Below are 144,179 nucleotides of genomic sequence, written 5' to 3'. Positions count from 1 at the left end.
CAAAAGGTATCAGTGTTCGCGTGACCTGATTTCAGTGCACAGATCATTCTGTTTCCATGTTCTTGACTCGGGTGGAATACCAACTATACCAACGTGACATGGTTGGTATTCACGGGATGTATACCAGTGTCCGCAGAAAGTGTACCAAGCTTAGCAAAATGTATACCAGAATGGTACTTCAGCGTTCACCAAACTCCGCGAATAATGTTAAAGAACTTGGAGAAAATAGCACCCCCAAGCGGCAGACACCTTGGCGGAGATGCCACGGAGTTGAGCCCCTTGTTAGTTGAATCATTTCTCTGAGGATTAACGTGAATTTTCCTGCTGACTAACTGTCAGTTTTGTGGAGTCCAATTGTGGAGGAAAAAAATCTAAACCCTGTAAGTTTTCGTTGTTTGAGTCTGTCTGTCTGTCCTGTCTGTCCTGTCTGTCCTGTCTGTCCTGTCTGTCCTTCCTGTCCTGTCTGTCTGTCTGTCTGTCTGTTTATACAAGCACGCAGGGAAGAGTGCTTAACTCCTCTGGCAATTTATTCACCGGAGAGAGAATGATAATAATATAGAGAACATTAAAGATAAAATGGAATTAGTTCATTTTTAATTGCAGGAGTTACATGGAATACACCGACGTTGAAACGTTTCAGACTGTCTCTCTTACATTACTCTTAGAGTTCAAGAGTATTATTGATGTCCTTGTAGCTATGCCACCAGCTGCGAGATCTGACCTTATATCCACTCGGTGTCAAGCCTGTCTCTAGAGTCTGGTGTACTCATTATTTGAGTTTTTAATATATATATATATATATATATATATATATATATATATATATATATATATATATATATATATATATATATATATATATTTTATTAAATATGACCGAAAAAGTAAGATTAATAATTCTAACACGAATTTTCTCAATCTTTCGTACATTATGCTTCACTGTTGGAGGTAAATCAAAAATCACTTCTCCAAAATTCATTTTTATTTCTAGTCTTCAGAGGTTGCATGGCTTTTCACTTTCCTTCTTATGATGTCTTCGATGAAACCATTGGAGAAGCCGTTATTGACTAGAACCTGCCTTACCCTACAGAGTTCTTCGTCGACTTGCTTCCATTCTGAGCTGTGGCTGAGAGCACGGTCGACGTATGCGTTAACAACACTCCTCTTGTACCTGTCAGGGCAGTCGCTGTTGGCATTTAGGCACATTCCTATGTTTGTTTCCTTTGTGTAGACTGCAGTGTGGAAACCTCCGCCCTTTTCCATGACTGTTACATCTAGAAAAGGCAGCTTCCCATCCTTTTCCGTCTCGTAAGTGAAACGCAGCACGGAACTCTGCTCAAATGCCTCCTTCAGCTCCTGCAGATGTCTGACATCAGGTACCTGTGTAAAAATGTCGTCAACATACCTGCAGTATATGGCCGGTTTCAAGTTCATGTCGACTAAGACTTTTTGCTCGATGGTACCCATGTAGAAGTTTGCAAACAGGACACCTAGGGGAGAACCCATAGCGACCCCATCTACTTGCTTATACATATGCCCATCCGGGCTCAAGAAGGGTGCCTCTTTAGTACAAGCTTGGAGTAGTTTCCTCAGAATACTTTCTGGCATGTCAAGAGGAGTACAGGCTGGATCACGATACACTCTGTCGGCTATCATTCCGATTGTCTCGTCCACCGGTACGTTGGTAAACAGCGATTCTACGTCCAACGAGGCTCTTATCCCTGTGGCCCGTGCGCCCCGCAGTAAGTCCACAAATTCCTTTGGAGACTTCAGGCTGAAGGCGCAAGGAACATAAGGAGTCAGCAGGCCGTTGAGTCGCTTTGCCAATCTGTACGTGGGTGTGGGTATCTGGCTAATGATTGGCCGATCATTAGCCAGATAATGATGATAATGTGCCTAAATGCCAACAGCGACTGCCCTGACAGGTACAAGAGGAGTGTTGTTAACGCATACGTCGACCGTGCTCTCAGCCACAGCTCAGAATGGAAGCAAGTCGACGAAGAACTCTGTAGGGTAAGGCAGGTTCTAGTCAATAACGGCTTCTCCAATGGTTTCATCGAAGACATCATAAGAAGGAAAGTGAAAAGCCATGCAACCTCTGAAGACTAGAAATAAAAATGAATTTTGGAGAAGTGATTTTTGATTTACCTCCAACAGTGAAGCATAATGTACGAAAGATTGAGAAAATTCGTGTTAGAATTATTAATCTTACTTTTTCGGTCATATTTAATAAAATATGTCTACAGGAAAGACTGCTACCAAAATATACTAATATATATATATATATATATATATATATATATATATATATATATATATATATATATATATATATTATACAGTACTTTGTTTTGTGACGGGTTACACACGTATTAGATAGTGAAGCGGGAGGAGCTATCTGTTGGCCAGAGCCTTCAACAGTCAGTTGATAATGTTTTCTCAAATATATATTTGTTAGTAAATGATCTACTGATTGAGCATCTTAGATTGTAGGTGCCGTCTTCAGGTTGTCCACGAAGTTGGGCCCGGTTAGGATCTTGAGATCACTTGCCTTGAACATTGCTGTAAGGCCATAACGCCTCTCTAACGAAGACTAATAAACTGACTAGATGAGCCAGAACTCGTCATGATATGAGATGTGATGTGTTGGAAAGTTCTCTACCTGGTCCATAAGCTTGTAAAAAATGAAAAGGGATTTATCATTTAAGAGAGTAATGCATACCCAAGATGGAAGCTAATTTGTTGTTTTTAGTGTTTTGCAACCGCTGCTGTCAAGCAGATATGAGATGTGTATATATTTATGCAGTTTTCTTTGCCACCATTCTAGTTAGTTTGGACGCATACTAGTACAAACTCACGCATTTGGACATAGTTATCGAAAAAACAAAACTTCGCCCCATAATTTCCACTTCAGTGTTGATTTCTCCATTTTTTCCACTAATCCTTATGCTTGTTCCATTTGCTATATCACTTGTCTTTTATCAGCATCATCTGCTTTTCTCAGCGGCACTTGTGACCTGCACTCGCCTGCCCTCGGTAGATGTTGCTGCAAGGTGGGCAGTAGGAACAGTCACAAAATTGTCCAGAGCGAAAACTGTTAAGAGTTTATCAAAGTCCCTCTACAGCGAAATACTCTTTGATACCATGGGTTGGTCGGTATAGCAACGGCCTCGCTTTCTGCAAGGTCATTGTTCGATCTAAAGTTGTCAAAGTGGTTGGACACTGTTTCTTCACTCGATCCTCATTATCTAGTTCCTTGTCCTCGTATCCTTCCAAAGTGCTGTGTAGTCAAACTAGCTTGGTCTTTTTTCAGGGTAATTGCTTGAATTATCTTCCACAATAATAATGTGTGTATAGTTGAAATAGTTTAAGTCTAGTTTACCCACCAGTAAGTTAATGGTATCGATATCCTGCTGTGAAGGTCGGTACATTGCTCACACAAGTAGGGGAGTTACGGAGTTTATACGTAGTTTGATAAATATAATTTCTAGGTTATAAAGAATCACAATATCAATGATATGGGTGTATACAGATTTACTGTAGCTAACTGTAACATTTCCTCCGTGGGCCAGCACGTGACGTTACATCCCTGAGACGTGGCCTTCAACTTTTTAAAAGTTCCTGGATGTCCTGACGTCCAATGATGTACATCATACTACGACCTGTTCCGTATGGGGAGTTGTCCCTAGGCTGTGCGTGAGCTTTCCAGTGTCAGTAATGCAGCCCATTATGTTAGCATACATTATGATAATGAATTGGTTCCTTACGTCTGGGGCCGCTGGTTAATTAGGACAAATGAATGTGACGGACGCCCCTGTAGATGGCAAACTTGTTCTGCATAGGTCTGTTCTGTGTAATGCATGAAACCTTCTAGAGAGCTGTGGTGTGGGGTACGGGCAGCTGGGTGTGGGGTACGGGCAGCTGGGTGTGGGGTACGGGCAGCTAGGTGTGGGGTACGGGCAGCTGGGTGTGGGGTAAGGGCAGCTGGGTGCATTATACGGATAACATAGTGCGTACCAGGACTGACTATTTCTTGGTCTGCTCATATGTGCTTTTCTAAATTATTGATTCGGCATATCAAAATCCGTTTTCTTAGCAGCGATAGGTGTCCTTCTTGATGCCCTCTCCTGTATTAGTTGATCAGACTGTTGCCGAATTTGGTGAGATAGCACCTGTTATTGGAGTTCGAGGTGGTTATGGACGGAGGCCTCGCCAGCGTCCAGCACTTCTAACAAGTCTTTCGAACCCAACTAGTCCCTTGATGTGGTTTTTGTGTGCCGTTAATGCGGGCGCAGTGGATGTTGCCTGGTTGTGGGTTGTCGTGTGAGGCAACAGTAGGCGGGGAAGCTCATCTGACCAACCGAACACCAGAGTGCGGCCAGCGGCTGATGGCTTCGAGCTGCCATCACTCTCTACTATATGGTTTCGTGCTGGCCGGCATTGGCTTCAACACCGCGATACATGAAGGTCCTGCAGAGGGTTATTTTCACTGCTGGTTTTATTGGATTCTGATTCTCTGTAGAATATTTAGACGACTAGATTTCCCTCAAATTTCTGTTTGTGTTCATGCTTTATCTGACGGTCTTGGCCAAGCACACGCCCTCAAAGAGGTTCATGGGTGACTCCCTCTGCTGAGGATCTTTAGGGCAAGCTTTAAACAGTCATGAGTACGCTATTGGTGTTGACCACTTTGAAGGCCTGCAGGACCTCTCAGACGTGATGGTAATCCCGCCTGTGGTTCCTGAGCTGCACCAACATCGTCGATACGTCTGATGAATAAAGGTCGACGTATGGTCAGTGGTTTGACCTGCACCTTACAACCTCTTTGTCTTAGTTGCGTCGCTGTGATGACTTTGGACTGTAACCAAAGACGGCTTTAACTCTTAAAATTTTGCGACGTTGTGGAAAATGTATAGTATTCTTCTCTCTAATCTCTTTCTCATCTCCTCTGTGCTCTTTCTTCTCTCCTCTCCTGGCTGCTCTCTCTGTCTCTGGCTCTCTCTCTCTCTCTCTCTCTCTCTCTCTCTCTCTCTCTCTCTCTCTCTCTCTCTCTCTCTCTCTCTCTCTCTCTCTCTCTCTCTCTCTCTCTCTCTCTCTCTCTATTCACTCTCCTCCCTGATTCAGGTCATGGAAGAGAGCGACACAGCCGCATCGATTTCAGATGAAGTATCTTAAGCCCGTCCTTCACCGAGTTGTGTGTTGTGCTTGTGGCGTCTCTAGGGTTTTACAGCTGTTGTTGCGTGGGTGGCGTGCTGGTCTTGAGCGCTGGTATGGAGGGGGTGGTGGTGAAGGAGGGGGCGGGGTTACCGGGGGTATGGGGAGGGAGACAAGTGGACTATGGGGTAGGGGTGATGGTAACAGGTGGGGGTTATGTATAAGTTGACACAGTTTACTTATACGAAACTCCCCACTCGGAGTAGGAGCCATCGTCATAACAACTGCCCTTCCGGCTGCACCAGTAGGTAACCAGTTTGGGAGAGGAAGCACTTTGTGAGCATTTGTCTGGCCTAAAGTTGGAGGATATTAATCCAGACTTCTTAACAGCGTCACGTGTAACGCACGAGGGCAACAGCTTCGTGCTCGACAAGCTACAAGGTAGGACTGAAAACAGGTGATTCATTTTCACCCACAGGGTTATAAGGCCATGAAACCGCTAACCCGCCGAAGTCGTAAACGGCAAACGGACCTTTGAACAATGGGGGTGTTAGGTCAATTTAAAAATTTTGCATGTGTAATTCATTGCGTTTAAAATATACAATGCCATTCGACTTCTCCGCTTTGGTGATGAGATTTTTTCCATGGGAATAAAACAGTTTTTTATAGATATTGCATATTCACCATAATCGCCCCCCCCCCACATTAACTACAGCACAGGTCAGGCAGGTGAAGCGTGCCACCCACATCAACACTGCCGAGTCAAATATGTAAAGGGATCTGCACCACGAATTCAACTTCGCCGCTGTAGGATCTGAGACCCCTGGGCCATTTTTCCAGCAACTAAAAGTGCCGGTTCAGAGGAAATGTTCCCTCCATTCTTAGTTCCTGCCAGACATTCGAGAATCTCCCAAGATCTCCACAACCATGTATCTTACTATATTCCATTTTTGCAACTAATCCGTTATATAGATTATACATTTATATGTGATGAAGCTCCAAAGATTAAAAATACAAGCTTCATCAATATAGCTTTAATGTATTATTGTGTGAGTGACCAGAAGTGTTGTTCTGCCACAGGAGCTGGTGGTGAAGCTGGTGGCCATGGATTCGGACAAGTGGGCAAGTCCAAGCACAGTGGGGGAGGTCACTCAACCACTTAGAGACATAAAGAACCTCGCCATCTTGGACCACCGAACTACCCTCAACTACTTCCTCGCACCTCCAAAATTGGTAGTTAGCTCATTTATTTGTGAAACTCGTGTTTATTAATTCTGTAATGTGTTACTGTATGTAGTAATCAAGTAGATCATCTTGTTTATAGAGGCTGTGCTTTGATTGTCTCGCTTCTCGTTAGTTAAAAGCGCATCCGTGTAAATAAGTGAATGTATGTGTGTGTTGAGTGCTTTTAGAGTGTGTACATGAACACGTACAGGAGATAGTACACGTACACGTACATGCATTCAGTCAGGAGACAAACGAACCCTGAATATTTGTGTGTAGGGTATGACGTGCACAGCGGAGAGGGGCGCCCTTTCCCGCCAGCTGTGACCTGGTCGCGGGGATGACGTCGTGACGAAAGTCCGTGCTCAGCCTCCACTCTTTAACACGCTACTGATATTGTTTTGTATTTAAAAAAAATATGCAGAGGAACACTCACTCTCACTCATCCTTGCTCTCTCTCTCTCTCTCTCTCTCTCTCTCTCTCTCTCTCTCTCTCTCTCTCTCTCTCTCTCTCTCTCTCTCTCTCTCTCTCTCTCTCTCGTCTAGAGGTATGAGCCTCAGGCCACTAAAGGAGAAACTAAACAGGTGGTCAAACAAATACTCTGTTTCTCCTCCTTTATGTGAGTCGTCAACACAACCCTGCCTCTTACTCCTTCTCCTCTTCTTCTTCTTCCTTATTCTCCTCCTCCTCCTCCTCTTTATCCTCCTCCTCCTCCTCCTCCTCCTCTTTATCCTCTGCCTGCTGCTGCTCCGTTCCATAGGAGGTCGTTAGCCCCGAAGTAATCACCTTGTTTATCCCTCGTAAAGCACTATTTTTATTTATGAAGAGGATGTGCCCGAGTCTGCCTTTGTCTGTCTGCATTTGTCGGTGTCTGTCTGTCTGTCTGTCTGTCTGTCTGTCTGTCTGTCTGTCTGTCTGTCTGTCTGTCTGCCTGCCTGCCTGCCTGCCTGCCTGCCTGCCTATCATTTTTTTAGATTCATCAAAGTCTTTGTTTTATCTATTCCGTCTGTCTCTGAAGCCTCTTACTTGTTAATTTCAACTGTGTACCATCCGGATGAACAGCAGAGGAAGCTGTCTTCCTCTGCTGTTCATCACTCACACACTCACAGACACACACTCACACACACACACACACACACACACACACACACACACACACACACACACACACACACACACACACACACACACACACACACACACACACGTCACACTAGAAAAGGGCATATTAACTAAATCCCAGACAGGTAGATATCTCAAATCTGAGCATTGTAGGGAGTACACCTGTATTTGAACTGCAGGTAGTACACCTGTACTTGTACTGCAGGTAGTACACCTGTGCCTGTACTGCATGTAGTACACCTATACTTGTACTGCAGGTAGTACACCTGTACTTGTACTGCAGGTAGTACACCTGTGCCTGTACTGCATGTAGTACACCTGTACTTGTACTGCAGGTAGTACACCTGTACCTGTACTTAAAGTAGTACACCTGTACCTGTACTGAAGGTAGTACACCTGTACCTGTACTGTAGGTAGTACACCATAACGGCTAAATACAGTAATGTTATCCAATCACTTCCCTTGTAACTTGGTCTCAAACTTGAGACAATCAAACCTTAACTATTATACCACAAATGTAAATTACTTAGCCTACAGAACCTTGATACTGACCTCCAGGTAAACTTAGGTAAACTAGCCAAAGTTGTATACATTGTTGCTGTATAATTCACGTTCCAGCCAGTAACCTAGCTCGTAACTGATCTTTTGTGTACCTGGCCGTAACCCAGTGTATACCTGGCATCTTGGTGCCTAATCAACTCACCTGTATCAATCCAACAGGACCTCGGGGAGGTGCTCTTCGGCTTGAGTTACCTGCCGACGGCGCAGAGACTGTCGGTGTCTGTCATCAAGGCGCAAAACCTCAAGTATTCCAACGTGGTCGACGACCTTAAGGATTTCTGTGAGTAGCAAGTAGATGTGTATAACGGGCTATTCCACACGACTGATGTTTCTTTGGCTCGTGCGGGCTCCTTGTTTCTTTTGTTTTTCTTTCTATATTCTACCTGTTACTTGTCCTTCCTTCCTTCCTCTCTACCACAACATGGGGGATATTTGTGTTAGCGTAGTGGTATGTCCCTGGCCAGGGAGGGTTGTCTGGGCGCTAGTCTTTACCTGTTCTCTCCTCCTCTTCATCCAGTTGTAATTTGGGGATCTGGGTTGTTAACCGATTAGCGGCTCGTGTTCTATGAATATGATAATGTAGGATAATGCTTATCAGAGTCCCCCCCCCCACCTCTCTCTCTGTAACTCTCTGACCCGTTGACTGTAACTCACTTACTCCTCTCTCTCTCTCTCTCTCTCTCTCTCTCTCTCTCTCTCTCTCTCTAAGTAATATGTAACTCATAATTCTGAAGAAGATTTGCATGACAATTTCAGTTGGCTTCAAAATCCAGAGTTACTGTTTTTCGTGGTTGGTTTTTAAGGCTTAAGGCCCATGCTAGTTCTTAATACGGAATAGTGCTACTGTTTATTTTCTGTCTGTAGTGGAGGGTAGGAAGAGAGCCTTTTGTTTCAGGCTTGATCTCATCTCTCTCGTCCGGCAACCAGGAGGCTGGTCGACGATCGGGCCGCGGGGACGCTAAGCCCCGGAAGCACCTCAAGGTAACCGCATCATGGGACCGAAAGACCTTCAGTTATGTTTGTTCCCATTTATAACCCTACTTTTTCCCCCTTTATGCTGTCCTATTAACTCTTTTCCCTTCTGCCCTCACGCTAACCCTCCCTCGTTCCCTCTTCTGCTGCCTCGCTAACCCTCCCTCGTTCCCTCTTCTGCTGCCTCGCTAACCCTCCCTCGTTCCCTCTTCTGCTGCCTCGCTAACCCTCCCTCCCTCCCTCTTCTGCTGCCTCGCCAACCCCTATCCCTGTTCTCTGTCCTTGCCCGCAGGTCCGTACATCAGAGTGCTGTTGATCAGCGGGTCGGGGCGGGTGATGAAGAAGAAGAAGACCACCTGGAGGTCCAACACAGCCTCTCCCGTCTGGAACGAGACTCTGATCTTTGACCTCGCTCAGTCCCAGGTGCGTTATGGTACCTGGGGCCAGATTCACGAAGCAGTTACACGAGCACTTACGAACCTGAACATCTTTTCTCAATCTTTGGCGGCATTGTTTACAATTATTGAACAGTTAATGAGCTCCGTAGTACCAGGAGGTTGTTTATAACAATAACAACAGTTGATTGGGAAGTTTTCATGCTTGTAAACTGTTTAATAAATGTAACCAAAGTTGTCAAAGATTGAGGGAAGATGTACACGTTCGTAAGTACTTGCGTAACTGCTTCGTGAATCTGGCCCCTGTTCGCTGTTATTCATGGTTATAACCCCCCTATGTACTGTTAGTTATACTCTTTATTGACATGGTTATACCCAACATATTAGTTATACTCCGTGGCCATGGTTATACTTAACGTACTGCATGTTCTTTAAATAGTGCTACTGTAGTCTCTTGTAGGCCTAGTTAAATGGTAGTGTGGTTAAGAAATGGTACTACTGTAGTTTCGTTTAGGTCTAATTTTTTAACAGGTTCTGGACCTTACCTTAAGACATCTACTGTGTGATTTTATCCTGTGAAACCCTCTCCTGAGAAATTTATCTTGTCTAAGGACCTCTTCTTAGGTGATATATATCAACTGCCGCCAAAAACATTCCAAGGCAACGTCTCCCACGTCTTTGACGCTCAGTGATAGTCTTTTGTTTGCAGACTTAAAGGTAACCATTTTGGCGGTAACAAGATCAATTTGTCAACATTTATTCAAGGATCAGATTCCAGGCGTCCTGTTTTGACTCGATGAACCCAATTATTATTATTAACATCTTTATTGACAAAATTAATTACAATTTTGCCTAATCTGAGGATTTTGATAGTCTTATTAAATTGAGGTTAATGCTAGTATTCACTGTCACGCAGGACAGAGGGTCATACATAAGACAATAGGTCTAAACTGTAGGCTGAAGCACATATATATCACGGTTACAATCAATGTTTTAATGTGTGGATATGTGAGAACAACTTTCTATTGTGCACTGCCACACAAGGGCAGGGATGGGTTCATAAGTGATGCAGCTTAGAATATAAGTAGAAATTGTTCTTCATTCTTTAAAATGGACATGCAAATTTTGGGTAAATTGTTAGGATGTCGTCCAGAACACCTGAGTCAATAAAATAGTTACACAGTTGGTGGTACAATAGGCCAGGAGGTCTAAAGTCCTTTACGGTTTCACATTCATCAATATAGTGTTCTAGTGAATGCATTAAAGGTTTATCACAGAGTTTACAATCTGAATATTCTGGTAGTGGCTCAGCCTCACTAACCTGCCAGATGTGTCTATAGCCAAGGCGAATTCGCGCAATTACTACATCACATTGCCTGGTCCGGTTGCTGTGCTGACCATACAAATACCTATTATTACAACACTTGTCATAACTTTTAATACTGCAGCTTTCAGGTCTCTGTGCATTTCTTAGTTCTTCTAAATCTGAATTAATTTCTTTAATTTGTATGTTTCTAATAACTGCATTAGATAGTCCAAAGTCATAATCAATGTTTTCTTTCCTGCAAGCCTCATTGGCCAATTGATCTACAAAGTCATGTTTTTCAACTCCAACATGGGATGGGATCCACACAAATTTTATACAAGAATTATTATCATTGGCAAAAATTACATTCCATTTAATATTACAAGCTACTTCCGACATACATTGTGATGGGTTATTTAAGGACTGCAGAGCACTTTTAGAGTCACAGAAAATAACTCCACCACCATTGAGCTTAAGGTATTCAGTGGCTAGATAAATACCCAATAGCTCGGTCTGTGTCGTGCTTGCCCAGTTGTTCAATCTCTGTGTACTAGTCATGATCATTTCATTCCCTTTATACACTGCACATGCACAACCTGTTCTACCAGTGCCTAACTGCACAGAGCCATCAGTAAAGGCATAGGATTCAGTCGGTTTGAGAATTTGAAGATGACTGTCAATAGCTTCTAATGTTATACATCTCAAAATGTCAGTGTTATACATTTGTTTTACACTGATGGGAGTATAATGCAGAGAGACCTCCACATCTTTCCAAGGGGGAATATAGTGAACAGTTTTATCAGGGTTAAGAGATACATTCAGTTTCTGAAGATTATAGGCACAACAACTGAGCCACACACTGTAGGGAGCTTTTTGCGGCGGATTGAGGGAACAGTCAGAATTATGAACCCAATTCTGCTTTTTTTAAGCTGGACGATAACTACAAATTTTCTTCTCGTCATTAGGCTAACACCGATTACTCTTTCTCACGCCCAGTTTGTACATTCGATGCTAAATTGTTTCTTTCTCTCCTCGCAGGTGGAGCACGTGACATTCCTGCTGGTGTTATGCACGCGGCCGCCACAGATGGCCGTCACACCCACCAGCTCCGACGCCTCCTACCACTCCGCCAACGTCCTCTCGGACGCTGGCCTAGCGCTCCCTGATATTGGCAGCTCACCGGTCCACGACCAGAACCAGAACAAGAAGCAGGATAGATACGTGGGTAAGGTGGCTCTTGGGTGCAGCGTTCGCGGGGAAGAACAGCGGCAGCACTGGATAGCCATCATAGCTTCACCCAGGAAGGTCGTCTCCCAGTGGCACGCGCTGAAATAGACTACATTTTTTGATCATGGAATAAGGAACATATTCTTCCAGCCGCGAAATAAACGGATATGAGATGTGCAACAGAGATGTAGATGTGAAAATTGACAACCAGAGAAAAAATCAAATAATCACAGTAGATTAGAATTGCAGTAAAAGTTAAAATGTTTACACAAGCTTTGTGAACTAAGGTATTAAACGAGTAGAACAAATTTCCAAAAATGAAAGGAGTTTAACAGTAAAAAGACAATAAAGTGGGAAAAATACAAAAAATTGTGAATGACAAAAGATGCTATTGAAGACACTTCTGAGTGGACGACTTAGGCCATATACAGTAGTTATCTCCTATATAGCAACAAGCAGCTCAAATATTTGCATATATTGTATATGTTTAAAACTGCGTAGGATAATCGGCTGGAGGGAGGGATTGAGGGCCAAGTGTGGTACAGATTACCTCTCTTATCCCCAGAGTAACAGGGGTAAGGGTGGCACTGATAACGACCTGACTCCCTCATCCCCAGAGTAGCATGGGTAAGAGTGCCACTGATAACGACCTGACCCACACTCCTTTGGGTAAGAGGGACACGGTGGTAAATATGACCTGACTCCCTTCCCCATAAAGCCAGGTCGCTCAGTTCTCGGCCGTCTGTGACACTTGTCCTTGCATTATAACTTTGTTTTTATTTATTTATTTATTTCCAGTGGGTGAAGCCTAAACATTTTGGTGTAGGGGAAAGGCATTAACTTGTATTTTGTGTACATAATTGAAAACACGTATGTCACTAGTTGATGTATAGTGATTAGTACTTAGGGATCCAGTAGTTTTAATGATAGCGAGGAGCCAGAAAGACAGAACAAAGCACACACACACACACACACACACACACACACACACACACACACACACACACACACACACACACACACACACACATACACACACACACACATATATATTCCTCAAATGGAATGCATTAGGGGGTGATGTGGTGGAGGCTGACTCCATACACAGTTTCAAGTGTAGATATGACAGAGCCCGATAGGCTCAGGAATCTGTACACCTGTTGATTGACGGTTGAGAGGCGGGACCAAAGAGCCAGAGCTCAACCCCCGCAAACACAACTAGGTGAGTACACACACACACACACACACACACACACACACACACACACACACACACACACAATAACAGGAAAGTCAAGAGATTTACCATGAGACTAGATCTAGACCGAATGTGCTGGTCTCTGATACGAGGTTTTAATAAAATAGGATCAGAAGCATTGCCAGAGTAGAAAACTAATTTTGCATTAGACAACCGAATTGGGAGCAGAAATGAAAATTGAACATTCAGATGTCGTAAGAGGGACGTAAAGACTTAGTGTTGTGTGGGTAACAAGGAAATGAAATGTACTACTGCACAGTAAAATAACCTATTAGTTAAGGGTCTTACCATAATGGAGCATGTATGGCACATACACGCTCTATAATGGCCAGATAATTCATTATACACTTTTCTGTCATAATCCGTGCGCGTGGAGGTATGAGGTGTTCTGAGTGGCCTTGGTTTACGATGTCGACGGTTAGTGTCAATACTGTACAGAAGCCAGCACCCAGACGTGTCATTAGGCTGACCCATTAGTGCATGCCTTCTCGACGTTGAAGTTTCCTCTTCCAGCCTCCAGGAGCAACTGGCTATGCTGAGGGCATTCACTTCTCCCTCCCGGTCCTATTTCATCCCTCGCCTTCTCCTTCCCCCTGTTGACGGGCTCACCATAGCCCGTGCTACAGGGAAATGTTGTTCCAAGTCGCTGAAGCTAAAAGAACATCCTTTCCCCTCATTCTTCTCCCATCTTATTCTTTCTCGAGCTCCATCTCCTTCCCTTTTGTTTAATGTATTAATATAAGTGATGTACTTGGATCAGCCACATTGAATTAGATCTCCCTGAATATTGGGATTCTCTCTTGATTTTCTGTATTCGTGGTATCTTCACTTTGTTTTATGCACAATCTGCGCGATTTTCAAAAATGATACATTTTGTTATATATATATATATATATATATATATATATATATATATATATATATATATATATATATATATATATATATATATATATATATATATATATATAATATGCCCGGAGCCCAACAGCCAGACTTGCCTTTTAAAGTTTAATAATTCAGTTATGTTAATTATAATGTTGCAATTGTGTTAATTATAAGTATAATGTTATAATAACATTCCCTAGTGTTCTATGAAAGTCGTGAGACTTAAGACTATATTAAGACTATAAGAATTGATATAAGACTTCAGAAGGAAGAATGAGTGTATAAGAAGGTGAAGGCTCGCGGTAAGACAGGTAGCATCAACATGGGTATTATTTCAACGTGGCAGTTATTGTTTTCATAATTTCGATAATTAATTTTTGAGTAAAGTCAAACGGTGTTGCGGCATTAAGATTATTTTTTGTATATTGTAAGTTTATAATGAGACTTAATAACACTATTGTGAATATATACAATAATAATAATAGACCGATTTGTATTTGGTAGTTTAAGATTTGTTAATATAGTCAGCATGAAATCTGTGATATGATATAGCTTTTTTCACATGCATTTTATGTATAGTGATGCAACAGCGGACAGGTTGATCGCTGTTGATTACCAGTTGATGACTTCGAGAATTCTACTCCCACAGCCTTCCCTAGTGATCATCTGGTCTGTGGAGATGTTTATCTTCGTACCCCGAAGGTTCATATAGCCATCACAGCCAGGTTGATCCGGTAAACTCCAGCAGAAACGTCTCTAGTTCTTATATGGAAGCTGCCACATCTACTGTGCAACATGTCCTCTTGAATAGTGCATTGCATTTTGACTTATAATACATTCCCAACGGTTAAAATATGATGTACTATAAATTATAGCGGCTGGTAACAGTGACGACGGCTGTCTCGTTTTCTGTTCGGTGGTCCTTGGTTTGGTTAGGCTCAGGAATTTTATTACAGCATTTTTGTGACGGTGTGACAACACGAGAGGACTAGTAGTGAAGTTTGTGTATCGCGAGTGGATGACTGGAGGCCAAAGGCATTAATAATAGTTCACAATGCTGGTCACTTTCCTATATTCCAAACCTGTCTGGAAGTTACACTAAGGTAATCAGGCGCTGACACTCTTACTCGAGTGCTTACCAATGCTGAGAATTTATCTCAGTCTCCCAGAGTGCAACAGCACCACTGCTGGATAGTACTGCATTAAAGTCTCTCTCCGAGCATGTACCTTTTTTATGTGTGAGCTTTGAACAACTCGCGGTATGGGCTGAAGAGTTTGTGGGGAATGGGTCCTTGGAGTGTTACTGACTGAGGATATTTGGAGTGCTACTTGACGAGGGTTCTTGGGGAAATTGTTTGCGTAGTTACTATAAGGAATTGGGGTGCTGGCGTGGGAGGGATGGCACCACAAATGAATATATAAATTTGCATCAATCTCTGCTTTGAAACTGCTCCTCGTGTCTTTGATTTTCACTACCTCTCCTCACCCTTCTTATGTCCCACTCACAAGCATTCTCCTCTACCTGATCCCAGTCATAAACTTCCCTCTGCTCCTGTCACCTCATCAGTAAACCCCCTCTTTCCTCTCATCAGTAAACCCCCTCTTTCCTCTCATCAGTAAACCCCCTCTTTCCTCTCATCAGTAAACCCCCTCTTTCCTCTCATCAGTAAACCCCCTCTTCCCTCTCATCAGTAACCTTCATGAGCATCGTCTCTTACCCCTCTTGATCAGATACTCTCTTCCTACTCTCTGAACATCCTTCCCCCTCCCATGAACATACCCACCACTAACCATGCATTATCTCGTGTTACCAAAGACATTCACCATTAACAACACAAGACGCTATCTTCTGCAACTCTCGAGTTGAGAAAAATGTGTCGGTAAGCTTAGCATTCCATTCTACCCCATAGTATACCTTCTGTTATGAGTATTTGAGAAGTGCAGGAGGAGGCTCATAAACCCTCAACATTATCTTGATATTGCTTCAGAATTGCCCCCCTATTGTTCGCGAAATTTAGCAATGTCCTGAAATTTTCGAGAGTTGAAGCAATGACTTAAAAATTCAGGCTGTTTGAAGGGAAAGTTTGAAGGGAAGGTTGGGGGACCCGCTAGGACATACAGGCTCTGTGACGCACATTCAGAGATAAATTATTGTATTTTTATAAAAACTTCAGTTATATCCTTGCTGTTAATGCTGTGTTGATGTCTTCTCTTTCGTGCTGTTGGTGAAAACCGGAATCCATCCCGTTCAAGCCAGCTCCAGCCAAAACAAATATCTGGATTCGATTCATAACCTGAGTCTGTTTCTAATAGTGAAGTGTATAATTTAGTAAGTTTAGCTGGCTTCAGGAGAGGTAGTGAGACGCTAACAGACACTTAAGGAAACTTCTCAACGCCAGACAGAACAGCAACGTCTACTAAGTGTTAATGTAAGGGATAAGGTTATTTGTGATTTTTTATTTAAGTGATCTTGTATGTAATTCTATATGTGATATACTAACTGTAAGCTTGAAGTGACCCAGTCTGGTATCACAGACTTTTAGCTCTCAATCTAAGTGTCCACCAGTTACGTGGTTTAGCCATCATCAAAGACTCTCTCAACCAAAATGTGTCGTAAGACATCAGATTTTATTTGTCATCAGACTTCTACAGATTTTACGTATGGGGGGTTTTTGCACCCAAGAATCGTGATGCAGTCGAAAATTACCTGAAATGTTAAACCGATTTGTCATGTTTATACGTGGTTTTGGTTGAGAGAGTCAACTGGTAAATTTGAGGCTACAGTGCTTATGTTGTCATCGTTGTTAATTAAGTGTTGGTAAGAGTAGCCTCATTTAGAGAGGCATTATGAATAATTATTTCCGAGAAGGAAATATATGTACCAGATGCACAGCGCAGTCCACCCTCTCCTCTAACTCTTCCTTTATCAGCCAATGGTTCTCAGTGTGGGTACGCGGTACCCCAATGGTTCAGAACTAAGTCTATCCCTCCACCTCACCTTTAACCCCGTTTCTTTCCATCATCCTTATCGTTCCCCTTTCCTCACCCTTATACCCGTTCCTTTCCATCATCCCTATCGTTCTCTTTTTCCTCGCCCTCGTACAATATCCCTTAATTTTGCCATCTGTTCCCCCTTCAGACTTGCCGACGACAACTTTGTCGGCGGCGGCTGTGGTTTGTGACCGCCGGCGTGCACCAGGCGTCAAGGAGTCTTGCTCAGGTTCTCCAACACCCCGATCAGAGGTTCAGTCTTGTACCACCGTCGGGTTGACGGTGGAACAAGACAGCATCCGCGATGCTGTCCAGTAGTCAGCGGTACTGTCTTTGAGGGCGGCGATGCTGTCCTTGAGGGCGGCGATGCTGTCTTTGAGGGCGGCGATGCTGTCTTTGAGGGCGGCGATGCTGTCCTCGAGGGCGGTGATATCGTAATGTGAGCGGCAGTGCCGCCTGTGGGTGGACTTTTTTAGCATGGATATTAGAACCTCAGTTGTGATATATCACGACGTCATGCAGCTTTGGAATACAATTTCTTCCTCATATATTTTGAGATACTGTATGTTGTTTTGTAGTGATGTAGTGAGAAGTGATAGTATGTGTGGACTGCAAAGGTGATGGCTTAGGTTAATAGAGATATATATTGTACCTGTCACATTTGTTTGGAAGTGGCGTACACTGTTTATCATCAACAAATGACGTCCAAATTCTCAAGGTCTTTTTTATTAGTTTTCAACTAAACCAAAAAAAAGAAAAATACTTCACCAATACCTATCTTAATTACTATATACGAAGATCGAAAATTCACCATATGTATTAGTATTATTATTAAACATTTCATTCACTTGGATCCTCCAGGATTCGAACTCAGGTCTTGGAAATATGAGACCACCCATCACTGGTACTGGTAGGCCACCTGGATGCCCACAATAAGGAAGGTCCTCAGAAGTACCTATAACTGCTACTCTGATCTAATATATATATATATTCTAATATATATATATATATATATATATATATATATATATATATTTCTGCAGCGCAGTAACAATGAGGATGTTGGCCTCTATTGATGTTGAGGTCGCACAAAGCTTTAATACAACTCTGTGATGTATCTATGCTGTATCTGCTATACCAGTGTGTGCAACATGAGTTATAACGATGATGATGTTGAAATAAATATCTGAATAATGAATGATGGTGTTTGCCTTGTCCTGGCTTGTCCTTTGATACGCTCTTCTGAGAGGGCTCCCCTTGGTGGATCCCAGAGCCATCCACAGACAACTTTCTGCAATGACTTAAGCATCGACCGTAAACCAGGATCAGAATCATCCCCCCCCCCCCCCCCACCCCTAACAAAAAAGGGGGGAAGGCATAGGGGAATCTGGATATAAAAGATCACCAGTAGTAAAATAAAAACACCACCAGAAAGATAGAGCACCCAAAAATAAGTAACTGCTTGGAGAACAAGTGCAGCGTTGACTTGAATTATGTACACACTCGTTGCCTACGTCCAGGCAGTAGTTAGCAACACTCCCTCGTTACCAATTGGCAGCCCTGGCGACCCGAGGGTCTCTGCCATCCATCCAAGTCATTCATACCTGATTGTTGATACCAGCGGCCTGTTGTGTCTTCCTAGTTCCTTGCTGCTCTACGGCCTTCAGTTCTCAGTTAAGTGCTGACTTTGTTTTTGCATTTTTTTTGTGCTAGCTTGTTTGCCTATGTTGCCAATGGCCCGTTGCCTTCTATTTGTCCCTGCCTTTAATCATGTTCTCTATCCCGAAAGGGTTTGAGTCTTGAGACCACCTAATCTTGAGGGACCTCGCTCTGGGTTACCATACTACTTGTGTAAAGGAGGAAATGTAGATGTTTATCTCTCAGAATGTTTGGTAATATGTTTATTGTTTGTGATGTGTGTATATGTATGTATTAACACGATGTACTGAACGGGATGAGAATAGCTTGAGCTACCTCATCCCTTTATGTGTATTTTACATCAATAAACTTATTTCAATTTCGCTCTGGGTAGTGCATGTGCTTCTGCTCCTCTGCTGGGGTGGTCTATAGGCATTGCACGATTTTCATGGTATGATGCTTTACCCACCACAGGTCCTCTGTGTCAGTCTGGGACCAGGATGGTGTCTAGTTTTCCCAAGGGTCTTGTTTAGAGGTTACGGCACTTTCCTCAGAATCGGCTCTGATGGTTTGAGCTTTTCTGGATGTTATTCGGTTTGATGTTCGCCGATAATTACCTTTCCGTCTTTGCCATTCTGCCTGCTGAGTTGATAATTGTTTTCAATCCTAAAATTGTGAGGTTTGTCGTCGTGGGACAAGTCTTTGCCGAGCCCCCCTTTCTCGATCTTGGAGTTGATTTAATTTTTTATTTTTGTCTGCTGTTTCATCCATGGATATCTTCTGTGACAATATGAAGTGGCTTGCAGTACTTTTTTTATATATTCTTTTTCTGCATCTCGGCCATTTGTCACAGGTGACTGTTCCAGTTGTGATGTTCTTTCTTGGTGTGCACATCTTTCTCGTCTTATTTGATTCGCAGGTTCACCTCCAGCTGGCTCATTCTCTTCCAGAGCTTTCATGGTCTCTGGATCGGGTTCTTTTCTTTCTCTCTTCCCTTGGTTTGTGTTCCCCCTTCATGTCAACCTGTACCCAAGCCCAAGCTCCAGCCCAAGCAATAGGTCAAATACTGACTTGATTTTTACTAAGTGCTGTTTTTTACTTGCTCAGCAGTCAAGTGACAGGATGAATCTTGCATATACAGTAATATATTCTTTCTGAAATGTAAATTAATATTATATATTGTGGGTTTATGTATAGTTTTCTAGGTAAGGTGTTTTAGTTATGTTGATTTAAGAAGCATCTACACTACAGGCTGAAAGTTAACTAAGCACGTTTAAAGTTGTAGCCACGAACATGGCTGGGTGGACTATAAGTCCAAATACTGACATATGTAGTTTTTGTAGTCGGCATTTGACTGAAACGTTGTGAACCTCGCAGCACTTTCTCTTGATGACGGGCTGCTTTTTGTTGGCTCTGGTTGTCGGGGTGGCAACCTATATTCTCTTCTCCATAACCGGGCATTTTTATCACATTGCTGGATTTTCCAACCTATCCTCCTAATAACATTGTAATTTGATGCATACTCTACCCAAGGCAAAAAAATCTTCATACTAGAAAATGGGAGTGGCTTGTGAAATTGACATACTGTCCTGTTTTCTGTTTTGTCTTCTGGTAGGTTAGGAGAGGGCACTTTAGTGTGACAGTTTCTAGATGAAAAATCTTAGGAGGGGCTGGGATTTTCTGTCTAACATTGCTTGGGTAAAATTGAAAAATGGTGATATTCTTACTATTGTAATATATATTGTGATCATACATACAGTTTACTGTATATAATGGCCTGAATGTTAAAATCGATAATTATATCCAAATAGTTGAGGTATTGTGGTTTTTGTAGTAGACAATAATAAAATTAACTGCTGTATTATTAGAGAATACACTTGTTCAGTATAGTACTTAAAACATAGTTTGGCCCAATATATTTTTATATACGTGTAACTAAAAATTTAACCTTCATATACTTCATTCAAAGGTTAGCAAACAAGAAATGCAGACACTGTAAATACTGTATCGGTACTTGCTAATAGAAGGTGCAAAGCCTAGAAGACTATTTAGCACCGTTTGTCACAGAATATTGTACAATATTATAAATTCCTAGATATAATTTGGGATGCCAACACAAGCAGAGAGACATGCACAATGTTTTAAATATCAAATTCAGAGGATTTTATCAAGGTAATATATATATAATAAAGTGTAGCTCAAAGGAACATTGGGAAGGAAATATTTCAAATCCTGAAAATCTGTAATTTCCGAGATATGTACTGAAAGTGGAAAAATGAAGTTGATCATAAGGTGCAGGTCTTTGTTCCATCAATTTCCCAAAAGTTAATCGCATGTGGCCAGTGTGTTACCTAGCCAGAGACCTTTCCCATTTTCTGTTATATTTAATTGTAAGCAATATGTGTTATTTATAATGGTTAACCATCTACCTTCTCCAACAGATGTAGATTACCTTGTGAATGGCAGGGTAGAAATGAAAGTAAGAAATTTATTTCTAGGACTTGTGTACGTTTATGCTTTTCACTTTGCTTAGATATCTAAAGCTTAACAAACCTGCCTTGCAATTTATACTGGAATTCTTTACAACTTTTCATATTTCTGTTGCTACCAAAACATTGAAGATGAATGAAATGGAGGCATTTAAGTCAGTTTGAATGGATAAGAAGTAGGAAACCTTACATTAGAATCAATACCTTGTTTACAGTAATGGATGAATTTTAAACTCTCAAAATCCAATTTGGAAGGATATTTACTGTAAATGCAATTGCCACTAGTTCCTGAGGATATAACTTGTTCAATACAGCACAGAGAATACTGTACATACCTACAAATGTTTAATATCGGCTGGGCTCCAATGTTCAAAAACTAAATTTTAATACAGGTATCTAAATTTCAAGTATCAACACACACTGTTACAGAAGTAAAGCCCTTAGAAAATACAAATCGGGTAAATTAAAACAATGATAGATTTTTGAAACCTTATTTTCTGTTAGCTACATTTCATAAATGTTCACTGAAAATCTGAAACATCAGTAGCTGTGAACCACATCTGCACTACATCTATACTACAATTGTTTTCTTAAATGTAAGCTTGTCAAAACAGACAACCTGGAAAATATATTTATACATTGTAAAAGTTAACAAATACAGTAATACAACCTCTCTTTTTAGTCTCTGCCAAATTTAATCTAGACAAGCAGAAAACTGTCTGAAATAATGTTTTTCTGTACTGTATTTATTTTGCATAAAACTGCAGAAACATTTTACTCATCATCACTTCATAAATGAGATTTATATACATTTTCTTCTGTATAAAGAAACATCCACATTTTCTAAAGTTCAAATTTTGTGCAAGTTGTAATACAAAATACAGTATTTCATAATAAAAAAATATGAACATTAATTAAAAGAACCTGACATTTACAATTCTTATTTTGGCATCAATTTTAATAATGAAGTGCACTTTACCATATACAGCACAGTACAAGGAAGTGACCCTGCAAAATCTTCCCAGCACTCTTTAAATGATTAAAACTTCATAACTAATGCATGATAATTTATATATCACTCAATTGCATCAAAGGAAGATTCTTGCACTGAGAATTTTGAGAATTGCATGTGAAGTGTCCACTAGTGGAATGCCTTAAAAATATATTTGTGAAAGAATACAGGCTGGAAAATTATTAACAAAGAAAAAAAGAAGAGAGAAATACCTGAAGGTAAGTGTCAGGGCCGATAAACTTTTGGAAACTAATGCGTGATGCTGTAAATGTGACTATAGATGTGTATAACAACACTCTGTAGTGAGATTCGAGACAGGATGATTGGAATTCATTTTACAATAATGGCAATGTTGCATTCCAACTCTGAACATAAAGCAGATAATATAAATATGCTATGGTACAAAAATATAAAAATTACAGAAATAACAAACGTGTTAATGTTGAGTATTTGGCTTAGAAGTTAAGCTTCATAGTTGCTTAACCATTATTTTAAGTACATCATTAATTAAGTCTTAATAAAATTTTGTACATAATCTCATTTCCTGCACAGTAATAAACGTCTGCAGGAAAGATGTATTAAAAATATATTCCATGTTACACACAAAACACACACAAAAAGTCCCTCAAAATAAGCACAATAACTGCAGCATTCATCATCCATCATTAACCCATTTGAAATGTTTTCACCTTAAATTACAACAATTAGTAGCAACATTTGCACCAAAAAAAGGAAGTGCTTCTCAGCACTGTTGTGAACGAACATTTTATTGAAGTCTATTTGGTACTGTATATTAACTACTTTGTCATGGAAATTTTTTGAGCTGCAAAGCAAGTTAAAACACAACCATAAACTTTATGAATTGGACTGATGCAGAATGACAGATAAACAGGGACCAACAAATATATCATTATTACTTCTACAATACTGAAACCATTTATGTTACAAGGTTATCAATTATTGTACATTCAATATTTAACTGGAATATTAATTTATGCTGATAAATATATTAACAGTAATAAATTTGTGAGCTGCTTTCCATAATTTGTGTAGTACCCCAAACTATCACACAATCGAGAGGCAATTTCACTGTAAATCACACTTGTCAATGTACAAGTATTTCATTCTCAGTTCATAGGAAGAAAATTTGTAATTGGCAAAACGTTTTGCATGAAACATTATAGCATTAAATTCTGCAAAGGTAGTAATGTGACATGCTGCAGTTGTGTGAATGAAAATATGAATGACAAAATCTGACTGCATCTCTATAGAAAAGGACTTTAACAAAATCTTGATAACCTGACATTTGGACTGTGGTATATGTACTGTATACTGTATATAGTAATCTGACATTCTGAGGAGGAGGATTATAGCTAGTTGCTCTTATTTAGGGGACATGGTGGAACTAGTGGTATCTGCATTCAATGTCGGCATTCCAATGTCAGAAAAAACCTTGAAGCCTCACAGCGGGTAAATGTGCTGTTCAGCATATGCTTGGTAACCCCTTCGTAAGTGCCAGACCCCACCTCACACAGAACAAACTGGAAGACTATCCGTTGACACAGTGACTATAAGACGGTAGAAGCATCAGGCATTCTAATGCTTAAGGCCCCCTTAACTTAAGCCTAATTGGACAATAACCACAGCAACATCTTCCATTGACCTCTGGTGTAAGAAGCCTCACCATACCATAAAGGAACACAAGAAGCCCACCTAGACTACCTGATCTCTGGCACCTCTCGGATATGCAAATACCAAACTTCTCTCACTGCCTTCGATAAATATCCAAGTGGAAAACATTATACTATCAATTTCCCTATGACTCCAGGCAATAAGTGCACCAGGCATTTATCGCAATTTGAGCCATTGAGGAAGAATGCCTAACGGCAGTGTTAAAACCAATACAGTAGTTCAAATTGCTACACATGTTAGAAATAGGTGTCACACATCCACTTGGTATGAAGCTTGAACCAGGAGTCCTGGGTTTTAGCTGGCATCACTGGCAGCACAAAGTCTGGTACAGTTTCTTTGAAAATTTAAATAAACAAAACGGCAATATTCAATAAAAGAATTCTCAGTTCTGAATACTTAGCTTCTGTTAGGTACAATAATAAAAAATGCCTTACAAAGCTGAGAATAGTTAAGTACTTGACTGGATAAAATAGTGTCTACTTGGAAACAGTATGATTGTTCAGTGTACATTGCAGCCTCAAAAATCTGGACTATATCATTCTGGACCACTCATAATTTTTAGTTTTCCTCGTTACACACATTTTTGTTTAATTTTTGCCTTTTTTAGTGAAGATCGTATTAAATACTTTCACATATTTAGACACAATACATAAAACACACATGCTTTATAAAAGGTATAATTATTAACATTAATATAAAAATTACTTTGTACTTACCTTTTTGAGGACTGCTTAGATTCTTATAAACTGCCTTATCTAACTCTGAAATTAAGCCTCAGAGCATTTCTCATTTTCTTTGCCACCTGAACTCTCTCCTGGCAGTGATCTATAATAATAATTAATAATAATAATAATAATAATAATAATAATAATTTTATTCAGGAAAAGTACATATAGTACATAGATGCAGAGTTACAAACATACAGTACTGTTGGATTTATAGATAAAATTAGTACATACAATACCTAAAGCCACTAATATGCATAGCGTTTCAGGCAAATTTAATTTTGGCTCTAAACCTTTAATAAACTAACTATTAACTAAAAATTAATAGCTACAGTTGATTAACAGTAGAGAGTCGGGCCAAAAGAGCACAGCACAACCCCCGCAAGCACAACTAGGTGAATACTGATTAATTTCAGTGTCAGCTTTGTTTTTCACTGCTTTTTTGTAGTTATATAACAGTGTGTAATTTGGGATATTTCTATAATAAAACATGCAGAACATTGATTTACACAAATGCATTAGTGTCACTAATATGTGAACAACATTGATCTTTCAACAATAAAATAGTTTTTGCAGTGTACATGTTATGTATAACCACAAGTTTATGCATTATGAACCAATAAGCAATTCTGGCGAGTGTGATACTGTAACCATTGGTCCAAGGTCAGCCGGTCCCATACATTTACACAAAGTTGTAAGTACATGCATTGAATTTATTTCCTTTGTATTTTTAATGCTTTTTACCATGGTTTTTCCAAGTTCAATAATGCATTGGGCTGTCAATATTGTTATTTATATCGTGAAAGTGTAGAACATTAGTATGTACAGATATATTTGTGTAACTAACATGCACACCACAGCATAATATTAGAACAATAAAACACTGTTTTAGCTATCACACTGTATTTGTACATTATATGTAACTACTCTACATGCTTATGCACCATTTGATAACCACTAAGCAGTTTTGACAAGTGTGACAATCTCATTACCACGGATCCATGAACAGCACAGCCCCCCCACCCCCCCCCCACACACACACACACACACACACACACACACACACACACACACACACACACACACATATATACACATACATACATACATTTCTCTTAAATTTAAGAAATCTTTTAAAGAATTCTGACAAAGAAAGGGATCTAGGGGTGGTTCTAGATAGAAAACTGTTACCTGCGGACCACATTAAGAACATTGTGCGAGGAGCCTATGCTACACTTTCTAACTTCAGAATTGCTTTTAAATACATGGATGGCAAAATACTAAAGAAATTGTTCACGACTTTTGTAAGACCAAAGCTGGAATATGCAGCGGTTGTATGGTGCCCATATCTTAAGAAGCTCTGCACATCAACAAACTGGAAAAGGTGCAAAGACATGCCACTAAGTGGCTCCTAGAACTGAAGGACAAGAGCTACGAGGAGAGGTTAGAGGCATTAAATATGCAAAAACTTCTATGATATGAAAAGTATGATCGGGGAGGTTATCTCGATTTCGGAGCTTAGCATCCCCGCAGCCCGGTCCTCTACCAGGTCTCCTTTTTGTTACACATCCCCAGGAAGCAGCCCGTAGCAGTTGTCTAACTCCCAAGTACCTATTTACTGCTAGGTGAAAAGGGGCATAAGGGTGAAAGAGAATCTGCCCATTTGTTTCCGCCTCCACCGGGGATCGAACCCAGAAGCTTTGGATTACGAATCCCGAGCACTGTCCACTCAGCCATCAGGCCCTCTGACTGGGGGGGATGGGGGGCCCCTGACTTCATAATATTCCTCCAGGGAAGTATTAAAATACTATACATTACAGTATGTGAAATCCCAAACAGTATTTCCAGGTTGAATTAATTTCCCCCCCCCCCCCCCCTGTAGCCAAATCTCTCCCTATTTTTGACATTTCTATTTTACTATGTTCTGGATTTGTTTAAGTTACAGTGTAAAGAGAAATCTGAGTTTGTAAAGCCACTAAAAATAATCTTTATTGTATTTATTTTAAGTAAACATTTACAGTTTCTATGAAAATTTATATAAAAATGTGGAAATATATATTCTAAATGAAAAGAGCACTAATTTAAGTAAAATAAAAATAAAGTAGCAAAATATGGCTGGAATGGAAGAGACCTGGATCACTCATTCTGTTTCAGACATCACTGTACTGTACAGTCACCTTCCATATACACAAGGGATGTATTCTGGGAAAATCTTTGGTCTGTTTCCATGAATTTTCCTGTACAAAGTCTGGTACACAAAAAACAAATTATTTTAAAAACCTACCGAAGCACAATTCTTTCTCAAAACACCAGTCTAAACATTACCAAATGCTCCCACAACTTCCCTGACAAGTATTTTGCACAGAATAAAGAGGCTGGAAGTATTTTGCCCAAAATAATGTGCATATTAGTGGCTTAGGCATTGTATGTACTAGCTCTATCTAGAAATCTAACATTGTTTGTAACTCATCTTGTATGTATTTACTTTTACCTGAATAAACATTGATTTGATTTGTATATTAATTTAATCAGGCAAGGATATTACCTTTTTGTTTCTTAACCTTTGCCTTGCCCTATGGCTATATTTCAGATAGTTATTACATAAATACTAACACAATTAAATTGATATTTCTTCATTTAGAAGTGATAGTTATGAGAACTGGAACAATCAAGCATTGAATGAAATGAAACAATGACACATTTTTGGTAGGGCTTGTTAACCCCTGCAGTGCACATAGTGCTTTAAGGCAGTCAAAAGGTAGTGCAACAATCATTGAATTTAGCAATATTTTAATGTTTTTCACCCATTGTGAAATGAAATGAGAAATTGTTGGATTTGACAATATTTTGACTTTTTTTTTTTTTAATAATTTCAGTTAACCCCTGTACCAGGAAGTTGTCGCATGAAACAGATGTGTAATGCAGGGGTTATGATTGACCTAACAGGGTGTTTGCCTTTGATCCTGGTGTGTCCCTTGGTCTTGTAGTGCTTGTGTGCTTCGCCGTTTATTCAGCACGTTTCAAGTGTCCCTCTGCCCAAGGGGCCTCGTAGCCTGGTGGATAGCGCGCAGGATTCGTAATTCTGTGGCGCGGGTTCGATTCCCGCACGAGGCAGAAGCAAATGGGCAAAAGTTTCTTTCACCCTGAATGCCCCTGTTACCTAGCAGTAAATAGGTACCTGGGAGTTAGTCAGCTGTCACGGGCTGCTTCCTGGGGGTGGAGGCCTGGTCGAGGACCGGGCCGCGGGGACACTAAAGCCCCGAAATCATCTCAAGATAACCTCATCTCAAGATAGCCCCTAAACCCTCTTCTACCATCTTCCATGGTAGTTAGTCCGGGCAACTTTTTCTTTTTATTGATTTGTACTTTTTTTTTCATGTTAGTCTCCTGCCCTCTATGAGGTGCCATTGTGGGTTAGCTCAGGATGCTACTGAGGGGAGACCCCTGCTAGAAATTAAGCATTGAATGTAATGAAAGGCCCTTTTCTGGTGAGGCCCTCAGTAGTTTCCATTCCTGCCTTGTTCTCTGCCTAACTGTGGGGTGAAGCGTTCAGTTTGGGCAACTCATGAGTGAGAAAGCAGATTGGTTGGAGCCACAGGTGACCTTGGCTGCCACCTAGAAGCATTGTTGTTAGGATGTTTACCCCACAGCAACAATCATTTGCCTGATAACCACCAGATGCCTGATTTCCCATCAGGTACATAATTTCCATTAGTTGCTTGTTTCATTGTGTTTATACTTTGTTATATTTTTCATAAATTTTGTTGACCTGTCATCCCCAAGCTCCCCCCCCCCCCCTTTCTTTCCCATAAAGAGGTAGACCAAAGGGTCTAAAAGGCCTAGTACGTTTTCCTAAGGCTTGGCTGGACCCGCACTTAACTCGGGAAGCTAGTGAGAGGCCCCTCACAGAAAACAATGTGATTTGCCCATTATGGTTTTATTTGTTCTTTAAATAGCTTATTTGGGCTTCAGAGCCATCTATTACCAGTAGAGGTAATGCTTCATCACATGACTAATGTTAGCAGCCTGCTACATGGAAATAACCTTGAAGGCATACTTTGCAGTATCACTACATGCATTATGGTGTCCCTTGCAGTACAAGGGGTTAACTGAGGCATCTTTTGGTACTACAAGCATAACAATGTTTGAAAGGCATTATGATAAAAGAATGTAATCCAAACACTTGAGTTATCCAAATAAAAAACCATGCCAACTTAGTTTGTGAACCCATAACATGAATTAAGCTAATTTTTGTGGTAAATACCTCTTTGTGTATATTGAATTTCATGTATACTAAGCTTGAGCATAGCAAGGGCTGACAGTATTCAGTGTTATATTACAAAAGATTACAAGGTTTTAAAAACATATTTTATAATGAAAACCCAGTAAAATTTGCCAGCTGCTGCATATTCAAACCTTGGTCATTACAAGCCACATAATGTTTGAACAATAATACAAGCAGCTGAGCATTCTGCCCACATCTTGCGTAAAAAACCTGGGTTCCAGCCATGGGCAGGGTGGATGACTAGGCACTGTTCTTCGTAGTGTGTTCCTGTGCAATAGGCAATAATTGGGGAAATGTATGTAAAACAAATGGTGGGTCATGTTTCAATGAAAATTTCATGCCACTTGGAGTAGTTATGTCCTCCCAGAGTGGGACGTTGCAACCCGTTCTCGCAAATTCGTAAAGTCAATATTGACTTATTAACTTCGTGCATAGGTGATATACTAAACATAATAGATACCCTTAAAAAGATTCATAGAAAACACCGACCTTACCTAACCTTGTTAGTATCTTAAGCATCTTATTGCTTCGTAATTACAATTATTACTTAACCTATACCTATTATAGGTTAGGTAATAATTGTAATTACGAAGCAATAAGATGCTTATCTTAACATACTAAGTAGGTTAGGTAAAGTCGGTGTTTTCTATGAATCTTTTTAAGGGTATCTATTATGTTAAGTATGTCACCTATGAACATATTTAATAAGTCAATATTGACTTATTAAATTTGCGAGAACGGGTTGGACAGCCACAGGCTGCCCCCACCTACAGAATTCAAATCAGCAAATACTGGGAAAATAAACTGATGGCAAAAACAAATACAGAAGCTACCCCGTGAACACAATATCCAAGAATATCATTGATTCAACACTAAATCAATGTTGAATTAACATAGATTTAACTTTGAATTAGCATTGATTCAATGTTGAATTGGTGTTTATTGAATGAGCATTAATACGGCTAATATTGAATTAACATTGATAACGATGCATCGATACATCATACATTTAATTTCACATTAAATCAACATAATACAATGTTGATTACATTAATTTACATTAATGTACATTTACATTAATACAATATTAATGTATGTTGAATGTTGTTTCAAAGTTGATTAAACACTCGTTCAACATTGAATCGACGTTAATTCAAAACTGAATCGACGGTAACTAGATGCTGAATAAACTTTAATTTAACGTTAAGTAGACCTTGAGTCAATGCAGAATTGACGTTGATTCAACGCCGAATCCTCCTCATTGCTCCAACCGATTTTCTCACCAACACATCACATTGTTGTCATTTTTTCCACTTAAGTGAGCATTAGGGAGTGGAACTCCTATACCACACAAAGAGTGTATGCAGAAAATGAGTGAAACCTTGATCTGGTATTAGGTCAATACCTCGAGACCTCTTAGAAGTTTCAGTTGAATCCAAGGTGACATTACTTTTGTAGCATATCATGGTGCAGTGATTTAAGACGTGTGCTTAAAAGTGCCCAAGGTGCCGGTCTGAACTGATTTTTCTCATTGATTCAATGTTAATTCAACGTTGATTCAACATTATTCTTCAATTCAATGTTGAATCAGTATTAAATCAATATTATTCAACATTGAGTCAATGTTGAATTAACCCATTGAAATATTGTGCCCACTGGGAAGCTATAAAAGCTGTATACCACGTAAATATTTAATACAATGGAACATTTTAAATCTGCTTGGCCTTGGGTAATATATATATTATCAATTATTCCGGCTTAATACTATAATACAACACCATCACAGTACAGGTGACCTATAACTTGAGCAGTACTGGATTATGTGGACTCAGTGTTATGCAGGTAAGCCATTTTATATAAAGTTTTGAAGTGAATGGGTAAATTTTGAAGTTCCGCAAGTCGAATTGGGCTACTGCATGCTCTAAATTCTCGTTTTAAAGTTTTGGAGGGTTATTCTTGTGCATCACTGAACATTTCAAGTTTTTGGACTTTATCTTAAACTAAATTTGTAGCTGGCAACAGGAAAACATTAAATAACAATGTTAATACATATATGCATTTTGTCACGAAAAAAGTGTGTATAAAAAATGGACTTGGAGGTCTCTGGAATGTATCTCCCTTTCAACTGAGAGCTGCCCGAACCCAAATTCTGGCTTTACATAGCATAATGTAACAATTTACAGCATGCTTTATTTAACCAATATATATTTGTTATTGCAAAATTTGTGTATAATTAAATATATAAATATTAAAAATATTAATTCTATATTTTCTAACCAAGACAATTACATGAATTATGACATCGGAAGAGTGACAATTGGGTCACTCTTCTTGTGCAGACACAAGAGCCTTCTCTTCAACACAGCAATACTGTACCTGCTCAAAGTGAAAAACAATGCAGTATGTAACACTTTGCACTGCAAAAGTAATCACTGGATTGTGATATCTTACAAGAAGCTGTTACGAGGGTTAATAATAAACCTATCAAAGTACTGTAACGAATAAATGCTTTATGTATGTTACCATTCGGGGTGAATAAATAAAAGCAGACTGGAGGCATGGCCACTCGCAGCCAAACACAATAATTTTATGTTGTTCATAAATTATTCATTTTATAATCTAGATCAGTTTGAGATATTTGGTTTAGAGAGAGACTGCTGCACAGATTGAACAAATATATTTAAATAACTATGCATACTCAGAATCATAATCTCCATTTTGTTTCTGTAAATCAATACTTGCCCATTAAAACTTATTTATAGTCACACCACATCTTGAAATTTTGTTATTTATTTTAGGCCTGTTCTTGTGGCTGCGACTCAGCTCTACAGCAACATATTTATTACATTGTAGCATAGCTAAATTTATTAGTAGCAGTCAAATTTCATCATTTAAGAAATCAAGTTACCTTTACCACTAACCTTTCATGACTTTCTAAAACCCTAGTACAGACTTAGTCTCCATATTTAATTATCTGCACATGTGAAAAGACATGTGCACATAGTCACAACAAATAAAAAGACTTATTACATATAAGCACTGCCTCGGTCTGCAATATGCCTACAACACTTTGGCCGGAAGAAACAATAATGCATGTTCAGTATGCCTATAGTAGATATTAAATTAATTTCAGTAAAATATTCAGATTGTTATAAATGTTGTAGGTTAATGTGTGCAAGTCTGAGAGGAACGAACTGGTAATGCTAAGTACAGTACCGACATACAGTACAGTATATCTGTTTGAAACTCCGGCCTTCTCAACTGTGAGGTACCTTTATCACTGAGAAAGAGAATCTAATTTCACCATGAAAAGAACATTTTTGATCATGGGAATAAGTCGTCTTAAAATATTATGCACATTAATCTCTCTTTGTCTATAGGAAGAACTGGTCTAAACCAGGAGCTAATCCTATGCTGAACTCTGTTGAACTACCACAGACCTGCATCACTGTGGAGTTACTTTAAAGTTTATCCTTGCAAATTACTGATCCATACTGAAGATGCAAAAATCATTATTTATGAAGCTTTCATCCACTCATTGTCAGGTATTGTGTAAACAGACAGTAATCCAAGTCACTGGAATGTTAAGTAAATTCGTCTAAGGTTATTTTCTTACAATCAATACTGTAAATAAAATTAATATCTCCCTGAAAACTGTGTGACCAGAGCAGAGAACCTCTTGCAAAGAATTTGACATTGGCATTCTAACAGTTTTTCTGCTGAATTTATGAAAGAAAAACCAAAAGCATTATATAATTCCGTTCACCTGGGATCTAAAAGACTCGAATCGCAGACCCCACACATGAGGCCAACGCTCTATTGACTGTGGTTCGTGTCTCCTAGAGCCCATGTGAATGGAATGTTTATTTCCACGGAAGTGTGGATGACAAATCATTATACTGTATAATTATGAACATGACACTGATTTTCAAGATTTAATACAAGATATCTCACAATTTTTAGAAAACAAAACTCCTTATAACTACAGGTATTGACTTATTATTCAATCAAACAGTGGGAAATGGCAATCAGTGTCTTCAATGAAAAACTTTCATTCCTACTGAAAATAAATAAAAAATGTGATTACATAAAAATAATCACACATTTAATTTTTTTTGTAAAATGCCATAAAGATTTTTAAAGTACATAAAAAGGTTTTGTGTGCCAAAAGCAAACAAAAAGTTACAGTAATGTATAAGCATGTAGAGTACATAACTTTGGAAATAATATTTTTGTATAGCACTGTAAGAAGGCTCAAACACATACCTGTACTTGTCATCACCGATTAGTTTTTTTTTGTTTTTTTTTAATTTACAAGTACCATTGCAAAAACCCAGCATTGAATGTAATGAAATGCCAATTTCTGGGTGAGCTTCAGTGTCTCCCTGAAGCTACTATCACAGATAGTGTACCAACGACTAGGTCACATCAGCTGCGGAATCAGCCCAGTAGGCCCATAGAAGCATATGCAGACCCCAGCAGGGGATTCCATAAGCTTCTATGGGCCTACTGGGGTCCAGCACCAGAACATAGTCCCCCCCCCCCCCACAGAGGTGCAGTCAGTGATGGCATTTATTTATTTATACCACCACCAGGGAAGCAATCAGAAAGTCAGAGAAAACAGACCATTGCTGGCTTGTATAGTCTGCAGCCTCTAAAACTTCCAAAAGAACTCCACCAACTCAACCCCGTCCTCAACTTAAGTCCATTACATACAGCGGTCAACCCCACAGACGCATTCATAAATTTGTACATGCTATTCATTCAAAATAGGAATTTTCTCAAATATACATTAATATTATAATATACAATGGGGCCTCGACTTACGATGCTAATCCGTTCCCAGAGACGGATCGTAAGTCGAAGCTATTTTTCCCATAAGAAATAAAGGGATTTGAATTAATTCGTTCCCACCCTCCAAAATATTAACATACAAATACATTTTATACAGAATACAATGTTTTTTTCTAGCTACAATACAGTACCAAAGTTTCTCTTACCTTTATGGAGGGCTCTTGATGGTGTATGGAAGATGGTGATGAGGTGGGAGGAGGAGAGTTGTTACTGTTTGGAAGGGGAGTCCCTTCCATTATCACATCAGGCAGTGATGTTTTCTCTGGGGTACTCTCTCTCCTACGTTTTGCCTGAATACCACTAGGACCTGGTTATGGTTCAGTGCTTGTTTGTTTCACTACAAATTTGTCAAGAGACATTTGTTTTTCCCTTCATTTTAACATTATTCTGTAATGATGCATCACAGTGTCATTGAATAGGTTAAGGCAACGACCTACTGCAGCTTGATTTGGGCGAGTCGTTTCAGCAAAGGTTTGCAATTCTTCCCATGCTGCACACATTTTCTTAATTTTTGAGGAAGAGACATTCTGTGCTGGCACATCCTCCCCTGAAGAAATTTCCTCAGCTGCTGCTTCTTCCCCACTTGCATTACCACACAACACAAAAGTAAACCGATCTTTCATAGGCTTGTGCCCAGGCAATGACTTCTCCTCCTTGGTAATGTATGTTTTCTTTGGCAATCTTTTCCAAAATAGCCCTGTCTCGTCACAATTAAACACTTGTTGTGGTAGGTATGCCTCACTCTGCACAAAATCTTTAAATTTGCCAATGAATCTTTCAGCCGCTGGTTTGTCTGAGCTGGCAGCCTCCCCATGCCTCACAACACCATGAATTCCACTTCTTTTTCTAAATTTCTCAAACCATCCCCTGCTCGCCTTAAACTCTTTCACTTCTGCATCACTCGTTCCAGGTGTTTTCTTTAAAGGGTCTTCATGCAATTTTCTTGCCTTTTCACAAATGATGGCCTCCGAAACGCTATCACCCGCTAACTCCTTGTTGTATATCCAAATTAATAATAACTGTTCAACATCCTCAAGTGTTTGTGTTCTATGTTTCATGATTATTGATACGCCTTTTGCCACTTTAGCACTCATAATGTCCTTTTTCTTAGCCAGTATGGTGGATATCGTTGACTGAGATTTGTTGTACTGCCTAGCCAGTTCACCTACCCGCACATCATCTTCATATTTACGAATGATCTCTTGTTTCTGCTCTATGGTCATTCTTACATGTGATCTCATATGTTGAGCATTACCACTGACTTTCCTGGGACTCATGGTGTGATATATAATAATTACTTTAATGTTCAAAATGCAAAAAATCACCACAAAAGTGGAATTTCTTATAGGCGCGATCATCACTAAGCGGGCAGCTGTAGTAAACTGAGGCAGGTCGGTTGCGTGACCGGGAACCACGCGCTCGGTCGACCCGAATGTGTACCAACAAATATCGGAAGTCGACAACACTGTAACACTGTAAAAGTGTTTGGTTTAGGTTAATACATACATAGAGTACATGAGTCACAGACAAGGATCGGAGAGGCGCCAGTTGTCTGCCTGAGATCTCACACCTCTAACCGTTAACGACCCCAAGTGACCTGAGGTCAGATCATGAGAATTTCACCTTGCTTCCGCTAAGCTCTTAATTGGAGCCGGGTAGCCTTCAAACATGCCGACGTTTAAGGAGTGGCTTGGTAGTGCCGGAGGCTATCTATTTGTGGGCGGAGTTAGCTACTAGGTTCCCCAATATAAACTCGGAGAGCTATCGAGCATTAAGCATTAACAGACAGAACGGCAGTCAGGATTGCAGAGGAGACGGCCTAGCAGGAAGGCTGTCGGCCGGCAGGGCGGGAGTCTCTGTCAACTACAGACCCCCCCCCCCCCTCTATCCAGCTATAGGCAGAGACACTTGGTGAGTGAACAGTAAGGTGACTTGTCGTGTTTTACAAGTGTTGTGTGATGATCAGGGGCAGTCAAGTTGTAGGGTTCTCGAATTCTTGGATGATGATTCACTTTGCATATTAAACTGGAACATTTTAATTGAATTTTAAATTATGATACTTCATGTGAAATATAATTATGAATTTATTATTTAAATTGTGTTTAACTTTGTTCCCTAGAGCTTTGAGTTGAGGTGAGAAAGCCTCTGTGGTTACTGGTTTCATGATATTAACGAGTACATGTTTGGAGTTGATACATGGTACAGAGGGAACATACTAATAATGAACTCATGATAACATCCTTTGAGAATTTTGTGATACAGGCAAGTTCCATTCCTTGTCTTGTATGTAATGATCATGAATGGATGGTGGCAGCATTTCGTCTTCTACTATCTACCCTTCTACTTCTACTATCTACTCTTCTACTTCTACCTATCTACACCTCTCCCTCCACCCATCTCTAAACTCTCACTTTCAACTAATGATCCCTTCTCGCTCCTCCCACCTCTCTGCCTCTCACCCCAAACCCTCACTAATTACTTCACTATTCATTTCTTTCCTTTCGTTTTCACTTATACGTATGTAGGCAATGATTCAGTATTCTAGAGTTCTCTCTAGAGTTTCGGGTAGCTGATCCAGTTACGGCGCCTTGTAGTCTTAGCACCTAGGTAGTCAAATACCTAGGTTACAAGGTGTTGAACGAGAGAGGCTGCCTTAGGAACTCTGGAGGTGCTCTAGAATAGTTAGCTAACTGAGGACGGAATAACGGACTAGAGAGAGCTGTTTCCCCCGGCCTCGTTAGTTAACTGGGGGGTGGAATAATGGACAAGATAGAGCTATTTCCCCCAACCCCCCGTTACAATGATGGCAGCGGTGTTGAACAATGTTGTAGGTAGTTGGTGTTCTTTTAACATTGTTCAGTCCCACGTGTCTTTTGCCGCTCAGGCGCTATCAGGGAGATCTTGACAGGTGTTTTACTTTCGCGATTTAGCGAGTTTCTTTTTCAGGTTAGGAGATGGTGATTCTCTGGTGTTGTGTTTAGTGATTTTGTGAGTTTTGTGAAGTTCAGGGAATGTTCACCAGAACTTGCGTGTGTAGTGATTAATGTTAGTAATAAGATTTGGCGATTTGGGAACTTAGCGGTGTTGGTAGTGCAGGTCAGCTGAGTGTGACAGGTGACCTCGCATGTCCCAGGGGGACACCCAGCCACCGCTGGTCTCCAGGTCAGTGGGGAGTGGCAGGTGTAGTTCTTAAATAGATTTTAAGTAGTTTTTAGTGGTTCTGCTCAGATTATTGCGATCGACTGTTTTACTCCATTTGAACGCAATAACCCGAGGTGTACTGGTCTTGTACAGCATGCTAGGGGGAGGCTTAGTATGTCAGTAGACTTCACGTTGGGGACGCTCGACGTTAGATAGTCTGGTCACAGGGGTGGCAACAGTTTTGGGTTGTTGACCGGCGGAGAAGCTAGGGAGACACTCTGGGTCACGTAGGTGGCTGTAGGTTAAGGGTGGGAGTAATGGTTAATTATGTACTTAAGATTAGGAACGGTACAGTTAAGTTTAGGCTAGTGTTTTGTCTATTAGTGTTGATTTTTTTTGTGACAAGTTAAAGGTAGTGATGACCTTATTCTCTCTTCTCTAACTTTCCTCTGTTACTGTCTTATGTTCCACCAAGTCAATATCATTCAGTGTTAATTGGATTATTTTAAAAATTTAAGTGTAGTTGTTGCCAGGAGGAGAGCGGTATGACTGGACTGTGTAACCCTATACAAACTACAGGGTCACACAACAGCATGGAACACGGGTATTGTCGCCTTTATGTTCATTCACAGGTGGGAGCCAGAGGAGAGGCGCGACGCATATACAGAAGAGGGAGACGGCTGCCGTGTACCACACTCAGGGGCGTTTATCACCACCACCACGACCAGCCCCACTACCTGGAGGTCATGGCTCCACCACCACCACCACTACCCCGGGGACCCCAAGATGCAGTCCTCTCGGTCGGTCAACATTGGTCTACCCAGTGGACCCCAGGACGGACGGACCCCAGTGGACCCCAGGTCGTTCTGCAGACGACCCCAGACGACCCAGTAAAGATGGAAGAGGAACAACAACGATTCCAGTCTGTCCCACCAACACCGGTCTGCTCAGGATGGACCCCAGGACGGACGGACCCCAATGGACCCCAGGTCGCTTGTCAAAGACCCATGGGAGGAGGAAGAGAGAAGAAAGAAGAGAGAAGAAAGAAGAGAGAAGAAAGAAGAGAGAAGAAGGAAGAGAGAAGAAAGAAGAAAGAAGAAGAAGAAGATAAGACAAGCTGAGTGAGACACGATGCCTCGTGTCCCTTGCTGGTATCAGCATCATTGCATGGAGCGTAATTGCAAGACAGGATCGTTTGCCTTAACTGGCCGCCCCTCCTACAAGCATGTTGCTCTGTTGAGTGATTCTTCCTGTGTCATGCGGACTTGATGTGGCTGTCAGAAGTAGCTCTCTGAAGGAGGCGTGCTGGAGCAACAGGGAGGAAGAAGAGTAGGATGGGATTTCTACTGTTGGCAACTATATGAAGGTCTCGAAACTTGTAGTCCCTATAGCTGTGAAGAACCCCAATATACGTCTCTCATGGTGACTGACGTAGGGCCAATTACAGATCAGCTGGGACAACCGAATTCCACGGTCCTGTGCACAGTTCAAGTAGTAACGGCTTTCGGGTTGACCAAGTGTTGTTGTGCGTTAACGACGGAGAAGCGACGGAGGCAGTTGTGTTGAAGAAATGTGGTACAGGATTATCTACAAGACCAAGCAGTGACGTTGCCCAGCCAGAGACAATGGACGTCTGTCTACATATTTCATTTTTTAGAGTAGGATGATGTATATTTGTTTAGCTAGGATGTATTCTTTTCGTTAATAAAGTTGTCGCACACAGCTAGCTTGCTTTAGCAGTGTTGCAAAAACTTTATTTTCGGGGAGAAGGGGAGATGTAACACTGTAAAAGTGTTTGGTTTAGGTTAATACATACATAGAGTACATGAGTCACAGACAAGGATCGGAGAGGCGCCAGTTGTCTGCCTGAGATCTCACACCTCTAACCGTTAACGACCCCAAGTGACCTGAGGTCAGATCATGAGAATTTCACCTTGCTTCCGCTAAGCTCTTAATTGGAGCCGGGTAGCCTTCAAACATGCCGACGTTTAAGGAGTGGCTTGGTAGTGCCGGAGGCTATCTATTTGTGGGCGGAGTTAGCTACTAGGTTCCCCAATATAAACTCGGAGAGCTATCGAGCATTAAGCATTAACAGACAGAACGGCAGTCAGGATTGCAGAGGAGACGGCCTAGCAGGAAGGCTGTCGGCCGGCAGGGCGGGAGTCTCTGTCAACTACAGACCCCCCCCCCCCCTCTATCCAGCTATAGGCAGAGACACTTGGTGAGTGAACAGTAAGGTGACTTGTCGTGTTTTACAAGTGTTGTGTGATGATCAGGGGCAGTCAAGTTGTAGGGTTCTCGAATTCTTGGATGATGATTCACTTTGCATATTAAACTGGAACATTTTAATTGAATTTTAAATTATGATACTTCATGTGAAATATAATTATGAATTTATTATTTAAATTGTGTTTAACTTTGTTCCCTAGAGCTTTGAGTTGAGGTGAGAAAGCCTCTGTGGTTACTGGTTTCATGATATTAACGAGTACATGTTTGGAGTTGATACATGGTACAGAGGGAACATACTAATAATGAACTCATGATAACATCCTTTGAGAATTTTGTGATACAGGCAAGTTCCATTCCTTGTCTTGTATGTAATGATCATGAATGGATGGTGGCAGCATTTCGTCTTCTACTATCTACCCTTCTACTTCTACTATCTACTCTTCTACTTCTACCTATCTACACCTCTCCCTCCACCCATCTCTAAACTCTCACTTTCAACTAATGATCCCTTCTCGCTCCTCCCACCTCTCTGCCTCTCACCCCAAACCCTCACTAATTACTTCACTATTCATTTCTTTCCTTTCGTTTTCACTTATACGTATGTAGGCAATGATTCAGTATTCTAGAGTTCTCTCTAGAGTTTCGGGTAGCTGATCCAGTTACGGCGCCTTGTAGTCTTAGCACCTAGGTAGTCAAATACCTAGGTTACAAGGTGTTGAACGAGAGAGGCTGCCTTAGGAACTCTGGAGGTGCTCTAGAATAGTTAGCTAACTGAGGACGGAATAACGGACTAGAGAGAGCTGTTTCCCCCGGCCTCGTTAGTTAACTGGGGGGTGGAATAATGGACAAGATAGAGCTATTTCCCCCAACCCCCCGTTACAACACCATCGGATGTCAAGTCGCATTTTTTTATGAAATTTACATCATAACTCGAAATTATCGTAAGTAGGGGCAATCATATGTCGAGGTGCCACTGTATTAGCATAGGTTAGGTTAGGTTCTTTTGGTGATTATTTGTCTTTGTAGTACGTGGGTGAAGCATTTACAGCATTGTGGTTCGAACAAAATTTGTCAGTGAAGCACTTGTTCCAGAAGTGTTCAAACAAAATCAGTTGAGTCATGTGTAAACTGTTTTTCATTTATAAATAAACAGGGGGTTTGGCAGGTGCATGGAATCACTTTTGGGTCTTTGTCTGAAAGATGGGCTGCCCAACTATATAAACAAAACTGATTGAAATTTCTCCAAACTACTGCAAGCTTGTTCCCCCACCTTCCCAATTCGTTTGGGGAAAGGAGTGCGGTAGCTCGCAGTCAGCCGGCTACCCCACCCTCAGTTCTATGGTAGATGTAATCCTCTGATGACCTGGAGGAAGAGAGGGTGTCGGGGAACCACAGGGTCTCGCTCAGAAATTGGTGTTTCATTACATTCAATGCTGGTTTGTTGGCTCCTCGAGGCTAACTATCCTAGGAAAAGGAAAACAAAACGACACTCCCCAGGGAGGAAAAAGCACTGCAGGAGTCAGGATGAAGAAGACACACAAGGACGAGACACACGACTCAAAGCCACACAAGGGCACTGTGACTTGGGCACATTAACAAGATAACGGGCTGCCAGAACCCTGCTTGACCTCCAAAACTATCAACCTGGGTCAAGTTAGCAAACACTGCCGAGAGAGTGGAATACTGTATGGTACTTCCTAACATCATGGATGCAAGGGTAGACTGCAAGATGGCTTGACTTATTAACACTATGGATAAATTGAAAAATACAAACTTTGTAACAGTGGGACAAGGACAGGATCAACCCACAAGGCATCCACCGAGGAAAAATCGGTGGCATAAAAGTAGCAGGGGATAGCCACCTCCAGACACAGAGCATGATGCAGCCCCAGCCGAACCAATCAAGCATTAACAACTAACAGGCCCCTCCAGAAGCCGAAAGGCTTACCAGGTATTCTTAATCAGAAATGGGAGAGTTTCAACAAGCATACAACAGAACCCAGATGTTGATAGGCCACCAGTATCGCAGGAAAACCGTGGCACGGAGCTGCACGAGACAATCCCAAGCTGCAGCCCGAGAAAGAGCAGACAGACAGTAATTGATGGACTCGGACACCTGACTCACCCTGGGCGAGGACCAACACAAGCAAGGAGGATCTCTAAGGAAGTGACCCCCCCAACACCCCAGGGAAGAGAACCCTGAGGCACAAAGGCAGCACCCGGGAGCATATACAGCTCCCGGGAGCACATACAGCTCCAAACACTCAATATTTTGACTCGTACTACACTTCACAATGTACAGGAATGCCAACAAATGCAAAAACCATCACTTACCTGAATCAGCAAGGCGCTAGAGACCAAGCAGCAGAGACAACATAGCACACACTAACATCAACACAGAACTAAAGGTGGAGTAGCCGGCTGATTACTAGCTACCTCCCTCCTTCCCCAGACTAGTTAGGGAGGTAGAGCAAATGAGTTTGCACTAATTTGGAGAGATTTCAATCATTACATAGTTGGGGAATTCTCTTCAATGGTTATAGAGGCTGTGATCTTTATGCAATCCAGCAGTGGTCTGCTATGTTTCACTGACTTTCTGGTTGCTTCCCAATAATGCCATTAGTAAATTAATAAAGCACACTGCTCCCTGCGCCTCTGTGACAGGGCCAGATCCTGGAAGGCCTATAGTACTCTGCAGCTGATGTGACCTAGTAGTTGGTATACTATCAGTGATAGTAGCATCGGGGAGCCACAAGGGGCTTCCCCAGAAAAGGCTATTAACATACCACTCTTAGTACAATAAGATTCATAAGTTAAATGAGCTTTGAAAAATATTATGTGGAATTTGCTGCATTTGTTGGCTAAAAGGATGTCATTGTAATGGGGGTATACAAGGCTGTGGATGTCTTCGTTCTATGTGAGATTTCATATTCCACTTTAGTTGAGAACGAAAGGAACAGAAGGGACACTTAAAAGGCTTATCTCCTAGGTGACTCCGAATGTGGCGCTCCAGGTTGTCACGTCGACTACTCACTCGGCCACAGATGTGGCAATGCAATTCTCCACCAGCACCAAACTGGAAAATGTTATAATATTTGAGATAAAAGTAATAAAGTTGGAGTGAATAGATAAGCAAATACCTTAAAACAGAGGTTATGATCCAGGAAGATTTAAAATTGCAAATATACCATTTCTCAAATGGCAATATACCATTGAATGAACTGTTGGAAGACAGTAAGTAGAACTCACTTATTCAACAGCTGGTATGTAAAGACATCTATAATCAAAACATCTAGGATATGGATATACTTCTAAGATCAATACAGAGAGGTTCTGGAGACATCTAGGATTCAATCTAGACATTAGACATCTGTAGATTAAGATTTCTACACATTTTACTGTCTTACACTTGTAAACAAAGCCAACTGATTATTTGTGGGAATCCATGCAATAAAGTGTCCTAATAAGCTTCTTGCAATGAACCATTGCAAATAACAAGGCACTGTAACACATTCAATGTTATCCTTGTCTTCTGCCAAACATTTTTATTAACATAAAAAATGCCAATAACTTATCAAATAGAAATATTATGATTAAAAATCACATGTAATCAAATTTTATACTTTAAAAGAAAAGATACAGTAAATTTAAGAATAAATAATTACCTGCATTTCTTCTTCATTATTTACTTTCTTTAGCTACACTAGCATGCCTGTCTTCCTAAGTAGTGAAAAATATTCCTTCAATTACATTTTTTTTCTAAATTGAAATTTCGACCTTAAATTTTCCAATCTGTGTATTCCAATGTCAGTAAAGACGTACAGATCTATTAAACTATCATCATCATCCACCTCCCTACCTTTCACTTCACTAAACTTGTTTATTACTGTATACAATATTAGGGAGACGGCTAGGCCATGAACGATTTAACATGTAAAGTTACTAATAATGAAATAAATGGGAGGTATTATAAATAATTGAAGAACTTTTCTCAGTCTTTAGTAAATAAGAATTTGATCTACCTGTAAATCTATGGAGGTGCTGAATGGGAAAAGTTGGCCTGATTAATTGTTACAAAAGAGGAAGGTATTCAATAAACTGAAAAATTCTAGTCCATAAGACCACACACAGTATTTGCCAAGATTCTAAAAGAATGTAAATATTTTGTAACCTGTCTTACATATTTAATAAATCAATAAAGTTAAACAGAGCACCACAAGTATGAAAAAGTTCTGAATGTGGAACTGATTTTTAAGAAGCAGGAGAGAACAGTTGCACCAAACTATCTGCCAAACAGTTTAACATCTATTGTTCTGTCTGTCAGTAAAGGAGATACAGAATAAGGAGGAATGATGATATTACTTGTATATATATTCAATTGTATGCTTTGGGCAATTTAAATGACGGTGTCATTAACCTAGAGAAGATGCACGAAGCTCTTGGCTTTGATGGACAAAGAGCCTAATTCTATCTTCAGTGGTCATGAGAGATGTGAAAAGTGCCATTGCAATTGAAAATCCTTGGCAGCAAATGAAGGCCAAATGTTTGCTGGGCTGTCAAGATAAAATGCTGCTGTAGTGAGGAGACTTCTGCAGTGGTACTGACCACCTCATTGCTGTAAATTTTCCCAATGAGGAAGCAAAGGGAATGTTTCAATAATGTGTGGCTGTGCAGCAATGAGCCTTATAGTCATTGTGGTGAAGATCAAATCAGTGCACTTATTGCCTCCTGTCTAGGACACAAGGGCTGACTTTAAAAAGAGAAGACAGATGCCTTGCAAAACAAAGCCAATTTTCCTCCTGTAGTGAAATATAAGTAAAAGTGTGCACTCAGTCCATTGGCAAGAGGGATTCTACATGGTTCCATGTCTGTGGCATTTTGCTGTGCTTTTAAATGACCTCAAGCTGCAGTACATTTGCCATGTCAAGTACATGATCCACTGGTACAATCATGTTAAGAGAATATTGTAGGTAGGCACTTTGCCTTTTATATTCATGAGCCATTCTTTCATGATTACACAAATAGTTTTATAGTTAGGCTAAGTCAGAAATTTTGTTCCTTGCTATATTATATCCAAGCCACACAACACATTACTATAAACTGGAAATAAAGCTATCAAATGTTCTGAAAGCATGGCTTAAAGTTTTTGACCAACAAAATTTATACTGTTATACACACACAAGTTACAATAGCGTGACTAAGGCGCAGCTGGGAACATCCCATACGTAGATTCGAACTCTCATCACGGCCCTTGTGGATTTGTTCATTTATACCGTTACATTCAAACAAAAGGCATGAAATGGAGGAGTTTAGACTACTATATCTCATAGAAATGTCATCCACATACAATGTCCTATATACATCTGTTGAATTTATGTCATAAAGTAGGCCTCTCCTACTTATACTTGAAATGTTGCATAAGTTTTTAAAATAAAGTCAGAATATTACCCTGTATATCTAGGGAATACATCTTAGTATGTTATAATGTCAAGCCGAATTATATGCACGTTCTAGGTCGAATTGTATAGTTTGGATTCAAGTACCTCTTGTATGACTGTATCTAGGTTAAGGATATTAGTACATCAGTAGTACAGTACTACTCATATTCCTGTATGCAAATTATGGTGTCCCACTGATAGGGACAAAAAGCTTGTTAGGTTTACCAAGATCCCTTTAGGCCAATAGCTGATGTTCCCTGGAATACAACGTACATCATTTATTTATTTACCCGTGTCTAATTTTAACTTACAGGCAATTGAACTATAGTCTGTCAGTTCCTGTTCAATTTGTTCTGGTCTTTGAATTGGTATGATAATGACTATTCTCCAGTCCAGGGGAAAATTGTTTCCACTAAATACCACATTGTAGATATTTGGGAGATAACTGGGAAAAAACATTTCATCAACTGCTTTAACATCTATTGTGTATAATACCACATCCTTCACCTGAACTTTTATAGCCGGATAATGCAGACGAGTTGAGCAAGAGTTTGTTTCTGTTCAGTTGCATTTCTGCTTCAAAGTTTATGGGTATTTATGTATCTAGTTTTATAGATTTTGTTAACAAGAATTTTGTTACTCATTTTATGAACTTTGTTGACACGTAATTTTCTTTTCTTGCATTTGAGAAGTGGGTGGCTAGGATTCATGCCGCTTAAGTTATCTGCTGTATATATGTTCCTCATAGGACTGGAAGTTCATCTGGTTTGAATTTTCTATATTTTCAGGATTTCTTCTATAAAGAGGACACTATATTCACTTTGTTAATTTGAGAAACATTTTTTCCAAATTTGTTTTAGCAGCTCAAATGCTGTGATTCATTTTGGCCCATTCTTTTCTAAGCAGAAATAAATTTATATCTGTTAACTCAAAAGTTCACTTATGTGTGAAATCACTTGGAAATTGGGTTGTGGTGTCGAGTGCTCTGTACCATTTCTACTCTGCCTGAGTTTACTTGGCTAGCGAGTATTTTTTGCCTTATTTTCATAACCATTTTGTGATACTCGCATGACATTTATTGAGAAAACATCAACATTAAAATGATGTTTTTTCTAAATGGTTTGTTTATTTTTTTTCTACGTGTAATTTTTATCCAACTTTTTTCTCCCAGCATGTCAATTCAGCTGGGGAATCATTATTATCAAAAACGGTAAATTGTTTATCTTCTTGTTTGATCACCTTCTTTATCCATTTCATGCCTTTTAACAATTGTTGTTCTGGAGATTACTTGGATCGTATCTTCTTTTAACAGTCATTTCAGTTTTGGTTTCTTCTGTTTCACAAATCGTTCTTTTTCAGTCTTACAGTATGTAGTGTGTAGTATTGTATACTACATACATTTAAATTCAAGTACAAAACCTACTAGTGTTTATGTTTTAAGTTTATTGTGCTATATGTTCTGCTGCTACCAAAACAAATAGCCCACTTGCCAGGCATTTAGCTCCTGTAAATGAGTAATTTTCCATCTTAGATTTGTAAGTTTAAGTTAAGTTTCCAACTTTTGTATTCTATGTACTTGCATTATAAGTACATAGAAAGAAACTCTGCCCATTTGTTTCCGCCATCACTGGGGATCGATCCCTGGACCCTAGGATTACAAATCCTGGGCGCTGTCTACTTAGCTGTCAGGCCCCCTCAGGTGTGTGTGTGAGTTTCAAGTCAATTTGCTGAAGTGCTCATGCAATATCACATGGAAAAGATATAAGTATATACAGTATACACACAGTACCATATCCATATTATATATATAAACAATACTTAAAAAAAAACTTTGGAGCCCAATGAAATCACAAGAACGTGATGTATCTATAATATAAGAGTCCTGGGATGCAGGCGCGATCCCATCACATGGCCTCAATTTTTTCAAATACTATAGTTATTTCTGCTCGGAACAATAGATACCTGCTGATAATGGTGTCCAAACAACACTATGCAGGCTTAGGAGCTTCATATAATATTTTTTATTGCAAGCCTTTTCTCAAATTCAACTCTCTTTGGAGTAAAATGTTACCTACAACAAAGCTTACCAGAACTGTATGAGCAAATGTTTGCAAGTAAATTTAGCCAAAATCTTGAATATAAATTAAGGTGGATGGAATTTCTGCAAGTATTTGTTGAACTCGTCGTCTTTATTTCATACTAGCATAAACCTTTTAACAATAGCTGTTCATAAAACTAACATTAAATATTTATACAATGGCAAGTGATAAAAAAAATATATAAATAAAAACCACAATACCACAACACAAAGATGTGACAGTGAAGAGCTTGAGCCTTTGCCATACTCCTTTGTTCTTGCTCTTCCTTTCAGAATTAAAATACAGACATTGGAAAAGCAACCTGAAGTTCAATTCTTATTACGATGTGATGTCTGTCAACTCATTTAGAATCCAGGCTAGGCTGGCTTATGTTAAAACTGTAAACTGTTTATAGCTGTACAGAGAGGTACAGATTTAATGTACCTCTCTGAGCTCTGCAATTCCTGCATAATACACAAGTCCAGATACTTATACTGTACTTTAAAATGTTTATATACTAACCTCTACAAGAACAATACAGTACAATTCGACCTTCAAATTGCCAGTGCGTTCCAATGAAAAAAATAGCTAGAGAACTACAGTATATACATAAATTAAAGTAATACATCCACATGCCTAGAATGATTTGCAGCTTTGTTATACTACTTATTGTGTATACAGTTGTCATTAATATATATATACTGAATATTCATAATAATAATAATACTTTTTTTCAAAACATTTCAAAATTCACATACACAGGTGCATATGTGAATTTTTTTTATCGCATGCTTATGTTCACAAATAACTGCTCAGTTATATGGTTTTGGGAAAATAAAAATAAAATGATCGCAAAACAATCACACTTTCAGAATGCACTATCCCTAGAAGTTTGCAAATTATTAATCTGTTGATGGTAAAAATTATATAAGAATTGTTCAATAATCATGCTCCTGAAATGACCATATTCCCTACCCAAGGTGAACCGAATATGGGGAGGTAGGTGCAGTGCTAAGCATAAATGTTAATAATCATTTTATGTCTGGCTGCTTATTGTCACTCATTATTATAAATTAATGCTTCTAAATGATTGCTCTAGTCTATGGTATGGTAAAAAAGATAAAATTAATTATAATTTATTTCCATAAAAACACTGGTATAAAATTCTACCTATAGTACAGGAAGTTAGCCAGCTGTGAAATATTTATAAATATAGCATTTGTATATTTATTTGTATAGCTGTTTACTGTTGTTAACTTTCTTAACATGTAAATTTTCAAAATGCTTTTTCTATTGTATGGAAAAAATGAAAAAATTCAGTGAATACCAAAGTATTTAACCACTACACTGCGCAACGCGCCTCTAGGCGCTCGACGGGTGGTGCGCAATGCGCCTCAGGGATCTTATAGATATATCATATGATTCAAAACACCCGCAGCTACATGGGGTTCACATCAGTTTCCTCAGGGCTCTTGTAAACAGATAGCATTTAAAAAAAAAAATCGTGGGCAACATTCCCGGGTGTGAGAGCCTCAGTACTTAGTGAGCAACCAAGGCTGGCGCATGCAGCATATCACAGCACTGCTGTTCAGCTTGTGACAACAGCATCACCTAATAATGTCAAAATATATATGTAACTAGTATTATTTAGCCATGATGGTATTACATTAGAGCCTGGGTGTGATAATGACTGTGTACAATGTTAAAATATCAGTGAATCAATGCAGTTCAAGATGTTCACAGTGCTAGTGACAGCACCACAGCATTATTTCGTCCATCTAGGAATCTTCAAACGACTTTTTGTGTTCCTTTACAAAATAAACTTGTGGTCTATTATTCATTTACAGGATTTAGTAACCAGGATTGTGGTTATAATTAGCGCTGTTCGTAGTATTGTGGGAGTTGGAATTTTGGTGAGGGAGGGAATCGAGGTAGCATCACTGTGTGGGGGGAGGGAATCGAGGTAGCATCACTGTGGGGGGAGGGAATCGAGGTAGCATCACTGTGTGGGGCAGCCACTCTTGTTTATGCTCACCATACTAGCTTAGTGATTCGCTATGGTGAACACAAATGTAGATACTTATATATAATGTGTGTATATAGTGTAATAACAGTAACAGGAGTATGTTGGGAGAGGGAGGTGACATCGTACTCGTAGTGTCTGCTGTGAGACTTGTCATGCAGTGTATAACACCAAATAGCATAAGTGGCCACTGTGCTATTTGGACACAATGCCTGCTTAGTTGTATAGTTATGGTGAATAAAACATGTAGATACTTATACATAACATGTGTAGTGTAATAAAAACAACAGTATGGTGGGAGGAGGAATGTTGGCAAGTAAGGTGTTGGAGGAATGAGGGAGGGCTGGCTGGGTGTGGCAGCTCACTCTTGTGTTTTGGGCTCACCATACTAACTTAGTGGTTCGTTATGGTGAACACATATGTAGATAGGTATATAAAATGCTTGTATATAGTGTAATAACATCAAAAACACTGATTGATTGATTGTAGAATATAATATATATGTCACACATATGAGCTCCATAATTTTGAGCATAGTGATGTGCCACACTTTGAACTATATAAATTCCACACATTACACACCTTTGAATAATATTACAGCAAAAAACTAAAGAAACGAATGAGAAACATCAAAATAATTGTGAAACATTATACTCGCGGCAACTGCCGCCCCACAGTGGGAGCGCTCGGTGGTCAGTCGGCCCGACTGACCCTGAACGCTCCATCACCCATAATTTGCTCAACTTCCCAGCTCCATCACGGCTAAAGTATGCCACATGCAATATGTTTTTTTTTTTTTTAGTTTCCCGTGATCAGAGACTGTATTTTAACAATATTAAAAGAGAAAATAATTTTGGACAATTTATTTTCTGCACACCAGGGGTTTGTCATATTTTAATGCAGAGCAGTGCAGTGGTTAACTACTTTATCAATCACCTTCCTTTTGCTGCTCCATGATGGGGGTTGTATATAATATCCCCTGTAAGCTGCAAAATCAAATATCATTCGATTCTAAAATAAATCATTGCAAACATGTGAGAAGGTGCAAATGACGGCACCTATTGTACTGTATTGTATTAATGTGTGGGGCCCGCCCATCACATGTCTAGCTGAACTTCACCCACTTGAGACATGTGACTTGAACACACTGTGTTATTATAAATGAGAACGCATGTTGGGAGAAAATTTACAAGTTCATGACAGATATTGGGGTCATCGAAATATAGGTGCACATTTCTTGCATCAAAATGCGAGTGTTAATAAGTGGAGGTTAAGTGTAGACTTAATAAGTTATAAAATAGGAGTACAGTACAGTACTGCAATCATTTTGAGTTTCAAAACCAGTATCTCCATGCTAGTTCAACATTACAAGCCAGCTAGGATTCCCAATAAGTGCATAACATTACAATTTTCTAAAAATAAATCAAATGTACTAAATATAAATAAATAAGAGCTCCTGTATTGAACAAAACTAAGAGTAACACTAATCAATTAAAACTGCTATACGTGTATTACAAAATTTTTATATTACAAACAATATACAGCTTCCAAAAACGAGAGCAAGTGGTGTATAGTACCAGTACTTTCAATGCTTTCACCAGAAGTATAATTTGCTGAAGAACATTAAGACATACAAAGTATGGCATTACATCTTCTCCGGGCAACTCCACACAGAAACCGACTATGTTTGCACGCTACATAAATATTTAAAGTGGATATTTCAATACTGTACCCTACTCTATATGTAAATAATATGACTATTCATAAGCCAAATATCTAACCAACACTTCTATGCAAAATATTCCATACTGTTCATTGCCAAGTGTTCTTTTCTTTGCTCATTAGTAGCTAATATTCAGAAATATAAGAAGACAATCTTAGTATTTTGTCACAAACAAACAAATCCTTGTGAGACTTTCTATTCCAAGCCTACTGAGATCTACATAAATGCACAGTATGCAATAAGATGAGATTTTATCATCTTAAGAATACAAAACTTAGCTAACCACTTCTTTTTATTAGGGGGAGATAGGAAAAAATTTCACAACACTGTACTGCGGAGAACAAATTTGCGAGTTTAGCCTTTTAAAAACTTTTAACCCCTCTTTCCAACGTCAACTTTGAAACACAGTCTTAATATGAATGCCCAGAAGGGTAGTATAATTAGGTAGCATTTTCAAACCTAAATTTACTGATGTGAGGAACTTTACTCATACACATCCAACACGCATCTTTCTTTTTATAAGCAACTATGTCTGAGTATTTCGTTTTATAGAGTAATATGTCACTTAATATCCTACTCCAGTAATACACGTGCCATCATGACTTAACGTACCATAAGTAAGACCTTAGGTGACCTCCTCCTCCCTGGGCATATTCCAACTAGCTTTCTCAACAGTCACAGGTCGTACAAGATGTTTGATAGTCTTCCAATCTGCTTTGTGCTTGGAGATAGTGTGCATCTTAAGATTTCCCTTCAGAGCTGTACGGTAAGGACAGTACAGACAGTGGAATGGCTTCTCACCAGTGTGTATCCTCAAGTGAGCTTGTAAATTAGTCCGGTGGCTAAATTCCCGCCCGCAGAACTGGCACACATAATCTCGCTGAGGTCTATCCTTTTGCTGGAGATAGTCTCCAGGAAGGAGGCCATCACCCATCATCATGTTCTGTTGGTGTGCAAAGGGAGCACTTCCAGCGCCCCGATGTTGCTGAGGAAGGAGGCGTAGTGGTGGCTGCGAATCCCCAGACGAGTGAAGGAGGCCCAAAGCAGCAACAGCAGCCTGAGGGAGGACGGGAGAGTCACCTTCGGTCCACTTTCATTAAGTCTTTACACTTGTCATAAGCTTGACTGTCTGCTTGATATTGCTCATATAACATATGGAGTATTGAAAAAAATTCCATTTATAATAAATGAGAACAAGCATTGTTAAATACTGATTTTCTCCTCACTGTTAATTGCTTCCAGATATGCAACAGCATGCTTTGTAAAATATGCCTCAAAATCAAGACACAAGCAAAGAATTGCTTGATACAGAAGAACTAAAACAGAGTACATCGGATATTATCTGATGATATTTTGCAAATGAAATGTAAAGCAAATGTCAAATGGCTACATAAACTAAAGGATTCTCTAAGATAATTAATTCATCAATAATTAAGTATTATTTGCACCTCAGTAAAAAAAAAAAAAAATTGTGCTAAACAATCATAAGAAATTAAGGCCAAGTGAGTGACAATATAAAACAGGTTCAGTTGTATTTACGAACTCCTTAACCCAAACAGAAACAAACTATAATTATGTATTATATAAAAAAAATCTGAAATAATTGTAATGCAGGTATTGTAAAGGTCTTTACCATAGAGCAGACCATTGTACAGCGGCACCAGGATTGCATACACTTAAGCACATAAGAGCAGAAGAATAGATGAAACTGCAGAAGACCTATTGGCCGAAGTATGCTTCAGATTCTATTTGTATCCAAGGAATTTCTAACCTTCACATGAAACAATTCAGCAACCCCAACCCAGCAAAAGACATAACAATGCTTAATAATAAACACATGAATGCTTATTATTGTTAGTTTACCTAAATAGCATTGAAAAATAAACGAATATTAATATAGCATTCTAAAGCTCAAGAACAATATTTTGTGTGATCAAAGATATCACAGTACAAGTTAGGTAATTCTAGTTGCATTCAACAAGCAGCATTAATAGTAGATATAAAAATACCCCATCAGTCATCTTCAAACGTCACATTTCATGAACACACCCATGAACTATTAGAAACGGATTATGTGGTACTGTACTATATGTAGGTTGTAACTTGGTATGATTTCTACTTTTATTTGAACTGCCCCTAAGCCCTTGCTATTCAATAATTATATATGTGCATAAATTGTCCATGTTGAGCACGTCTTAATTGTTTCCTAAAGTAATCTACTTGTCAAAATCCTTAACAGTACTACAGTAACACATAAACAGCACGAGTGACAATACATGAAACAAGGTTCTGTCCGCACCGACATGTTTGTTACATCTGTGCTTGCGAGTAGGGAAATGGCTCTTAAAAACCACCTACTCTCAAACTACCAACCACTTTGTTTTATCATAATACTTTTAAAGCTGTAGATTTAATGGTCTTACACTGCCTCTTCCTGCAGTGTTCATATGTTCACTATGTATGTACTGCAGCCATCACTAAGTGCAAACTTCAACATAAGAGGCGTTGACTACACATGCTGTTTCTTTTGCAAGGGGTATGCACTGGGAAATGACCTATGTAGAGTATCCATATAAGAGAAGTCAGGACTAGAACTGTTTCTGAACAGAGAACTGCTAATAGTCAAGTAATTCTCTTAAAAAGTGCATATAACCTGCTATTATGAGACAGATTTTATGAGGTCAACTGGAACATTTTACACTGTGTAGTTCAGACAGCAATTTATTCAAACAAAGCCAGCAATGTTAACAATGTTAATCAGCAATAAATCATGGTCTGTGAATTTTTCAGCATTATATAAGAATTTCTCAACCACTTATGTGGTTGAGAAATCTTGAGGTTATCTTGAGATGATTTCGGGGCTTAGTGTCTCCGCGGCCCAGTCCTCGACCAAGCCTCCACCCCCAGGATCGAACTCCCAGGTACCTATTTACTGCTAGGTAACAGGGGCATTAGGATGAAAGAAACATTTTGCCCATTTGTTTCCGCCTCCACCAGGGATCGAACCCGGAACCTCAGGACTACGAATCCGAAGCGCTGTCCACCCAGTTGTCAGGCGCCCTGACATGCTAGTGGTATATTTTCCATGTGTGTTTTGCTTTCTCCTTTTCCTCCTTGCACTGTTTGTTGAACCATGGGTCTGATGTTCTTTTCTCATATACTTTCTTCCTGAGAGGAATGAACTCCTCCATTGCTTTTGTGCATTTCCGCATTACAAATTCATCATTCAATTCAACAATTTTCCTTTCAGTTCGTTCTCTTATTGAACTTCCTGCAAGAAGGCTCTAACCAGTCTACAGTCCTGTTTTCTGTACCTGTATTCTCTCACTCTCCAACATGTGTCTTGAACCAACTCCCTCTTTCAGTTCTATAATGTAATCAAAACACAAAAATGCAATGGTCAGCTGGCTCCTAGTGAGATCTCATATTTCAAGTTCTCTATATCTTTCGTATATTGGGTAAACTCCAGGTCTAAGTAGCTGGCAAGTCTCCTCCTCTTGGTCTTGTCGGCTCCTCGATATGTTACCACAAAGTGTTTACCCACTGTGTTTATTAATCTTGCTCTCCATATTTCGTCTGTCCTGTGAGGATTCTACGAATACCAGTCTATTTCCCCATGATTAAGATACTCAAGTACTTGACTCTTTGTTCTTGCTCCCCTTGGCACTGTGGCTACCTTTTTAATTATCACCAGGTACTTCTTGTATTTTTCCTTTGCCTTCCTGTATTTAGAGGGAAGCTGTGAATACGTTATCTAGTGGCAAAGGTTAAAAATTCTGCCCCGAAGCAAAGCGCAAAAAGCAGGAATTCTAGTCTACCCAAACCTAACTCTGCCCACACAAATGACAAGGATAGATGGGTGAAGTCCAAGATTAGAAAATAAATAGTCAAGAACACTGTATCAAGGCATTCTTTATGTCAGCAAACTGAACAATGCAAACACACAAATGAGGGACAAAATATATGCACAAAACAATTAAGTCCTATAAGGCATATGGAAAGAATGGTGAATGAAGTGGTAACTCAAAGAGAGAAACATACTGCTGGTGCACTTCCACACCAGGCATGAGAAGCAGTTGGCCAATTAATCTGTGGTCAACAAAAACACCTAAATTCAGGCACAAGATACCTAGTAACTGCAAAGGTAGCACAGAATATCAAGAGAATTACATTACCACTTTTGAAAATCACAAACAGGTGAGGTGTAGAGAAAATCACTCATCACTGGCCAAATATAGTTTAGACATAAAAGTTTGCTTACATACACAAAAAAAAAGAGGCATTCACTAATGCTTAAGTAGTAAGCCCCCCCCACCCTCCCTTCCCAAATAAATAATTACATTTTTATAAGGATAATAGAAGCCATTTAACTGAATATTCTAATGCCCACCCTGTCCTAACAATCAGCAACTAAGGCCAGTCAAGATAGAACATAAGATGGAACTTGTATTTTTGGGCATTGTTGTGGTGTCTGAGCCTGGAAAGGCTTTGGAGTTTTATGTAAATACAATTGTTGTCCATATTCTGGGCATGATTTTTCCCATGTCTCCCTAGCAACAGAATAGATCTGATGGGGCAGCTTGAAAACATCCCTGTTGCACTATTGGTATTTTGATCTGCTCTGACTGCACTAAACCTTAGTCATGCATCAGTAAAAGATCGCCTAAGGGTGCAAGCAAGTGTACTGCTCAGAAAATTGTTTTCCATACTTGTATATATTTGATGTTTGATATTTTAATACAACCAAATATAAAAAAATAGTTTTAAAAGCACACAGAAATCTTAATAGCGTGATGCATCAAATGAACAAATCCACAAGGGCCGTGACGTGGATTCGAACCTACGCCCGAGAGCATCCAAGGCGCTGCCTTAATCGACTGAGCTATGACATGGTCAAGTCGTAGCTCACTCAATTAAGGCAGCGTCTGGGATGCTCTCGGACGTATGTTCGAATCCTCGTCACGGCCCTTGTGGATTTGTTAGTTTTAAAAAGTTTGATACTGTAGAGGTTACGGAGCCTCTAATGCCAAACTTTATTCATGGTTTTAGCACCAAACCTGCAGATAAATATGGTATATATATATTACACACAAAATAAAACTTTCCTAAGTTACTTCAGTCACCTTTGGGGTAAACAAGACACTAGACACACCTTTTGCTGATGGTGACTGAGAGGGTTGTGTGAGCCTGCAGTTCCCTGAAGGTTGTGACCAGGAAGATTACGAGCTGCCGTGCCACCATCCCAAGGCTCTAAACTCACCTGAAAAAAAAACTTTCATCAAAAAATCTCCTTACAGTTATCATACAGTACAAACTTTACCTAAGACCAAAAACCATCTACTATACAATTGAAAATCTTCCTGCATCTTTTTGTTTTGCTTTCCCTTTAAATGAAGGCAATACAATACAATACTGAAGTCTAATTAAAACATACCAGCTACCATCAACAAAATTTTTAAAAATTACCAGACCTAACAGCATCTTGCATTTTATTAATTTCTATCATGTGTAAATGAATTATAATGAATCAATCAGATTTTCACTGTTTTACCTCCTTGTTCAGAACATCACTCAAGATTCTACTTAATCTTTTATGTTATTTCACATCTTGGACATGTCTCTGTAGCTGAATTAAGAGCTATGACCCCCCATAATCAATAACTTTCTTCATAATTTCATGGTAGAAAAGCACGCCCAGAAAGGATAGTAAAGTAGGAAAAAAGTACAGAAATTGAGAAAGAAATTATCCACACTGAGAAATTCATACATATATAAAATCAATCAAGTTCCCCAGTTTCACTTCAGTTTTCACTATGCTGTACTGTACTTATACAGACTGCTAAGTAGTTTCAGTTCAAATTACTCATTTACACAATCAAAGTGTACATTTTTTTTTACCCTGGGAAACTTCCCCAAATTATACCATCAAATTTTATGGAATAATAGATTTTAATTTACATAATTTGGAATTATGTGCATGTTTCCAGGAATGTATCCAAGATGTAAATACTGTATGAACTTGGTAATGTGAATTTCGGTACCCTGAATCTTCGGGTTATCAGAAGGAATTTGTGTTCATCGTTTTCAAGTAAACAGAGGGAGTATCCAGACAAGCCATGAAAATGTGAGGGGTAAACAACAGACATGCATAAGATTGTGGTACAAAAAAATTGCAAAAATTTTGATTTTTAGACACATACAAAATTCGGCTAACTCATATGGGGTGAGCCCCACATGATTCAGATTACTGTACTGAGCATAGACAGTAGAAGGACTGAAGTACTACTGTAAATGAAAAACACAGTACTGTATATTTCTAAATAGCCTAAGGCAATTTAAGTTATTTTCTTTGCTAAAAATATAAGAGAAAAGCAACATACATGAGGTAAACCAGAATGGTGATCAACACCATCAGTACTTGAGAGGGTTGACTGCAACATATTGGAGAAGGTGACACCCAGGTCTTCCCCTAACACACTTGCTGAGTCCTCTGCTTCTATCTAAAGAAAAGTAAACATATACAGTAGAATTTGTTCTTAATTACATAACATAAAGACACATGAGAATAATATATTCACTTCTTATTTTTAGAATTTCACTGAGCATGTGAGAATGAGTGCAAGGTGGACATAGCTTGAATGAAATTCAAGAGAACATATGATAAGAGATAATAAAGTGACTAGGGAGTGATAAGCAGGCTTGGAGTTGATTGAATACTGTTAAATGATCTGAAAAGTTTTGTAGAAAATACAGCATGTGTAAGTGTAATGGGTGTCTAGATTTATATTAATGCAGTGTACAATGCAGTTGTAATGTTCCCATGGATATTCAATAAACTAGTTATATTAGCATAGTAGCATCCCAGTATATAGACGAGGTTACGAAGGAGGTCTAAGTAAAAATTTACAATTTTTACAATGCACGTCTTTAGATTGCTAACAATTCGATACCAAAATGAAAGATGTAGCATAACAATTGAGGCCAGAACGCTTTATTGATTACAAATATTTATTTTGTGATGGGCATCCAAATTTTTTTTAAACCTAAAATTCTGAGGAAATCAAATATGATTTATACCTTAGGTCCATCATCTTCTTCTTTCTCTTGCATAAAGGGGTCACTGTCATAGCTGGACTTGGCCGAGTGTAAAGGGGCATCATAGTTATCGTGATAAGTTAGTTCTTGCTCTACTTTGATGTGTGGCAAAGATGGGAGTTCTACAGCTTCTAGAGATGCCTCGCCACTCTCAATCTGAAAAGGAAGAAAAAGACAGAGTTGCCATAACAACATTGTTTATGTCACTGGCATCTAGTGTGTCTTTTTCCTCAATAAAAGGGAAGTCAAGAATGAAAGTTATCATCTTATATTTCACAAGTTACTACATTATATCTCCATATTTTCAAGTTTTACAGTCTCTGCAACAGCATGCATTTGAAACAGCAAGTCACACAAAATTAACACAACAATGAAATAGGAAGCCCTCTCCCTTTCCTTTCCCTTTATAGGAAGCCCTTTCCTCTTCCTTTCCCTTTATAGGAAGTCCTTTCCTTTCCCTTTATAGGAAGCCCTTTCCTTTCCCTTTATAGGAAGCCCTTTCCTTTTCCCTTCATAGGAAGCCCTTTCCCTTTATAGGAAGCCTTTTCCCTCTCCTTTTCCTATCTAGGAAGCCCTTTGAATGAACGTGAAAAAATCCTCATCAATACCCCATTTTCCATTTTTAAGTGGTTGGGAAATATCCAAGGAAACAGGAGAGCAAATAGAAAACAAAGAAAATAAATATCTATAACAATCACCCATCCACCCTCCATGTCTTCCACACAATAACATCTACCACGCATTATTTCTAAATAAAAACTTACTCTCTCTCTCTCGTGATGAGGATTTGGTAATTGCTGCTCAACACAGTCCGGGGTAGGGAGTGAGGTTTCTTCAAAGGGTCGATCCCCCTGAGACTTGTCATCCTGTAATGCGTCTACTGGCTGTTCTACAATTAAAGAGGTACTTATTTTTCGGTCTTCAGCACGCCGTCTCTTTGGTGGTGGACTGTTGCGGTCTCCAGCATGATATTCTGCTGAACGATGTCGACTTCCAGAATTACAATTGCCTCCATCAGAGGCATGGTGTTTTGGCTGTTCATCGGGTACTGCCAATCCTTTAATTTTCAGACACTCTGCTGCCTTGATAAGTGACGTCAGTTCATTTTGTCTAACATTGACCTCACCAATGTACATATAATCCAACAAGAATTCAAGATCTTGACACTGGATGTCCTTTAAAACAACTACTGGGTTTTTGCATGGTGTGCGGTCAAATATGTCACAAAAATATTCACTACACGTGGACAAAACTAACTTATGGACGGGATAAAATTTGCCCTCACATGCCAGGGTCACATCTGTGTAGTTGCCCTGAAAGTGTAAAGCCCACTATTAAATACTACATAATCAAATACAAAATTTAATCATAATTAACACTTTCGCGCTCCGTGGAAACTCGCGGTTGACAGGGGGTAGGTAGCTCCTCCGTGCGGGTAAGCGCGCGGTGACACCCAAATGTGTATACTCGTTCCAGCTTTCTCGCCTTAATTCTCGTGCTACGTCGCTCGTTTTGGTATCATTGTGTTCGCAATTAAATTCTCTACAGGTGTGTATAAATATGATGTCCAAAAGCCTAGCGTGACTCCCAACAGCAAAGCGTAAAGTCGGCAAAAACGCACAAAATTAGTAACATGTGCATTCTCGTTCCATTTTTTTACCTTAATTCTCGTGCTACGTCGCTCGTTTTGGTATCATTGTGTTCGCAATTAAATTCCCTACAGATGTGTATGAATAAAATGTACAAAAGGCTGGAGTGCCTCCCCGCAGAAAAGCCTAAAGTTACCCGTGAACGAGCACCATTTTGTACATTGCAACCTAATGTTCAACTCGTTCAATTTGATAACATCAAATTTCGTGCTACGTCGCTCATTTTGGTATCAAATTGTTCGCAATAAAATGGCGATTATTTTAAAACTAGTCCCAGAATAATAGAGCAATAACTGGATTTTTAACAAATATTTTAATTCTGGACGCTCATCATCACAAATTTATTTATATCTTTCCAGTGTTCTGACATAAATATTTGTGTTACATCTTTCATTTTGGTATCAAATTGTTTGCAATAAAAAGGCGCACATTTTAAAACAAGTCCCAAGATAATAGGACAATAAATAGAATTTTAACAAATATTTTAATATTCGGACCATAGGGCTATTTATAATATTTCAAGTGTTTGGACATCAAGTTTCATGTTATATCTTTGATTTTGGTATCAAATTGTGTGCAATCTAAAGGCGCTTATTTTAAAACCACTACCAGATTGATGTGATAAAATTTAAATTTTTAAAAAATATTGTAATGAGTGACTCAGTATTGCGTCGTTGGAACCCATTCAGTAGAAAAATGAGTGACGAGATAGTCAGTCTGTGGAACGCGAAAGTGTTAAATACTACATAATATTGCTGTATTATCAAATTAAAACACTATATTTCACACAAATAAATCAATGTGTACATTGCTGAAGAGTATATGGCTACTTCAGAAAGATTAATTGGTGGTATTTAGACAAATAATGCACATAAAAAGTAAGCTACTTGCTAGACCAACAAAACATATTGTCATTTTATTTTCTGAACTAATGTACCCTTTAAGGGAAAAGTTGGCTAAGATTTGGTGGAGTATGGGCATGTCTTCCTATACTTTATGCAGTGGAAACTCGATTCAAAGAACCTCAATTTGGTGAATCTCTGGTTGAACACACTTTCCATGCCAAATTTACTCACCCATTTCAATGGACAAAAGTTCACCAAATCAGGGGATGTGTGGATTTCCTTAGGATATTGGGACCGAATTCATAGATGGAGGCAACATTAACAGAAATAGTTGGGGCCTTGGTAAAGCCACTGAGAACATTTAAAACTAAGTTCTATGATTCTTTTTTATTTCCAGTTGCAGACATTTCTGTTCAGTTCTGGACTTTTGAGATTTCGAGGCTTAGTTGCGAGAAATATGCTAGTGTGATTAAATCTCTTTAGACAGGTTTTCTTACTTGTTGCCATGACAGGTTGAAATTATAATTTTGCTAAGTGAAATTAGCTCATAGAGCATGGGAAATATTAGGTATAAACAGTAACACTTAATATGGCTCCGATCACATTTTTGATGATTTATGTACATGGACTCAACATTACAAGAAACAGTTGGAATCTTGGGAAAGCTATTAAAGATATTTAAAACCAAATTCTAAGGTTTGTTTTCATTCTGAGTTGGCAAGCTTATCATTCACACAGGTATGCCCTGCTAGCTTTTGAAAATGAGTTTTAAGGCTGGAGATATGATAAATATATAAGCTAGATGTGGTTAAACTTTCTTGCAGACATGTTCATTTGGTAGTTGTGTATTATATTATAGGTTGAAATGAAAATTTCGCTAAGTTCCGATAGGGTATGAGAAATACATCCTGGAGGCATCTCCAGTTGCAATAAATTCTTCACTGCTATAAATTGGGTTGGTCCCATATAGTTCGTTGAATTGAGGTTGTACTGTATTATTTTCTCTGACTCCTAGTCTATCCAACACCCTCGCCTCCCATTCTCCCTCTTTCTCTCCCACCCTCCCCCCTTTTATTCTCTCCCACCCTCCCATTCTCCTTCTCATTCTCTATTCCTCCCTCCCAACCATTATTTCTCAGAACATGTAATAAATGTGCATAGGAAACATGTAACATAACAGAACTTTATTTTTACTATTGGTTACTTACTATAACACTGTGGGTACTTTGTGTGTGTAGTGAACCGTTGAAAATATGTTGAAAAATATTATGGAAACCAAACCAACATTTTGGACTTCAAAAGCGTCATTGGTTGTCGTTATCAGAGGCAATCCTACTTAACCACAAGTGGCAAGAGGGATGACACCAACCCCCTCCTATGACACTCCCCATATAATCACACATCATCATGCAAAGCAGCATGAGTTTATGCGCAAGAGCCTGGCCTCCATCCTCGAGCAAACCGAGACAAACACATTCTTTTATAACTATATAGTATTACATGGATAATAATTCCAATGAAAAGAAAAATATTGTACATGATAATCAAATTTTCTTTCAACTTATCTAAGCTTACTAGGCCTCCATGCAAGTTGGTTGCACAAATTATTTATCTCATGAATTCTTTAAGAATGGCTATACATCTACCACCTTTACTGACTTCAATACTGAACAATCCATGCTAAATGGAGCATAACCAGTGAGTATTACACTATTTCCTGGATTCAAAAAGTCTATACAATATTATTTTCCATGCAATATGGAAGATAACAAAATGACCAGGAATGATAACCCAGTCAAGGATGCCAGTGTAACAAAAATGAAAACCCTACGAAAGCAATGGCTGAAATATAAGAATAGATATATATGAGAAGCCCCTACCTTGGTCCTGAGCCCACTAATGATATGGTAGAATATACTCTGGTGGTTATTCCACTTGAGGGCTAACACTTCTGCTTCCATTTTGGCTGAAAAGAATAAACATACCTTAAGCCTTTGTCTCATGACACATTTTAATACAAAAAAACTTTTGATCGTTATAAAACATAGGTAGCATTATACTTTACAGAGAGTACTGCAGTAGTAATTTTAGTATTTTAGTAGATTATAATACTACCACTTGATAATTCTGTATGATTTTTATTAATCTGTAAAACATATTTTGGTAAAAGCACTTGTATTTTCCTTGCATAATAATCATTATACTGTATTCCACCTACACAGGGTGTGGAGGTAATTGCCTGAAAGCAGAAAACCAATACCACAAAAATCAACAAAAATCCAGACCATTAGTTGAAAACCTGATCCAAATATGCAAGAAATTCAGATTTAAAAAAAAATTGCCCTAGTTTGGCCATTTATCACAAAATTTTCTGGACTCTCCTTATAGTAAATAGTGCAATACATATTTCAGCATATGCAGATATAACAGTAACATTAATAATGATTTTTTTACAGACAAATTATGTATGAAAACATGAACAATCTATTGATTCACTTACATTTTTGTAACACAGGTTGGTCTTAAATACTAAGAGCACAGCACAATACAGTTAAACTGTAGTACTATGTCATGCCATCTGTTACACTCTTGCAGTCACCCTGAACTGGTCTTGAAGTCCTCAATGCCCATGGTTAATGCCATTCTATCAGCTACAAATGGTAACTGCATCAATAGCTAGCCCCGGGCTACACTGCTGTGTATATCACTGGTAGAAGGCATCATTCAAATCCTCATGGTTAAAAGGTTTCAATGTTTGTGTTGTGTCCCTTCTCCTTCCATCATTGCTCTCCATTTTATTCCTAACTATATGATCTGCATTCATTGCCTTTTATACCATCAACAGCACAAATATCAATGCCATACACCTCTGCCAACCACCTTGGCTACCCAGCTATGATCGCATTTCTCTAATACCTCTATCTTATTATCCATAGTAAGGAAGTGCCTTTTACCCTTGTCTGAGGAACCCATATTACTCTTGCCACTCGCTATGGCTTCAACTCACGAATAATGATAAAAGAACAGCAAGTGTAAATGCTCAAGTAACAAGAGGAGACCACACTCACACAAAGAAAAAACTAACAATCTGTATATGTGCCCTCACAATAGGTTTGGATGATTCAGAAAAATGTCATACACTCGTTTGTACATTTTATAGTACAGTACATGATTAGTAAAGCAATTCCAAAATATAAATGCATTATTTTAATATTTACAAATTAAAAAATGCAAGATTAACAATACTGTAATTAGGAAACAAAATACTGGCCTGACTAGTATGTAAGGCTTTACCAATAATCTTCCTTCTGATGTTATGCCTAACTTTGTATCTTACAATTCAGCCCGTATTGGCCTTGAAGGCCAATACATGAACACACTATGTAGGCCCTAATCTACATGAAAACCCTTCGGCTGCATTTCTTATATCACTTTCTCGTATTTGGACATCTATGTTGTACTGCCTCCTACATCAAGACTTAAAACAAGAAATTACATGACATTAGTGTGGTGGTTCAATCAGATACGAAGTAAAGAAAATCATAATGACACCTATCCAGACGCCATACCTTCCTCATTCGACAGCATCACGAAGAACGAGCACCATCAAGTTCCAGAAAATCATCCACAGCAGCACTCCAGCACTTCATAAGACTAGATGTAAAGAATAGTTTAATTAAACTCCATCCATTTTAGTCTTGGTGTAAACTACATGGGTACATAAAATGTTAAAAACTTTTTCATTCTGGCCTACTGTTTTTCATTAAAGCTGTTAGCAAATGTTATATTTTGTCTTTTTCAACTCTTGTCACCTGCCAGAGGAATAATTTGATGCTTTAAATACGCTAGAATGTTACTGAACAGGTGATACATTAATTTAGAATGGAAAATTGTGTAGGTTTATCTGTTCAAGTTTATATATGATATTTCCTCAAAACTATAAGAAAAATACGAAAACGCTTTATCAAATATTCCAAAATATTATTAGAAAATTTACTATAAGTCTCAAATATGGCAAAACTGATGTTAAAAATCAAGACAGCCAGTTGAGCCACTAAGAAAAGGTCTATACTGTATATATACTGTATAAACATATCTTAGATCATCTTCACCTTCAATTTTATGAAGCTATCCAAATCTGTATCTTCCAAACTCATATTATTCATTTCAGCATTATTTCAGCTTTTACACAAGTAAGATATTAATACTGCATCATGCACCTTGCAGCATCATTCTGCTTATATTTTGAATTAATATTTGTATAATTATTATTAATTATAATTATTATTAATACAAAAGTGATTAATACCTGGCAAATATTTAATACTTTATCGACATTTGTTTAAAAAAAAAAACATGAAGGTGCAATAGTTATGTCGCTGTGTAAATCCAATGTTGGGATTTAGACTCGAGGCAAAGTATTGTCCTGGAACCAGTTAGGTTATTCAGTGCCAACAATCCTTTACATCCAGGTCTCTAGGCAGTGTTTAGTGCGTGGTGTCCAATCATAGTGACCAATCATTCCACCCTGCCCAGATCTCTCACTTGTAAGGTAAGGATGCTAACCACTACACCACAGGGTGTGCCCAGCTGTGCAAGCAAAGAAGGGTCCTACTGTCTATTTCCAGAGAAAATTTGACTGGCCTATACAGTACTTACTTTATAACCAAGGATCTTAAAACTATATGCAGACAATGAGTCATATTGTCTCATCGTCTTAAAACTATATGCAGACAATGAGTCATATCGTCTTAAAACTATAATCCCTAATCAAGCATTTGTCTCCTCTACAGGCAAAAGTAACTATTTACTGTAATTACAGTATTTAAAGAAGGCACCAAGCTGTAGAGACTATGTAACATTAGTACTCTTCTCTGCGAGGTACATCACCACTCACAACCCAGGCATTTCACCACTCTAAGTTTCTCCCTTACTACTATATAAAAGGCTTAAAATTTTCATCCCTAGTCACCAGTCAATTCTGAGGGAACACCAGTACCTGTTATTAATGAATCTTAATGGGTATCAACAAAAAGGATACAAGGAACTTTATTTTAAAACCTAATCATTTCATCCAAAAATATCCAAATGATTACAATCTACTCTTATACTATAGCTTGTAGTCTATGCATAGCCTCTCTAAACTTTCATTTTAAATTGCTAATTTACTATATTGTTATAATGTAACATAATGTGCACTCTTTCATGAATGTCAGGTCCCTAATGGGGCAGTGCATAGACTGCAGTACCAGGTTGCAGTAGTGTATTGGGGCCGGTGCTCATATAAATACAGTATTGAAATGCAGCATTTGCAAGGCAACTAGAACAATTAGTTTTAACTAAATACCATACAGTGGGTATGTATCATGGCCAAAATTTATCAACAAGTTCGACACTCAGCAAGCTTAATATCTTAATTTGAATTTACACAATCTAATATATTTTGAACAATTCTCTCAAAGAAAAAATCTACCAACACCAACTGAAAAGCCCATCCAAATCAAGGGACCTTGCCAGCCAGTCTTCCTCCCCCCTCGACCCCCAGACAAAATTAACTCAGAGAGGCCCCCCCACCCCCCCAGCACCGTCAGCGTCAGGCCAGCTTGGGGCCCTCTTCATCTCCAGGCAACACTTCCTCAGAAGCCCTCTAGTAGCTTCACAGCATCAGGCCTGACTGGACCTCTTCCCCACATCCAGGCAACACTCCCTCAGGAGCCCCCAGCAGCGGCAGCGTCAGACCTGGGGCTCTCCTCTCTCACACACACACATACATACATCAGAATCGCCATCATTCACTCGAGACGCCTCAATTCTCTAGTATTATGTCGTGCCCTCAAACTCTCGTGACTTCTATTACCCCAGACCTTAGTGCCTGCGTCTGGTGGGGGACATGGCGAAGGGTGAGCTTCTCGGGGAACGGTCGTATTCACCAACTTAGGCGAAAACAGAGAGAATACACTCGGGGTCAGTCGCCTTCATCAAAACACCTGGGCTGTTGCGGGGTCATCGCCATAATACCGACGCTCTGACATGACTAATGTCTTAGGCAACAATTTTAGTTCTATGTTGTAACATTGATTATTACTGTTTTTTATGGGGGTTATTATCTTGCCAAGTCTTTCACTGATGGATGAAAATAAATTAACCCACTACTCTCTAGCGATTCCTTACCTTACCGGGTATGGAGCGGGAACAGCATCACCTAAACAAAGGTTGAAGTGAGATTTAGTCGCCATATTGGAGTACCTTATTTACAGCTCCAGAAGTTTTGGGTTTGGTTTTCCATTCCAGGAAACTGGAAGCCTGTTAAGATTACTGAGGTGCCCTTCGATAAGGAAGGTCATTTCCCACGATGAATGGGCTCGATGATCCACAGTTATTTTGGTACGTGCAATAACAGGTTAATTTTTTTCATGAATCCTCAGACTCTTCTTGACCTTTGTTTTGAATCAGTTTTCGTTCTCCAGCTATGTACTGAATGGAACCATTAAGACCCGGGGAGAGGTGCGGATTTCGATTCCAAGTCAAGGAGTACTGCATCTATTGCATGGAAGACCTGCTGTGAGGTAACCCAACTTGAGAAGTTTAAGGGTTTAGTGCAGGCAAATATCATGTCGCAGGAGGCAGAGGTTAGATAGGACAAAATAGGCCCGTCCCCACGAGCCGTCAGTAACAAGGTTCTTTTTCTCAAGACTTTCTCAAGAAAATATGAAGAGAAAGCGTTAAACCGGTATGATTATATTACACGTGAAAGAGATATGAGGACAAGGAATTTGAATATAAGGACAGTGAGAAAGAAGTCTAAGCCTAACCGCTTAGACTACAGGGCAACGAACGCCGGCCTGCAAGAAGTGAATAGACTCCCCAGGAGGTGTCCCGCATCAGTAAATTATGGCAAATGATTCATCTGGACCCCTACCAAGCCACGAGAACCTCAAACAGTCATTCTGGCGCGTTTTAACAGCCACCATTGCGGTCACGGCTTCCTCACACAAAGGAAGACAAGTACCACCTTCGAACAAATCCACAAGGGCCGTGACGAGGATTCGAACTTGCATCCGGGAGCATCCCAGACACTGCCTTAAGATTAAGGCAGTGTCTGGGATGCTCCCGGACGCAGGTTCGAATCCTCGTCACGGCCCTTGTGGATTTGTTCATTTGATGCATCATGTTATTGTGATCTCTGTGTGTGAAGTACCACCTTCATTTGCTTCCATACCAATGGCACCACAGTAATATATAAAAAAACAAAACTGGAGGGGCACCTGACACTACAGTACACTGCTTCAGCTAGATGCTAGTTAACAAATTTATGGCCAACAACACAGAGAGATCAATTAAGAATTTGGAAAATTCAACCAACGGTCAGCTTCAAGACGACATGTTCACCCTAGTCGCATCCGGCACATGGCTGGGTGTCTGGCTTATCGTCCTAACCTTGACGTGGGCGAAAAATTTCACACACCTGCCTCTACGTCTCCATCTTGACATGGACGACACATTCCCCACACCTGCAGCAACGTCCCCATCTTGACGTGGGCGACACATTCCCCACACCTGCAGCAACGTCCCCTTATGGACGTGGACGACACATTCCCCATACCTATGCAGACGATGAGTCACAATAACGTGGCTGAAGATTAAACATCCAAACTACAAATCTGAAAATTAAGAACTGACGACATTTCGGTCCGTTTTCGGTTTCATTTTCAGATTTGTGGGCTGGGGTATCGTCTCCATGGCTGCCGGAACATCCCCATCCTGACCTGGTGTCGCATACCTCCAGGTGAAGGCCTTCACTAGGATAAACATCTTGAGGTTCATCTCCAGAGTGTCAGGAGACGGTGTCACAGGAAATGCTAACATTATATAACGCTCTGATTGGCAGCACATTACGGCACCCAAGTCCCCCAGTTTATAGGATATATTTGGGTCAAGATGTCTTTTGCTGTTTCCTCTATTTTTCTGTTTTTGTGGGAATTGAGTATGTGCCATTATATCTGGCTTTATTTACACGTATTAATTATCACGCAGACTAGCGCTTGGCATCACTGAACCACCTCACTCTTGATCTGAGATTCGTGTGTGTGTGTGTGTGTGTGTGTCACGCAAGCCAAAAAAAGGGGTAAATCAAACTCCAAAATAGATAAATCTTGTTGATTATTACTGAATAAATATATGTATCTGCTGGCCGATTTTGCAATCTTTATTGCTTCACAAAACTCATATACAGTCTTATCTAATTACAGTATACATGACAGGCAAGCCAGGCGCAGGGCAAGGTTTATACTAGCCTTACTCTCACACTATCATATCTTACCATTATTCCACACCCCGCAAGCACAATTAGGTGAGTACACACCCTAGCGTATCATATTGTATTAGTACTCTTAACCATAGTTTATACAATATTATACAATGGTTATAATGTTAATTCACAACACAGACGAATATAACGAAGTTAAATTTGTATTCTCTCTCTCTCTCTCTCTCTCCCTTTCTCTCTCTCTCACACACTCACATCTTAGTTACGAAAATAACTATATTTATAGACCTGTAATCATAGTTAGAACGCTATATAAGAATATAAGATAAAATAGAAAAACCGTCGAAAGGCAGTTTGGTATACTTAGCTATCACACCGGTGTTAGAATTCAACCCCAAGCAACGAATAACAAAATTATTTACAAAATCCTGGCAAAGTGGACCACATATACGTAACTTTCTCATAATTTCCGGTCAGAGTAATTATTAACAAATATTTGTTAGTGTGTAATGCATCGATGATGTTTTCAACTGAGTTGTGTCTGCGGCCGATGTGTCCTGTATCGCAACCGTTAGCGCAGTCGGCTCACATCCGAAGAGTCCCGGGTTCGATTACCGGGCAGGAAAAGAGATGCAGACACGTTTCCTTAACACCTTATGTCTCTGTTCACCTTGCAGTAGATAGGTATATACGGGAGTTTTGGTAACTATTGCGGGTGGCATTCTTTTGGGAAGGTCCGTCGTTAGCGTTGGTTCACCAGGATGAACATCTTGAAGTTTATCTCCAAAGTATCATGAGATAGTGTCAGTATATATAGTATATTTATTTATACAAGAGTTCTTACATTTTTGCACAGTCACTAGCACGCATAGCGTTTCGGGCAGGTCCTTAATCTTGATTTTCACATACACACCCCCAGGAAGCAGCCCGTAGCACCTGTCTAACTCCCGGGTACCTATTTATTGCTAGGTCAACAGGGGCATCAGGGTGAAATAAACGTTGCCTATTTGTTTCTGCCTCCGTCGGGGATCGAACCCGAACCCTTAAGACTAAGAACGCCGAGTGCTGTCTACTCAGCCGTCAGTTCCCAAACAGTAACTGCCGTCTGGCTTCAGTCTCCAATTTTTTTCATTTCCTGGCGGATACATTGTAACAAATACTCATCCAGAATTTACGTGTATACTTATGAAACCTAAATATCTTCCCCTCGGTTATGGCGGCTTAGTTTGCTTTTATTAAATAGTTTACCAACTTTGACAATTCGAAACCCAAAGTTATTATTGTTATATATAATCTTGTAGCACTTCGGTTCTCGTATACTGTTTAATAAATTCAAATTTATCCGCCATAATTGAAGATAGATATACAGGCTTCGTAAGAGGACCTCATAAGTGCTTGATGAATTAGGAAGCTTATTAGCGATGCCCCGGAAGCTATTAGTACAAGCGAGGTTACATCCGCGCTGATGTCAGTCGTCTAGAAGCAGCCACAAATTAAATTGTCCATCCCAGCACGTCTCACTCACAATAGACTAATTTATGTCAGCTGCTTATGCGAAAACTGACGTGTAATTATAACGAATTATAACGGGTAATATATCAAATGCTGTGAGTGGTCAGTCAGACTGGCTAAACACGGATTAAACTGTATATCGAATGGTGCGAGAAGCAAATAAAAGATTTGGAGAGTGTGGCCGGAGTGTGTAGCGTGTATATGTTAACACTTGCGAGACCCAGGTGTCGCTGTTGTCCGGTTTGTTGTCAACTGTCACTTGCTGTCCACCACAGCAGGTGACGACGCGTTCCTGTTGTCCACCACAGCAGGTGACGACGCGTTCCTGTTGTCCACCACAGCAAGTGGTGGTGGTGGTGAATAACCCTGTGGGTGCTTTTTCACCCACAGGGTTATTAAGCCATGGAACCGCCTACCCGCCGAAGCCGTAAATGCCAAAACTCTGTTAACTTTTAAAAGTACAGCTGGAAAAGATCATCAAAGGGGGGACCTTCGACAAGCCTCCGGCTTTCTGTCCTCGTCGAGGCCACTAGTATTAGTGGCTCTCAGGTAAACTCAGGTAAGTGGCGACTTCACACCCTACGGATATTTTTAACCTGCTTAACGAAGATGTCACCTCAGGCTTTTTTTTCTAGGTATCCATGTTGACAGTATATCTCGACCCCTGGGAGCCTCGACATCCATTTATCGTATCTATAAACTGTGCGCGAAGTCATCTTCAGAACGTAAAAATACGGTCTTCGGAATTCGGGTTTCGCCAGACGTTTATATAGCCTAGTGCAATCTGTGATTAGACGACGTCAGGAGGCCGGAACCCATCACTAGTCGTCGCTGATATGGTATATACACAGCACGACAGCTCTCTGGTGATTCAGACCTAGCGTACCTATATCCTCCACCACCTCTACGCGGTATATTGCTGTAACTCATATGCATGTTCTCATCAACAGGCTTTCTGTCCCCCTACAATTCAAAATATCAAAGCATTTTTATACGGAAATCAAGAGAATGGGCTGAACACCGCCTAGTTCACTGCTTTGTTTCACTTGATGCACTGTTAGTCCCACGCATATAAGATGTGTTCTCACTGCTTCCTTGTCAAAACACAATGTTATTATGTACAATGAAATCACATAAACGTGATGTAGCAATGTCCTGGTAATGGATTGAGAACAACTACGTAATTAGTGCTATCATCTACTCTCTGCCCATTGTTTGGTTAGGTTAAGGTTACTATATTATAATGTTTGGTTAGGTTAGGTTAAGTTTCATTACGTTAATACGGTATACTATTGTTCAAAATGCGAAATTTAAAATTCGGAAACTGTTTAAGTGTACCCTTGAATTTTGTTACAGAAAACCAAAATATTCAGGCTGGGAATATTTGGCCAAAATTTCTGGTAGCAGATAATTTTGAATGAAATATTTACACATCTCTTGAACATATGTTATAGAATTGTCTCTGAATTCACTTCTCTTATCGCACTCTATCACATAGTGTCGGAGGGTGTGCGAATAATTTTGTTGACAGTTTCTAAGAAAACGTTTCAGCATTAACTTTTTATTTTTTTATATTTTAAACCAACGATTTATAATTTTTTAAAGTTATAACTTGAGAATAATCTCCGTTTAGGACAGAGATTCACGTGCCAGTTTACAAGTAAACTATTACTGGAACCGTAATGTGCTTTCAGACCATCACAAATATCTAGATAACTATATCCAGCTGGTTTGACGGTGTGGTTGGTAGCTCCTGGTAATGGATTTACTCTGATATGCAAACTGTTTAATATTGATATATGTAAGTATTTTAATAGTAAAAAAAACAGTGTTAGAGACGAAAAAATTTTTTTAGAGACGAATGTTGTTGGTTATCGCGTGTTTTGATTGATTGATTGATGATTGATGAAGATTAAGTCACCCAAGAAATGGCACGTACGGGCATGAGTAACCCGTGAGTGTTTTTGTGTCAGATGAACTCACGAACGATACCTGTGTCGGCATCATCTCAAGGTTACGAATGATACCTGTGTCAGCATCATCTCAAGGTTACGAATGATACCCGTGTTCGCATCTAAGGTCACGAACGTTTTTGTTTTTTCGAACGTTAACAACAAACGAACATCTAAGGTTTTTTGCCCGAAACGCTATGCGTACTAGTGGCTTTAGGTATTGTATGTACTAGCTCTATCTATAAATCCAACATTATGTTTGTAAATCAACTATGTATGTACTTTCCTGAATAAAATTGACTTTACTTACTTTACTAACGATAGCTGTGTCAGCATCATCTAAAGGTCATGAATAATACATATGTTGGGGTCGCCACGGTGTTCTGCAGCGCATGTCTCGAATTAAGTACAACAGTTGAATCATACTCATAATGTATGATTTTTCGAATATACAATACTCAAAATGTTTGATATTTCGAATATACAACACTATATGTATGATATTTCGAATATACAACACTATATGTATGATATTTCGAATATACAACACTATATGTATGATATTTCGAATATACAACACTATATGTATGATATTTCGAATATACAACACTATATGTATGATATTTCGAATATACAACACTATATGTATGATATTTCGAATATACAACACTTTAAATGTGTAATAACTTTAATGCATGATACTCTTGACAAATGACTCTCTTTAAGGAATGATAATTTGCAATGAATGAAAATTTTAATGCATGACGATTTTACTGTATAATTCTTTTAATGAATAATATTGTTACTGTACAATACATGTATACCTAAGGATAGCGGAAGTATTCTTGCAGTTCTTAAAAATTCTCACTCAAAGGAACTTGTGAATTCTCACTCAAAGGAACTTGAGAATTCTCACTCAAAGAATCTTGAGAATTCTCACTCAAAGGAACTTGAGAATTCTCACTCAAAGGAACTTGAGAATTCTCACTCAAAGGAACTTGAGAATTCTCACTCAAAGGAACTTGAGAATTCTCACTCAAAGGAACTTGAGAATTCTCACTCAAAGGAACTTGAGAATTCTCACTCAAAGGAACTTGAGAATTCTCACTCAAAGAAACTTAAGAATTCTCACTCAAAGGAACTTGAGAATTCTCTCTCAATTGAACTTGAAACCCCTATATACAATTATCCAATTAAAAAGAGCAATAGGTGATTGAAAACAAGAAAAAAAGCTATTTCACGCACAATGAAAGCACTAGACGAGATAGATCTATGACATAATATTGAGGCCGCACTCCAAGCCTCATGAAGTATTTACGTGTCCATTTACGAAACCCGTACATCTTTCCATAATCATGGCGACTTTGTTTATATGTATTAAACGGTGTATAGGCTCCGATGCGGTACGAGGTTGTTACTAACAATAATAACCTTGGGTTGTAAAGTATGCAAGTTCGTATAAACTGTTTAATAAACAAAGTCTATGCCGCCATGATCGAGGAAAGATGCACAGGTTTCGTAAGTGGTTCAGTTGGTAATGCGTGTGCTTTGGAAGTCCGGGGATCCTAGTTCGATCCCATCGTACAATTTTAATATTTTCTTACAGGTATGTCAATATTGACATCTAACCTAGAGGGAGAGGGAAATATAAAGGGCAATATCCTAATATAAGGAACACGATATTAAATTTACTCACTTGCCTTAGTCTAATGCAGTGAATGAGTATTAACATCTTGATGAACCTCCAGATAGTCTAGAATCATACGCTCCTGGGAAAGGTGTTTGGGGGGTGGGTGAGGGGATGGGGTTCTCTCCTGGTGTTTGGGGGGTGGGATGGGATGAACTAATTGGCTGATTGATTGATTGACGGACTAGTCAGCTGGACGAAGGCAGGTATCGTAGATCCTGTTCACTGCCAATTACGTGAGAATTCAGGAGAGGTTTTATACACTTAATTTAGGAGTTCTTGAAACCAGGCGTGCTTGAGAACCAGTTGAAAAAAAAATAGGTGAAGACACTTAAATTTTGGCGCCAACACGAATGGCATTCAGACGAAGGTTGCCACCGGAGCAGCATTAGGCGAGTCTTTCCTAGAGTGGTAGGTGAAACAGCGGCTAGGTGAAGGTGACTCCGCTGCCAGGTGAAGCTGACCCGACTGTCAGGGTGGAGGTGACCCCACTGCCGGGTGAAGGTGTCTCCGCGGTCAGTTGTGAGTGATGCCTGGCCCAGGTGCAGGGGGGAAGGGTTGGGACAGTAGGGAGATGGGCTGAATACTAGCTGAAGACCACCTCGCTGTAGATGCGATGTCTCCTGACCAGCGGGGTGTCAAGGCCGGGGCACGGCGACACAGGCGTCGCCACCTCCCGGAGTCTGCAAGAGACAGAGATTGGTCAGCACGCGTCTGTTAGGCTAGAGAAGTCTCAGTTTCTCTCTCTCTCTCTCTCTAAGTTGATCAGAATCTATATTCCTGTGTTAAAAACCTGATACTTCGTAGATCAAGAAAAAATTTTCCCAATCATGCAAGTTTTGTCGGATCCTTCTGCAGAAGACAGCCTCATCCCCAACCAGAGTGCTTATGTCACATACACAAGTTATATACATCCTTACTGAAGCTAGGATGTGCCTTTTACTCACACACAAACGACAACAAGAGCCTTAGCCAATCCTGCAGCTAAAAAATAGCCATTCTTAGCACCTAGGTACAACACAGATAGTTAAGATTAGTGTCAGGAATTGTTCAGCTCGCGTCTGTTAGGCTAGAAAGTCTCAGTTTCTCTCAGTCTTTCTCCCTATCTCATTTGGTAAGGTCATATGAGTAGCTCACCCCAAAAATGAACGAACACATATTCTTCTCAAAGCCTACGACTATTGCAATATGTATGCTCAGCCAGACACATATACACACAAGCGCGCGCGTGTGTGCGTCCTAGCACCATATGATATTAGCAGCTAATTCAGAATCTAGGCTCTGATACATACACATGTCTTAGCACCAACTAAAATTTACAAAGCAGCAACGCTCAGCCACGCTCACATTCTAGCACCGTATAAAGATATCCTAGTAGCTCGGTCCAGTTACAAAAACACTTCCTTAGCATATGGTAAGATCATACAAAAAGCTAAGCTCTGCCATATACACAAGTATCCTAGCACCAGTTACGGCCACCCCCAGCAGCTAGGCACAGCTACACAACCTAGCACCAGCTAAAGCCACCCCCAGCACTAGGCACAGCCACACACACTTACCCTACCGAGTGTATCCGTTCCTTGAATTCCATGTACTGCCGCTTCCGGTCAAAGTGTTTTACCTGAAGAAAAGACATTTGAGTAATTAGAAAAGTTTGTTCATTGAATAGGTCTTGAATGTCAACAGAATTTAGCACATAGCAGAGCGACTCACCGGAGGGTAGGATTGGCTGGACATGCCCAATGTACGGGACAATGCAGGGGGGGGGGGGGGACTTACCAAGTGGACGTAGCAGGGCACGAGAACTTACCCAGTGAAGGGAACAGGGGCATAGAGACTCACCCAGTGGACGGAACAGGGGCATAGAGACTCACCCAGTGGACGGAACAGGGGCATAGAGACTCACCCAGTGGACGGAACAGGGGCATAGAGACTCACCCAGTGGACGGAACAGGGGCATAGAGACTCACCCAGTGGACGGAACAGGGGCATAAAGACTCACCCAGTGGACAGAACAGGGGCATAGAGACTCACCCAGTGGACGGAACAGGGGCATAGAGACTCACCCAGTGGACGGAACAGGGGCATAAAGACTCACCCAGTGGACGGAACAGGGGCAGAGAGACTCACCCAGTGGACGGAACAGGGGCATAGAGACTCACCCAGTGGACGGAACAGGGGCATAAGAGACTCACCCAGTGGACGGAACAGGGGCATAGAGACTCACCCAGTGGACGGAACAGGAGCATAGAGACTCACCCAGTGGACGGAACAGGGGCATAGAGACTCACCCAGTGGACGGGGCATAGAGACTCACCCAGTGGACGGGGCAGGCCATCTCGTAGAGGCGTCGCAGCTCGAGACAGTGGTCCCGGTGTATGTCTGGCAGGTCAAGGCAGGCCCAGTAGCGGTCACGTGACTCCCAGCATGCTTTCCTCACCCCCTTGTCCCGGAACGACATTCTGCTGAACAAATAATTAAATAAACGTTCATAAATACGTCCACACATGCGTTCTCGCATTTTGTGTCCAAATCCAATTAGTGTTCTTATCTAAAGAACAAAAATGGTTTTAATCAAGGACACTGAAGGAGCCTGAGGTACTCAGAACATACACAGATTTTTCGCGTAGGGAACCAGACCCGGAAACAAGCTCAGCAATGTTGTAACTTGTGTATCTTAATTAATATTAAAGTGCGGGTGTCAGCTTCCGAGTACATTGCTTGTCTCTGCACAAGCCTTCTCCACAACCACTCACAGGATGGGTATAGGGTTCATTATCACTTACAGGATGGGTATAGGATCCACTACCGCTCATAGAATGAGTATGAGATCCACTGCAACTCGCAGGATAGATACGGGGTTCATGATAAATGCAATGATCATGTCTACGGTACAAAAGCCCCCGAGCGTTGTTTCCCACAACTGTTTCACAATGGGAGCTTGGCCCCTTGCCGGTGCAACGCATGCAATGAGTACTACACAAAAACTGCAGTGTTGCAGCCAGTGGCGATTCCGGAATAAGGCAAAAGGGCTGCACACTGCTGAGGAGGATCGTAGAGAATCGAGGTGAGGGAAGATACGTATAGTGTGACAATGACCTTCAGACTCTCTCCCCCCCCCCCCATTCCCTTCTTTGCTCCTACACAAATCTCTTCTTTTCTCTTGCTTCTCCTCACACTGCTCTACCCTCACACCCCCTCTCACACCCCCATTCACCCCCTCAAACACCCCCTCATCACCTCTCACACCCCCCATGCACCCCTCACCACCTCCACTACCGCTCTCGAAATAGACGCTTCTCGGTAGATAAATCAGGAGAAGCTGAAAGTTCCCTGCGGCCGACATCAGGCGACCTCCCCCCCGCCCCCTCTTATGTTATTTACAGGACGAGCATCCACTCGTGTAATTTACAGGACAAACACCCGCTCATCTTATTTACAAGACGGACACCCCCACCCCCCCTCCTCGTGTTTTTACAGGATGAACAACCTTCCCCCCCCCCTCCTCATGTTAGTTACAGGATCAACAACCCAACATGTTATTTACAGGACGAACAAACACCTCGTGTTATTTAAAGGTCCAACACTTCTCCATGTTATTTACAGGTGTTGGTTGGTTGTGACAGAGACAGGTGAGGGGTTGTGATAGTTACAGGTGTGGGGTTGTGATAGTTACAGGTGTGGGGTTGTGATAGTTACAGGTGTGGGGTTGTGATAGTTACAGGTGTGGAGTTGTGATATGGACTATTATGTCCAAATCCAGCTCCACACCTTGTACGAATAGTATGCAAAACACCATAAGAAAACAATTGAATTAGCCTCGTACTCAACCTAAACTGTCCTGAGCCAAAAATAACCCTCAGGTCTCCATTTCCGAATATCACCAATCTAAAGTTTAATTCAGTTCATATTGCTCCTAAACTTTGCCCAGAAAAGGTTAGTCTTGGATGTTTTATTTTTTCACGGATCTTCTACGTAGTTGAAACAAAATTTGGGTGCAAAAGTATATATATTTTGTTCACTCCATTGACAGCTGCTATAGTGCTATAATTTTTGGAGGGGCTTGCACTATATATGAATTGTCCAAGAGTCATTATAAGTGAAATGATACTTAGGAGAAAGAGAGGGGTGAAGTAAAAATATCCCCAGAGAAAGACACGACCTCATGTGGGTAAATCCGGGGTGGCGTTAACTTAAATCCGACTCACACAAGCAAGCAGCCGTTCGCGAAAACGTTTCCCCCCGTGAGTGGATTTATAGATGTTTGACTTGAAGCAGAGAGGTATATTTAGCGAAGACCAAGGAAGGAATTGTAGCGAGCATGTATATCATGCTTTTGTGTCATCATGTGTATTATATATATATATAATATATATATATATATAATTGTACTCACCTAGTTGTACTCACCTAGTTGTGTTTGCGGGGGTTGAGCTCTGGCTCTTTGGTCCCGCCTCTCAACCGTCAATCAACAGGTGTTGTGTGTGTGTGTGTGTGTGTGTGTGTGTGTGTGTGTGTGTGTGTGTGTGTGTGTGTGTGTGTGTGTGTGTGTGTGTGTGTATTTCACCTAGTTGTACTCAGCTAGTTGTGCTTGTACAACCTTGGGGTTGTGCTCTGCTCTTTCGGCCCGTCTCTCAACGCTCCAGCTATTATTATTATTATTATTATTATTATTATTTTACACACGCCTGCGAGGAGAGACTAGGGGGAATTAAACCTCACGTCGCTGGAAGACAGAAGAGTTAGGAGGACATGATCACCACGTACAAGATTCTCAGAGGAATTGACAGGGTAGATAAAGACAGGCTATTTAACACAAGGGGCACACGCACTAGGGGACACAGATGGAAATTGAGTGCCCAAATGAGCCACAGAGATATTAGAAAGAATTTTTTTTAGTGTCAGAGTGGTTGACAAGTGGAATGCATTAGGCAGTGAAGTGATGGAGGCTGACTCCATACACAGTTTCAAGTGTAGATATGATAGAGCCCAATAGGCCCAGGAACCTGTACACCAGTTGATTGATAGTTGAGAGGCGGGACCAAAGAGCCAGAGCTCAACCCCCGCAAGCACAAATAGGTGAGTATACACACACACACACACACGTCCACACAGAGGAAGCCACCCGTAACAGCTGTCTAACTCGGGTACCTATTTACTGCTAGGTAACAGGGGCATCAGAGTGAAGGAAACTCTGCTCATTTGTTTTTTCGCTGGTGCCGGGGATCGAACCCCGGTCCCTAGGTTCACAAGTATAGAGCGCTGTCCACTCAACCACCAGCCCCCCCTGTGTGTGTGTGTGTGTGTGTGTGTGTGTGTGTGTGTGTGTGTGTGTGTGTGTGTGTGTGTGTGTGTGTGTGTGTGTGTGTGTGTGTGTGAACTCACACACACTGTGTACTCACAGTACACAGTGAGTACTGTGTACTCACTGTATGTGTACTCACACACACAATGTGTGTGTGTAGAAAAGCCCTCATATGAAATAATATAGCATTCTCAACAGCTGTTGAGAATGACTTGACTATGGTAGTCAGCTCTTTATTTCTTATGTCATATGCGGTTATTCCCCATTGAACAGATCACCGATTATTTACACACGCTGACTGAGACCTAATATAATACATATGCTGTAATAGGCCTAGTAATATTAGTATATGTCTCTTAGCTTTATTTTTTCCAGACTCTATAACATGAATAGGATCAAATTCTACGTTCCATTTGTCCATCACGTCGATATTTGTGCAATCGTCCACATAGTTACAATAGTACTATCTTATCAGGAGAATATCCGAGCTAGTCGGTTTAATTTCTCCCGCGCTCTCTCAATAAACAGTTCTTTTTTGTTTTTCGCGCCAAAAGTATCGTTTTGCCAACAGAATCCTAAACTTGGCGGGAACTTATCGCGGTACTCAAGCCTCCACCAAGGTAAACAAACCCATTTATCTTTTAGATGTTTGCTCGGCTGCTGGTGTATGTACATACATATATATTCTACTATCATTACTACTATATTCTTCTCTCACTGTCGCTACCGCTATTATTTACTTGTCACCTTTATCACCACGTACGCCGAGTCGCTGACCTTCTTACCCGCGTACCCTGCTGTGAGCGGTAGTTAAAAATAATAGAGGAACTTTGCATTGCTTGTGATGAGGAACCCCACAGGAACGATATTGTTGGTCGCATAAAGACTCTGAGGGGCCAGATTCACGAAAGCACTTAGGCAAGTACTTACGAACGTGTACATCTTAACTCAATCTTTGACGGCTTTGGTTACATTTATTAAACAGTTTACAAGCATGAAAACTTGCCATTCAACTGTTGTTATTGTTATAAACAGCCTCCTGGTGTTTCGGAGCTCATTAACTGTTTAATAATTGGAAACAAAGCCGCCAAGAATTGAGAAAAGATGTACAGGTTCGTAGGTGCTTGCGTAAGTGCTTTCGTGAATCTGGCCCACATGTTACCCCGGTAATGAGGTACTTCTCATATCTCCATTGTTCAAACAATTATGTATTAGCGATATGGCCTTCCATTAATGTATTAATTTACTGTAAATATATAGCGCTTGAAATAGAACATTCTGTGTAACTAGCTGACATTGTAATTATAATGTGTGAAGGATAGATGAATTTGTTAATGTAATAATCTCCGTTGAGGTCTGATAAAGACCTTTCGTGTCCTTTGTAATCCTTTTTGCGCTACAGCTCACAGGATGAGAATGGGGTGCACAATAAACTAGCCGCCACCGGCGGCAACAATAAAAAGCCTCATCCTTCATCCCACCAGCCCCATCCCCTCCCCATCCCCTCCCTAGTCCCCACATTCATTCACTTCCTCCTCCCCCCACCCCCAACCACCACCACCCACCCTGACACTAACTTGGCTCCATATAAATGGGAAAATATGAAATTGGCGCATTTGGCCAGGCACTAGACTTAGGTCAGCTCTTTCTGCACATACACACGCTCGCACACACACACGCACACCTACGCCCTTCAAACACATTTAAATAGGCTTACACACACACACACACACACACACACACACACACACACACACACACACACGTACGTACGTACGTTTACCTACCAAGGAGTGAAGTAATGGAGGCAGACACCATACACAGAGAAGCGGGATGGGAGAGCTGAAGCTCAATCTCTGCGTACGCAGATGAGTGCGTTTTAAAGAGCAATTTCTCTTTTCATTCTCTCTCTCTCTCTCTCTCTCTCTCTCTCTCTCTCTCTCTCTCTCTCTCTCTCTCTCTCTCTCTCTCTCTCTCTCTCTCTCTCTCTCTCATTCATTCGCCGCCACCAACGCACATACAACATATGGAGTGAACATCCTGCCTGTCTAACTGTCACCCAGAAAAGAATACATCATTTATTCTCCTCTTCGACGTGTCCCTGAACCATGTGTAAAGTCACAGGGTCAACGACCCATTGTCAGACGCCACCCCAACCCCCCGTTGCAGTATCAAGGGAGCCCCCTAATTGTATTATGGAAGCCCCTAAGTGTATCAATGGAGCCCCCTTAGTATATCCTGGGAGCTCCCCTTAACATAGGAGGGGCTGTAGTATGCATTATGGGAGCTTCCTATAACTGTATCAGGGCATCCCCATAATTTTATAATGGGAGCCCCTTAAGTGCATCATGGGAGACCCCTTAAATAAATATTTTGGAACCCCATTCCTTCCCCTTCCCCCCTCTGTCCCATCCCAAATCCTACACCCCTTCCAAGTCCTATATAGTCGTAATGGCTTGGCGCTTCCCCCTGATATCCCCCCTTCCCTAACCGAATCTCACTAAGCTAGAATCAAATTTGTGTTTGGAATTTTAATTATTGAGTACAAAATATCATTATATTAAGTCATCTCAATATAACGTTTTTGTTTGACATCTTTACCATTTAGATGTGTTAATGTGAGATGACTGGAAACCAAATAATGTAGTCGGAGCAAAATATCTAACAAAAGTTCCTTAACGATTTTGTGAAATTTTGCTGCAAGTACTGTGGCAAACATAACGGCAAAAGCTTTGTCAAGCTTCCATGCAAGAACTTGGCAAAGTTTTCCATATAATAGCTTGATAAAGTTCAGCTGGAAGTGCTTTGTCAAGTTTCATCACAACAGTTGTCAAATATAGCTACAATATCTTCATCAAGTTTTGCTACAGAAAGTTTGTACAGTCCTTTGAGCTTTGTTGAGCTTGAAAATAAGTGTTTAGTGAAGTTCACAGCGTCGTCAACTAGAATATCTTCACAGTCTGGTGTTTCTCTATATTGATGTCTGCACTTACTGCTTCTAGTTACCAGAATGGAGGTCTGGTAATGAAGAAGCAGAACTGGACTGGAAGCCTGGTGTCTTAAAACTGTCCTATAGTCAGTCCCGGTGTCCTATAATCAGGGGAAACGTGACACACAGAAATCACAATTTCCTCGTCCCAGAATTGCAAGGGATGGGGTATGAAGAGCGACTGAAGGGACTGAACCTGACGATGCTAGAAAAAGAGAGCGAGAGGGAAGACATGATAAAGACGTATAAAACACACGGGGATTACCAGAATGGAAATAGATGAAATGTTCACATTGAATATCAGTAGAACAAGGGGGCGTGACTGGAAGCTTGAAACACACACACACACACACACAAACACGCACCAAAAATCAATAACTCACTCAACCATGCCTAAGTCGTAAGGCCCCAACGCTAGTGCCACTGAAGCCTCCCAAACATGCAGAGGCTTTATATGATTTTCCCTTCCGATGTTATGACGTCAGTGCTGCATATAATTGGCACCGGAAGCCTTGACACTCTCGCCAGAGGAAAAATAACAATAACTGATGTTTGGTAGCTTCAAACACGAATGTGACGTCACAGATGAAAATATGGAAATTTCGTTGTTGCCAAAGTCTCGAGAGAAAAGAGTGATTGATAAATAAATCCACCACACCACCACTCGATGAAATTTGCACAGTAGGTAGGAACAGCAGTCAAAAAAAGCTAACAAACACTTGGAATAATCAAGGGTACCTTCGACTTCAAGAAAAGGAAGGTAGTGATTGAATTGTATAAATCTCTGGTGCGCCCCCCACACTTGGAGTACTGTATCCAAGCATGGAGACCTCGTCTTCAGAAGGATATAGCTGCTCCGGAGAAAGTGCAACACCGGGCAACACAAATCATTACAGAGCCAGGTCCACTCACGTATCAGGAACGGTGGAGGCCCACAGGGCTAACAACACTACAAACCAGGCATGGCAGGGCGGATCTTATTGAAACGTTGAAGATACTGAACAAATTGGAGGATGTTGATCCGGAAAATTTCCTGTCCTCGTCGAAGCCACTAGTATTAGTGGTTCTCAGGTAAAGTCAGGTAAATGTTAATTAGATAAACAGATAAGAAAATGCTGAAAATCCTGTTTGATAATTGCAGTCAGGTGTTGTTGTACAGACACACGTGACACATCTAAACATCACATATTTGACCATCGCTCTCTCTCTCTCTCTCTCTCTCTCTCTCTCTCTCTCTCTCTCTCTCTCTCTTTCTCTTTCTCTTTCTCTTTCTCTTTCTCTCTCTCTCTCTCTCTCTCTCTCTCTCTCTCTCTCTCTCTCTCTCTCTCTCTTTCTCTTTCTCTTTCTCTTTCTCTTTCTCTCTCTCTCTCTCTCTCTCTCTCTCTCTTTCTCTCTCTCTCTTTCTCTCTCTCTCTTTCTCTTTCTCTTTCTCTTTCTCTTTCTCTCTCTCTCTCTCTCTCTCTCTCTCTCTCTCTCTCTCTCTCTCTCTCTCTCTCTCTCTCTCTAAATACAAATTTGCTGTTCTTTTTGTTTTCTCTGTTCTACTCTGTATCTTTCTTTTTTGCCTCAAGCAACTCTGCTAAATGATGAGCTTATATTGGTGTGTTATATTGGTGCGTTATACTGGTGTGTGCTCACCTCCTTAGACTTCAGACACGAACACCATACTGTCTCTTGGTTACCAATGTTACTCCTCCCCAGATGTTCCACTGTCGTGTCTCTGAATATCTTCTCCAGTATTTTACATGTGGATGACGCAGTTCTGAAGTTCAAGGCCTCGTACCTGTCTTTTTCTCGAACTAGAGCACAACGTTAGCAATCTTCCAGCTTTCTGAGAGTTCCCCATTTATTAATTACATTATTAACCCTTTAAATTTTATTTGTTACATGACTCAATAATGAGCTTTGCTGATCTTTGGCTTTAATTGCTATGTTATTTTTAAACTGCCCATCTTCATTTTCTTGAGTGTGTACATCTCTAGAGCTCCCTAGTGCCTCCTTGGTAACGGGGATCCTATGTTACTAGTCAATTTCTCTATGATTGAAATCCCCAAGAGGACTAGGAACATCTAACTCTCGGTCCACTTACCATCACTGATGTGCCCTCTTCGTGCCCTTTAGATTATTTACATTGCTTTCATTGTAATCTCCCACTATGGAGTAATCCTGGGTATCTCCCCCCTCTGGCATGAGTGGCTCTTCAAATCTCCAATGAAATTTCAATAGCATTGCTACCCTCTACTATACCTGTTTTCTCTCTCTTTTCTGATCACTTGCTATACACTTGGGAAGATGGCACCCCCTTATGGTGCCATCTTCCGCCACCTACACCATCTTCCATGGTGTAGGTGGTGGTGGTGGTGGGGGGTGGTTCAAGGGGGGAAATGCTTCAGATGGTGGGGGTGGAATAGGGGGGTGTTGCAGGTGGAGGGAGTGAAGGTGGAAATGAGGGTAATGGGTGTAGTGGAAGTGGTTGTAGTGTAGATGGTTGTGATTGTAGTGCAGGTGGTTGTGTACGTTGTGATGATGGTGGTGCAGGTGGTGATGCAGGTGGTGATGCAGGTGGTGGTGGGGCTAGTGTAGAGGTGGAGTCAGCCGGCCGTCACCTTGGCAGGGGCGCCCACCTAGACAGCACTTCACCTGGCCTGTAAAAATATAGTTATTTTGGCCCCGACTCATTACAGAGGAGTAGGAGTCAGAAGAGAAGGAGGAGGAGAAGCAAATAGAGGATAATAAGGCTGTAGAGGAAGGGAAGGGAAGGGAACTATGAGGAGGAAGCGCCAAGCCATTACGACTATATAGCACTGGGAAGGGGGGTCAGAATAAAGATTTGGGATGGGACGGGGGAAAGGAATGGTACCCAACCACTTGGACGATCGGGGATTGAAAACCGACCTGCATGAAGCGAGACCGTCGCTCTACCGTCCAGCCCAAGTGGTTGGGCGGCTGTAGAGGAAGATAACGAGAAAACATGAGAGTAAGATTGCATGGACAAGTTAAAGGTAATCAGAGACTAGATAAAGCAGACGAAAACAATTGGCAGAACGGATCGAATACATGAAAATGAGAAGAGAAGCATAGAGGCACTACTAAAGTGATCGCTGATTAAAGGAAGACCGAGCCTAACTTGCTCCACAGCAGGAAAGAAATAATAATAACAGCTGGCGACGAAATTGAGGACAGGTGGAGACACATTCAGAGAATCATAAGGATGTGTGTAAGGAACATCTAAAGACGATCCCAAGACAAAGACAAAGACGATCGAACATCTAAAGGAGTCTAGCAGAGCATGAGAAACTGCCTGAACAGAGACAGACCGTCAAACTAAGCAGCAATGGCGGCCGAAGATCACTAGAGATGAGGCAAAGAAACACTGACAGGGACCGGACACGGGACTGTTGTGGAGCAAGACAAGGTCTCACAACTATACTAAGAGAGGTAGGTGGCTGACGCCGCTGACGCCCAGTATACTAGCCCCTTACAAAGATGCACAACAAATAATGAGCAACAGTGGAGTTGACAAAGGCTGGGCGACAGCCAACGTAGTGCCGATATACACACAAACATACACACGCCATGCCAAACACATCAATGGCAGAAGAGGGAGGGAGTGGAGGAGACAAACGTAGTGGGGGAGATGCTGCTGCTGCTGTCAGGAGCTAGTGACCTTGGCTGCGTGCACTGAACGATCTCTTCTCTACAATGAAGCGAGCAAGACTGTCCCCGAAGAGAAGCGTGGTTGAGAACCAGTACTTGGCCACGAGAAGATGGGGGAATGACCACACTCACATACTGAGTGAGTGGCGACGCTGCGGTCCATCCTGGGGCCCTTCTCACGTCGTGGCAAAAAAGAATTATTCTATTCCATTCACCTGGGGCCAGATTCACGAAGCAGTTACGCAAGCACTTACGAACCTGTACATCTTTTCTTAATCTTTGGCGGCTTTGTTTAAAATTATTAAACAGTTAATGAGCCTCGAAGCACCAGGAGGCTGTTTATAACCATAACAACAGTTGATTGGGACGTTTTCATGCTTGTAAACTGTTTAATAAATGTAACCAAAGCCGTCAAAGACTGAGGAAAGATGTATAGGTTCGTAAGTACTTGCGTAACTGCTTCGTGAATCTAGCCCCTGGGCTGTATATGGGTCTCGAACCATCGAGCCCACGCGTGTGAGGCCGAAGCTCTATCGGTTATTAGTTATTCTATGATATTTAACAGCGATATGATCAGGGGAACACATGGCAATATTTAAGACCCTTACAGTACAAACCACATTACTTTTATAAATCGAAAAAATGAAATTCGAGTAATATATTTTTTTCTGGGAGATTGGCGCTCACGGCTTGGGGAATAAACCGCCCACGGCATGGGGGATAAACCGCCCACGGCATGGGGAATAAACCGCCCACGGCATGGGGAATAAACCGCCCACGGCATGGGGAATAAACCGCCCACGGCATGGGGAATAAACCGCCCACGGCATGGGGAATAAACCGCCCACGGCATGGGAAATAAACCGCCCACGGCATGGGAAATAAACCGCCCACGGCATGGGAAATAAACCGCCCACGGCATGGGAAATAAACCGCCCACGGCATGGGAAATAAACCGCCCACGGCATGGGAAATAAACCGCCCACGGCATGGGGAATAAACCGCCCACGGCATGGGGAATAAACCGCCCACGGCATGGGAAATAAACCGCCCACGGCATGGGAAATAAACCGCCCACGGCATGGGAAATAAACCGCCCACGGCATGGGGAATAAACCGCCCACGGCATGGGGGATAAACGCGTCACAAGGTACAAGCCGACAAATACAATTATGAAGGAAGCACATATGACGCTCTCAGAGACACACGTGACGCCACTGGTTAAAAAAAGGTCTATTATATATATTTATGTCCGACACGACGGTGGTAAGAGGAAGGCCAGGATGAGGAAGGCCAGGATGAGGAAGGCCAGGATGAGGAAGACGAGGATGAGGAAGGCCAGGATGAGGAAGACGAGGATGAGGAAGGCCAGGATGAGGAAGACGAGGATGAGGAAGACCAGGGTGAGGAAGATGAGGATGAGGAAGACGAGGATGAAGGGGGGTGTGTGGGGGTGCTCGGAACTCTGGGCATCGAGGAGTACTCAACAAAACACACTTGTAAGGTCGAGCATTAGCTCCTGAACCCCGCCTTACCAGCTGTTGTTCTCTAGTAACTTCCGACCCTCATTGTTTTACTTTTTATTTATTGTAATAATTGCTACCATGTCTCCTTCTAATACATTCTATATACCCATTTTTCCATACATTAAAAACGTTACCCCCCTCCCCCCCCCCCCTGACTTCCTTGTGGTTCAGGCATTATTCCGTGTCCCCTTGTTCATCTTATATTGAATATGGCCTCTTTATCACCCGTAGCAACTCTCCTGAGTATCGCGTATGTCGTTATTGTGTCCCCTCTGTTTCGTCTCTCTCTTCAAGCGTAATGAGGTCCGCACCTTCGGCCTTTTCTCAAAGTTGTATCCGCGTGGTTCTGGTACAAGTCTGGCAGCATCCTTCTTCAATTGTTCTAACTTGGCTACATATTTCTAGAGGGGTATTTTACGCTGGTTGAGGAGACTGTTAGTGGTGGGGGCGTGTGGATAAAGGCATCTCTCTCTCTCTCTCTCTCTCTCTCTCTCTCTCTCTCTCTCTCTCTCTCTCTCTCTCTCTCTCTCTCTCTCTCTCTGTTATTTTTATTACGCTAAGACTAGGGCTTATTAGGAACTGTAATCTCTTGAGTCTTTGTCCTTATCTTTTTATATATAATTAAAAAAATCATTATATATATATATATATATATATATATATATATATATATATATATATATATATATATATATATATATATATATATATATATATATATACTTTACTTCTATCTATCAAGTTATTTCCTCCCTTATTTACTCATTTTTGCTCTCTCTCTCTCTCCTCTCCTTGTAAAGTCCCTGTCGCCCTCTTCCCTTGAAGTCGGAACACTGACACAAAGCTCTCTCATTGTTTATATCTGTGACGTCAAAATGACGGCAGTCGCAATGCTGATCCGACTCACGAACGCCAGCCAAGTTCTTTGCTTATTTCCGGGAATTTCCGTAGCGTTAGCTCCTAAAGCGTTCACATCCTTCCCCTGCATGTATTTTCGTTTGATATGCATGATGGCTTAACAAATAAAGAACGTCTTTGAATCTTATGTATTTTAATTATAGGTTGTAATATTTTGGGGGTGGATATATTAGGCATCGCTGAAGTTTCTGAAATGTTGGCAAGATCACTAGGATGCAGTGGGGCCACTTCTAGCTGGAGGGGAGGGGGAGGGGGAAGAGTGATGGAAGAGGAGGGGGTTGTAGTGAACGAGGGGAGGAAGTGGACAGGGAGGGGGGGAGGAGTGAAGGAAAGGGAGAGAATGGGGGAAGGGGAGTCTAAGGGAATTATTCAGTTTCTTATGGACCCATACCTATGATGCTGTAGGCAGCGGTGAAGGGTTTAAAAAAAAAAGAGTGGCATAATAGGCTCAGGAACCGGAACACAATAACACTCTAAGCTAAGCAGTTTACATTTGTGAGAGAACTGCCTGCAAACTGTTCACATTTGCTACAACATTTTGTATCCATTCAGGAGGGTTGTGCAATCGCAGTAATGCAATGTGCGAGCCCATTGTTGATGTGACGATGTGCACTGAATTTTGTATACTAGCTCATCGAGACTGTATCTTGCTTAGTTAAATGAATTTCTGAGCCAATTAAATGCCTCTGAAACCCTTTCCACAATCGCCCACAAGATGGGTATGGGGTACATAATAAATAAACTCAACTAAATGTAACATGACAGGTGTCTAAAGAGAAGCAAGCATTGCAAGCTTGCAAACACTTTGCAAGCTTGCAATGCTTGCAAGTCTCTTTCTTGCATTAGTCTCTCTACAGAAGCCAAACTTGGGATACTTGGCTCGGATTAGGGGTAATGTGTCATCCTGCATTAAATACACGGAGAATTATAACATTCGTGACTGAGTTATCTCTTAATTTGTTTAAAGTTTTATATTCGCATTCATTTGCATAGTGACATAAGGTATGTAAATAGTGTTGATAACAAAGTTTACATTTGCCCAGATCTACATCAGCCACATGTTTGTAAGGGCCAAACCTCTGGAAGTTTGGCCAGACCAAACTTCCAGAGGTTCTTATAGCCTAGCCTATGTCTAGCGGTGGAAACCCGTAGAGGTCTGCTGAAAGAGGAACGGTGAAATGGAGCTCTCCATTCCCACTTTTCCTATTCCTATAAGTGAAGCGCTCTCATTAGCGCGCTCTATTGTGCACAAAGCTCAGTCCATTCTGACACCCACAGCCCCACACTATCCCCCCCCCCCCACGCTCACGCTTTCTCAGCGCCCAAAACCCCACACCAACCCCATGCTCACGATATCCCCCCACGCCCAAAGCTCCACACCATCCCCACGCTCACACCCACACCATCCCCACACCCACACCATCCCCAAGACCCACACCATCCCCACGACTACACCACCTGAACACCCAAATCGTCTCAACACTCACCATCTCCACGCCCACATTATTCCATAGCCCCACACCATTCCACGCCCACAACCCCACACCATCCTTCCCATACCCAACGCCCACCCCACACCCACAGCGTGCTGGAGAGAATAATAAGCAGAAGAATAATGGAACACGTAGAGAGCATTAACTTCAAAACGGGTTTGGAGAAGGGAAGACAAGGTTAGTAAACCTATTAGAGTTTTATGTAGAATTACTCTGGTCAAACAAGGGACAAGAAAAGCACACTGTATATTATTTGTGTCAAAGAGCATTAGTCACTCTCCCACATATGAGGCTCCTATACAAGCTACAGGATCAGGCTCAAATAACCGGCAGCGTACTAGAGTGCGAGACTACCTAACGGATAGGAACCTGTCAGTCATATGAGAAAAACTTACAAGAGAAACATAGTTGACGAACTTCTTTATGTCGCTGCTCACCAACCTGTTCTGCTCACATATGACGCTAAGTTGACCAGACCACACACTAGAAGGTGAAGAGACGACGACGTTTCGGTCCATCATGGACCATTCTCAAGTCGATTGTGAAGACAATCGACTTGAGAATGGTCTGGTCAACATACTTTAGCCACGTTATTGTGACTCATCGCCTGCATATGACGCTAAGGCTTACGAGAAGGTTCAGGACGAACGTGAACCGAGATGGGCTACAATTGTGAGGTAAACAGATACTTTGAACATTAACACAAACTTTCAGACAAGAACTGGCGTTCATTACAAATACCGATAAGACTCATGACACATAAACAAAAGGGAGCACTAGATGAGACATGATCCAGGCATACAAAATACGCAGTTTTTTGAACGGCTGATCATATACGTTCATCAATAAGGATGTGAGACAACCTTCGGTGTGAAGGTAGAAATAAGAGAGAGCTACTAGAGAAGAGTTACTAGAGGATAGTTTAAAAAAAAAACGTACTAGAGGTTTAATGAAAACACATAACAAATGGCCAACCATTCGAAAGTCGGTGCCCAGGAGCTCAATCTGGGTCTTGCAAACTCTGTTACATATATACATACACACATATACACACACATACATACATACAGTACATACATGCATACACTCCCACACGCCTCTTGCTATACCTTGGTCGTCAGAAATAGATAACTAAAATTAGCCAGATATTTTAGTGCCAAATTCCGTGCCCTCATTCTTGTTGTTGCTCATTGTTGTTGTTTGTGTTCTTGTTCCTGTTCTTGTTTCTGTCGTTATCGGTGTTATTCTTGTTCTTATCATCATGTGTTTGGTTGGTCTTTGTTCCCTTATCTTTAGTGGCATCGTTGCGCTTAACTATTAGTGGTTATCTAGCACTGCTTACCTTGCAGGAGTCACCTAACACTGCTTACCTTGCAGTGCTTACCTAACAATGACAATCTGAAGTGTGAAGTCTAGTTCTTTATTTAGCCCTTCCTGCTAGCTAGTCCCGCTGTACCTGTTGTCTGGGATATAACTTTCTTGACGTTCAAGACCAGCGAAGCATACATGTATGTGCATATATATGGGTATGTGTATATGTGTATGTACGTGGGAAAGGAAGAAATGGAAGGGTGGGAGGGAGAGAGAGAGAGAGAGAGAGAGAGAGAGAGAGAGAGAGAGAGAGAGAGAGAGGGAGAGGGAGAGGGAGAGGGAGAGGGAGAGGGAGAGAGAGAGGGAGAGGAGGGAATGGTGGATGACAAGTTGAAGGAAGGTAACTGGTGAGGCGCCTAGCGAACCTCACTTGTTATTGTCAGCTGATTTTTGTTGACAGTGTTGGTGGGTGGAGGGCGGCCGGCTCCTGATGTTTGGGGTGTACGTACCACGCCCCACTCAGTGTTAAATATGTAAAGGTTTTAACCATACCTCGAAGGGCTGCACCCTAGACATCAAATGTGGGAAATGCTTTAGTTCTCATTACACACAAGACTGTGCGTCAGATATACTCACCCCTCCTCAAACTGTGGTGGCGATAATGACATATTCAAACAATGTCCTTCATACATAGCAGCAAAAACTACGGCTCTACCCACCAACAACCTGCAATACAGTAGTGTACCGAAACAACTCAACTCGGTCTATTATCAACCATTACCTCACACTCAACCACAACCTTTGCTTGTACCCGATATGTCTATCACTGACAATCCTGTAACCCCAGAACCTAATCCTCTTCCACTAAACCTACAACTGTGTCCCGATCATGTTGAAACCCTTGTCACTCCCTTTGAAAATGCACTAGAATAGACGCTGGACCGACTCCTAAATTCTTTAAACAAATAAATCAACCCATCCCCGAGGCTGACCCAACACACGCCTCATCCACATCTACAGACAATAACATCCAATCTAACGCAGCTAACATTGATGTATACAAATCGTTTTAACTAATGCTGGACAAACTCTTAAATAACTACTTAGCACGCCTTACACAAGTCATTCCCCAGGCTGACTTGCCACATGCGGTCGAGGAGTCACAATAACGTTGCTAAAATATGTTGACCAAACCACACACTAGAAAGTGAAGGGACGACGACGTTTCAGTCCGTCCTGGACCATTCTCAAGTTGATTGTGACTTGCCATAAACCCCCAACCACCGGAACTAAGAGTAAGAAACCCCCCAGCTGTACGAACCTCCCAGCGACCTGACACTTTGACGGAAAAGAACACGTAAACCACACTCTCCCACGACACATCCTCCAACCACTCCCAGGTATTCCACACAGTGTACTACCCACACATCAAAGAAGACCGACGCAGTCATATCCCCCAGACGTAAAGAGCCAAAATACGACAACATAACATATAACCCATCCTCAACTAGCCTATCCCAACCTAACCTAATCTTATACACAATAACCCCATGTTACTTAATGTACTCTAACTTAATCCACCCTAACCTATGTAAATTGCAACTAATTCCCAAACATATTAACGGACTCACCATAGTCCGTGCTACATGGACACTTCGTTCTGAGTAGACAAATCTAAAACAACAACATCCCAAACATACTTCGACTCACACACTCAGTCTCTTGGCTATACCCCCCACACTTTCCATAGAACAGGAACACTTTGCTATCACCCTCAACATAACTCCTAATCTTTGCCATCCTGAGACCATTTAACCTCATATGTTTATTTGTGTCTTTATCCTCGCACAAATAGAAGACATCGATAACTTCCAACCTCTGCCAAATCATGAACATTGCTGCGCCACAGTGAGTGAGGCGTCTCCCAACATTACCACTCGTGCCGTCATCGGGTGGAAAACCCTTCATGTAAACTGCACGTATCGCGAGGACGTTTGGGGTCGTATTTGAGGGTTGCCGCCAGCGACGGCGAGTTTAGAGTGCACTCTCATGCTCATCCTGTGTGAGGTAGTTTATTGTGCACACTCATATTCATCCTTTGGGGAAAGGAGGATGGATAGTTATTATGAACACTCTTATGGGGTAGTCTAAGAACAAAGGTAACTGCAGAGGGCCTATTGGCCCATACGAGGCAGCTCCTATCTATAAGCCACCCAATCCCCCTCATATACATGTCCAACCCACGCTTGAAACAATCGAGGGACCCCACCTCCACCACGTTACGCGGTAATTGGTCCCACAAATAAACAACCCTGTTACCGACCCAAGTCTTTCCTGTGTCCCCTTGTTCGTGTTCCACCCGTGCTAAAGAGTTTGTCTTTGTCCACCCTGTCAATTTCCCTGAGAATTTTGTAGGTAATTATCATGTTTTCCCTGACTTCTGTTTTCCAGGGATGTGAGGTTCAGCTTCCTTAGGCTTTCCTCGTAGCTCATACCTCTCAGTTCCGGGACTAGTCTGGTGGCATACCTCTGAATCTTCTCTAACTTTGTTTTGTGTATAGGTATAGACTGTGTGTGTGTGTGTGTGTGTGTGTGTGTGTGTGTGTGTGTGTGTGTGTGTGTGTGTGTGTGTGTGTTTAAACACATGTGTACATATATACATGAAGAAATCATGTGCTGCTGGACGTCCTACAGCGAGTACTTACCTCACAATGCACACATTCATTGACAATCCTGAAACAAGAAAGAACACTGTACAACTTAATGTCCACAATAGTTTGAAGGAACATACAGCGATAATAAAATAATAAGATCAATAATACTAAAACACATCTTAATTGACGTGAATTTTATACAATAACCATTGAGAAATTAGGAACAAAAATGGTTCGATATGCGGCAAAAAATATAATCACTGGGTCACTATTTTCACTGTATCACTGATTATATTGTTATAATGCATCATTGTATTTATGTGTCATTGCATCACTGTGTCACTGCATCCATGTACTCACCTAGTTCACGTAGTTGTGTTTGAGGGGGGTTGAGCTCTGGCTCTTTGGTCCCGCCTCTCAACTGTCAATCAACTGGTGATACAGGGTGCATGTGCTACTGTACACATGCACACTGTATCACTGCATCAGTAAAAAATACAGTAAGATAGTGATGTATTTGTGGCCAAAAGGGCAAGGCGGAATTCATTTTGCACTGCATCACTGTAGCACTCTATCCCTGTATTACTGAATCACAGTCTCACTGTATTGTATTACCACTGTATCCTACATTACCTAATTCATGCATCACTGTCACAGTCACTATATTACTGTCTCTGTATTCACGGTATTCTTTTATCACTGTATTCCATTTTCACTGTAACAGCTTGTTCTCTCACCTCAAACGTCGCATTTGAGACGGAATCGACCAATACGTTGAAAAAAGTGACGTATTAGTATAAATTAAAACACCATAATATTGACGCTGTCTATACATCGGCCTCGTTAGGTTAGGTGGGATGTTTGGGTTAGGTTAGGTGGGATGTTTGGGTTCGTTCGATCAATGAGCCGGCTTCGACATATGCTGCTGTAGCTCAGTGGTCTACGGCTCCTGCTCACAACCGAGCGGTGACATACATACATACATACATACATACATACATACATACATACATACATACATACATACATACATACATACATACATACATACATACGGTGGTCCAGTGGTAGAATATGCAATTCTTTGGTCGAAAGTTATAAGAATATAATTATAATAACCCAACCTAACCTAACCTAACCTAACCTAACACAATTAAATCAATAATTTATGTTCTTAATATGATATAATAATAACAATTCACTATAATAATATACTTATAATTATAAGAAGAATATAATTATATATATATATGATACAAAACACTATTCCGGCATATACCATAGGTAGACCTCGTATTCCGGTTAACTTGAATCAGTGTATACCTTCAGGGAAAGTATTCTCATACATTAGTTTACAAGACGTGTCTAAGGTGGGTGTCAATTTCAAGACAGGTTTACGAGCCGCCCATTCATCAACCTTGTCATTTACACATAATATAAACATTGAAGCGCTCATGTGCCACATGCAAATCACGGCGAGACAAGTGATTAACAAATGCCATGCCGTTGAGGCATTCAAGTGCATATTTGGCAAGAGGTTTGGCACTACCGCCTAGAGAAAGAATTATATACAAGGTAGGATAGGTCCTTATTTTCTGTGGGGTATTACGGCACTTGTTGACATATGAGCGGTACAGGTGTGTGTGTGGCACTTAGGGCAGGTGTGTGACACCGGGGGGGGGGGGGAAGGGGTTCAGCTGTGCAGGGTTTAGTGCAGGTTTGTGACATTTGGAACAGGAGTGTGACACTGAGGTCAGGTGTGAGATAATGAGGCAAGTTTGTAACACTGGAGGCAGGTGTGTGACACATGGGGAAGCTGTGCAGCTCTTGGGCAGGTGTGTTTGACGCTTGGGGCAGGTGTGTGACGCTTGGGGCAAGTGTGTGACGTTTGGGGCAAGTGTGTGACGCTTGGGGCAGGTGTGTGACACTTGGGGCAGGTGTGTGACGCTTGGGGGGAGCTATGAAGGGATTGGGGCACGTGTGTGACGCTTGGGGCAGGTGTGACGCTTGGGACAGGTGTGTGACACTTAGGGCAGGTGTGTGACGCTTGGGGCAGGTGTGTGGGGACTGGTGTGGAAAACAACAATGAATCACTTACTCTGGTCCTGTGTCTCGCACCGTCCTCGCCAGCACACTGTCGACCCGACCCTCCGTGGGCTGCTACCCCGCGCTGCCCCTCCCCGCCCACCTCCACCCTCCGTGGGCTGCTACCCCGCGCTGCCCCTCCCCGCCCACCTCCACCCTCCGTGGGCTGCTACCCCCGCGCTGCCCCTACCCGCCCGCCTCCACCCTCCGTGGGCTGCTACCCCGCGCTGCCCCTCCCCGCCCACCTCCACCCTCCGTGGGCTGCTACCCCGCGCTGCCCCTACCCGCCCGCCTCCACCCTCCGTGGGCTGCTACCCCGCGCTGCCCCTCCCCGCCCACCTCCACCCTCCGTGGGCTGCTACCCCGCGGTGCCCCTCCCCGCCCGCCTCCACCCTCCGTGGGCTGCTACCCCGCGCTGCCCCTCCCCGCCCGCCTCCACCCTCCGCTGGGCTGCTACCCCGCGCTGCCCCTCCTGGAGTATACAACTCCAACATGGAGTCCATATCTCATCAATTCATAAGACTAAACTGGAGAAGGTTTAAAGGTTTGCTACCAGACTAGTACCCGAACTGAGGAGTATGAGCTACAAGGAGAGACTACAGGAATTAAACCTCACGTCGCTGGAAGGACAGAAGAGTTAGGGGGATACACGATCACTACATACAAGATTACTCAAAGGAATTGATACAGTAGATAAAGACAGATTATTTAACACAAGGACCACACGCACTAGGGGTAAACAGGTGGAAATTGTGTGCCCAAATGAGCCATAAAGACATTAGAAAGAATTTTTTTTAGTGTCAGTGAAGTTGACAATTGGAATGTTTAAGGCAGTGATGTGGTGGAGGCAAACTCCACACACAGTTTCAAGTGTAGATATGATAGAGCCCAATAGGGCTCAGGAACCTGTACACCTGTTGATTGATAGTAGAGAGGCGGGACCAAAAAGCCATAGCTCAACCCCTGCAAGCACAACTAGGCGAGTACACACATATATCTCCCTGACAGAAGAGAAAAAGCTTAGCCTAGCGTCACCGTGGTGTACTGGTAAGACACTCGCCTGGCGTTTCGCGAGCGCTTTGTCCTGGGTTCGTATCCTGGCCGGGAAGGATTTACTGGAAGGCGCAAATCCTTAACAGTAGCCTCTGTTTACCCAACAGTAAAACGGGTACCAGGATGCTAAACGACTTGGTGAGGTCGTATTCCGGGGAATATTAGGATTAAGGGCCTGCCCGAAACACTATGCGTGCTAGTGGCTTTACAAGAATGTAAGAACTCTTGTATATATATATATATATATATATATATATATATATATATATATATATATATATATATATATATATATATAATAATAATAATAATAATAATAATAATAATAAAATAATAATACCAAACATATACACAACGTGTCAGCAAAACAGACAGCCCGCCTGCTATCATTACTCATACTATATTTCCCATTCCAAAACTTATTCCTTCACCTGTACTTTCTTTCTACCTCCCCCACCCACCAGAAAAAAATATAATACTTTTCGTCAGGTCACCTTACTTTCCCTTTCTGGGGCGAGCAAACGCTTGTCGCAGACTCCACCGGCCACGGAGATATATATCTTCCACCAGCACTTATTTGCAGACGATATCATGAAGACGATATCATTCCGGGTGAACCATGGTAGTCGTCATGGATTCTAATCTCACCTGGACTGCTCACCTGAAGCCCACCAAGGAAAGGCCAATCAAGCGCAGTGCAGGTAAAGTGTCAAGTAATACCTGGGATGCAGAGCTCTGCTTGAACCATACAAATCACTCTGCAGGGCTAAAATAGACGATGGTAGCCAGGTATGTGCGCCAGCCACCAATACTGGTTAAGAAAATGTTGCATTCCGCACTGATGCACGGCAGAGCTCTGCATGGCAGCACTCAGCACGAGTGCTGAGTTCACAGGAGCGCTCTGCATGGCAGCACTAAGCACGAGTGCTGAGTTCACAGGAGCGCTCTGCGCGAGAACTCTTCTCAGAAGCGCTCTGCGCGAGAACTCTTCACAGAAGCGCTCTGCGCGAGAACTCTTCCCAGAAGCGCTCTGCGCAAGAACTCTTCCCAGAAGCGCTCTGTGCGAGAACTCTTCCCAGAAGCGCTCTGCGCAAGAACACTCCCCAGAAGTGCTCAGCATTAGAACTCATATCACTGGTTTAAAATGTACAAAAATATATGCTGAAAACGTATTCTTTGAAGAGTTTAATTTTCTGTGAACAGAATTCTTGGGTACATTGAAATAGCTTTCGAATTCCACATTTCAAATTATCGTCAATAATACACCATACTAATTTAACCAAACGTAATGAAACCAAACCAAACCTTAACATAACCATGGATTGAGAGTAGATAATAGCACTAATTATGCAGTCGTTCTCAATCCATTCCCGTGAGCGTATTGAGGACAGGTTTATTTTCACTGCAGACTGGGATATCCACAGTCATTCCCTGTAGGGTATGCAGGGACATAGCTGAAGATATGATGACCAAACCACACACCAGAAGATGAAGAAACGACGATGTTTTGGTTCGTTCTGGACCATTATCGAGCCGATTGTCTTGATAATCAGCTTGATAATGGTCAAGAACGGACCGAAACATCGTCGTCTCTTCAATCTCTAGTGTGTACTCACCTAATAGGTGAGTACACCTATCTGTACAATACAGGTGTATTGTACCACACCAGACCACACAATACAGGTGTATTGTGTGGTCTGGTCAACATGTAATGTCTTACTAGCCAAAATTGTTGCGAATGTTATGATAAAAAAGTTTTAACACAGAAGACGGTAAGATGAATACACTGTCTTCCTGAACTGTCAGAAGTCAGTCATCATAATCCTGTAGGCTATTAAACATATCCGAAAGGAAAGCTGGCGTAACTGATTAGTATTCTGATGGATACGGGAGAATCTCTTATAGGAATGTAGAGGCACGACAGTGAGTGGAAGAAGCTTAGATTATGATGACGAGTGAGGTGCCACAAGGATCAGTACTAGGACCGATGCTGTTTCTAATAGTTTCTATTTTTTATATGTACTCATCACATCTTTTCTTTTTACCCATTAGTTTTAAGCTGTAGTCATTAATGTTTTTCCTGCCCGAAACGCTTTGCGTAATAGTGGCTTTAGGCATTGTATGTACTAGCTCTATCTATAAAGCCAACAAACTTTGTAAATCTCTTTATGTATGTACCTTACCTAAATAAAGATTATTATTATTATTATTATTATTATAGACTAGTTCATATCCATGTTTGCGGACGATGTGTTGCTATGTGAAGACTGTGAGAGAATACAAGAGCATCTAGTAAACTACAGAGATCATACGAGATCTCACTTCTGGAATTCAACTCCGAAAAGTACACGGCTATGAAAATAGAAGGCGTTTTAATACCCCAGGAGAACCACAATAGGAACGGAAGACGCCATATCATCTCAGACGAGAAAGACCTAACGAGGCCTCGACCCATCCTGGGACCCATCCTAAAAATTTGAATTTGAATAAAAATTTGAATTGGAATTAGAATCCTCATGCTTGACGCCAGTGGCGCCACACATCGGCAGCTTATAACGGCTGCTGCGTATACGGAACTGGTAAATGTCCGGATAACCTTTAGAACCTGGATAATGAATCCTATACATGATGTATAAAATGTACGTGAGACACAGCATGTAATCCTCATCAGAATACACCAACACTCCCTCACACCCAATACACCAACACTCCCTCACACCCAATACACCAACACTCCCTCACACCCAATACACCAACACTCCCTCACACCCAATACACCAACACTCCCTCACACCCAATACACCAACACTCACTCCCTCACACCCAATACACCAACACTCACTCCCTCACACCCAATACACCAACACTCCCTCACACCCAATACACCAACACTCCCTCACACCCAATACACCAACACTCCCTCACACCCAATACACCAACACTCCCTCACACCCAATACACCAACACTCCCTCACACCCAATACGCCAACACTCCCTCACACCCAATACACCAACACTCCCTCACACCCAATACGCCAACACTTCCCTCACACCCAATACACCAACACTCCCTCACAGCCCAATACGCCAACACTCCCTCTAACCTTGAACGCTGACACAAATGCAGTTGAAGATAAAGCACCCACCTGTACACGACGGGTCTATATATTCCCCTGGCTCCCCTTCACCTGAAACCCCACCTGCCTGGCTTACTCCTGAGTTACCCACCACCTACGGCCCAACCACCTCCACTCACCCGTACCTCACCCACCACCCCTCACACACTACATTCAGTCTGTCAACCCCTATAGGTAACCCCCCCGTGCACCCCACCATGAACCTCTCCTGCCACCAAGAGACCCACTACCCAGCCTACACCTCCAGCGAGCCAGGTTCTGATCGTTTATATCAAGAATGACCACGAACTTGCGAGGTGTTTTCTTTAAAAGTTCGAGATGATGCATGGGCGTGTTGACTGTTGATTCCGCGAGCTCCAATATTTTAGTAAAGGAGGAATATTTTGTTTTGCTAAGGTGAAGTTTGCGCGCGCGCGCGTGTGCGTGTATTAGCCTGTAAATGTGCTTGCAGGATCGAAGTGCCTTTACTAGCTTTCGAATGGTTAAAGTAATGATTCTCTTCTTGCATGTAAATGATCATATTGCTTTTGAAACTGTGCATAGAGTTTATAATTTGCTTTGTCGAGTACAGGTAGTCTTTTCACTGCTAGATGAATTAAATAAAAAGACACTTACTCAACCATTTCTGTCCTGTCTGGGAATTGAACCCACTATTCCCGATTGTCTGTCGAGAACGAACCCAACTGTGCTATGGAAACCCCAGGTTTAATTCAGCAATAATCCCTATATGTGTGGATGTGTTTATTCACTACTTGTGCCTGCTGGATCGAGCTCTTAGCTCTTGGACCAGCCATTTTTTCCAGTCAGTTGTCTAATGTACCCTAATCTACTTTTGTACTGCAATATATCTACCACTGAAATCAATGGAGTAATTTCTAGCACCTGCTTGTTTAGTTCATTTCAATGTTTTTACAGTTCTTACGAAAAAAAGAAAGCTTTCAAACAGCTCAGTAGCTAATTTGTTTTTTTCAAGAGTCATTCATACTCTCTTGTTCTGCTGGTATATATTGTAAACATTTCCACTTTTTCCTCTCTGTCAATTGTCCTTAGTATGTTATGTCTCTGTCTCTCTGTCTGTCTCTCTCTCTCTCTCTCTCTCTCTCTCTCTCTCTCTCTCTCTCTCTCTCTCTCTCTCTCTCTCTCTCTCTCTCTCTCTCTCTCTCTCTCTCTCTCTCTCTCTCTCTCTCTCTCTCTCTCTCTCTCTCTCTCTCTCTCTCTCTCTCTCTCTCTCTCTAGTGACACTAAGTCCAACTCTTTCAGTCTTCATGCTCCATCCCTTGTGAATGTGGGATGATCCTCATTGGATATCCCTGTATGTACCTTTGCAAGTTTCCTTGTGCTTCTTGAAGAAAGAGAATCATTATAGGAAGTGGGGTCTCCATGGTGAGCCGCACACTCTGGGACTGGTCTCACGTAGGTGATGTACAGTTTTCCGAATCTGAATGCCTTTTATTCTACAGGTGGGTACAGGACTAGACGACTTCTGACTCAAGTTAGCAGGCTTACAACTTTCTCTTTCTATAGCTCATGGTAAGCCTTACTTTGTTAGTTTATTCTAGAACATGGTCCACCATTCGGTTTAATTGGGCATAAATCCTTAACTTTTCGCCCTGAGTTAACGGGGGCGAACAGTTAAAGACTGATGCCCAGTCAATCCACCTCCGGCCATGGCTCGAACCCAAACAATATTACTGGTGAGGCGCGGGACGTGATACCACTACGCCACATATTTACGTTCTTGAATGGTGTTCTGACTTGTGCCAGTGTAGAGTATGCTGATGATATTAATCTCTTGAAATGTGCCAAGGAGTGCCGGACCAACCGGGCTGTGGTGGGTATGTGGGCCTGCGGGCCGCTCCAAGCAACAACCTAGTGGACCAAACTCTCACAAGTCAAGCCTGGCCTCGGGCCGGGCTTGGGGAGTAGAAGAACTCCCAGAACCCCATCAAGCAGGTATCAAGCAAGTGCCCCCAGAGTTAGGCTTGGTGTATATCTGCCCCTCTAGGACTTCCTTTCAAGTCGTTACAGGGGACGTAGCTTTTTTTCAAATTATACTATCCTGCTGTGGTCTCCTTTTACCTGTTTCCGTTTACTATACCTTATACTTGCCTGTATTAAAATCCGGTAGTCATTTCTCGGACCAACTCTGCAGTCTGTCCAAGTGTATTTTACAATCCTCATCTGTCTCGACTCTTAAATGAACATCAACACGTAGGACTCATCCTCACAGTTAGGTCATTAACATAATTGAGAAATAGCATGGGATCCTAGCAGTGATCACTGCGGGAACTTCTTGTTATCGTATACTAGAACGACTTTGGGTTTCTCGCTCTGACTCTTTAACTCCTGTCTGTTAGGTACTCTCATTCATATCAGCGTTTATTTCACTTGCTTCACCGTGTCTTTCAAGCATGTGTAATAGTCTCTTATACGGAAATAGCTTAAAGTTTTTTGGTAGTCCAGAAATACGTAATCTGCCCATCCTCTGTCCAGTTAAACTTTCGTAATTTTATTATAGAATTTCAATAGATTCGTAAGGAAAGATATTCCTTACCTAACACAGTGTTGGTGCTTGTTTACATTCCTAATCCTAGCTAGGTGTTTGACTAATCTTATCCTTATTATTCTCTGAGAGTATTTTGGAAAGGATGCATGTTAGTGAGGCTGCTGGTGTGTGTGTGTGTGTGTGTGTGTGTGTGTGTGTGTGTGTGTGTGTGTGTGTGTGAGAGAGAGAGCACGCCCACGAGGACGCAGCACTCGCGTCCTTATCAAGCCTCTCTCACCGCCCCATTACCTGTAATCGGAAACGACTACCGCTTGTGCTCTCTCTCTCTTTTTACCTCTCTCTCTCTTTAATCTTTTCTATCTCTTTTTAATTCTATTTCTTTAACCTACAATTAGTAAGTAGGAGACACGGTTTACGTTTGCGCTACCTCCATCTTCATTATTTGTAAACACTTCGAATTATTTTATATCGTTGTATGCTAGCAGAACATTGATGCATATTTTCTTATACCAGCGACCTTATGCAACAGACAAACTTTTAACCATAATACGAACACTGTTGTTATAGTTCCATTTAAGGAACCTGGGGCCAGATTCACGAAGAAGTTACGCAAACACTTACGAACCTGTACATCTTTTCTCAATCTTCGGCGGCTTTGTTTACAATTATTAAACAGTTAATGAGCTCCGAAGCACCAACAGACTGTTTATAACAATAACAACAGTTGATTGGCAAGTTTTCATGCTTGTAAACTGTTTAATAAAGTAACCAAAGCCGTCAAAAATTGAGGAAAGATGTACACGTTCGTAAGTACTTGCGTAACTGCTTCATGAATCTGGCTCCCGCCTTTCCCGCTCAAGAAACAGATTACAGATTAGCCCCAGGCTTCGTCTTGGAAGTAAAGTACAGCACCTTAAGCCAGATTGATGCTAAGCTCTGCCCCTTCACCCGAACAATATGCACCAATGGTTTCCTACACCACTCTACTAGTGCTGCTAAAAGTGCAGTTGTAGTGGCAGTGAGTGATATGAGTGAGCTCATATGAATGATTATGAGTAGGGAGTCTATATATTTTTTATTTATATATACAAGAGTTCTTACATTCTTGTACAGACACTTGCACACACAGCGTGTAGGGCAAGTCCTTAATCCTAATTTTCCTCTGAATACGACCCGCCAAATCGTTGAACAATCAGAGGCTACAGTTAAGGATTGACGCCAAGTAAATCCGCCCCAGCTAGGATACGAACCCAGACCAAAGTACTTGCGAAGCGCCGAGCAAGAGTTTTAACACTACGCCACGGGGACTGCCCAAAGGCAGTCCAAACCTAACCAATGTCTAAATATACACAGTATGCTAATATATAACAAAATTAATTTACTTATGAGAAAATCTTTAATTTGAATGAACAGCATGTTAAAATTGATGAATGTGTTTTTGGGGTCGACCGCTGGATGGAATGAACTTGGTCTTAGGACGGGTTGTCTAATCACAACTCAGATGCTTCACTCACGTGCTTATAATTTAAATAATTCCTAACAGAACCTCACCAGTTAACCTCGCCTAATATACGCCTAACTATACACAGAACGCTAATATATAATATTAATTCTATATATAAAAAACAATTTTATTACACAATACGTTCAAAGGGATAAATGCATCCTAGGGGTCGATCGCCGCTTTAACGAGCCTAACCTAAGGGCATATTGATACGTGGCTGCCAATTATAAACATTAAATGCTGAGAATAAGAAGTACGTAAGTCAATATTTGACTTTAACTCTTGGGTGGAGAATGCATATGGATGGAGAGAAACCCATACTTGCAGCTGTAGATATTAGCTGCGTGGACATGACACTTGTCGAGCAGTGTTATATCCATGACAGTGATGGACAGTGGACATAACAGTGAGACACAGTTTCGTGGCTTGAACCGGAATCTGAATATCTTTGGGAACTGTACCTAGACGAAACATTGCAATAATCTCGGTAATCTATACGTAAGTGAGGCAGTAAGTTTCATTCGCAGTTTTCTTAATGTTTAATCTGGTTACCAGTCCTCCGGAAATAACCGACCAATCACACCCTGAGGCTCCAGAAAGACGCGTTTTTTACTGGCTCACGCTGAGATTTCTCAGACACATGCAGTTAGTAGTAAACAACTAATTAAAACTCTTCTTGTCATAATTCGTCGTGCTGATCGACTGACTTTAAGAATCTGCGATATTCAAACCAAGATTTCAATTTTTTGTATGTCCGATTTGCGCCGATTTTCCCGCGCAGATACTCCATGCGTTAATTTTCCATAAGCCAATCGTAATCGACCTCTTGATTATATATGGTTATGATTGGACAGAGGAACAGTGTCCAGGCATTTTGACAAGTGGTCCCAAAGGCACCAGCAACGTGTTAGCAAGATGCGATAATTGGTGTGTTGCAGAGGTATTAAGGGGAGATGAGATCAAAGGACAGGTAGCCGGGCAATCTAAAGGCAGGGAAAAACAGACGCGTTGGACACGGGAGACATCTCCCGTCACGAAGGGTGCAGTCGCACCTCCACAGATCTCCAGTATCATCTATTGATTCTGGTAATGGCTCAAAAGGGCCACCACTTACGGGCTATTCATGCCCGTGCCACCTTTTGGGTGGCTTAATCTTCATCAATCATCATCACGCGTTGGATGTTAGTGGGGGAAATGGGTAGAAAAGTTTGTTTGGGTTGGAGAGGAAGCAAGCGAATTGGGGTTGGTGGAGCTTTAGGGAAGGTGGGGGAGGTCTGAGGCCTGGAAAGTAGGGGACGTAGGGGAGAAGGTAGGTTGGTGGGGAAGAAGGTGAGGAAATGGGAAGATAGGCTAGCTATAGAGACGAGAGAGAGAGAGAGAGAGAGAGAGAGAGAGAGAGAGAGAGAGAGAGAGAGAGAGAGAGAGAGAGAGAGAGAGAGAGAGAGAGAGAGAGAGAGAGAGAGAGAGAGAAAACACCTTTTTCTAACCATTCAGAAGCCTTGAAAAAACTTGAATTCAAGGTAAACCGGAAACCCACGAGCGTGAACAACCTCGTACATTTTTTTCCTGACACCAGTGAGAAAAATGTTGAGGCTATGACACCAAACCGAAAAGATGCCATGTCATAGGTTATTCTCAGGGACTAAACACTCTGCAGCGTCACTTTATTATCAAGGACTAAATGATGAACATTTCATATAAATTACAAGAGATCTGAAACAACGCGGTGTATTATCTTAACAACAGATCACACGCAATGCAGCCACAGAAGTAGCTACAGGGCCAGCCACAGAGGCAGCCACAGAAGTAGCTACAGGGCCAGCCACAGAGGCAGCCACAGAAGTAGCTACAGGGCCAGCCACAGAGGCAGCCACAGAAGTAGCTACAGGGCCAGCCACAGAGGCAGCCACAGAAGTAGCTACAGGGCCAGCCACAGAGGCAGCCACAGAAGTAGCCACAGGGCCAGCCACAGAGGCAGCCACAGAAGTAGCTACAGGGCCAGCCACAGAGGCAGCCACAGAAGTAGCCACAGGGCCAGCCACAGAGGCAGCCACAGAAGTAGCTACAGGGCCAGCCACAGAGGCAGCCACAGAAGTAGCTACAGGGCCAGCCACAGAAGTAGCTACAGGGCCAGCCACAGAAGTAGCTACAGGGCCAGCCACAGGGCCAGCCACAGAAGTAGCTACAGGGCCAGCCACAGAAGTAGCTACAGGGCCAGTCACAGAAGTAGCTACAGGGCCAGCCACAGAAGTAGCTACAGGGCCAGCCACAGAAGTAGCTACAGGGCCAGCCACAGAAGTAGCTACAGGGCCAGTCACAGAAGTAGCTACAGGGCCAGTCACAGAAGTAGCTACAGGGCCAGTCACAGAAGTAGCTACAGGGCCAGCCACAGAGGCAGCCACAGAAGTAGCTACAGGGCCAGCCACAGAGGCAGCCACAGAAGTAGCTACAGGGCCAGCCACAGAGGCAGCCACAGAAGTAGCTACAGGGCCAGCCACATAGGCAGCCACAGAAGTAGCTACAGGGCCAGCCACAGAGGCAGCCACAGAAGTAGCTACAGGGCCAGCCACATAGGCAGCCACAGAAGTAGCTACAGGGCCAGCCACATAGGCAGCCACAGAAGTAGCTACAGGGCCAGCCACAGAAGTAGCTACAGGGCCAGCCACAGAGGCAGCCACAGAAGTAGCTACAGGGCCAGCCACATAGGCAGCCACAGAAGTAGCTACAGGGCCAGCCACAGAAGTAGCTGCAGGGCCAGCCACAGAGGCAGCCACATAAGACACCGCAGCAGACATCATGGCAGTCATCAAGGTAGACACCATGACAGACACCGTGGCACTGTTTTGACTGTTCTATAAATAAATCCTTCATTACACAGGGGGTGGCAAGACTTTGTATTCACCCTCTTATAGTATTTCACTCACGCGTACTGTGTGAGTACGTAAAGTAAATATCAAATACATATTAAATATAGAAGTAAAGAATACCAGCTAAAGAATTATACGAATTACTGACCTTGCCCAGGACGGAACTCCACAATAGTTGCCTAACTCTCGGGTGAACAGAGATTCACTGCTAGGTGAACAGAGCCATTAGAAGAAAGAAAACTTGCCCAATCTTTTGTCTCGAATAGAAGTCGAACCCAAGATCCTTGGTTGTGTGACGAGAAGGAAGCCTACTACACTCCCGTTACCGTAGAGGAGTGTCACGTGACTATAGTCACAGAAATTGGAGTGCTGTACTGCGTCACTATAAGGTCAGTGACAGGCAGTGACAGTTAATTCAGGAGAGGTGCCAGTGAATGGGTCGGAAAGTTCGGCCAACAGTGGCAATGGCTCGACTTGGACATATAATCGCATCGAGTTCAAATATAATGTTTGAAACAGGGCTTTTAAATAAACATATTACTAACCAACGTTTTTATTTGTATATATATTGGATTGACCGCACGATTACGAAAAGATCATATTGTTCCAAGTTTTGTGTTAGGTTCGTATTATTTGTGTGTTTGTTAGAATTTAACTCATCTCACAGTTAAAATTAAAATAAAGTATAAAAACAAATTCATGTAACTATTATTGTTCCAGTAACATATAATATCTTAGATAAGAAAGTTTTCTGCGTTGCAGGACAAATTTGGTCTCTGTTGAGAGATTTCCTGGTAGGCTCGTGTAGCTTCGAGGGTTTGTTTACATCCAACTCATCCTAGGTGGGGGCCGCTGACAGCTATTTTATAGAGAAACAAAAAACGGATCACCAACGTGTTTTTAAAAGTAATGTGAGACAAGGTTGTGTACAAGGAAGCAGTGGGAGGTGTAGGGGTTTGTTAAGGACTGTTTTCGCAAATCAATTCTGAGTGTATATATATTTTTTATTTGAGGCTGTGAGTGGTGAGCTGGCAGGGTCATCAGAGTTGTCGGCTTGGTGTGGGCTGGGGTGACTTCGTCGCTCACGTGATGTCATTATCTTGTTCCCTTGAAGACCGTTTTTAACAATAATTTGTTCTGTGAATTTGAAAGGGTTGTTGTTTTTCCCCACTTCAACAATTTCTTTGGTAACTGTGTGAGGGGTGTGTGTTTTACAAGCCAGTATTTTTTTGTTGTAGTTGCTTTAACTTGTAAATTCATTGTGGCTTGGTGCTTTTTTCTGATAATTATCTTGCCTTACCTTCTGATAATTACATTTTTAACCTACCTCGGCTCCTATAATGTCCTCAAATCCCTTTGAAATGTTATATTGTAAGTCATACTGGCTTTGTGCCTGATAATTACCTTGCCTTGCTATTTCTACATTGTTCCATTACATATCATTATGACACTCATAATTAAGTACCGTAGTGGGTCATTCCACTGACTTTTTGTCATGGTTGTTTTATATAGCATTTATAATAATAATATAATAATAATTTATTTAGGAACAGTACATGCATAGTTGCAGCATTACAGTACAAACATTGTTAGATTTAAAGATAGAGGTAGTGCATACAATACCTAAAGCCACTAGTACGCATAGCGTTTCGGGCAAATTATGGAGTTTTCAGGATTGGCAGTGGTTAGACTACTTGCCCCTGTTTTGTATTATGGAAAATAGTCTTCATATTAAATAAGTAGTTTACACTGTGTGGGGTAGAAGAATAGAACAATATAGAATACCTTTGTTACATTGTAACGAAGTATGATTCAACAGGGTATTTTCATCACTTCTGTTCTAATTGACCAGAATACAAGAAACCCACTTAATTGGCAGTGCTGGAAAAAATGGAAGTGGTCAGTCACTGTTGTATAATGTCTGCCTCACTTGAAAGAATGGTTGTCATTGTATAAACACTGTATAACCTAATGCAAGTAATTTGATATTGTTAAATTTTAATATTATGGTATCAATCATTCAATTTATAGCTTCCTGTAAATAATAGCAAATATATGATATTCCTGAATTTTTTCACATGTGCAGAAAGATATACGAGGTGTTACGAGCTGCTCCATTGTCTCGTACAGGGACACTAGCTGGTCGCTAGCATTATGAGTGGGGCTGGCAGCAGTGACAGCGGGCTTGACCTGTCTGGAAAACTCATCATAAAGGTCAGATAATTTTTTTCTCTCTCTTTCAGGCATTTTGAAATGATGGGACAAAAAATTAAGCATTTTAAGTCTAACATTTTTGTATCGCTTCATCCTTGAAAGATGACAGAAACACACTTTGGACTAATCTTACTTAGCTTTGCAGTTTGACTGCTGGATGTAATAGGAGTCATTTGTGGGTCTGGGTCCCCCCCCCCCTTCCACCCCATGTCCCCCCATAAAGAAGGGTGGTCCCCTATGCTGACCTTCCCCTATCCCCACTATGGTCTATGTAGTTAAAATGATCAGCCCAGTTAGATTAATTTGTTCATCGACATGCAAAATACATGTTCTGATGAGATGTACATTCTTTTGGGGGCAGGGGGCCTCCATCACACATCTGGTAAATTTCTACACCTTTAGAGTCAACTCGGGCATCACCAGGTACATGCTCAAACATGTATGCAAGTATGTACAGTGTACATGTAGAGATGGACATTTACATGCATACAGTACATGCATTCACATATACTGCGGTACTGTGTGCATACATATTTATATTTTTGCCTTTGCATTACATTGTTTAATAATAGTATTTTTGAAATTAATGTTTTAACAAACCTTGATGGCAAAGAGTGTATGGCCTGTAGTGATTGATATACAGTACAGTATAGTATGATATTAACAATCTGGATAATTTTTGTTAAGCCTTGTTTGATTTTTTTAATTTGCATTTGGTCAAATTTTTAAATTTTAGAAAATTATAAAATATTGTTGCAAACAGATTATATATTAAGCTTTATTTTGTAATACTGTGTAGTGAATTTTTAACTTTGTTATCTTTGTTTACCACAGAAACCTACAGTATTGTTAGTTGCTTGATCAACCTCTTAAAAATTTGAACCTTGGAGAATTTTTTTTTCTTTGCCAACAGGAATTATAGTTTGGCCAAATTACAGTGCCAGTATTTTTGAGACTTTCCCTTGGCTTCATTATTTTTAATTGTTTGCACAAAGGTAAACCCTCGTAACCAAGAGCAGAGCCAGTTTTGTCAGCTTCGTCTTCCAGATAATTTAGTTTCACTCGATGCAAGCATTATTTTTTACAATAATTTCTTTGCTGAACAATTTTGAGGTGCAACACAAGTTTTAAGAAAACAGTATAGTACTGTAATATCTAAAGCGTTAGAAGGTTAATGATGTGTTCGGGCATTTGGCTGAACTGGGTAGATTCTGGAGAGGCGAGGCAACAAAACCCAAAACAACATTAATGAAGAAAGTCCAATGTGCATTGGTCTAGTCAATTGCACAAGTATGAAGCCTTGCTCAAATTTTTTACATCTTTAAAATAAAAATGTGTTCAAATTCATGTTGGTTGAACTTTCATAAATCGAGGCCTTACTGTAATTGAATCAAGCCAATAATTTATATGTGCAAGTCTTTTGGGAAAATAAATAACTATTGCTTTTTCAGGCTCAACTTGGGGAGGACATCAGGAGAATTCCCATTCACAATGAAGACATGACCTATGATGAGTTGATCCTCATGATGCAAAGGGTGTTTCGCGGTTCATTATCTACAGACGATGATATTACCTTGAAGTATAAAGTATGTTGTCTAGTTTACATCGTGCAGTTAGCATTGCAAAATAATTAAGAGTTTTTCCAAATGGCAGTTGAATATAAGGAATATTGTACATGGAAATTTTGATTTAACAATTCCATATTACCTTGGATAAACAGAATTTCATGTTACTGTATTTCAATTCTGATATTGACATCAGTTCCTCAATATTGAATAAAGTTTGCACTTTTTCTTGTAAAATTTAAGGGGGAACTTTAATAAACATTGTTTTCTGAAGAAAAATAAAAGCTAGCCTCATTCGTAATAACTGGCTTGGATATTTTTCATTTCTATTACAGTATTCGGGTAAAATATTTATTTAATAGTGCTTTAAGTATTTCACAATGGGTGTATGCCATCTCCTCCTTTATATGACTTATTTTATGATAAATCTCTTGGGTTATTTTTACTTGGAATAAGACCATATTAACACTTATGGATTAGAGGAATGCTGTTCTTTATTAAAATTACATGCATTGTGAAAGACTGAGGTAGTAGTGTTGGCTTTATTTATGGTCTATATACAGGATGAAGATGGAGATTTGGTGACCATTTTTGACAGCTCGGACCTGGCCTTTGCTATTCAGTGCAGCCGTATTCTGAAGCTGACTATACTCCTGAATGGCCAGCGGGGCATGGCACAGGGGTCGCGTGTGTCTGTAAGTTAACTTTCAGTTGAAGAACTAAAATGGAACTTTATAATAGTTTAAATATCTGAATGTTAGTTTTAAAGTAATGCATAAGAAAGGTACATTGTGTATTTGTGAATCAGGTTTAGGCTTGGTGTTTGTTTTCAGAATTGATCTTATTTACGGTACTTTAATGAGTATTGGTTGAAATATGTTCATTCGAGAGGCAATGGTATTGGAGATATGGATACAGTAAATACAGATTTCAAATTGGCTGATTGTGAAAACATCTAAATTAGATGTGCCAATAGACCCAGCAGATATTCTCATGCTGGCTAAATGGAATAAATTGAATAAATGAATTTATAGTGCTTAAGATGAATTTACAATAATTGTTTTTTAATATAGGATGGAAGCTAATTATGTAAGGAATAAAGTCAAGGATTATGTATTTTAATTGTACTATATATTTTTTCCTTCCTAGAGTTAAATGTGTAGACTGAGGGACTTTTTATTTTTGTTTATTTTTTGTTTTTATGTACAACTAGGTTGTACATAAAAACCTAGTACAACTTGTACATAAAAACTCTTGTACAACTAGGTTGTACAAGAGATAATGGGAATTTTTATTTTTTTATATTTTTTTTATTCAGACCATAACTGTGAGACGAGAACTACGTGCCATTCGTGACAGAGTAACTGCTCTTCTGGATGCCTTGGATGTTACAACTGAAGTGACTCCCAGAACTATCTTTGAAGCCGACACAGGTTAGTCTCTTTACAAGGCTTGTTGAATTCGGGACGATAACACTTAATATTTATCATAAAGACTGCAGTAAAGGTCCCCATGAAACTTCCATGAAATATGATAGTGGTGTAGGAAATGAGTAGCGAATGTTGTGTGCGAGTAAGGCAAGATTTATCTTAATCGGCACAATGGAAATAAGCTATGGACATTTCTGTGCCTCTAGTGTAATGTCTTTTCAAAAGTTGCAAAAAGTATGAGCTAAGAAAGAATAAAAAAGCCAGTAAAGGTAAGTAGAGAATTATCTTAATGTAAAATAGAATGCAGGTTAAAATGTCCATTTTCAAATTATAATGGATGTAAATAAAAAATTTCCATATTGCCAGCACTTTGTACAAATAAATTACTTAAACTGGGGGCCCCACCAGAAAAGGGCATTTCATTACATTCAACACAAATTCTAGTCTACAGTCTGAGTAGGGTGGTGTTTTTATGATCTTGCACCAAGAGGAGAAGAGTTGACAGAGAAAGCAATACAAAACGACGACATTGCAGGTGTGAGCAGCAGCGTAACTGCTGCAGCATCCCCAGCACCAGCAGCAGCCATGCAGCTGAACATTTCATCAAAGGAATTTGATCCATTGCAGCAAACTGAACAACAGGTAAAGGGGTTTTGTTCAATATAATTTTTTTTTATTTATCTTGTCTTTTATTCCCTTGCTCTTGCTTCTATTCTTGTTCTTTGGGTGGAGTGGGGGATTGGCATCTTGTATATTCTGTGAATGATGGTTCCCTAGTTTAATAACTTTATAAGGGACAAGTTTCTCGAATAAAGGTAAAAGTACATGTTAAGTAAGCATTTAAGTACACTCTAACGTCATTTACTAGCTATTCATATACACGTACCATTTTTGCGGGTTACCTAATTTACAAAAGTTGGTTCCATTTCAGTTTACCAACAGAATGCTGGGGAAATATATGAAGGCGCCAACCATGTTGTAAATTAACCAGCTCATTTCAATTGCAGCCAGCACTTTTTTTTAAAAAAGTACATTTTTTTTCCCTAACCAATACAAATTCTAGCTATCACTATGTAAATAAAGAGGGGAAGAAATTCCATGTTAATTGAAGCATCCATGAATGCCATTGGAAAAAAGTTGTGTATAATAAATATTGTAATAACAATCTACAAGTGGCAGATTGCATCACACTAGCCTCAAAATAGCTTCCACCAGCCTCGTCTTCAAATACCTCTTCTTTCTCTATCCGCCTACTTTGTGAGGGTTTTTATACATAATACATCCATAAAATTTTATCCTAAACAAAATGAACAATCATAAATACTGCACTGCACTGTATATATTGTTTGTTAATGATGAGAGCCATGAATAACATCAAATTTAAATTGTACAAGTTTGTGGAGAGGGTGGTGCTAGAGGTTAGATATAGATTACCTTTCATCACCAGATCTCTGATTAAGGCAAGTTGGGAGAGGTAGAATGTGTCTTAATGTGAGGGTAAAAAAAATATATGTGTGACTACAGATTGTATGGTACCAAGCAATAAGAGACTTAAAGTAGTGGTGGGCTTGGCAGTGGCAGTCCCACCACCACTAACATGTTGATCAGTCAGGTTTAGAAATTAATACTACTATGTAAGCTGAACCTGTATAAGCTATCTTGTCTTAAACATGATGAAATGTTGGAAAAATGGAATGCTTGCATATGATTCATACATAGCATATACAGTACTTATTTGTTTAATTCAATTTCTTCAGATAGGCATTGTGGGAGAGGCAGGCAGTGCTATTGGGTAGCTGTTGTTTTTCTAATCTCCTTTCATTACTTAAACATGAAATATGTGAGAAATTTAGTAATGGGAATTTGGAATTTCATTTGAAAGTTATCCTATACTGTATTGATTTGTCATTATGTAAGAAAGTATTAATTAGCACTTAAACTTACAGCACCAACAGGTCTCTTCTGCCAGTCAGCCACATCCACCAGTTAGCACCCCAACTCATACCACCTCTGCATCCATCCAAAGTGACGGTCAGTGTCATAAGGGGGTAGTTTTCTACAATATTTTATTCTTTATTAAAGAAAACTGTAAAATATGGTTGTTACATCAGACAAAAGTTATCCAAAGGCATTAAGCTGTCATGCTATGATTGACGTGCTTATTTTGTCCTATCATTTTCTTGTATTTCGGGTATATCTCGAAGACTTTCCTTTTGACATAAAGCTCGCATTAGTGATGTACTGTACTATGGTTAAAGAATAATATCTATTGAAAGAAGCCAGTATTGCCTGCTGGAGGCCAGTTTTAAAATGGTTAAATTTATAGTTGGGGAGGGGGAGATTAGAGAAGTTTCACGGCAATAAAAACCAGGGAATATTAGACATTTAGGTACTGCCGTTAGGCAGGAGTCCTAGGTAATGGCCAGATAGACAACTAGGAATCCTTTCAGCATTGATTTGTTATTCCCCAGTGTCTTCCTTGTACCTGTATGACCTGATAGCTGTTTCAAAGTACACATTTCACCAGTTCAAAATGTCAACCTGCTCCAATAGTCAATAGTCTTGTCCATAGAAATGGTGACACTTGATTAAAGGAGCAACAGAGTATCTTGTTCGGAAATTTTTTTTTTTCATTTACACTCAAAGCCTCATTTTTGCGTATTCTATTTAAAATGAAGTTTTGCAAGGTGGACAAAGTTCTTTTCATATCCTTCATGCACAAACTGCCCATTTGGTTTTCTTTTTAGTTTCGGAAATTGTTGAAGGCCCAAGCGTATACCAAGACATCATATCATCTTTTGGGTTAAGTGAAGGTACAGTAATTGGTTATAGAACAATAAGCATGTTATCAACCCTTAGTACCTGCTCATCTTAATTCTGTGAACATACTGTACTGTATTCACAGGAAATCTTATTAAACTAACCTACTAGCAAAAGGAAATATGCTTTGACTTTCATCAAAAACTGAAGCACGGCAATGTTTTTTAAACTATAGAATAATCAGGTTTAATACATAGGTAGTATACTGTACTGGTGAGGGCACCCCTTGCAAATTATGCTTGGTGCTTGTATTTTTGTTTTAGTTTTTTGTGGCCCAGGGAAAAGACAGGGTGGAAGTGGCTTGTAAAGAGCGAGTGAATGTGTTTGTATGAAAATTCACGAGCTGTGTACACCTGATTTTTATGAAGTGGTGGGGTGCTGCTGCTGCGAATGACTGTAGTACAGGTTTTTTTAATATTTACCTGTACATTTTGCAAATGACACAATGAATGGATAAAAGATGATTATCTTTGTAAGATCTTAATAAAATTCTATTTTTTTTCTCTCGGGTTGATGCCTTCCTCCTTGTAAATGGAGAAATGGGACCGGGATATATGTGACAAATAATTTCTTAAATAAGACTCGTGGCTAGTCATGTGAAATAGTAGAAATAATAAGATGGTTCGCTTGCTATTAACTTGTATGTTTCTCGTTTCTTAATAATTGTTAGTTTTACTTTTATTTCAAAGGGTCTAACTTGCCAGAAACTGACCTCAGACCTTGTCAGCTTGGGCTGCATGCTAAATTCATATTTAGTCAATATTTTGCTATCTAGTGGGCAATACGTAATTCCCATTGTGTGCTGCTTGAATGTCTTCTGTTAAATACTGTACTACCAGTACATTATTTACTGTAGACCTGATAACTATGCATGATTAAGCAGCTTAACATGGCTAGCTTTGCACAAGGCTTAAATTACATTATTCATTTAAAAATTATGGTTATGTTGGAAAATCTTTATTGATACAGTATCTGGATTTGATGTTACATAACAAATCACATTTTTTTTCTACTATAGATCTTTAAAGATGGGAATGTCAAGATGCTAATTATGGAAACTATATACTGTATTAAATGCAGTACAATCAACCATATACTGTCCAAACACTTAAAGACCATAACTATCTACAGATCTGTGATTTAAATACAGTAGCCACTTTCCCAAGTACGGTAAACTTCAGCGTTGATGCAGTAATGTATGTCTTGCGAAGTCATTGAAAAAGATTAAATAGTGTTTTGTTAAAGAAAAGCAAACGTAGCCGCATATTAGGACCTCAACATTTTCCTTATAAAAATTTGAGTTGCATTAATGCATGGCTTCCCAATTTAAGATTTTTTTTTTTTTTTTTAAGGTAAGGTATAACACAAATGATTCTGTATAAGCACAAATGATTCTAGTGTACAAAATATGTCAAGGTATTGTTTTGAAGTTGGGTCATGGCAATGACACAAATGATGATGATAACCATCTTGTCTAGGGAGTTTGGAGAGGGGTATTGGTTGGTAACAAAATTATATAAAGCTTAAAAATTTTGTTAACACTGATATGCTTAAGTTTAAAATGCTCTGATAAAAGGGCACTAGTTCACAACATTAATATTTAATAGGAATATGTGAAAGCCACTGAGCGTACAGTACTGTAGTTAGAGTAAAACTCTAGGATTTGTTTTCATTTTGAGTTTGATATGGTTTCACTCGTTCCCTTAATCTTACAGCTCTGCATAAAAATATGACTAAAGGGGCTGGATTGTTTTGTTGGGCATCTTTATAGCTTTCATTTCATGAATTTGCTCTGGAATTTTCAGTAGCTGCATGATCTGGCAAGTGCCTTCATGTATTGACTTGAAACTACTGTATCAAAACTAGGGTATAGCAATATGTACAAGGAAGACTAATATTTTTTGGGTAATGTTGCCCTCTGATGGTAGATGTCAGAATGGCTTTCAATGTCATTTAAGTTGGGGATTGCAGAACCCTGTGCAGTATCTTTGGTATAAGCAGAGGTGCTTCAAAATTTCAGTAAAATGATCTTGTGCCAAGGCTTTGGCAGGCTTTTACAAACCTCCTGGATGCTTCAAGAAGTTTGCTGTTGTGGATATATATATTGCAAGAATGGTTTAAGATATTTTGCTTAAATTTGACATTTGTCTTAAAACTACAGTAAATCATAGTATGTACCTTTCATCACTGCAATCAATTTTAAAATTAAGTTGCAAATTTGTAAAAATTCCAGGGGTTGAAAGTTGTGGAATCTTCGAACCCAATTTGCATTATTCCTTTAAATTTGTTATGGGATGCTTAGTGTTATAGTTAAATCAATTAATCCTCAGTCTTCTGTTACGACTGACTTCAGTGTTTAAATATTGCAAGTAGATAACCGACATCCCTTCTAACCCTTAGCCCCCCTTCCCCTCCCAGTAGGCTGCCTTCCTGTAATACTCTCCTATCCTATCTTCTCCATCCACCGCTGTTTCTATCGCCTTTTCCTCGACAGAGTCTTTTGTCTGTAACCGTAAACATAAGCAAGTTAGGCAAGATTTGTTCCTGACAAAATTGTATTATATCTTGCTCAGTTGTATGCAGAGATATGAACAATTTAATTTCTTGGAAATATCTCTCTTTAAGAGCTTGCAGATGTGCAAAATTGGTTTCTTTGTTTTCTTCTGTCCTGTCTCTCAAAGATTAGGCTGATATTCACATATTTCCAGTCTCTATGACTTAGGGGTTTTCTGAATAAGTTTCTATTGCATTATAGATCAACAGCTGACTCCGTTATTATTTTAGGCTGAATTCCTTCCAATTCTGGAGCTTTAGAATTCTTTAAATTGCCAATATTCTTTATTATTTTGCAGGTGTTAAATATATTGCAACTCATTCTTCTCTCCTGCTTGGAAATTTTTCTTAGGCATTAGTATGTTATGCAGCACTTTTAATATGAATATTGACTATTATTAACTGACCAAATCTCTAGAATCATTGTCATCGGTTATAATTTTCTCATATTGAGGGTTCTGTCTCGAATGATCATTTGTTACAGTACTTATTGTGTGTGTGAAAAAGGACTTTGTTGATATTGCAAGTGTTTGTATCTTTTTGGCTGATCTGATTTCCTGGATAGTTGTATTCAATACTGGTTTTTTTTTTTTTTTTTTTTATATAATGTGTGATTCTTGGTGGGTCAGCAATTCTTCCAGTCTAATGAATTTATATCATAAAACATTTTCGACAAAATTCATAAGTTTGGTTGCTACTGTTCCTTTTGTGGTGCCCATTTTCTTTAAAAGTTTACACATGATCTTTGTGAAGTTAGCTCACTGAACTTTTTACTCAACATCATTCTGTCCTTCTCCCAAGATGATGTGCCATCCCGAGGTTAACTCGTTTAACTGGCTACAATCCAAGTCTATCTAGTTCTATTTTCAATTTAAACTTGTTTTCACATTATAATGAAACTAAAAGGTTCCAGAAGGGTTCAACCTTGGTCATGAAACATGTTGTATGTAGTGATAAAGGGCAGTCAGGCTCCTCACAGCTGTCAACACCCACTCGGATGGTTACTTCCAGAAATACTGTAGTAAGCAAACTCATCCTAACTATTTCATTATGAAGAAATGCCATTGATAAAGGAAATAATTGAGAAAAAGTAATTCCAAAGGGAGAAGGTTGGAAATCAGAGCAGTTTCATTAGCATACTGTAAGACGTCAAGATTCTTTTGCCAAGTAATTTTGTCAATTAAACAAAGGCTTCTCTTTTACACTTCCATAATAACCTTCAGGTGAGGTATCTGTGCACCAAAGTACCAAGCAGGGAGAGGGTAGTACTAATGCATCCGGCAGCTCGACTCCAGCCCCATACCAGCATGTTCAGCAGTCGCAGCAGCAGCAGCAGCAGCAGCAGCAGCCACAGCAGCAGCAACAGCAGCCGCCGCAGCCACCACAGCAACAGCAGCAGCCACCACAACCCCAAGCACAGCCTCCCCAACAGCAGTCGTCCCAGCCAACCCAACAACATCCTAGCTACCCTAACTACACTGCTGGTGAGATGTCTGTATAGTACACTACAGTATTCTTTTAAAAATGTTACAACACCTCTCAAATCCAAATTTTCTAAGAAATTATTATTAGTATGGTAAGTTATTGTTTTTCTCAGTATTAAATGCTTAGCATGTAATTTTTTTTTTTTTTTTTACTGCTGCATTCTTCTATTGTGAAGACAGAAAAGACATTAGTTAGATGTAATATACAGTACCTCCAAATTTTGTAGTTTGATCATAATGTTGCTAGGAATAAATTAAAACTAACTATTAAAACTATTAAAATTTAATCTAGCACAGAGATATCCCCCATTGGCAATTTGTAAGATGAAGTATGATAAATAGTATATACAGAGTTCTGTACTGAATGGCCACTGCTCATTACCACCACCAGGAGTCAGCACCTAAACTATAACATAGTATCTAGGTCCAATCTAGTTATTTACTGTGTGCATTTGTGGCAGGCTAGGAACCAGATTCTGTCAAGATGCTTGTTACATCTTTGCAACTCTGTACAGTGGGCTTGTTCATTCATGTGTCGTTTAAACACATATTTTGTTTCGTGGACTAATCTATTTTTTCCAAATTTGGCTGTTGGTGGCACTAGGGGTGGCACTATTAGAGTTTTTCCACTAAATAGTTTTGTGGTTCCTTAAGTTGTGCTCGCTGTACCTTGCCGTTACCCTCTGATCATTTTAGTGATCCTCTTACACTTTAACACCATGGTCTCCTGCACTAAAGTGCATCACTTTCAGATGATTTGCAGGTTGGTAAAGTTCAGTCACCCACAGGTTAATTCTTTGGCTCTTACATTCTGGGAGTTCACAGAAAAGAACATGTTTAATGTGGTGGTGTCCTACTGACATCTCTAGGTTTCTGCTGGAGATCGAGGGTTTTGAAGGTCAAACTTTCACCGCATGTTATGTGCAACGGTTTTTTGCTAGAGTTGTCATTGTAATCATTCACTTTTAGCAAGGGTTTGTGTGGCCTTACCTCTGTGGGAGCATATTGTACTTTTTCAAGCTCAGGTGAGCATATTTTACTTTTTTTTTTTTTAACCTTCATTTTATTTTCAGGCACCTTAGTGCCTGCCCATGGAATTAGCTCAGAAAAAAGCTTCAAAGTTTCTGTGAAAGCTCATTTCTAGGCATGGCCCTCGGTCACTCTCGATCTATCCCTTCATTGCATTTTCTGCTTGCCTGTGTTAAATATTCTTGTCAGTATGTTTGTTACTGGACTGAACTAAGGTACTGTGATCTAGTGTAGATGTAACCACCCGATTGTGATCAGAAGTGACCAAGGGAGTTGATTAGTACAAGAAGTTACTAGTGCTTCTCAATAGGTACGTTTGATCTTTAGGAGCTTTCGAGTTACTGTACGCATTCCCCACGGAGGTAATGCAGCTTACCAATGCTCCCTAGCACCTGTATGGGCAAGCAGGAGCTTGTTTAAGCCAATCCTAAGGCATTGTTGAATGTTCTGTTCATCAGTGTAAATTCTGTCCTTTCTAGCCAAGTGTGTCTTGTCTTGATTTACATTAGGGAAAAACCAAGGATCATACATGGAATAGGTACTAGAATATTATTTTTGCATTAATATCATTTGGCCAAATTTTGGTATTTATTGGTCAGTTATCAAGTTTACCTAAAAACAAATTCGGTTGAATCCAATTATGGAAATATTTTCCATGCAGAAAATAGTTGTTACATCGTGTTATTATGCATGAGGCAGAGGCTTGTGCTGGACTGGATTTTATTATTACAGATCATCCAAAATACTAACAAAAAAAATTATTGCATGTTCAATATTTCTCAGATGAGAGTTTTTAATGTAGCCTTATTTTTTTTAGTTATATTATTTTGTGAATTTTCTTCAGCTGCAGTTTCTGCTACTCATCCTGGACCATATCAGCAGTACCGAGGTAATTCCTTGTGCATCTAGGGCCAAGATAAAGATCCTTCTTTGTGACTGATAGGGGAAAAAGTTCCCGTGAAATTTTAAGCATGCCCTGCTTTTGCTATCTTTACTTTAGATATAATTATATATAACTGTTGGTTTTCTAGCATTGTGATTTCTGGCACAGTAATATAATTACAGTACAGTATGTATAGTATTAATGGGAAAAAGGGAAGAGTTAGTGGCTTGATCAGAACTCTAATATACAGCTATTTTTTGTGTAGTAATCTTTACTATATAAATAACAATTCTTCTTTTCAAAATATTATTCCTTTATATTTCAGTTTATCTCGGATTTATGTGAAATGTGGATATCACCACTTCCTATGTATTAACAAACTAATTGCATTTCGATTGTTTTGATTATTAAAACATTCATTTTTACCCTGCTGGAGTGAGAGTTGGTGCTTAATTTTAACTGTGTATCTCAACGCACAGCTGTTCATTATAATGCATACAAACAATGGATTATGCAGCATGTATCTTAAACCTATACATTCTCTTGCCCAGACCTTGAAAAGATATAGTAATTTTAAAAGGGAATATGGAGGTTGTAGAAAACTTTGTGTGTAGATGCTGTGTCCATGATACTGTATATAAGAACTTCTACAGATTTTTACTAGTACTTTCTGGCACTTGTCCTCATTAACAGAAGTGAGGGTTTAGCAGTGAGAGAAAATAACAAGGTGTATTAATAATAATAATTAATAATAATAATAAAAGCTATGAAATTTCAAAATTTATTCAGACTCAGAACTGTAATAGATATTGTAATTATTAAAAAGTGAGGGAACAGAATAACATCCTTTGTCCTTTCAGGTCAGCATTATGTTGGTGGTGGATCAGACACGAGTGGGGGTCCTCCTCGGAGTACTATGGTCCCCACCAGTATGCCTGGGGTACCTACTACTGTGCCCAGTATACCACAGTCTCAGCCATCACAGTACTATCCAGGCTTCCAGTACCAAGGGTAAATGAAGGATTTCCTTTATTCACTTGCAGTATATTTTAATTTGATACTCGTATATTTGCATAAAGAACATTTTTTTTTTTTAATTTGAAAGGGACATTAACACTTTCACAGCCCAATGACTGTTTTGATGTCATAAAACCAAAATATGGAATAGGCCCTATGATGCAAACGGCATCAAATACTGTATGTATGGACAGCATGTTCAATATAAAATTTGTAAAACTTCCATTTATTGTCTGAATACTGTGGGACGTTTTAAAATGCACGCCAACATCTTCCCATGTTCAATATATCCCACGTGGCATTCTCACCCCGTGGTTCGGAATGAATAATGACTAGAAACGACGAAGAAAAGCAGGTGTTGTTCACATGACGATGAACTTTATCTTATACTATTGGTAACGTTGTTCTAATATTTGTTCTTATATGCAAATATTCCTTTAGGGCATTCTATTGCAAACAATTTGATATCAAATTGAACGACGTAGCACAGAAAATTAATGTCACAAAGCGGAAAAGAGTATAATCATACTTATGTGGTGGCGAGTTCACACTCATCGCTCCGCCAACCTTGAGGTGGTACGGGGGGTCGTGCACTGGGCATGCAATAGTGTTAAAGAAATTTTAGACCACTGTTAATCTTGATTGAATGGAATTACTACACAGTTAGAATAATTTATGCTGATTTGCAATCATTTTTAATGTAGTGTTCAAATGTAAAGGCATTGATGTAAAGTTTCAAAGTACAGTATGTACATGACTAAAGGTATTAGGTATGCAGTACCAATGCTGTATAAATAATATTACTATGTCACACTTAAAGAGTTCTCTATATTGGCTGTTTCTTTGTCTCACGCTCATGAAGAAGTGTGTAACTCGATGCTGAGCGGCTGAACTGGTTCCAGCACCAGAGCTCTAAAATTACAGTGTAATGTAACTTAACCAAAGGCTGGCTGTTCATTTTTTAATGTAACTTAACCAAAGGCTGGCATGTTCATTTTTTGTTTTTCTTTGTTTTGCTACATAAATTCATAATGTTTAAATGTGCAGCTTTTACTTTCTTGGTTTGAAACATTTTATTCCTTGAAATATTATAGCTTTAAAATGGGCATAAATCTTTTTAAAATAAGATTAGAGCTTGGTTAGATTATTCGGGATTAACTTCTTTGACCTTATGCTGTTGAGATTTGGAGAAGCATTGCATTTGTATTTCAGGTATAGTGTACCGAGCAGGCCAGCCCGGTGGGTTCAGTCAGCAGTACCCATCAGCTCAGCAGTTCCCAGCTAGTTACACCACCCAGTCTGTCCCTCATAGTTCTGGTGCCACTCCAACCGTACCTTCCCAACCTACACAGCCAGGCCCTCCTTCCGGACCACGACCTCCAGTCAGGTTTGAATGTTTCCGTGCTTTGGAGTTGTCAGATTGATTTTGATTGTTGCCGCCGAAGGCGGCTAGTTTATTGTGCACCCCATACTCATCCTGTGAGCGGTAGTGCAGAAGCATTACAGAGGGCACAAAAGGTCTTTATGAGACCTCATCTTAGATTATTACATAAACAATTTCATCTATCCTTCACACCTTGTAGTTACAATGTCAGCTAGTTACAGAGAAAGTGCTATTTCAAGAGCTATATATTTACAATAAGTCATCATACATTAATGGTAGGTCTTATCGCTAGTACATAATAGTTTGACCAATGAGGATATTACAGAGTCATAGGGGAGCTTCTGTTTATTATTAGTCCTCACAATACACTACTTGTTTCTGAATCTCATATGTCGTTCATCTACTGGAAGCGAAATGTGGATACAGTGCAAGGATTTCAGGTAATTTATCCATGGTAATAAGATAGGTTGTCAATATCTCCTTTTCCTAGCTTTTAATTATTCCTATGTATACTCTCAAAGCTGGAGCTTAAATTTACCTGTCGGTTAAAATCAAAATACAAAATCCCGAGAGTTTAACCCTTGGACAGTGGTTATGAGAATATTGCCTATGTTCAAAAAAAAAAAAATATTAATTTGTATGCCAAATGTAAGAAACTATAAATAATTGAAAACAATATTTATAATTTCACTGGGTGGAGGCGCTCGGGAAAGTTGTGTGGTAGACCTGTCTGACGCTTGTCGACACCTGGTGCTCGGCTTTGTTGACACTTCCTGTTTTATCCTCGTATTTTTCACTGATTGTTTTCACTTGTTTCTCTTTATTTAAAAGGGTATGTGTTGAGTAACTTGATAAATCACATAATTCACATAACATAATTGTTTCAATAATACATTTCAAATGATGATTTGTTTACCTGGTTTACCAGTACAGCTGTACTCCATTACAACCATAAGAGAGTGGTGAACAGGATATTAACACAATATTCAATGGTGTCTCTAGGTGTTGACATATGGTCTCATTGGCAGCATATAGCCGAGTGTAGATTGAAAGAAAGGTGCAAGCCACCAATATGGCATGCACTCAAGCGCACACCCATGCACACTCGCACTCTCTCACTCTCTCTCACACTCTCTCACACTCTCAAATTTCGCTTAAATTGCAAATTCAAGCCCAGCTTGGTAGTTGGTTAAGGCAGGCATCTGGGACTTGCAAGAACTCTGGTTTAGTCATGCCATTGCTGCAAACTGTTTTTCATTCTTACGTCATGCCATTGATTTCATTGTGGTCATTCACATATATCTTTCCCGGAATTATATTCCCACTGTCCCAGAATGACAATCACCAGTGTTCTGGGTGAATCGTCAATCTAGGTGAAACACCTGAGAGCATGAAAGATCGAGCCACAGAGATTTTACAGGAAAGAGAAAGGGTTGAATGCATCTATCTGGACCTAAAAGAAAAAAAAAAAAAACTTTTGACAGAGTTCCACATAAGTGGTTGTTCTGGAAACTGGAACATACTGGAGGGGTGACAGGTAAGATTCTAACATGGATGAAAAATTTTCTGATAGAAAAATGAGGGCAGTAATCAGAGGTAATGTATCAGGACTGAAGAAATATCACAAGTGGAGTACCACAGGATTCAGTTCTTGTACCGGTAATGTTCATTGTCTACTATAAACAATCTATCAGATGGAATACAGAATTATATGAACATGTTTGCTGATGATGCTAAAATAATAGGGACGATAAGTATCTTAGATAATTGTCGTGCCTTTCAAGAAAACCTGGACAAATAAGTATATGGAACCACCACTTGGCAAATGGAATTTAATGTAAATAAATGCCATGTTATGGGATGTGGCATAGAACATAGATCCCACACAACCTATAAATTATGAGAGAAATCTTTAAAGAATTTTGATAAAGAAAGAGATCTAGGGGTGGTTCTAGATAGAAAACTATCACCCGAGGATCACATAAAGAACATTGTGTGGAGAGCCTGTGCTACACTTTCAAACTTCAGAATTGCTTTTAAATACATGGATGGCAAAATACTAAAGAAATTAACAATGAAATTACTGTAGTACAATGTGTGTACTAAAGAAATTGTTCACTACTTTTGTTAGACTAAAACTGGAATATGCAGCTGTTATATGGTGCCCATATCTTAAACACGTCAAGAAACTGAAAAGGGTGCAAAGACATGTCACTAAGTGGCTCCCAAAACTGAAGGACAAGAGCTATGAGAAGAATTTAAGGGCATTAAATATGCCAAAACTAGAAGATGGAAGAAAGAGGCAATATGATCACTATGTACAAAATAGTAAAGGAATCAATAAAATTGATACGGAAGAATTCCTGAGACCTGGAACTTCAAGAACAAGAGGTCATAGATTTAAACTAACTAAACAAAGATGCTAAAAAAATATAAGAAAATTCACTTTCACAAACAGAGTGGTAGATTGGTTGGAACAAGTTAGATGAAAAGGTGGTGGAGACCAAAACCGTCAGTAATTTCAAAGCGTTATATGACAGTGTGCTGAGAAGACGGGACACCACGAGCGTAGCTCTCATCATTTAACTACACTTAGGGTAATTACACACACATACATGATGGCAGACTCCTCCTAGTACATGTAGCAATGAAATTGTAGCAGGATATTTTTCAGGAGTTGAGGTAAACTCCATTATGTCCACATAAACCTATTATATTCCTATTTGCATCATAACGTGTAAAACCCAGACAATAATTGTTTAAATCATCCATTAATGATAACAGCATTTCCCCTGTGAATCAACATGTTACAATGTCAAGAGATTAAGAAATTTTTATTCTACCGTTAATTCATATGTACGCTATGTAATATGTATTATTATATGCGTATGTAACGTTGTAGAGATTATAGTATGCAAGAGATTCTGATATATCAATACAATATACCAGTATATTGTTTATTATGAAATGCAAAGTTTAAGTATTGTACAATACTGCATTGAAAATGTTACTTTAACTATACAAATTTTCAATCTGTAATAACTGATGAAAACACGGCTTGCCATTTTGCTTGACCTTAAATGTGTCATCATTGTATCTTGAGTTGTTAATAATATATAATTAAGCCAAATTATTTTCTTGTGCAGGTATCCCAGTCAAGCAACCCCTGGCTACCATACCTGGACTCCACAGTAATCGGGGCTATTATTGTACAAGACTTACCTCAAATGCCAAGCTGAAAGTTGGATGCAAACTTACATTCTTTGTATGGGATTAAGAAAAAAATCATTGCTGATGTTTAAAAAATATTTCTTAAACTAAAATGACATTAATTCACACACAACAAAAATTGGTTTTATATTGAGAAAGATGGTTGTGAAATTTTCTAATAATAACAAAAATAATTATGGTGGCATCTTTATTATAGCAAATGTAATCTTGTAAAATTATACTGTGTGTGTGTGCTAAATTTATCTAAAATCATAACTTGTGTTAAAAGACATCATACTTCTAAAGTTATTTTTGTTAAGATTTTCTTCTACTGATACAACTGGCTTGAGTTGTTACCCATATTCTCCCTGATAATTTGATTTTGACCAATAAATTGCTTCATTTTTATTCATAACTTGAAAGATGGATTTTTTTTACTTTTGTATTTCCTAAGCTTTAGGCCAGATTATTACTAGCAGAATGGTGCCAAAAGTAAATGATAGCAATAGTTATGATTCATATTGATATTTTAGCTCTGAATATAAAGCCTGTCTTTTTTTAAAATCTAGTTCTATAATTAGTTCTAAAAACATTTTGAGTACTTGTGCTAACTGCTACACTAGTGATCAGTAAGCTGAATATTTAAATGATTTGCAAACATTATGGAATTATCAAATTTTGTAGGTTTTTCTATTTACTGTAATGTGTAATGAATGGTATTATAATTTCTTAGTAATTTGGTGGTAAAATTGTAAAGGGAAGGAAATCCACTGTGATCTAGTGTAGCCAATTGTAGCCTAATATAATATATTATTTGGGCAAGTAATTTTTAATAGAACTTATATTTTATAATACAGTCTGCATAAGCCGATTAACATGGTTAATAGGATCAAATAGCTCCAAAGATTCACAAAGTGTGCATATATATAACTACATTATTAGTAATCATCAGTGAAGTTAATTTTGTTTAGTAACTAGCACAGTGTTTTTAGTTGCCTGCGTATATCTGTAATGCTGTTATTGGAGTTACTGTCCAATTAGTTATTGGAGTTTCTTAAGGTATAAATTTAATACACTTGTTTAAGGCTTGTGGGTTTGCAAGGTTGAATACTGTACCTCAACACCCCCAAATACACTTGTAAATAAAAATAATTTTTTATAAAGTGTGCTACTTGTGCATGAACAGTATTGGAGTGCATTCAGAATCTTCATAATGCATAACTGCTAACCAGCTTGTATTCTTTCGGTGCTTGAAGTACAAGTGGTAAACATTTTTCTGAAGAATTCTGCATCATTGACTCCCAGATGACTGGAGGAAAAACCATATATTTGTCTTGTGTATATAGTCATTTTAATTATTTTCATACACTGTAGATATAATACTTATTAAAAATATAATTTGTATGTTCATTATAATGTGTGTAGAAAAAAAATTGCCATTTTTGCATGCTGCTTACCATATATTGCATACATATTTAATGAGCAGTCTTGCAAAGTAATGTTAATTACTTTTTTCATTTGGTGTACTGTTGTAATTGTTTTAGAACTGGCAATACTTGTGGTTGACTTACAGTATTGGCTTAAAAAATTGTCTTGTCTTGAAACATGAAAGGGTGGTGGTTGTGTTCGAGCTTCGGAGTAGTGTCCAGTTGTCTCTGTGAAAAGACATTTATAAAGAGTGTAAAGTCAAATATTTTATGTAGAATTCAGAAATTGATACTGTAATGCTGTTAAAAATTAGTTTCTTTTTGGTAAAGTAGTTTTAAGCATCATTTCAAAGGCTATTATCAGAAGTGGTCAAGTTTTAACTAAATGGTAAATAATCTTCACAAATTGATTACTAGTATCCCAGAATGGTTCTTTATTTTTAAGGGTTGCTTTTGGTTCCCAGCGAGGTGCGAGTTCACACAAGATATGTAATGAGGCAAGTGTGGAGGGAACATGGTTGTATCTAAATGTGTTATGGACATATTAATATTTTGATAGCATTTGATATATGTTCATTATAGAAACTGAAACATTAAGCATTAGTTCAAGGATTTATATGTGAATCTGTAAATAATTTGTATTATGCATTATTTACTTTTTAATAGTGAACAAAAATTTGAAATTTATATTTTAAGTTTATTAAATATATTTCATCACACCGAGACATTTACTGTATATCCTCAACCACAGTAACCATCTGGTTTTGTTGCTAATTAAGTTTTTAATATTAAATAATTAGACTTATGAAATATGTACAGTATTTTGATATGTACTATGCTGCTAAATATATAGTGTAAATTTGGATAAGTTTTTAAATTGCTTCTTAAACTTTGTTTTAAAGTACTGTACTGTACTTTGTGTATTCAATTTTAACTACAGAACACCATAAGAAAGAGGCTAATATAAGATCTGGAGAAAATGGCATTTAACCCAAAGCCAATCTTGGTTTAGCGATGAAAAATCATGCATCACAGCTTGTTTAAATGCAATGATGGGAGAGGTATATAGTTTTTAGAATGTCGGAAAGTTTTTTGATGTGGTACCCCATAGACTAATGCCCAAAATGGAGAGACAAGAGTGACAAGAAAGATGCTACGGTAATTATAGGAGTACCTCAGGCAACAGAAAACAGAGACACAGTGAGAGGCGAGATCTGAAGTGTGATGGGATGATATTAGCAGTCAGTACTAGGGGTAGTTTTAGTCTTAATCTGTCCATGATTTACCAGAGGGAATGCACTCCTTTAAAATGTTACCCATTACTAATTCCAAATTATGTACAGTACTATTTAATGTGACCTATCCATTAAATTAATTGCTTGGCTAAAACAAATGGAATACAAAATATATGTAAATATATTAAAATCTTATGAGATTAAAATACGTAAAATTGGCAATAATGTGTTAAATTAAGTTCAATTATATATAATTAGTCCAAATATATTTGTAAATCTTAATTTTATCGTAATTATAAAGAGTTTAAAATTAAAAAACTAGGTGGAATCAACTGTCAATTGATTAATAGACCAGAGTTTAATTCCCTACAGGGTGAGGCATGTGAGCATGTTTCCTTACACTTGTTGCCTCTGTTCATTAAAAGCAACATAGATATTGTTCCATAGGGTTGTAAACCCATGGAACCGTCTACCCGCTGAAGCCGTAAATGCCAAAACTCTGCTGGGGTTTTAAAATACAGCTGGAAAAGTTGATCAGGGCAAATGAGGGGAGGGGGTGACCTTTCACAAGCTGCCGGCTTCCTGCCCTCGTGGAAGCCACTATTATTAGTGGCCCTCAAGTGAGTTAAGTAGCTGCTGTGGGTTACATCGTAGTAAGGGAAGTTAGTTGGCACGTAGTGGAGTCTTAAGCCTCACAGCTATAGGCTTCCTGTCTCTTGACAATCGAAAATTAAAATTATTATTACTTCTGTATAGCTATAGTTATGTAAGCCTACAATGCCTGTTTATCTTAAGTATAAATTATTAAGTATAAGTATAAATTCAACGATTTTGTTTTAAGTTTCACTTTTGTAGACAAGGCTGAAGTTCATAGATTTTTCTACTCTCCTGAAATTTACGATTAAAATTATATGTAAAATTAAAATTATATAGCCTATTGATGACACCAACATAGTATAAAAAAAATCCATTTCAACGGTTTCTACTGCTCTGTCTTCTCGACATCGGATGTTCAATATAGGAATAAAGTTTTTTTTATTATTATTATTCTTTTCTACCACAGACGTGGCCACACATTTACAATGCTAACTAGCATATACTGTATACATTTTCTTCTGTCCTCCATAGACAGGGTGAGAGATTTGTCAAACATACTGTTCAGAGTAACGGAGTGCGAATAGCTTGAGCAACCTCATCCCTTTGTGTGTGTTTTACCTCAATAAACTTATTTCAATTTCAATTTCAATTCAATACAGTTCAGAGATTTATTGAGCAGCCACAGAAGGTGATCGTAGTGCTTTTAAAATATTAGGCTAAGCTATATACTTAAATACATAGATACACAGATTTATGAATGGAATAATGTGATAGCCAAAATATGGTTGACGTATTATAAATATAAAAACAGGTGGAAAATGCTAAGTTTTACTTTGCATCAATCAACGTTTTATCACGTTCCGCATCCTTCAAGATAAGACGGATGGTCTTATGACCACATATTATCTTTAGTTCAAATGAATTTTAATCAGGTCCAAAAAATTTCTACCAAACACAAAATTGTAATTTATATGTAGGCTATCGGTCCCCAGTAAATGCAAAGCGGTGTCTAGAATATTCCAATAATACGGCCTCGAAAGATTATATATAACAGTAATGACATGATTCCGAGACGCATATATACAAATTATTTTGCCAAGTCAAATATTTTGTATCAGGAATAGAAACAAGCTCCTTTAAGAAGCTTGGCGCTCAAACCACAACCAATCAGAATAATTATATTACATCAACTAATAGAAAAATAGCCTTTGCATTTGATGGCAGCCAGTCGAAACACGTGTCTGATGCTAGGCGATAGTAAACCAATCAAAAAAGACGTTACAACAAGAGTTTCCCACCAGCCAACCAATCAGGGTACACGATGTAGTAAGAGTTTCCCGCCCACCACGCGCCCCGAGCAGCCTCCGGGCTCCGGCCGGCCGGTGTCAGTTGCCCACTACCCAGCAGGCGAGGAGCACGCGCGCGCCGAGCAGGTGAGGGAATTGTTCTATATTTTACCTTTTACTTGATCTTCATTGCAATATAAATCATAATTAACGAAGACATTGTTCGCGCGGGGTAATTTAGATAGAACAATGAAGTATTTAAGGTATAACTTGGCCAAGAAATGTGATTATAAGTGAAGGATGCAATGGCGCCATTTACACTTAGGCCGAAACATGTTTTATATTCCAGGAAATTTTGTAGAGCTCCACGAAGACTTGCAGGAAACATTGTAGAGCTCCACGAAGACTTGCAGGAAATTTTGTAGAGCTCCACGAAGACTTGCAGGAAACATTGTAGAGCTCCACGAAGACTTGCAGAAAACATTGTAGAGCTCCACGAAGACTTGCAGGAAACATTGTAGAGCTCCACGAAGACTTGCAGGAAACATTGTAGAGCTCCACGAAGACTTGCAGGAAACATTGTAGAGCTCCACGAAGACTTGCAGGAAACATTGTAGAGCTCCACGAAGACTTGCAGGAAACATTGTAGAGCTCCACGAAGACTTGCAGGAAACATTGTAGAGCTCCACGAAGACTTGCAGGAAACATTGTAGAGCTCCACGAAGAGTTACAGGAATGTGTAGCGGGAGAAACGGCAGAATCTACGTGCTTAGGTAAGTAATGGTTGTGAACATTGTGTGGCGGGAATGGCCAAGTGTGACGGGAACCTTAACAGTGTAGCGGGAATTGTGGCTTGTTGGCGGGAATTGTGGCGTGTAGGCGGGAATTGTGGCGTGTAGGCGGGAATTGTTGAGTGTAGGCGGGAATTGTAGGGTTTAGGCGGGAATCGTTGTGTAGAAGAATAGTTAAATGTGGCGGGAATTGAGATGCGTAGGCGTTATATAAGTCCAATGTGTCACAGGAAGTATATGATGTAGACAGGAACTGTAAGATGTATGCGGGAAGAACAAGGTGCCACAGGAACTGTAAGGTGTAGGGCAAGAGCAAGGTGCCACAGGAACTGTAAGGTGTAGGCAGCAAGAGCAAGGTGCCACAGGAACTGTAAGGTGTAGGCAGCAAGAGCAAGGTGCCACAGGAACTGTAAGGTGTAGGGCAAGAGCAAGGTGCCACAGGAACTGTAAGGTGTAGGCAGCAAGAGCAAGGTGCCACAGGAACTGTAAGGTGTAGGCAGCAAGAGCAAGGTGCCACAGGAACTGTAAGGTGTAAGCGGGAAGAACAAGGTGCCACAGGAACTGTAAGGTGTAAGCGGGAAGAACAAGGTGCCACAGGAACTGTAAGGTGTAAGCGGGAAGAACAAGGTGCCACAGGAACTGTAAGGTGTAAGCGGGAAGAACAAGGTGCCACAGGAACTGTAAGGTGTAAGGGGGAAGAACAAGGTGCCACAGGAACTGTAAGGTGTAGGCGGGAAGAACAAGGTGTCACAGGAACTGTAAGGTGTAGGCGGGAAGAGCAAGGTGCCACAGGAACTGTAAGGTGTAGGCGGGAAGAGCAAGGTGTCACAGGAACTGTAAGGTGTAGGCGGGAAGAGCAAGGTGTCACGGGAACTGTAAGGTGTAGGCGGGAAGAGTAAGGTGTCACAGGAACTGTAAGGTGTAGGCGGGAAGAGTAAGGTGTCACAGGAACTGTAAGGTGTAAGGGGGGTGTATAAGGTGTCGCAGGAATTGGAAATTGTTGGCGGGCTGCACAAAGTTTGGCGGGAAACTTGAGGTGTTGTGGTTTAGACTTGACGCTCGCTAATCCAGTTTGTTAGTGTGGGAATAATTGTATTCCTAGTTAGGCTAGTAGGTAACAAATTATGCTAGTGTTTTAAGCAGCAAAAAGTGTTAATGTGAAATACGTTTTGGCTGGATGATGATGATGATGGAGAATGTTATGGCGGGAAAGTTGGAATGGCGCCACCTGTTGCTGCGTATATAGAATGCGCGCCATGTTTGATAGAGCAGGGTGAACAGTTGCTGCCGAGGTCTGCAGTTATACATTTGTTGTCAATATATGTAATGGTGATTAAGATCAATTGAAAACTTATGGCGAGTTTAAAGTGATGCTAGAAGAAAAATTATTAAATTTTAATCAAAATCGATTTATTTATTTTTTATTTTTTTGCCCGCTAATAATCAGTGATGTACGAGGTCGTATAGGCTATATATACTGTATTTAATTTGAGACTATATCTGGCCAGCACTATTAGATATTCCGGGAAGCGATTATTAAGTTCAGTTTACCTTTAATATTTGGCAGTATCGATAACTCAAGTCATTTTGCTGTAGAAACTAGTCACCATGAATCCCAGACGTGGATGGTGACAATATGTATTCACCGTCCTGTACTTTGGATCTCCCACCCACGCTATTACCCATCTTATCCACACCGTAAATACCCATTCATACAATTCATCTCCCAATTTTCACCCGTTCACCCACAATGCCTTCCTTACATTCTTCATCGGGACAAATAGGGGGAACTTTGACAAGGCCATCGGCTTCCCTTTTTTTTTTTTTTTTTTTTTTTTTTTTTTTAGGGAAAGGATGGAGAGGCATAGGTTAAGGAAAGTTTAGAAGTGGGAAATACAGTGAGAGTTATGAAAGCAGGCGGGCTGTCCGCCTTGCTGAGGCGCCTCCTGCCTCCTAACCCCCCCACATCCTCCCCCCTCCCACCCACAGCCTACCATATATGGCGAAACACATGTTAAGAACCTCTCACACACTCACAGCTCCCTGACAAGTGAGAGAGCAAGCTTAGCTGCCAACCCCCACACATCGTGTCAGCAAGGCGGACAGCCCGCCTTTTTTTTTTTTTTTTTTTTTTGAGATATATACAAGAGTTGTTACATTCTTGTACAGCCACTAGTACGCGTAGCGTTTCGGGCAAGTCCTTAATCCTACGGTCCCTGGAATACGATCCCCTGCCGCGAAGAATCGTTTTTTCATCCAAGTACACATTTTACTGTTGCGTTAAACAGAGGCTACAGTTAAGGAATTGCGCCCAGTAAATCCTCCCCGGCCAGGATACGAACCCATGACATAGCGCTCGCGGAACGCCAGGCGAGTGTCTTACCACTACACCACGGAGACTGTTATACCTTTCATACCTCTCACTGTATTTCCCACCTCTAAACTTCCCTTCACCTATGCCTCTCCTTCCCCTTACTCCCCTCCCCCCTCCAAATAAAAAAAAAAACATCAAACAGTCCGGGTGGGGGGGGGTGAGATATCTTATACTGTGCATACTAATGGCATGTTTCAATGGATTATATACATGTCACTCGGTTAGTTAGGTTAAACGATTATTTGATAATTTCCAATATATTTAACTTTTCGGAGACAATCTTCATAATTTTTAACCCTTTTCATTTTATATTCCAGATAACCTTATTGTCCGATGCTTTGAAACTCTGGAAGAGGTACTGGAGTCCGAAATATGAAATCAGCAGCTTGTTAATACTGGATGAGAGCCGTCAGGCAAGATTTTGGTATTAGTTGTAGGACCTTGAGAAAACTGCTTTATAAAGTAAGTTAACCTTCTTTTACCCTCTTCATATTGGCAAGGTCCTTGTCTTCATGTCAGCTATCCTTGGTATGTTCATCTTCCCGCTTTAACTAGTAATAGAGGTATGCCTTTTAGCAGTTCTTGAGGACTTAACATTATTCACTAATCATTGGAGGGAAGCGACTTATTTTCCCCTCAGCCTCCATACCACAATGCTAGCCTTGGGGGCTCTCCTCAGCCTCCATACCACCATGCTAGCCTTAGGGGCTCTCCTCAGCCTCCATACCACCATGCTAGCCTTGGGGGCTCTCCTCAGCCTCCATACCACCATGCTAGCCTTGGGGGCTCTCCTCAGCCTCCATACACCATGCTAGCCTTGGGGGCTCTCCTCAGCCTCCATACCACCATGCTAGCTAGCCTTGGGGGCTCTCCTCAGCCTCCATACCACCATGCTAGCTAGCCTTGGGGGCTCTCCTCAGCCTCCATACCACCATGCTAGCCTTGGGGGCTCTCCTCAGCCTCCATACCACCATGCTAGCCTTGGGGGCTCTCCTCAGCCTCCATACCACCATGCTAGCCTTGGGGGCTCTCCTCAGCCTCCATACCACCATGCTAGCTAGCCTTGGGGGCTCTCTTCAGCCTCTATACCACCATGCTAGCTAGCCATGGGGGCTCTCTTCAGCCTCTATACCACCATGCTAGCTAGCCTTGGGGGCTCTCCTCAGCCTCCATACCACCATGCTAGCTAGCCTTGGGGGCTCTCCTCAGCCTCCATACCACCATGCTAGCTAGCCTTGGGGGCTCTCCTCAGCCTCCATACCACCATGCTAGCTAGCCTTGGGGGCTCTCCTCAGCCTCCATACCACCATGCTAGCTAGCCTTGGGGGCTCTCCTCAGCCTCCATACCACCATGCTAGCTAGCCTTGGGGGCTCTCCTCAGCCTCCATACCACCATGCTAGCTAGCCTTGGGGGCTCTCCTCAGCCTCCATACCACCATGCTAGCTAGCCTTGGGGGCTCTCCTCAGCCTCCATACCACCATGCTAGCTAGCCTTGGGGGCTCTCCTCAGCCTCCATACCACCATGCTAGCTAGCCTTGGGGGCTCTCCTCAGCCTCCATACCACCATGCTAGCTAGCCTTGGGGGCTCTCCTCAGCCTCCATACCACCATGCTAGCTAGCCTTGGGGGCTCTCCTCAGCCTCCATACCACCATGCTAGCTAGCCTTGGGGGCTCTCCTCAGCCTCCATACCACCATGCTAGCTAGCCTTGGGGGCTCTCCTCAGCCTCCATACCACCATGCTAGCTAGCCTTGGGGGCTCTCCTCAGCCTCCATACCACCATGCTAGCTAGCCTTGGGGGCTCTCCTCAGCCTCCATACCACCATGCTAGCTAGCCTTGGGGGCTCTCCTCAGCCTCCATACCACCATGCTAGCTAGCCTTGGGGGCTCTCCTCAGCCTCCATACCACCATGCTAGCTAGCCTTGGGGGCTCTCCTCAGCCTCCATACCACCATGCTAGCCTTAGGGATGCTCAATAATTTTTTCCTTACAGTTTAAAATATATGTATAATTATTTCTGTTTGTATTTGCTGCCTAATCATTTTAATTATTTTGGATTTTTGACAGTTTAATAATTTTCCTTCCCAACAATATTTATGTAATCGTTTTTCCTAGTTAACCATTTGTTATTTTTTCCTTCATCGTAACCATGTAATTATGTCCCTACAGCCTATTTATATTTATAATTATTTTTCCTGACAGGCTAATCATATACAGTATATCTTTTCCCTTACAGCCTAATCATTTTATATATTTTTTCTCAACAGCCTAATAAAATGGTCAATTTTTCCCGACAGGTTAATCATGATAATGATTGTTTACCCATACAATGTAATCATGTAAATAATTGTTTACCTATACAATGGAATCACAAACAATTGTTTACCAGTACAGTGTAATTTTTTAATTCCCTACAGCCTATTCATACATTATTATTGCTTGCTTACAGGGCTAATCATATTTTAATTGATTTTTCCTTACTGTCTAATCATTTCATATTTTTTTCCAAACAGCCTAATAATATGTTTGATCCCCCACCCTTCCCACAGGCAAATCATGTAAATAATTAATTTTCTGTAGTCTGATCATGTAGATAATTGTGTATCCATACATCGTAATCATGTAAATAATTGTTTATCCTTACAATGTAACTAATTTAATTCGAACAGCGTAATCATATTTATAGTTTTTTTCCTTTCAGGTTAATCATATCTATAATTTTTTGTTCTTACTTACTGCCTAATCATTTTGTAATTTTTTTCCCAACAGCCTAATGAAATAATTGATTTTTTTTATCTACTGGCTAATGTAAATAATTTATTTTCTCTGGTCTAATTATGTAAATACAGTGGTACCTCGCATAACGATTGCCCCAAAAGACGAATATTTTGGGTAACGAACGGCCCGATCGGCGTCAAATCGTCCCTTATGACGAACGCTGGTTTGAGTAACGTCAACACCACATGGTGGGGTCGCGCTGCTTCTTGCACATTCTTAGACGCCTCCGACGATGCACATAAATTATGTTGTTCTTGTTTAAAGATGCTAATGATGCTGGGATATAAAAGGGTGACTACTGAGATGTTGCAAAGCATTGACGTTTTTGTAGGAAAAAAGAAATGAAATGTCTGATATACAACAAATGTCAAAAAGGTTCGTTCGGTGTTCGGCAGGTAGGCTGCTCCATTATAACAATCTTTCTTTGTTTCAAATGTGTTCCATTTGTTTTTTATTTGTCATTTGCATCTCAATAATGGAGAAGCCTACCTTACATACACTGAATAAATCATTATGACATTTTCCTTTCTTCAAATGTGTTCAATATTTATTTTTCATTTGCCTTATAGCAAAAGGTTCGTTCGGTGGTCGGCAGGTAGGCTGCTCCATGTTTCTTACATACAAAAAACGTAAATAATAAAAAAAATGAAGAATTTTGAAAACCAGTACAAATGTCAAAAAGGTTCGTTCGGTGGTCTACAGGTCGGCTGCTCCATGTTTCTTAAAAAAAAAAAAAAAAAAAACGAAAAATAAAAGAACTGTTGAAACAATTTGAAAAATGGACAAATGTCATAAAGGTTCGTTCAGTGTTTGTCGGGTAGGCTGCTCCATTATTGAGACGTAAGTGACAAATACAAAACAAATGGAACACATTTGAAACAAAGAAAGATTGTCATAATGGAGCAGCCTACCCAACAAAAACTGAACGAACCTTTTGCCATAACGAATATGAAAGACAAGGGCTGCTGGCTGGGTTAGTACTGCGTGAGCAACCATTTGTGGCACACGTGCCTCTGGCTCTCAAACACCTGTCCCACACGGTGTTGAAAGACTGTGCTCAGTCGGTGCAATTCAGACCCTTTTGTTTGAAGAACATAAGGGTCATAACATTGGTGAAGCTAGGCGCAATAAGGGCTTAACACAACGGTCGGATGCCAGTGATACAGCACCTATGAGGATGATACAGCAAGCGTATCCAGGTGTAGCTCTGAGCCCCACCCTTGCCATCTCTAATGTATATAGATGATACATAGATGAATCGTTTTCTGCGTTCAGTGATGATGCATCTGATACAAGTAGCATAGATTAACAGTGTTAGCGGCTTCCATGGTGGTGGTGTTCATTGATATTTTCAAGAATACCTGAATCTTTTCCTGACTGATGGACACTCTTTGAGGCTAGCTGAATCTCTTCCTGACTGATGGACACTCTTTGAGGCTAGCTGAATCTCTTCCTGTGTGGGACCTTACAAAGCGATCTTTTCAAGACTACCTTACAAATTGAGCTTTTCCTATAATCGTTTCAATACTACTTTATGCTTTACAAGCTTGGCTACATACCACCTACAAGTACTAAAGCCAAGGGTGCACGCAAGTGCGTTATTTGCAAGCACACATAACGATGAAACAGGAAGCAAAAATCTATCTGTAGCTGGTGCAAGGAGAGCAAAGTCGCGCGGTGTACCATGGACTACTTCGTTGACTATTATGCACCTCCAAAGTACTGAGTGTGTAATACAGTGTGTTACTGTGTAAATAGTATGTGAAACTGTACATATTGTAATATTAGTGAATGTTTACCACATAATATTGTGACAATAAACATTTATTGTGGACACATTACTGACACATGTATCACAGTTTCATGGAAAATTATGAACATTCTACTGTATACATATTGTAAAGGTCACAAATATGCATCATATACGATAAATGAAACAAATAAAACCGCATTGGAAATGCATAGAAAAAATATTTGAAAATATATTTGTGGCAACACGCGGTGCTTGAATGGCCTGCGCGACCGTGTCTGGGAGCTTCACACACGGACGACCAGGCCCTGATGACGTCACAGCGCACCTTGTCCACGCCCTCACAGCCAAAGTAAGTGGAATTTGGTAATTATTTTTACATAGACATGTTCAGGGACGGTAATTTATCATTTTACAAAGAAAAATTTTATTTTGGGGAACATTTGATGTCATGCACTCTGGGGAAATTTCACAATAAACACAGTGCATCACACTGGTTACATGGGGGGACACTCGTTTTGTATGACGTCCGTTTCACATGACGAACATGGAACGGATTAAATTCGTTATGCGAGGTACCACTGTAATTGTTTACTTATTCAACATAATCACGTAAATAATTGTTTATCCCTACAATGTAATTATTTAAATATTTTTCCTACAGTTTTTTTGAATTAAGGATGATGGTTGTACTGCATTCAAGAAACGATTTTTTGATCTGTTCCCGCTCAAGTTAAATTTACACCAGGTGTATGGAAGATGGCAAATTACCTTGTCGTGTATTCCAGTGGGGCATTCTGCTGTGCATCTGCATAAGGATAAGGCATTGAAATTGAGGTCGTAAGTAAAACATTACATGTGTATTGGAATCGAGTATTTAGTGGGAACACAACTCTCAGATTTTATTATGAGGTAGATGGCCGATGTGAGAAAATATTGAGGTCGTATGGCAGGATCAAACCTGCAACTCTGAACGCCTCAGGCACACACACTACCGACCGGACCATGATGGCAGATGCTATTACAGAAATAGGAGCCTAGTTCATTGGCTACATATGGGAATGGGTCATATCAGACCCAGTAGTATTGTGGAGAGGCGCAAGTTAGGAGAATATTTTCAAAGATTTTGCCAATTTTTCTGCAGAGTAGGTTAATAAGTGTAATTATATTTATGATAGAGATGGTTCTAGAGTAGCTAGAACCAGTGTGGAAGGGTTTGGGTATTATAATATCCATCAGAATTCAGGGTAAATGTCTGTTTCAACAGCATGTCGGATGGGATTAGTGACAAGAAGAAAACAGAACAAGCAGGAGCGAACTAAGTGGTTTAGAAGCAGAAACCGTAAGAGTTGAGTTGCTCTTACATAAGTAAGATAGAAAAAAGTCCAGATGTTCAAGTTTGTTTAACTTCTTAAAAATACATATTTTCGTTAAATCTTAAGTTAGGAACCAATTGTTCTGATATAAAATGGATACAATATTTAAATTATCTTAATTATCATCTTAATTTATGCAAAAGTAAAGATGATAAATATGATAAGGTTACCTGTCCCATTGCCTGGGACAGAAACCAATAAGATTTATCGTGATCTCCATAGGCCAACGACTGGCCCTTCACAGGATTAACCCACAACAGTTGCATAACTCCTAAATGATAAACAAGCATCAGGTATAAGGGAACATCTAAAAAAAAAATGTAATTTCTGTCCCGGAATCAAATCCAGGGCACATTCAACTGAGTCAACCGCTGACAGGCCAACTGTGATTATGCCTGGCAATTTGGTTTGAGGTTGCCAGTTACGCCAGGTGGACAAAACGTTTTGAATTCCTGAAAAATGCTACAGGTCAACTGTAATTAAGCTTGACACTCGGCAACTTGGTTTGAGGCCAGTGTACCAAGACCAAGATTAAATAAATACAGTAGCAGAAATGATAAATATGTAGAGATATATGCAACAAAGTTAGAACTTGTACGGAAACGTAAGTCTGGGTCCAATGGCACGTCCATTGTTAACAGGTAGGTATGAATGGGGTTAAGTGTGGTAAAGATACCATAGATGAGACCTTGTAAGTAGTGGTATGACGAACGCATTGATGGATTGTATTCGGGAAGTCTGGAATCTATTCCAACGAGATTTCTCCAGATGGCTGTATTTACTTAGTTGTGCTTGTGGGGGTTGAGCTCTGGCTCTTTTGTCAATCAACTAAACAAGGATGTGTTATGGAGGGCATGGCAGAGGTCTTTAAAATGATCAATATTTTCTCTAAGGTGGATGAGTAGAATTTTTGTTTTCTTGGAGTTGTGGTAGCACCATGTGACAAATTCTAGGTGTGAATATAATTGGCTATTCTCAGTTGTCTCACCATTATAAAAAGCATCAGTGCAATATGGAGAGGGGAAGACAACTAAATGTATGTTAGCTGTCGCAGCGCGATGACTAACCCTGAGGTATCTAAAGTGACCTAAAGATTATATTATCATTAATAGAATATGTGTGTAAATCACGAAAAATAAACACGATTAAAAATGTGAGTGTCACATTTTAATAGAATATGTTTAGCAACACTCGATGGAAATTGAGGTTTCATTTTCGGGTGTAGTTATTGGGATATATTGTTTAACTATTTTATTTTATTTTATTTATATATATACAAGAAGGTACATTGGGTTTGTGAGAATACATTGGATAGTACAGTATTTACATTCTTGTAAAGCCACTAGTACACGCAGCGTTTCGGGCAGGTCCTTAATCTAGCAGATAATTTTAAGTAGGTAATTTCTATCAGAATTGATAAATGATAAAGATACAATGCAAGAGAAAAATGAGATGAGAGAGCTTAGTAAGTATATTCAAGCACATTGTCATATTAAAGCTCTGATTGATTACATTGACAGCTTGATTAGTAATTTAAACAAGATTAATAGACACCATACAGCAGATTGACAGCACATATAAGACAGCAATGATCACAATGGTAAAGATGTTCAGATTGGGTACATAAAGATTGGGAGACTGGGTAGCAAAAGATACAGATAAACAAGATTTATAAACACCATAAAGCAGATTGGCAGCACATATAAGAAGACAGCAATGATCACAATGGTAAAGATGTTCAAATTGGGAACATAAAGGTTGGGAGATTGGGTAGCAATAGATACAGTGCAATTTTAAGGCAAAAAGTGAAAAACTATGAAGATGAAATTAGGTACTTTTTAGTATTGTATTAGTATTTTCTTAAGTGTATTACTGTATTGACATTGTCATAATCTGTATAGGGTGGTACATTGTGTGACTTCTATGTATTAATTAGAAGGGTTTCATAAACCACGCTTGACTATTATTTTTAGCCTTCAGCTAAATGATGGGTTTAATGAGATATCAAACAAACTTTTTCCTGGTTAACAGAGGCCTTCATTCCATTGCTTTGTGAATTTGAAACGAGTTCAGTGCAAATTTAAAAGTGCACATAAAGAATGAGAGATTAAAATGGGAGAAAGTTGTGAAACTAAGTGTATAAAATACTAACTGATGCTAATCCTTCCAAATCTAAACTGGTCCAACCTAACCCTAATCTAATAAAACCTTACCCTCTTTCCTATCCTGTGCCATATGGCACAAAAACAAAACATTTTCCTTACCTTGGTGAGTTTATGTTCGACGTGTCAACTCTGACGAGATTATCCGATGTGACAGCTCGCCATTCTTTTTCCCTGGAGAGTTTTTGTTCGATGTGACAACTCTGATGAAATTGTCCAGTGTGACATGGCTCACCGTTCCTAATCCCTACATTACTCAACCCCACACACGCCTTAATAAACCTCTAACTAGCATCATTTAGACAAAACCTATTCACTTATAAGACTCAACTTTGAAAGATGCTGGGCGTGCGGGAATTTACGTAGGGGCCCCAAACACGAATTGTGTGTTAAAAGGAGGTCTTGGGGAGCACCTGAACAGCGGAAGCGAAGGGGAGAGCAGACTCTACTGAGGTAACATGAAGCAAGAAACCAATAGAGTAGCTCTAAGCTCTGCCTCTACCTAAAGGTAGAGAGGCAGAGCTTAGAGCAGAAGGGTGTGGGACTAAAGTGGCTTCAGTATAAACTGGAGAGGAATCGAAACTGATAGGTTTTCATCAGGGCTAAGGAGGTAGGCCATGCTGGGCCAATCCGGGATTGTGTGGTGTAAAGTGGAAGTCCTCATAGACTGAAGAATCCGGCCGTTATGAGGTCTCTAGGAACGTATTGTGAAATCGGGGTCATCCCTCGAGCTTTAGGCTTAGTGAACGGTATTCCACTCATTAAGCATTTGAGTTAGGTAGAAATTGTGTGATTAAAGATAAACAGATCTGGCAACGCAGAAGTGCTGCTGAGGCTGGGTCACCAATGAGGGCGCCTGTGTGAGATAATTATGGCAACGCTGAAAGGTTGCTGAAGCGCCTGTGTGAGATAATTATGGCAGCGCAGAAGGCCGCCAATGAAGGCGCATGTGTGAGAGATTATTATGGCAATGCAGAAGGGCTGCTGAGGCTTGGTCGCCAACGAGAGCGCAGAGATTTATGGCAACGCAGAAGGGCTGCTGAGGCTGGGCCGCCAACGAGGGAGCATGTGTGAGAGATTATTATAGCAACGCGGAAGGGCTGCTGAGGCTGGGCCGCCAACGAGGGCGCATGTGTGAGATTTATGGCAACGAAGGACTGCTAAAGCTGGGTCGCCAACGAGGGCGCATGTGTGAGATTTATGGCAACGCAGAAGGGCTGCTGAGGCTGGGTCGCCAACGAGGGCGCATGTGTGAGATTATTATGGCAATGCAGAAGGGCTGCTGAGGCTGGGTCGCCAACGAGGGCGCAGAGATTTAGGCAACGCAGAAGGGCTGCTGAGGCTGGGCCGCCAACGAGGGGGCATGTGTGAGAGATTATTATGGCAACGCGGAAGGGCTGCTGAGGCTGGGCCGCCAACGAGGGCGCATGTGTGAGATTTATGGCAACGAAGGACTGCTAAAGCTGGGTCGCCAACGAGGGCGCATGTGTGAGATTTATGGCAACGCAGAAGGGCTGCTGAGGCTGGGTCGCCAACGAGGGCGCATGTGTGAGATTATTATGGCAATGCAGAAGGGCTGCTGAGGCTGGGTCGCCAACGAGGGCGCATGTGTGAGAGATTTATGGCAACGCAGAAGGGCTGCTGAGGCTGGGTCGCCAACGATGGCGCATGTGTGAGATTATTATGGCAATGCAGAAGGGCTGCTGAGGCTGGGTCGCCAACGAGGGCGCAGAGATTTAGGCAACGCAGAAGGGCTGCTGAGGCTGGGCCGCCAACGAGGGCGCATGTGTGAGATTTATGGCTACGAAGGACTGCTAAAGCTGGGTCGCCAACGAGGGCGCATGTGAGATTTATGGCAACGCAGAAGGGCTGCTGAGGCTGGGTCGCCAACGAGGGCGCATGTGTGAGAGATTTATGGCAACGCAGAAGGGCTGCTGAGGCTGGGTCGCCAACGAGGGCGCATGTGTGAGATTATTATGGCAATGCAGAAGGGCTGCTGAGGCTGGGTCGCCGAGGGCGCATGTGTGAGATTATTATGGCAATGCAGAAGGGCTGCTGAGGCTGGGTCGCCAACGAGGGCGCAGAGATTTAGGCAACGCAGAAGGGCTGCTGAGGCTGGGTCGCCGAGGGCGCATGTGTGAGAGATTATTATGGCAATGCAGAAGGGCTGCTGAGGCTGGGTCGCCAACGAGGGCGCATGTGTGAGATTATTATGGCAACGCAGAAGGGCTGCTGATGCTGGGCCGCCAACAAGGGCGCATGTGTGAGAGATTATTATGGCAATGCAGAAGGGCTGCTGAGGCTGGGTCACCAACGAGGGCGCAGAGATTTATGGCAACGCAGAAGGGCTGCTGAGGCTGGGCCGCCAACGAGGGCG

General features: G+C 40.5%; 5 protein-coding genes and 1 long non-coding RNA gene across 20 annotated transcripts in view; 3 read left to right on the top strand and 3 right to left on the bottom strand.

Moving 5' to 3' along the window:
- Positions 1-18,297, top strand: part of LOC123766197 (synaptotagmin-5) — an 88,590-nt gene extending 70,293 nt beyond the window's left edge. The window contains exons 9-12 of the mRNA XM_045755157.2: positions 6,235-6,387; positions 8,222-8,342; positions 9,327-9,457; positions 11,774-18,297. Coding sequence (XP_045611113.1) covers positions 6,235-6,387; positions 8,222-8,342; positions 9,327-9,457; positions 11,774-12,070 — 702 coding nt within the window. The 3' untranslated portion in view covers positions 12,071-18,297. The remainder of the gene's footprint in view (positions 1-6,234; positions 6,388-8,221; positions 8,343-9,326; positions 9,458-11,773) is intronic.
- Positions 18,298-37,325: 19,028 nt separating this feature from the next.
- Positions 37,326-66,018, bottom strand: LOC123766195 (protein bric-a-brac 2). 4 transcript variants are annotated; one of them, XM_045755151.2, is made up of 8 exons: positions 65,880-66,018; positions 63,585-63,669; positions 61,896-61,981; positions 58,286-58,834; positions 57,504-57,677; positions 56,807-56,926; positions 55,579-55,686; positions 37,326-42,240 (listed from the first exon to the last, which is right to left on the bottom strand). In XM_045755151.2, the coding sequence occupies exons 2-8, from the start codon at positions 63,601-63,603 to the stop codon at positions 42,037-42,039; spliced, it is 1,260 nt and encodes a 419-aa protein (XP_045611107.1). In that variant the 5' UTR covers positions 63,604-63,669; positions 65,880-66,018; the 3' UTR covers positions 37,326-42,036. The 4 variants fall into 4 exon arrangements, with proteins under 4 accessions (XP_045611107.1, XP_045611106.1, XP_045611105.1 ...); XM_045755149.2 differs by lacking the exon at positions 37,326-42,240 and adding an exon at positions 47,805-51,483; XM_045755150.2 differs by lacking the exons at positions 37,326-42,240; positions 63,585-63,669 and adding an exon at positions 46,771-51,483.
- A 2,140-nt stretch (positions 66,019-68,158) lies between these two features.
- Positions 68,159-106,847, bottom strand: LOC123766193 (cytochrome c oxidase assembly factor 6 homolog). Of its 5 annotated transcripts, none has more exons than XM_045755145.2 (5): positions 106,586-106,847; positions 93,337-93,364; positions 75,750-75,897; positions 74,992-75,053; positions 68,159-74,115 (listed from the first exon to the last, which is right to left on the bottom strand). In XM_045755145.2, exons 2-5 carry the CDS (start codon positions 93,354-93,356, stop codon positions 74,019-74,021), a joined length of 327 nt encoding a protein of 108 aa, XP_045611101.1. In that variant the 5' UTR covers positions 93,357-93,364; positions 106,586-106,847; the 3' UTR covers positions 68,159-74,018. The 5 variants fall into 5 exon arrangements, with proteins under 5 accessions (XP_045611101.1, XP_045611103.1, XP_045611100.1 ...); XM_045755147.2 differs by having other exon boundaries at positions 75,750-75,894; XM_045755144.2 differs by lacking the exon at positions 106,586-106,847 and adding an exon at positions 95,384-95,456.
- On the bottom strand, positions 105,307-106,365 carry LOC123766289 (tetra-peptide repeat homeobox protein 1-like). The gene has a single exon (XM_045755360.1). It carries the CDS (start codon positions 106,363-106,365, stop codon positions 105,307-105,309), a length of 1,059 nt encoding a protein of 352 aa, XP_045611316.1.
- Positions 106,848-107,211: 364 nt separating the features above from the next.
- Positions 107,212-128,172, top strand: LOC123766192 (protein TFG). 8 transcript variants are annotated; one of them, XM_069321179.1, is made up of 13 exons: positions 107,212-107,343; positions 108,524-108,651; positions 110,103-110,237; positions 110,780-110,911; positions 111,535-111,649; positions 112,182-112,288; positions 113,593-113,677; positions 114,394-114,459; positions 118,243-118,503; positions 120,377-120,421; positions 121,276-121,426; positions 122,645-122,819; positions 125,963-128,172. In XM_069321179.1, the coding sequence occupies exons 2-12, from the start codon at positions 108,592-108,594 to the stop codon at positions 122,715-122,717; spliced, it is 1,230 nt and encodes a 409-aa protein (XP_069177280.1). In that variant the 5' UTR covers positions 107,212-107,343; positions 108,524-108,591; the 3' UTR covers positions 122,718-122,819; positions 125,963-128,172. The 8 variants fall into 8 exon arrangements, with proteins under 8 accessions (XP_069177280.1, XP_045611094.2, XP_069177285.1 ...); XM_069321181.1 differs by lacking the exon at positions 107,212-107,343 and adding an exon at positions 107,474-107,590; XM_069321180.1 differs by lacking the exon at positions 107,212-107,343 and adding an exon at positions 107,509-107,624.
- A 2,977-nt stretch (positions 128,173-131,149) lies between these two features.
- LOC138362704 (uncharacterized) lies at positions 131,150-142,166 on the top strand. The gene is made up of 4 exons (XR_011227902.1): positions 131,150-131,344; positions 134,054-134,198; positions 138,929-139,104; positions 139,532-142,166. It is a non-coding gene; the product is annotated as an uncharacterized lncRNA (long non-coding RNA).
- Positions 142,167-144,179: the final 2,013 nt, after the last annotated feature.

This window comes from Procambarus clarkii, chromosome 9, assembly GCF_040958095.1.
Source record: "Procambarus clarkii isolate CNS0578487 chromosome 9, FALCON_Pclarkii_2.0, whole genome shotgun sequence".
Lineage (NCBI taxonomy): Eukaryota > Metazoa > Arthropoda > Malacostraca > Decapoda > Cambaridae > Procambarus > Procambarus clarkii.
The sequence above is the reverse complement of the archived record's forward strand: the minus strand, read 5'-3'. Positions and strand labels throughout refer to the sequence as shown.

Excerpts from the sequence above, each read along its gene's own strand:
- LOC123766193 (XM_045755145.2), bottom strand. The coding sequence starts at position 93,356 with ATGAATGTGTGCATTGTGAG. Across the intron at positions 75,898-93,336 it reads ATGAATGTGTGCATTGTGAG|CAGAATGTCGTTCCGGGACA; the intron begins GTAAGTACTCGC and ends TTATTTGTTCAG. Across the intron at positions 74,116-74,991 it reads GAACGGATACACTCGGTAGG|ACTCCGGGAGGTGGCGACGC; the intron begins GTAAGTGTGTGT and ends TGTCTCTTGCAG.
- LOC123766192 (XM_069321179.1), top strand. The coding sequence starts at position 108,592 with ATGAGTGGGGCTGGCAGCAGTGACAGCGGGCTTGACCTGTCTGGAAAA. Across the intron at positions 110,238-110,779 it reads ATATTACCTTGAAGTATAAA|GATGAAGATGGAGATTTGGT; the intron begins GTATGTTGTCTA and ends GTCTATATACAG. Across the intron at positions 118,504-120,376 it reads CTACCCTAACTACACTGCTG|CTGCAGTTTCTGCTACTCAT; the intron begins GTGAGATGTCTG and ends AATTTTCTTCAG.
- LOC123766195 (XM_045755149.2), bottom strand. Across the intron at positions 56,927-57,503 it reads AAGAAGATGATGGACCTAAG|ATAGAAGCAGAGGACTCAGC; the intron begins GTATAAATCATA and ends ACTTTTCTTTAG. Across the intron at positions 51,484-55,578 it reads TCAGTCACCATCAGCAAAAG|GCTGCTGTTGCTGCTTTGGG; the intron begins GTGTGTCTAGTG and ends GTCCTCCCTCAG.
- LOC123766289 (XM_045755360.1), bottom strand. The coding sequence starts at position 106,365 with ATGTCTGCTGCGGTGTCTTATGTGGCTGCCTCTGTGGCTGGCCCTGCA.